Source organism: Copadichromis virginalis, linkage group LG22 (genome assembly GCF_057382275.1).
Source record: "Copadichromis virginalis isolate Kocher_CV1m ecotype Utaka linkage group LG22, C_Virginalis_male_GT1.1, whole genome shotgun sequence".
In the NCBI taxonomy this organism is placed as follows: domain Eukaryota; kingdom Metazoa; phylum Chordata; class Actinopteri; order Cichliformes; family Cichlidae; genus Copadichromis; species Copadichromis virginalis.
Window position 1 is genome coordinate 26,896,034 of NC_140638.1, and position 144,179 is coordinate 27,040,212.

Here is a 144,179-nt window from a genome sequence, read left to right on the forward strand (position 1 = left end):
CTCCGTGTCTTCAGCCTCGCCTGGCCCGGCCTCCGTGTCTTCAGCCTCGCCTGGCCCGGCCTCCGTGTCTTCAGCCTCGCCTGGCCCGGCCTCCGTGTCTTCAGCCTCGCCTGGCCCGGCCTCCGTGTCTTCAGCCTCGCCTGGCCCGGCCTCCGTGTCTTCAGCCTCGCCTGGCCCGGCCTCCGTGTCTTCAGCCTCGCCTGGCCCGGCCTCCGTGTCTTCAGCCTCGCCTGGCCCGGCCTCCGTGTCTTCAGCCTCGCCTGGCCCGGATCGCCGCCGTTGCCTTCCGCACGGCCGGCCCCCCGGACTGTTTGGACTCCTGTGCTGTCGGCCCCCTGGCCGGCCCCTTGGACTCTTCTATTTTGGACTCTGTTTTTCCTTTGTTCTGGTGTGCTTCGTTTCTTTTGGGTTTGGGCTCGTTTTTTGTTTTTGTCTTTTGGCCTTCTGGTGCTCCGGTTTTGTTTTGCTTCATTGTTTTGTTTCATTGTTTTGTAAGTCTCAAGTCTTTATCCTCAAGTCTCAAGTAATGTCAGGCAAGTCAGAGTCGAGTCTCAAGTCACTGGTGTAAAAGTCCGAGTAAAGTCACAAGTCTGAAACTTTGAATCTCAAGTCCTTTCGAGTCTTAAAAAAAAAAAAAGAACAATGTTGCAGTTATATGCTAAATGTAAATATTAGACCATGTGATTTTTAAATCTGTGTTTTTCTCAACACATGACGAAATATACACAAATTATGAAATTGCACCTCTATAAAACCCAGCTCAATTAAACTTAGCTCCAAGAATAATTTTCACTGACAGTTCTGAGATAAGCTGCATGTTATTCTTGGATGCGCTTGTAGGACCGGCTTTAAAATCGCAGGACAAAAATATCATACACGTTAAAAAAAAAAAAACTATCGCCAACGGAACCTGGACAAGATTTGCTAGTTAGATGAAGTCAGCTATCTCATTGTAGCAAAAGAGAAGCACCACCTACTGTTCTTTATGCAACTTCAACTGTCAGAGAAAGTTGGAAGTTGTTCCATCTCTGTCTGTGATTCTCTTCTTGCATGTTTTGCATATTGCATTTTGGTTTTTTATTGACTACTTCATAGTTTATGTATCTGAAAAAAGTAACTCCTTGCAGCATTTTTGAGCGTTTTTTTATTTATTTTTTTAAATCTGGTTAATTTGATTGGCTGTGCTACAGCTCACGCGCACACATACGTACAGAGTGTGGTTTGAATAAATGAATGAATTGAATTAATGGTGCACACTTTCTATATAATATGCGTGTTTAATTTTATATTTGGGGTCAAATATCAAGTCTTTTCAAGTAAACCGGTTCAAGTCCAATTCAAGTCCCAGGTCATTGGTGTAAAAGTCCAAGTCAAGTCACAAGTCTTAGAACATTTTTTCAAGTCTAAAGTCATAAAATTAATGACTCGAGTCCAAGTCATGTGACTCGAGTCCACACCTCTGGATCACAGACTACATTTATTTGATTTAGCCTGTATTGGGCAGGCTAAACGACTGTTAAGCTCTATGGTTAAATGTAAAAAACTATCATTTTTTCCAGACAGTCATGCAGTTACCACATACTGAAAACTGTGCAAAGTGCAGAAAAAAAAAACATTTTAAAATGCCACTAAAAATATGTTAATAACAAATGTAAAACACTCTTGGTGGTTTTGTTTGTCTGTGTGTCATTGTGCATGAGACACGGCATTCAAACTGTGTGCGTGTGTGTTACAACAAACAGCACTGTGTGGACGTAATGGCAGGGGGCAAGGATCGAGCATAGCTGCAAGCTGTCACACTCTTGACTTAAAGAGACAGTGTGCTAATTCCACATAAACACAGACAGCCAGTCGAAGACCAGCTACTATATCTGGGCAGCAAGTCTGAAGGAAATGAAGCACCACTGTTATATGAAAGCATACACACACTACAGTTTTAAGTCTTTTCTTTTGTGGAATAGGACGACAAAAGAGTGGGGAACAATGAGAGGAGGTGATGGCTACCTTGGAGAAAAGAAATGAATGAAAGGAGAAGAGAAGGAGAAAGAGAACAGAGGCAGTGATAATGTGATGGACAGGTGAAGGCAGGCAGGGAAATGGATGAGCAAACGCTGTAAACATTTTCCACTGGCCTCTGTGTTAGTGTCGTTGTGTAGGGAATATTAAAGGAATACAAAATTTGGATATGCATAAGGTTACTTGCATGAAAGTAGCAGATGGCCATACAATAACCTTGTCTTTTTTTTTTTTTAATTGCTGATTTTTTTTTTAAGTTAACATCATTCAAATAAAGCCAGAGAGAGAATCTGTACCACAACAGCCATATTTCTTGGCTTTATCACAGCACAAGGTCATTAATATGTCCTTCACTTTTAAGTCCCAGCATCCCCACTGAGATAGACTAAACATTCACGTCACACCAACATCTTTTAACCACCTGACGCACACAGCTGTGCATGTCCAGATACTGCTCCCTACCCACACACCATAGAAGAGCAGAGAGTATCTGTGGATGCCTGATAGCTCACTGTCAGTCAGAGCCCCGTGGCAGGAAAGTGGCTGATTGCATGTGCAAGGATGGGGGGTGGGACTACAGCTATTTAAAACTGTACGTGTCCATCTCTCTAGTCTTCAGCAGTGCCTGAACCGGCACCACTACCACTTTCTTTGATTTTCCTTTTTTCCACAGAAAGCATCCCACTCCCTACTGTGGCTCGGTAAAGCAGATGAACAGGCCTCTGTTCTTGGGTTCAGACAAATTATGTAACATCACCATTGGTTGAGAAGGAGCACTATCTGGGTCTGAGGCTACTGTACTCACTGTCCTTGATCTGTATGCATGACTTGGTGAGTTTGTGTAAAGTTGAGAGAAAATGTGTTGCTTCTAATAATCTGGTTTTGCAGTCAAATAATAAACAATGAAATATATCAATGTAATGCTACTTGTTTGTGTCAATGGCATGACAGGAGACAGTCAAGATGAATAGTGTTTCAATAGAAGAACAACTTAACAACAACTTTAGCAACTTTAACAACCACAACATTGCACATACCTGCACAGAATGTGAAGTTGTTGGTGATCAATATTTATTTTTGTGATGGACCAGCCTGGACTTGGGAACTGGAATAGCCTTCAGCCCTGAAAATGTATTATAGTGCTAAATAGTATATGACATAAAATAATGTAAAAATATAAAAATAATATATAAATAATATTATAATATTCATTCTAGTATTTCAGGGCTATGTATGTCACTTGACAGCATTAAAAAAGTGAAATTAAATGTTTAATAATTTTTTTAAAAAGTGGTCAACCAAACGGTTGATTTGTCACTTTATGGTGCTTCTGCTAACATAACCTAAATGTTATTAAAATTGATTATTTGCCATAGAATCAGACCACTAGACCCATTTTGTTTATCCATTGCTGTTGATAAATCACATTAAATGTTAGCACAGCAAGAATATGCTGAAATCAGTTCCTCAGTACGTCATTTTTGTAACTTTCTGAGTTAATATTAGTAAATATTGTAAAAATCAAGAATAACATGTGGAAATCACAAATATTACAACTGATTACCTTTTAATCAAATTACAGTAGCTGGTAAATTAATATTACTAAGTTGACAAAATTATATTATAATTTCATGTTTAACAAGTACGATATGGATGCTAAACAATTATATGGCTAAAAATCACATGGTCCTGTGTCATGATACTCATGATACCATCCACCTTCAACCACATTGTGTTTGAAGTCATGGTTTCATATGAAGCCACAAGGGCTGGCACTCTCCATCAGTATATTGCCAACAAACCAGATGAGTGGGGCTTTAAATTGTTCAGCCAAGCAAGTTCATCTGGCATCATCCACGACTTGCTGCTGTATCAAGGGGGATTGACATTCTTCAATGCTCCCCACAGTGAAAAGGAACAGAAGCTACCTCTAGGGGCCAAAGTTGTAAAAAACAAAACAAAAAAACACACTATGCAACCCCACAAAAGAACCTCAGCTCTTCACAAGTTTCAGCTTGGGCCAGAACTTGCACACCTCCTTGGGTGTCAGGTGCATTGGTACTGTATGACCAAACTGCACCGGTGGAGCTCCCCTGATAGCAGACAAAGACCTGATGAAGAAGGGCCATGGAGCCTGTGATTACAGGCTCCATGGCCCTTGACATCCTTGACTTGAATACCTGGTCTACGAGAGGGACTGTGCCCTACTGGACCAGAAACCGATGGCTCTCAAAAGGTTTCCACCTGGCTGTGTCTGAACCAAGTTAACAAGCCAGCATCTAGAGTTGGACAACCATGATTCAGCTCTCCAAGACCACAGAATAAATGCTACACCCTAAGACAAAATCTACCCCCCTCTACCGGAATGTTCCTTCCAGCACATCTTCATTGAAGATGAAACCAGAATAACAACTTAATAAACACCATGGAAAACCACAACAAAATGAAGCTGTATGTCCTCCATCCATCCATTCGCTTCCGCTTATCCTTTTCAGGGTCGCGGGGGGCGCTGGAGCCTATCCCAGCTGTCATAGGGCGAAAGGCGGGGTACACCCTGGACAGGTCGCCAGTCTGTCGCAGGGCTAACACATAGGGACAGACAACCATTCACACTCACATTCACTCGCACATTCACACCTAGTGACAATTTGGATTAATCAATTAACCTATCCCCACAAGCTGCATGTCTTTGGACGGTGGGGGGAAGCCGGAGTACCCGGAGAGAACCCACGCAAACACGGGGAGAACATGCAAACTCCACACAGAAAGACCCCGGCCTGATGGTGGAATTGAACTCAGGACCTTCTTGCTGTGCGGCAACAGTGCTAACCACCGTGCTGTCCTATTTTAGAATAACATAAAAAGTCTTTTATAATTTAATATCACTTACACATTTTATTATTAGATTATTGTGGTCTGATCTATCATTGATGTCACCTTGATGTGCCATTGATCAGTCAAGGCACCTGGTCTACAGTTGTCAATATATGAAGTCTGAGAGAGGTCCTGAAATTTTATGTGTCAGAAGTAAGAAAAATGAGTAAGGATTTGAGTGAATTTGATAAGGGCCAAATATGCAGCTTATGTGGGATGTATCTGATTTGCAGTGCTCAGTATCGGATAAAAGTGATCCAAGGAAGGAACAGTGGCAAATGAGTGGGCTACCAAGGCTCACTGATGCATAGGGAGCAAAGCAAAGGCTGGCCTGTGTGGTCTGAGCCAACAGACGAGCTACTGTAGCTCAAATTGCTATTGGTCCTGATAGAAAGATGCCAGAACACATAGTGCATAGTTTGCTTCATATGGGGATCCATAGCAGTAGACCAGTCAGGGTGCCTCTGTGGGATATGCTAGACAAACAGGTCCTATCCATGGAGGCCCCACCTCACAATTTGCAGGACCTAGAGGATTTGTTGCTAATGTGTTGGTGCTGTTATGACAGCAGTACAGCTTCCAACACTATATTATTGAGGTGGACAAAATGTTATGTCTGATCAGTGTACAGTACTGTGTAAAAGTCTTGAGAAACCACTCTATTTTTGCTTGGAAAATGGGAAATAGCTGGTGATTCATTGGAAAACATGCAAAGTTCCTATAAGTTGATATTTGGTATGACCACCTTTATTCTTTAACAGAGTGTAAAGTCTCTTAGTCTCTCTCCTCTGCAGCTCGCCTGGGATTACAGACCTCAAACCAGGCAGTAGAACTATCAGTGCTGATGAAGATTCTCCAATATCAAGAGAACGATAACCACTGCTGATGAAAAACTACTAGCTGATTTGTAAAACATGTCCTTATAAGACTTACACAAAAACAAAAAGTAATCATTTCTGTCTTCACATTAATCAGAGCGAGCAAGAAAAGTCAGAGTAATGAGATGGACATTAAAATTAAAACAAATCAAAAACAACTGCATATAGCTGCCACACAACATAGTGCCAAGCAACATAAGGATTGACCTGATGAACTTAGGAGAGATAATGTTTCATTTAGTGATCTGAAATGTTTGTTTGACCTTCTGAGTGTGAGACAAACTACATCACCACATTAAATGTTCTGAAAGCACCACTCATTGCCATTTATCCTGTAGTTGAAAGTTTTCCTTATGGAGAGGGAAAATGTGGCTTGTCATTAAATATTACCATCTTTTAAACTATATAATGTTTGATGCTGGGAAAACTTAGAGGCAGTGGAGCATGTCCCGCTAGGCTGCCACTAGACTGCAGCTGTGGCTCTAGTGACAAGAAAAATTAAATATATTTTATTAAACCCACAGTCACTTAAACATAAGTTTGAGAGAAAAATTCTCAACTGCAGACAAATAGTCCCTCTGGACTGGTCATTGTATCCCTGTCCTTTTTATTTGTTGCATTTCTAGTTCTTATTCTGTTCTCTTTCCTTTTGACTGCGACCTACTCCCTTTAGCTCTCTGGATTTGTTTGTGTATTTGACCTACTTTTACACTTTTTTTTTGTTTGTTTGTTTGTTTGTTTGTTTTTTTCAGGGTCTTTTTTTATGAGAAGATCACTAATTCAGTGTCACATCTGCAGCTTTTAGCATGACTGTCATCATTCTTTGCTTATATGTATGATCAATTTAGATGGATGCAACAGCAGGAACTACTTCAAAGTTGTTGGTTTTTTGTTTTGTTTTTGCTTTGTTTTTACCTGAGACAGGAGGCCAGAGTACCCAAAGAGAATCCACACAGACATATGGAGAACATGCAAACTCCACACTGTTGACATGAAAGTGGAAATCCAAAAAAAGGAAAAGAAAACAGAAAGTAAATATTAATGAAATCTCTAGGTCTGTAACAGTTTGATAGTTAGATTTCCTGGTGTGCTTCGGATCATTGATCAACAGGATGATCATTAATCAAGCTAAGGTTTGACCCAATTTCAGTCAAGCTTTAGCTGTCAGGAAGATGGCCTCAGAATTTACAATATTTAAGTATACAGAGGAATTCACGGCTGACTCAGTGACTGCAAGGTACCAAGGTCTTGTGGTCACAAAACAAGCCCAAATCGTCACTTCTCCACCTTAACAGCTCGTATGAGGTATTTGTAAGTTGTGTTTGTTTTTTGGTTTGGTCAATTGTACTCTGCAACTGTGCAAATCTAAGCCATACCATGTTCTTGTTAGAGAAAGAAAACTTTCTCTTGGCAACCCTTCTGAACAAACCATCTTTTGTGTCTTTTTCAAACTGTACAGTGTGCACAAGGTGCGATAATAATAAAGCCCCACTTGTAACTGTAATTTGGCCTCCAAAACCCCAAAGCTCACATTGAAAATCTAAACATTATCCTGTGGACTCTTCACTGATAAATATAGTAGAAATAGCAAGATACTTAGTTTATTGTAGTAAAGCATACACACACAGTGGTCCCGCATAGGATCTGCATTAGCGTATTTCATTTGCAATCTTTCAGAGGCATTTAGAGCACAGGTCAAGCTGGTCATTTTCTCTCCAGTTTGCAAATATTTCCCCCCTGAGTTTTCTGTCTATGTTATTTTATGCCTCAGCAACTAAATGGCCTCACAGTTGATCTGCTGCAGGTTAAAAAAAAACTCTCAATAAGTGGTTTTAACAGAGGAAAGGGGCTACCAGAGAAGAAGTACTGTGTGAAACCCCTGTAGCCTCTATGCCCCTGCCCACCACTCACTCTATGATTCCTCCTCTTGTGCAGCCCAGCAGTAATGACCTCCCTCTGCTCTGCAGAGCACCTTCAGCCTGTCCATGGGCTGAGGCAATCTGTCGCTTGTTTGTGCTGGTGACATCTGCTCCCACAGGGACCCAGGAATATGCTTCTGTTCTCTTGCGAAGCTCGCGAATGTGAACTGTGTGTTTTTTTTATCATATGCGGGGGTGTGATGGGTGAGACTGAGAAGAGCACTTACAGATATATTGCTGTTGTTGAGTGGAAATTATAGTTGGACCAGGATGGCTTTACTGATTTACTGCTTTACTGAATACTGATACTTTCACACTCATTTGAAAAAATAAATATCTGTTTACAAATTAGGATTCCATGCATAATTTAATAATTTCATTTCTTGACATGTGGAAAATTACAATTGCAGTTGCACTGCCCAAAAGTAGCAAGTTAATTTTTGTTGCTACTGTATAATGATAGTAAAGACATCCTTAAACTGTAAGAGATTGTTTGTATGTGCCTCTTGTTGAATGCATTAGTTTAAAGATTAGTGTGTTGATACACAACACACTACAAACTACTTTAAACTACAAACCAAGTTTTACACACCATTTCAGTAGGAGCGTTTGCATACATTCTTATGAGTTGAATAGGCTACAATAGCAGAAGTCAAGTCAGGCAAGACCAGATATGAGTAGGGATGGGTATCGTTTAGGTTTTATCCGATACCGGTGCCAAACCGGTACTTTTGAAACGGTGCCGGTGCTTAAACGGTGCTCAAACCGGTGCTTAAAGAATGGAGAACACACACTTTGTCCAAAAACCTCTCATGTTTAGCTGTTTTCCACTTTTTCTTTGGTCATTTTAGCCTTTTTGGCCAAGGTGAAGGGAGTATCTGCCATCAAACAAGAAGACAGCAGCATGTAGCTATGATGATGTTTGCTAGTTCACCTTACATGCATTAATGTAATAACGTGGTTAGCCTACTCAACGTAAATTACACACGAACAACATTAAGCTACTCACGCAGAGAAGAACGGCTGCTGGAATATTTCTAACATTTTGAGTTATTTTCCAGTGTTAGAAAATCAGCACTGCTCAGTGTTAGTCTTTGTTAATCTTCAAAACTGACTGGGTTACTTTTAAACATATAACACTGTCAAAAGTGTTAATTTAACACTCAACAGTGTTGTATTTAACACTCAGAGGTGTGGACCCATATAGACACTCTCTAGTGTTAATTTAACACTGGAGATTTTGTTGTGTATCTTCCCCAAGAATATTTGGCATGCTGACTGGAGCAGCCAGGGAACAAACTACCAAACTCCATCTTTATTTCACATCTTTAGCCTCTACTCTTAAAATTGTGAAAATAGTGACTGAGCTCATAAATTCATTAGGAGATTCTACTGAGGTCATAGAGAATCAAGACTACTTTTCCATATGTCTTTTTGTATCCCCAGAAAACACAATCAAGTAGGGGTGTCTATCCCTGCAGTAGCCCTAAACTGGTTCTGACTGATATTTTTATAACAATAAAAACCTCCTAATGTATCACTAAAAACAATATCATCTAAAGCAAACACAGTGAGGAGGAGGAAGACACTGAGCTACAATGTTACAACATTTGTCAGGGTGGGAAGGATAAATGTGTGAGTATGTATTAAAGTGTTTCGTATTCTTTGCAGAAATAAACACCAGCGTTCTGGACCTGAGAGCAACTCATTCTTAGTCAGCATTCTAACAACTCAACTGCTCCCTGCACAGCACATTCAAGCCGTCGGCTTATTGTGAATCAGAACCAATTATGTCTGATCACTGACGCAAATGGGAACCAAAGAGAGAGAGGGGAAATTGGGAGGAAAAGAGCATTTTAAAGGATCATTTAAGATTGTGACATTAAGCAACGATGCACTGTTAAGTCAAAGGTGGGTAAACCATTATCTCCAGTCAGTATTTATCTTGAATCCTAGACATTTATCAACCCAGGCTTTTCTCAGCAGGTGCGTCATTACACCCAAAACTGGGTCACAAATTGGAAAGCAATCAAAAACAAAGTCCCACAGTTCTGCAGAGTGCAGCCAGGTGCAGATGCAAATTATTGCTTCGACATGCTGGTACAGTCATTTTCCAGAAAAAGATAATACTATTTTTTTTGTAAAACTTTTTATTTTTGAATGGCCTTGTTTATAACATACTACATTTTAAAAAATAACTCTTGCCCTGTAATGGTAATCTCGTCCAAATGTAGCAGTCACGCTACATTTGGTATCTCTGCATTATTTGCAAAACCTAAGGTCACCATCTCAACAATTGTCAACACGATAATAGTTGAGCAATTTTTCTTTGTCAGTTACTGTCTTCTAGCATGTTAACTTGCTAACATTTGTTAATTAGCACAGAACTCAAATACAGCTGAAGGTGACTGGAACATCACTGGATCTGCAGGTATTTAGTCAGGAAAGTTAGATAAAGAAGTCAAGACATTACTAGTATTCACTTGTTTTCAAGGTGTCCCCAGGAGGCATTTAACCAGATACCTAAAAGAGCTGGCTCACAGAAGAAAGAGTATCTACTTCAAGATCATTCCAGATGTCTAAGCTTCACACCATGTGTCTCCTGGGCTGAGCCCATCAACCCTACACAGGAAACTCATTTTGGCTGCTTGCATTCAAAGGTTACTCTTTCATATGTTACTCTTCACCATAGATGAGCGTTGGGATGTTGAATGACTAGTGGTCCATGGTGGGAGTTACCTCAAGTATTCAGGCTCTGTCGTCTTCACATAGGATGCTTTGGTCAGGCTTAGGGGTTCCAAAGTGCTCTTTCCCCAAAAGTATCCCGACTCTAAATCAGTATTTCTCCTCCCAAACCGAGCACAATCAGAGCAATACCCTGCTTTTCCTTTTTGAGTTGCTGGATGCCTTGCCATAACTTCTTTGATGCCTTCCCAAACGTCTCTCACACCCAGCTTTTTGCTTCTCTAACTGGTAAAACCCCAGCCCTTTTGCCCCTTTTGTCCAAGCCCACCAAGCCTGGAAAGTATCCTTCTTCAGTTTGACAGGCTCCTTCACCACTGGTATTCACTAGTGTCCCTGTCATCATGACAGGGACTGGAGGGTCAATTACCAGGGTTTTTGAGCCTTTTGCATTGTATTCTGTGTTTGGTGTTCGTTGTTTTGTTTATTGATGTTTGTTTTAGTCAGCATTTTAGTGACTTCAGTTATTGATATAACCCAATCCTAGTTTTAGTGCTTGTTTTGTTCCCTCAGTGTTTCCTGTCAATTTCCCTAGCTTAAGTTCATTTATGTGTCTACATGGTCTCACTCATGATAGTTTCTCTACAGTTTTATTTTTCTTCTTGTCTCATTGTATCATACAGTAGGCAGGACTGGGTCCAGATACAGTTCTTGGGGGACAGAATGTGAACTCAAAACTCAGCTTTTATTTCTGGTAACTCACAGTAGAAAACAAAATATAATGCAGAGGAGGGCAGAAGCCAATTGGAAACACAGGAAACAGAACAGAGGAGGACACAGCATTCAAATTAAACCATGTAATTCTTTTCCCCCCTTTTTTGTTCATAATATAGTTACATATCTTTTATTTACTAGTTTTATGCATTCTGTATTGTTCTATTGTAATAAAATAAAAAGAAAAGACTAGGCTTTTTATTAAACAAAAAAAAGCTTAGATATTACATTTCACAACTCACTGGAACTCTCCTCAGGCGGAGGAGTGTGTTTTTCTCTGCTGCTCTCATGCTGTGTATTTGTTTTCCCCTATTTTGATGACACAAGATTTACAGGAATTTGTATCGGAAGTAGAAAAGGAATACAACAGCATAATGAGTGTTTTTACATGCAAACCCAAAGCTTTATCAGCAGGCTCTGTGTGTTCCAAGTTAATGAAACATTTTGTTCTACAGAGTCATGTTGGGAGAAACAACTTGTCATCGTTTGGTACACAAAGTAGATTTGGAACCAATAGATCTGTCTGCCCATATCAAGCTAATGGTGACCTTTTAATAATTCACATGTGGCATGCCAGAAGCAGTCTTGACCAGTTTTTGTTTGTGCTTTAGTTACTGAGCCTTTGATGAGGATTGTCCTCACTTGAACTTAAAATGATTTTGTCAAACAAGCAGTCAGACATGCTCCAAGGAAAACCAGTGATGAGTCAGTTCAGCTCCCCACTTAGTTTACTGTAAACTATTATCTCATTCATATTCAGTTACAGAGATGTCAGGCCTTTCACTTGTAACTACTGGCCAATCAGAAGCTAGTTTCATTGATAAGATGTACTATAAGGCATCAGACAACTCTGTTTATCTTCTATCAGCAGTACATGTCATTGTCTTGATACAAAATGCATCCAGCACATGAACAAATGTTCTCAGGAGAATTTGTTATGTGCAATAACCACAGTGATTCTGATATGAAAGAGATCCTTACAAGTAAGGATGGGAATTGATAAGAATTTAGCGATTCCGATCCCGTTATCAATTCCCCTATTCATTCTCATTGGCTCTTCTTTGAGAGTCACCACCCTAAGCAGCATATCCAAGACATCACATTCATGCAAAATAATTAGATGCATCAAATGTTTGTGCATGTTGGAGGAATTTCCCCTCTTTCTTGTGATCAGTGTTGGGGTCATTACTCAAATAAAGTAATTATTACACATATTACACAGAACACTTTTCTTAAAAGTAATGCAATATGTTACTTAATTACAACCAGGAGAAAGACATTTGTTATACTACTTGTTATGTTACTTTCATGTTACTCTGTAAAATGATCTGAAACACACTGTCTCATAATTACCTTTTAACAATATAAACCTGAAGCTACAGCCCCACACACCAACACAAATCCCTATCCTAATGAGGACACACATGATCTTTCTCTTAGTCTTTAGGTATGAGCACAAAGTTGATAACACAAAGCAAAGGTGAAAACCAGTGCAAAGAGACTTTAACGTGGTGATTCTGCTTGAAATGGTAGAAATGGAGGCTTCGGTCTGACTGCTCATTGGTTTGTTACCTGTTGAAGTTCAGCGGCAGCTGACTTCACCACAAATGAGGGCTCTTTATTACGATGCTGGGCTGGTGTCAGCATTTATTCAGGTTTAGCATCACTCTGGGTTCTTGGCTTGCTTAGTGTTAGCTTGCTGTCTGTGCTTGCGAAGAGCTGAGTTGTGTTAACAGTATGATGCAGTTGTTTCTGTCCCTGAGCAGTCTTGACTTTATCATCATGCTCATGATCTTTTGTGCAACAGCGTCCATATCCACACTGCAGACTGCGCCAGTATTTTCCTCCTCCGGCAACAAACTGAAATCAGCTGACTGTAGCGAGAGTGTAAGAACAATAAGCAGATAGGCAGGTAGACTAACGATTCCAAGGAACTGGACTGCTGTGAGCGCATCCCTAATTATAAGTGGACAACTAGATCACATCATGTTTAAAATCACAGAGCTATGGGTTATCTCTAGTACATAATGGTCAAAAGAAGCCATAAATCTGATGTTGGTCTGATCTAGAGCAGTTTAAACTGTAAATGCCAATGTAGTAATAAGGCAGGAACATCCTAATTTTTGTGCTAATAGAACAAAGCTCAGTTGTTGTTTTTTTAATCAGCATTTAAAATGCTCAAATTCTTTGTCAAATTTTAATAAAATGACGGCAATGAGTGGATTTGGTTTTGGGAGGAAAAAAGAAAACTTAAACAGCCTTCGTGGTCTCCACATGGGCTGGGTTCTCCGAAGACCACGAAGGCCAGAAGTGCGAGACTGTGAAATTAGACGGTCTAGCCTTCAGATTTGCATCACCAGCTGTCTCAGTGGAGTTTAATAAACTCAGCCGTCTGCTCTGTGCTATCTAAAATATAACAGGACACTGGAGTAAATTCTCTACCATCTCACACTTCTGTTTAATCAGTTTTCTGTTTGACGTTTATTCAGCTGTAATCTCAGCCCAACCGATTTACTCAGGAACAAATAAAACACTGAGAAAAGCCAAACAATATTTTTAAGTTATCTAAGTGACTTATTTATCATGTTTAACCTGAGTAGCGAAAGACTGTGTGTGTGTGTGTGGGGGGGGGGTTGAAAACAATGTGCTAGGAGTTCGCTGTTCTAACCGGCTCTAGTGAGCCTTGATCTCCCAGCCAGCTATCGAGCTGGTGGGTAACAGACGTCTCCAAAAACATGGAAGCACTTTTGCAAATATGTGGTGATGTCTTGATAAATCGAGCAGATATTTGAAGTTTACACAGCTACAATCTTGCTTGAAAACTTGAAAAAGTTTCTTTTGTAACCCAGAAAGAGTAATATTAAAACTAGGTAGCTGCCGCCATAGTTGGAAACTGGAATTGGCTGGGCCGTGCTATGAATTCTGGAATAGGTTGGGCCACAAAGGATACACCCGACCCATCCATCAAATCTGGAGAAAAGGAGGACGCAGTTATCGGCTGCATTTGGAGGAGACTTTGAATTTGGACAGCCTTCGTCACGTCGCTGTGACATAATCAGCCTACAATTTGGACACAGCTAATGACTAAAAAATGGGCTGTGAGGTCAGTTTAACCAGTTTAACCAGAACAAAAGATATTTGTGACATCAGCAAATAATGTAAATAATATAAATAATATGAAATTGCTGCCTGTTTCTTAATTAGCTCATCAGCCAATTCAGTTCACCCCTCTGATACCTTTCCAAATTGTTGAATAGTGATTTATGATCAACAATGTCAAAAGTTTCTTAGATCTATAAATAGTTTTGCTTGCATACCTTTTTTTTTTTTTTTTTTGCCTCAACAGTGTTAGATTTCAGCAATTAATTCCAGTAAAAGCTGAAGGTTTTCTAAATCCTTCCTGGCTGACAGTGAGCAGTTGTTTTTTTTTAATTAAGTCATCTTATATGACTCTTTTCCAGTATCTTGGCTCTCTCTCAAGACAGAGTGAAATAAAAAAAAAGAGGCCTGTAATTGTAAAATGATGTCTGTAACCTGCTTTATATAAAAGTATTACTTTTACTATTTCGATTTTTGTTTGGAAATGTTCTTGGGTATAACGATTGGGCATTTGAGCTACTGGCCTTTTCTGTCAGTTCAAACCAGTGTGGTCAGTCTTCTCTAACTTCTGGGATTAATAAAGCATTTTCACCTAGTGAACTGCCACTCACTAGATATTTTCACTTTACTTTTCTGAACCATTCTCTCCCTAGACATGGTTGTGTGGGAAAGTCCCAGTAGATCAGCAATTACCCATATACTCATCAGCAGTTTCTGAAATACTCAAGTCTGTCTGGCATTGATCTTCCCCATTTTGATGCATGGTTTGATATTTCCATTAATGAACTGCTGAGCAAATGAACCTAATAAAGTCGCTGGTGCGTGCGTGTTTGTGTGTGTTTGTGTGTGTGTGTGTGCGCGCGCGCGCATGTGTGTGTGTGTGCATGTGTGTGTGTGTGTGTTTCACGGGCTAAAAAACTGGTGGATGCAACTGTTTTTGTGAATCTGCACTATATAAATGAAACTGAATTAAATAAATTGCTTTAAAATGTGAAAATAATTTGAAAACATAGATTTCAGGGAGTTTTTTCTGGATCGTATTAGTAGTATTTTCAATTATTTTCACTCCTTAAATACAAAAGTGATGAACAATAGCTTGAATTGTATCAGCAGACATAAGAAATCATTTTTCTATGAGAATTATACAATCAATTAGTTTTCTATGAGGGAAATCTTCTCTTCCTTTGGTTTAAGTATGCATTCAGTTCTGCTGGGGAAATTAAACATTCTGGGCTCATTTACAACAACTATTAGCTACAGCATCATCATCATTATTATTCCCCCAACAAGACAGCCAGAAGTAGAACAGATGAGTCAACAGAACACTCACACATCTGGTGATAGGGTTACATCACCACACTGCATCATTTGCTCTTTAGTAATATGGGCTTGCTGATTTCAGAAATAATACCCGTTTTGCTCTACCAGCTGTAAACATGATGTGTCCAGATGTTTTTTGCTATACCTGTGAATGCTTTTCTACATCCAAGCAGCAGCAAAACAAAACACATTTGCTCATTTTGTTATGAAATTGGGCAACCAAGATAACCCATAATACGGGGCGATCGTGGCTCAAGAGTTGGGTGTTTGTCTTGTAATTGGAAGGTTGCCGGTTCGAGCCCCGACTCGGACAGTCTCGGTTGTTGTGTCCTTGGGCAAGACACTTCACCTACTGCCTACTGGTGATGGCCAGAGGGGCCGATGGCACAATATGGCAGCCTCGCTTCTGTCAGTCTGCCCCAAGGCAGCTGTGGCTACAACTGTAGCTGCCTTCACCAGTGTATGAATGTGAGAGTGAATGAATAGTGGAATTGTAAAGCGCTTTGAGGGGTCCCGAAAAGCGCTATATAAATGCAATCCATTATTATTATAAGTTTCCTGAATTCATCTAAAGCATGGACTAAGGGAAAGAGAAAGAGCTTGGGCTCTTGGGTATTTCAGTGGTATTGAGGGAGCCACAGAATAACATTGATGACACTTCATGTCACTATTTAGTCAGTATTTCTGGATACAGTTCCAGAAGTGAAATAGTGAAATGCTACCTTTTCCTGGCTTAGCTGATGATAGCGAACAGTCTGATGATGTTTTATCTCCAGATGCACAATGTTCTAGTGATCAGGACTTTGAAGAGCCATCTTCAATTGGTTCTGGGGCCCCCAATAATTTACTCAGCCAGAGTTAAAAGACTTAGTATTAGATTTAGGTCTGCCAAAGGAAGCACCTGAGTTGCGCCAGTCTAGGCTCAGTAAGAAAACCCTCCTGCCTTCAGGAACCAGATTTTCTTTTTATAGGCATCACAAGAAGGATATTTTTCCATTCATTGCAGTGGGTCATGCCTTTGTCTTTTGTGTTGGTATTAAAGGTGTTTTTGATGCAATGGTTTGTGTGTACCAGTCAGCTCCAAAGCCAGCCATTGACCTCTGGGTGCACTATTTACTACAATGGAGTTTTTTCTTTTCTCATCTCGTTTTTTCGGAGGCCTACTGTGTACCCAGTGTAATTCTGTGGTTATTTTTGTTTGTTTTTTTGGTGATCTGTGTTGGGATATTCTGTTTTAGATGGGCAGTTTGGTAGGGACTCTCTGTCATTTTCTTTAAACTAGTTTTCTCCTAGTTAGGGCATTGTACTTTTGCTTTGTGGGATAAGAATTGTTTTTATTTTTTTAATCAGACAATGCTGAGCTGGATTTTGTTCAGTAGATTGAAGTTGTGGGTTGCTAGATTTACTTTATAGATTTTCTGTCACACCTTGTACCTCTTAGACTTCCACACTAAGGGTTTTAACGTAAGCGGGGGCTTATCCAAGATTGTTCTATTGAACATGGCAGAGTTTAATTTGGGGAATTTTGTTGTGAATCCTGCCAAAGAACAGGTTAATGTTTGTGGGAAGGATGATTTCTGTGCAATTGCTGCTCATTATAAAATTCTTATGTTGAAATAATTGCCCAAAATAGAACTTAAATCTGTTGTGTTAAAGGGGTTGACTGAAAAAGGAGTGCTCTCTCTGGAAAGGGAAAATGAAGAAGCTGCTACCACCTCTGCTGCAGAAGCTCCTGCTCATCCTGATGTTACATCTGGGGATAGGATGAGTACACCCATTGTTGCCAAACCTGATGAGATAAAGCTACCTTCTGCTCTTCCTCGGTTTGAGCCATTTTATTCTGAAACTAGCAATCCATCTGCTGGAGCACCCCTAAAGGTACGCCTGTGTAACCCATGGTTATTTTATTGCCAATGGTATTTTATTTTAACATTTATTTTAGTGTTACTGTTTTGTTAAGTGTTGAGTTTTCCCATGTACCGTAAATACACCATAGCACTGCTCAAGGTGTGCAAAGCTGTTGTGGAACTTTCAGTCCTGTAACATGCTGAGTCACGGAGTTAATATATTCTGTGAAGAATATCCTGGCTGTTGGGTTTTTTTTATGCGGTAGAAATCTGCTGTTAAGGACAGAGTAGTGCCATCTAAGGACTGGATGCCATTGGAGATGCCTAGAAGGATGCTCTCAGTCTTAAGTCTCCAAGTATGCCGTAAGGTGGACAGCTACTGCCTTCTCAAGGAGTTTTGACATAAATGGGAGTTTGGAGATAGGTCTTAAATTTTGAAGTAGTGTTGGGTCCAGGTTGGGTTTTTTGAGCCTTGGTTCCACAATGGCATGTTTTTAAAAGCTGTTATTCGTCTCCTTTTTCTTATGTTGCGGCTTTTGAGCCGGGTCGTAACATAAGTGGGGGCTCGTCCGGGATCTTTGGACATTTTAGTGGAGACTGAATGTCAGTTTGTTTTGCTTTTAAGTGGGTGAGTGATGGTGGTCACTGTAATTGTGCAAACTCCCTTTAGTAAGTGTGTTTCAGCTGGGTGGCTGTGCTGCCCTTCCATCGAAGCACTTGTTTGTTGTTTTGCTTTATTGTTTTAGTTTATTGTGTTTGGTGGCTATCCTGGGTGGGGGTACGCTTCAGAGTTTGGTAGGAGACTGTATCTCTGGTCTGCTGCCTGCTCTCGAGTTCGCGTTTAAAGTTGCCTCGAGCCTGGTACACCACTGAAGACTAGGGTAGGAAAAGTAAGGGTTTTGTTGTTTTTAGTGTTTTAGGCTGGGAGTTGCACATAGTAAATCAGTGGCACCAAACTTGGTAGGAGGTTTGAGACTATTCATGATTATGGTCTGTAGCTGAGGCAGGTAGGCTGTTTTTAAGTTGGCATTGTGTGCACACCCTGTGTGTGCATATGTCAGTGTGGATGGATGCTAATGAGATCCTTGTGAGGTGAGTGTTTTGTGCTGTGACCTTTAGTGTTGTGGGGAATATGGCTATTTTGTTGGATCACTTGTGAGTGTTGTTGGCCAGGTGATGGCAATAACACTGTGGGGTGCTGAGCCACCCTTGATGTGATCATTGTGTGGCCATAGCTCTCCATTTTGTGGTTGGTCACTAGTATGCTTGATTTACTGAACTTTTTGGATTAAAGTAACTTGTTGTGGTATAGGGCCACTTGTATGTGACTGTTTGTGTGGTGGAGACAACAGATCACTTGTGATTATTGGTTGCTACATTTGGTTTTGTGTTGTAGCAGATCAGGTAATCATTTTGGGTTTGTGACTGTTGTGCTCCTTTGTGTTGGTCACATGTTACTTTTTGTCTGTTCAGTGTGGCAACTTCAAATCCTCATGCCCATCCATGCTTAGAGATGCCAACTATAACGTGAATACTGTGCTTCTGTTAGCTTTAACTTTTATTCCAGGTTTGTGGGTCAAGGAACTGAAGGCTTCAGAGGGGCTTTTAATAAATTTAAGGGTCCTAGAGGAACCCTTTTAAGGGAGGAGGTGTTACGTCCCTCTGCAGCTTCTAATCGTCTCAGTGTTTTCAGCTGGTGCTAATTGGCCACACCTAGTCAGGTGTGGATAAAAGCATACCTGAGGCAAGCTTTCCGGAGTGCACTAGTCTTTGCCTTGGTGGCACCAGCCATTTTAGCCAACCTGGTTTTCCATTTTAGGATGAAACCTCTTCTCACCCACACTCTGTTATTCGTCTCCTTTTTCTTATGTTGCGGCTTTTGAGCCGGGTCGTAACACACCCCAGTCTGAAGAGAAACATTAAAAAGGTTCACAACCCAAGGACCAATGGTGTCAAAGGCATTAATAAAAAGCTTAGTGGGGATAATGTCTGAGGGGCTTGAGGACGGCTTCATTTTGTCAACCAGGGCTGCTATTTCATCATATGTTACAGTTGCAAAAGTCGACCAGGAGTACAAAGGGAGTGCCTGACTCGGAGAACAAGAAAGCTTTGGGGAGATTTTAGCATTGATGTCATTAATCTTATCAAAAAAAAAATCGGAGGAGTTTATTACTATCTACTTTAGAGTGTACATCTAAAGGTACCACATCTGGGGAGACAATAGCACTAACTTTGTCAAAAAGAAACTTGGGATTTCTCTTGTTTTTTGTTATGAGTCTAGAAAAATTTTCAGATCTAACAGTTTTCACCGTGCCATTTAAGGAGAACATGAGATCTCGAAGATGGAGCCTGTGTACTTCAAGTTTGGTTTTCTTCCATAGTCGTTCTATTTTGCAGCATATTCTCCTTAAGTTTAAGATAGACTCATTTATTCAAGGGCATGTCTTCTTTTGTAAAGCCGAGCTTGTTTTAATAGGTGCCACTTGATCCAAAATGGATGTGCATTCCCTATTAAAAGACTGAATAAGAACATTTACATCGTTTCCAGTAAAAAGTGGAGACCTGTCAAACATAATGGAGAACCTCTCAGCAGTAGTCTCAGTTATTATGCGTCTATGAGTTTTTAACTTCACAGGCATCTGTTTAGAGCTAAAATTAAGTTCAACAAAGATACAGTTATGATCACTCAAATGTACATCCTCAGCAAACACATTGCCAATGTTGAGGCCCAAGGAAAAAACAAGGTCCAAGGTATGGCCAAGAATTAAAACTTTCTCCAACTTGATAATAGAAGATAAGAAGTCCATAAAATCCTTTAAGAACTCAGTAGCAGGGCCAGGAGGGCGATAGACTAAAACATAATAAAAGATGTTCGTAGAACCCACCTTAATTGTTTGCAACTCAAAGGAAGAATAGTTTTCAGTTTGCATACCTCTGCAGGTGAAACTGTCCTTAAAGACAACAGCAAGACCTCCACCACGGCGACCTAAACGGGGGGCGCCCAAGTAAGAGCAGTCTGCAGGACGCAATTCGTTTAGGTGAATAAATTCGCCATCCCTCTGCCATGTTTCGGTGAGAAACAGAAAGTCCAGGCTTTTCCTTGCGAAGAGCTCATTCAGAGAGAAGGATTTGTTTGCGATGGAGCGGGCATTCAAGAGTGCAATCCAATTAAAAGCTGGCAGCGCAGGTTTCCCATCAGCTTGTCGGAGTGGAATTGACAGCAAACACCGTGTCCGCACGCGAGATCTCCAGCAGCGCCACGGAACCAGCGGGGCCAACCACCGGTTGTGCGATGCGGGCTGTGAGGGCGCAGCGGTGGGGAGATAATCTGCAAAATCCAGAGCATCAGATGGGCAGGATCCACGCTGTAGTGGCTGCAAGTACATGTTTCCAATCAAATCCGGAAGGGTAACTGGCAGCAGAAACCGGGAACACCTCCAGACGAGTCGGGAGATCTCCGATCTGTAGGCTCGTCTGATGTGTACCTGGATGTCGGCCCTACAGCCTCTTTTCCTCGATTTCTTCTTGGAATTGCTTAGGGCACGTTTCGCCGGTAGCAAGAAGTAATCCGGTGAGGTGGAAGAGTGCACAAATGGTGGGGGGAAAGTTTTTCTATAACTGTCCCAGTCATCATAAAGATGTTCCATAGACTCTTTGATGTGGAGCAAGGCAGAACGATCTAATCTGATCATCGAACCCCTATTTCAGTAGCGGCCAGGCCGGAGAGGAGGACAGAGTGGCTGCAGCAGAGAACGGGAGCAGTAAGCACTGCAAAGTGTCAATGAGAAAAGTGAAACGAAAAACTGACAACACAGTCATTGTGAATAAAATAAAGAGCCAAAAGTGAGCATTCTGGGCTGTGTCAGGTCCTTCGAGGTTACAAGCAGAAATTGTGTGTTTGAAGTGCAATCTTCCAGCAGCCTGAAAGAGTTCCTTTACTCATTAGATGTACTCCTCTATTAAGGTAAGTTGTATGACAAAACCCATGCTTAGTCCTGATTAGACCATGAAGAGCACTTACTGATCTTCCTCTAGTACTTTGCAATCAGTATACAATCAGGATGAAGCATCCCAACTCTTCACTGACAGGTCTCACATTAGTAAGTGGCAACTAAAATTCTCACATTACTTTACAACTTAATTTATGTATACTTTATTGATCCCCGTGGGGAAATTCCTCTCTGCATTTAACCCATTCACTCAGTGAAGCAGTGGGCAGCCTTTGGGCGCCCGGGGAGCAGTGTGTAGGGACAGTACCTTGCTCAGGGTACCTCAGGGTAGCTGTTCAGGGGAATCGAACCCCCGACCTTCTGATCATGGGGGGCCATCAGCTACCTACTGAGCTATCCCTGCCCTTCTGTATCTTGGGGTCTTGTTCATGAGAGAAGAGAGAGTGGACCGGGAGATCGACAGATGGAATGGTGCTTCAGCTGCGGTAATGCAGACACTGTACCGATATGGCGTTTTTGTATCACTATTCTGAGCACACGTCAAAATATTTTGAGCGCACGTAAAAAAAAAAATTGCAGGTGCAAGTGCGCATTCAACTCTTTCTGTACACTGTTATATTTGTGCCACAAAACCAGCCAATCACAGACTTGGATGCAAAAAAATCTGATTGGCTGTTTTGGTCTCCAATTAGCACGAAATGACACATTGCGAGCGAGCGCAAATGCTAAAACTGAGCGAGAGGGGCTCCTATTGTGTGTGTGTATCGATAATAGCAAACACTGAAATATATTTTTTGCACGCAGCAATGAATTTTGTTCACTCAAATTTAGCTTTTCTTCGCTGAAAATAAATTTCTCCTCAAAATGCAACACTTGCACCTGCAAATTTTTTTTTTACGTGCGCTCAAAATTAGACCAAAAAGCAAAGCGTATAAGCAAAGCTCTTAATTTACTGGTCAATCTACATCCCTACCCTCAACTATAGTGACAGTCTTTGGTTTGTGACCGAAAGAACGAGATTGTGGATACAACTGTTGGAAGTGAGCTTTCTCCAAATGGTAGCTGCTGGTTGAGTAGTTGGGTCATCCGGGAGCGGCTCAGAGTAGAGTCGCTACTCCACATCAAAAGGAGCCAGCTGAGGTGGTTTGGGCATCTGACAAGGATACGTCTTGGCTGTGTTCCATGCATGTCCTACCAGGACAAGGCCCCGAGGCAGGTGTAACCCACATAAAATGGGGGTACCACTTTAAGGACTGATATGAGGAGAGATGGACAGCCTGCCCAACCAATCGAAATGCACAGGTCCCAGTATGTTTTGACCAATGGGAGAGCAGTCTGCCGCTGTATGTCCCACCTACGTGCTCTGTGTTTGCTGCTATGTGTGGAGGTAGTCGCGTGCTGGCAGGAGAAAAGAGAGACTGAAGCTTTTGAGCTGGAAAAAAAGTATTAGATATAAGTTGCAACCAACTGTGTTGCACATAAGTTCACTGGTTATCAGCTACCTTTCATGTTAAAAGTAGCCACAGTGAGTAAGCAGGCAAATGCTGCATTTTTCTGGTGACTTTAAAAAGTACCGCGTGGAGCTAAACTGTTAGCCTTTGTTAGCTCTGGTTGCTATCAACTGCCTGGAAGTTCATCTCAATCTGCTTCCAGAAAGCCCTGCATTTTCCGACCGAGAGACACTATGCCATTGTCTTCGGCCGTGATGCGCTGAGATCGGTGAACACATGTTGTATGTCTCAGTTAGTTCATGTCTGTTTCACATTTTATCGTTGAGAAACTGAATTAATCTCAATTGTTTGATTAATAATTGTCGCATATGCACTGACTTTACTTGGTTTAATGCATAGTTTATGTAAGAGAGATGTTTTATTTTTGCAAAATTGAGTATTTTTATTGCAAATTTATGTTGAATGTGATTTAAACAAAATCCTAAGTTGTGAATTATAGCTAGAACAGCATAATTAATATTTGAATTGCTCTTCTGATCCTGTCTGTTGACAGGTCAGGTTTTTTTTGTATGCTGAATTGTTCCTGAGGTGGATTCCTCCAGTGAAATAGGATTCCTCCAGTGAAATAGATGGCGAGCCTTCCCACCTGGACTTAGAGAGACTGAGATTCGCTTCTTTTCCACTTGATGATCTGCTGCACCTTGCGGTGTGGTAGGACTGTATCACTCACACTTTCACGCACAGCTGGTTATACATAAGACCACTGACTGACATTCTCTCATCCCTATTCTCTTTCACACCCTGGGAATTTTTTGGACTTTACCCCTTGGACATTTTTTATTTGGGACTTTAAATAATGAGCTGTTGTGTAGAGCATTCTCCACATGTGAAAAGAGTGTGAAATTTTCATTTGAATGTGCATTGGATTTGTGTAATCTGTTTCTATAAGAGTTAAGGAGTCAGGTTACTAGGGTGCACCCGAGCATTGAAACCCGAGCATTGAAACCCGAACATTGAAAACCAAAAATAACACTTGGCCAAGTCATTGCTTTAGTAGTTTGTGTTTTACTTTTCTTTTAATTTTTGTAAGTTTCCTTTCTACCATTGTAAAGTGTCTTGTCAACCTTATGGTTTATGTCACTAAAGTTGGCTGGTTCTTTTGAGTTACATTCTTGTCTCTGTGTCTCATTTGAACACACCCCTGTGCTCCTATAGTCGAGCCTATTGGCCCATTGATATATTCTTTTCAACAATTCCCCTTACTGTGTTACACAGGACATGCTGGAGGAGGTGGCCAGGAAGAGAGAGGTCTGGGCTTCTCTGCTTAGGCTGCTTCTCCGACGACCTAGCCCCAGATAAGCGGAGGAAAATGGATGGATGTTAGAAAAACAGATTTAATTATATTTCCCTCTAACAGAAACTAGAAAAATGATGCACATGTAAGTATCCACATAACTGTTTAGGTTATTAAGTGAGTAAAATTTGCAAAAAAGAAATTCTGGGGGGGAGTTCACATGAATGAATTTCTGAATTTTGAGAGGCATATTGAAACTAAAGCAGCAATTATCTAAATATATTGGTTTATTTTTTTTAAATACAGACATTTTCTTCAGTGAGAAGCACTACCAACCTTATACTGGTCGCTCTTTGAACTTTATTTAAATTATTGTAATGTTAAATTGTGTAATACTTTTCCTGCTTACTGTTAGAGATTACAGACTTTACAAATGGAAGATTTATGAGCCATATCATCCCACACTCCATATTATCCATTATTGATCTACACACGTCTGCTGCTGCCACAGACGTCACACCCTTGTACATCATTGTCATGAGACACTCTCACAAACAAAATAACGCAGCGTTCTTATGGGAAAGTAACAGTAATCTAATTACTTTTTTTGCAATAGTAATACCTTACTTTACTTGTTACTTGAAAAAAATAATCGGATTAAGAAGTTTGCTTAGCAAGCAGTTGAAGAGGTTTGATGATGATGATCAATCTCTGTCTCTCTTCCACAGCATGTCTTTTGTCCTGTCTTCCTTCTCTCACTCTAACCAGTCACAGCAGATGGCCGCCCCTCCCTGAGCCTGGTTCTGCTGGTTTCTTCCTGTTACTACGGAGTTTTTCCTTCCCACTGTTGCCAAAGGGCTTGCTCATATGGGGTTTGTAAGATTGTTGGGTTTTTCTCTGTATGTATTATTTTAGGCTCTGCCTTACAGTATAAAGCGCCTTGAGGTGACTGTTGTTCTGATTTGGCACTTTATAAATAAAATTGAATTGATTTGAACGAGGAATAGCAAATTTGAGGAACAGCACATTTAACATACAGTCTTTTTGAGCCCCTGTGCCTCATGAACATACACTAAATTACAGCATGAGTAATAAAAACTCCAGTATGCAGTACACAATCCTACAGCTACTTTGACTGACAAGTGATCTTTAAGGATTAAAAAAAATCTAGGATTACCACTTTAAACAGTTTAACAGTAAAAGGTTCAGATACGCAGTCGGTTTGAGGGAGAGGGGCCTCTTCAGATTCAGGCCACACGTCCATCAGCTAAGTTGTGATGACTCATGCTGTTACACCATGCCTACGCATCTATGCCTCTGCTGCACTCCGCTTTATCTGTTTCTGCCTTTCCCTCCCCATCCTTCTCTGCTATTGTCTCTCTCACACACACGCACATTGACAGTGTATGTGTGTATGTGTTCAAACACAAACACACACATTTATGGACTAACCTTCCACCCCCTTTATACTGTGAGGCAAAAAGCTAGAACACAGTATTCTTCACTGCCACCAATCCATGCCCTCATTTTAAACATATCTCCTGCCTAATTCACCCAGTTACATAACAGACAATTACACAACCAATTCAGCACTTCTCAAAGACTAGCCTCACAAGGGCACTCCAAGCATAGCAGTAAGCAAAGCGCTGGCAATATGGGGAAGAGGAGAAAATGTGTAAGTAATTTTAATAAAGAGACGGAATACAGTTAAGACCCATCAAGCACTAATGATAGTAAATGAAAAATGGGGGAGGGAATGAACCAGTGTGAAATTGTCAATTAGGATTTTCTTCCTGTTGTGACTAGAGGGAATTTGATAAGCCAGAGGCAATAGCAAACTTCTTGTATATATGACGATCACGGAGGGCCTTTTCTCATTCTGTATATGAGCTGAAACTCTACAAGCTGAAGATTAGACAATCTTTTTCAGTGAATACAAAGTTATCACTGTAGAGGAAATGTCAATGTATAGGTAATTATCGCCCAAGTGATATCATCCACCTGTGCAGATTAAATGATAATATACTTATTTTTTTTATTAACCCTTTAAGACCTACTATAGAACCAAGTCCGCCAGAGCTTATATTATATTTTTACATGTTGCGGTGCCATTTTTGGGAGCATTTCAAGTTGCTATACATCAATACAACCATTACAGCCTAAATTTCAATAATATATATGCATTAAGTGCATAGTAATTACATAAATTGCAAAAAAGTGCAATAAACTACAAAAAAATTGAAAATCGTTTTTGTTTTTTTAACATATATTTCTAGTTAGAGAAATTTAAGAGGCTTACCCTCAAAACTGTGAATACAAAAAAGTTGCACAAAATAGTTTCCCACCACAGGAAATTTATTTTAAGTGTCTTCATAGTTTTATTTTTGAAATACACCAATTTTTATCTATAGGCTCATGAGGCCCTGTTGGTAAAAAACTACATTTCCGCGAAAATGACGTCACTTACGGTTCCAGGCAGGTAATGGCGGACATGCGATAGTTCGCGCTGACTTCTATTCCAACGTAGGAAGTGTTATGAACAGCTGATTGGATTGGCAAAGCGTGTTTCTGGAATATTATGTTTTTGTTGCTGCAAGTGATTTTTATGCAGTTTTTGCAAAGCTATATGTGGAAGGAAACCGTGACCTAGGACAAGCTGATGGCATAAGGTGTAAGTACAACTTCTCCGGTTTCATATGCAAAAAAAATTATTGCGCTAGCTTACGTGGTTGCAGCGCTACCGGGATTTAAAAGTAGTTGCGCAAAACGGAGCGTGCCCGCTCTGACCGGTTTTAAAGGGTTAACCTTTTGCGTCTTTATACATATAAATTGACTCTAAAAAGAGTTTACATGTGATTATATTTTATAAAATGTAGCAGTCTTAGGTTACTCCATGTACATAGGAACCTAACCCTGAGGGTGAAAAGCTCTTTTGTGCTTTTTGAAATAAAGTATAGGTCAAAACATAAAAGCTTATTGCAGGGGAATTTGCCTTGCCACCCTTGACCACTGTTTCTGCGCTTGTGTTTGCTGCTCTTTTGTGATGAAGAGAAAACCAACTGAAGGTGAAGCTGACTACTTTACATTCCTAGCCTTACATATGATCAAGAGATGTGGGTAGTGACCAGAATAATAAGATTACAAATTGCTTCTTGTATCTTGTAAAGGGGTCCTGGCTCACCTTAGTGATAGAGTGAGGAACTCAGTCATTCAGGAGGGACGATAACAGCTACAAAAAAAACCAGTTAAGGTGGTTCAGGCATCTGATCAAGATGCCTCTTGAATGCCTTGAATGTCTTAAGGTAAGGAGTTGGTACGGACCCTTGACAAAGGAGCGTTTATGTGTCTTAGCTGACTTGGGAATGCCTCAGTATTCCCCGAGAGGAGAGTTGGCTCTCAATGCTTAGAGGTGTAGGAAGCAGGCAATGATGAAGGAGGCTGGCCAGTAACAAAGGACATTGACCCCCTTCTGGGGGCCAGAAAGGTGGCAGTTAATAGAAGATTGGATCCTTCCAGAGGCTTACCTTAAAGCCAGTAGTGGATGCTTACAAGGTGAGCAGAGGCAAAGGAGGCAGAGTTTCTCCGAAGACTTGGTTGGCAGCCAGCATTGACAGAGGGGATGGGATCCCCTCAAGAGGCTTGGCTAGAGGCCAGCAACAACAAAACTTTTCAAAGGGGCAGAAGTGTGGCACTGGAGAGGAATCTTAGGATTAGCATCTTGCCCAAAGGATATTTTGGCATGCAGGCTGAAATAGCCAGGGATCGAACCACCAAACCTTCCAATTAGTGGATGACCCGCTCTACCCATGAGGTACAGCCGGAAATGGTCTCTGTGATGTTCAAGCAGGACAGACTAGCGAAGTTGGAAGTGGAGGCCATCTGACTCAGAAGACAAGGGACTGTCAGAGGGTCTGTATATATTTTTTAACCTGTGGAATGATCAATTTGCTTGATAAGAAAAGATTATTTCTCCCACTCGTTAGAACCTTCAAGTTCGTTCAACCGATTGCCCTTGACAGTGGTACAACTTACATTTTCAAATAATATTAAATCATAATTTTGATATTTTGATTTACCATTTAGGCAGTGGTTATCCAACTTGTTAATGTTTGCTGGAATTCTTCAGAGACATGCTCCACCCTGTGTGCTGCATATTTTGTACAGAATGATTCATACGGAGTAACAATAATAAGTCTATTAGACCTCAGAACCAAGCAAGAACTACTATTATTGTATCTTTATTTCAGACATATACAGATGTCATAGACTTTCTACCACAGTTGCCTGACCTTACTGATTAAAGACTGAGAAAGTCAAGTATAGTAGACGTCAACCCATATTGTTTTAAGCAGTGTGTGGGATGCTGTCATTACTGCAAAAGATGGTTAAAAGAAATTCCATATTAGATATTGTGAATGCCAGCTCTCTCCATTGTTTAGAACATTTTTGTGAGTGTGGCAACACAAATGGGGGAAATGATGAGGAAAACAGAAAGGGGAACCAAGGATGATGTCACACATGCAAAGATTGTAGTGTGTTGATTGGGAGCTTTTCAATTACAAGGAAAACCCAACAATGTCACCCTGGGAATTTCACCCAGATAATATCTAGTTTAAAACTATGCTAATTACCAAGAAGGCACTCAAGTCTGGTATACTTGAGACAGAGACGTGATATATAAAACATACATCAAATAGAAGACTCTGTAATTTAATTGCACATATACTGTTAAAATATATGCCAAAAAGGAAGACAAGTCCAGAGAATCACCAATTCTCATCTGCAGCTCACCTTTAAATACACTCATATTAAGGTGCCGCTCAAACCGGGGGTGTAAACCATTGACACACGGAAGATCCCACCACCAAGGCACCCAGCCACCTCCACTTTTGGCATTTAGCTGCTGAATAAAGTAAACGTATGTAATTAATAGATCCAAACCATGTAAACAATCAAATGCAGCCTCTGTAGTTACACCATAAAAAACACACTGGTGATCTGAAGCTACTGCTGTAGCCTATCCAAGCTGCCATAAGTTGAAAGGTCACCAGTCTGGTCGGCAATCTGACACAGGATTAACAAGAGAAACACAGACAAGCATTCACACTTATGGTCCATTTAGAGTCACTAATTTACCTGACTCCACTAACTGCACTACTTTGGATTGTGGGAGGAAGCCGAAGTACCTGGAGAGAACACACTCAAACACAGGAAGAACATGTAAAACTGTTCCTTTTGAAAACTGTTCCTGTTCCTCCATCCCAGATGGTGGAGTTGCACTCAGGACCTTCTTGCTGTGATGTAACAGTGCTAACCACTATATCACTGTGCTGCCCTATATTGGACTTGTATGTCTAATCATGAAAAATCATGTTCAGAGTACCCAGCCTTCTTGAAGTCATTCAGTGTGGTGCTCAAGGGTGCTCCATTTAGTGACTTCTTCTGGAACACTTCAGTGCTCATGTGGGCAATAACAGGAATAGAATAGCCTTTTATTGTCATTGTACAGAGTACAACAAAATTGGAGTGCCACTCCCTTGGTGCAAGTTTCAATAATAAATATAAATGTAAAATATAAAAAGTACAAAAAAAACAATCGTAAGTACTCAAACAATAGTATGTACAATATATACAGGATAGCAGCATTAATATGATGACAGTATGAATAGCAGCATAATATAATGACAGTGACGGTATGGAATAGGTTCAGTTGTTTTTGTGCTTATTTACTACGGTGATAGCTCTGGGAAAGAAGCTATCCCTGAATCTGTTTGTCCTGGTTTTATGTGACCTGTACCGTCGGCCTGACGGTAATAGTTCAAACAGTTGGTTGCTGGGGTGAGAGTGGTCCTTGATGATATTGCCAGCTCTGCTGAGGTACCGAGAGTTTGCAGTGACCTCCAGGCTGGGCAGAGAGCAGCCAGTGATCTTCTGGGCTGTGTTGATGACCCTCTGAAGACCTGGAGAGACTGGATTGGGAATAACGGCCTGCCTGATCTGAAGTGGTGCTCTACTATTGGACTTCTGTGCAAAACAACTTATCAATAACAAATGCCATGTTCGAATATAAGGATATTCATAAGCAGAGATGGGCAGTAACGCGTTACTGTAATCTGATTACTTTTTTCGAGTAACGAGTAAAGTAAGGGATTACTATTGCAAAAACGGTAATTAGATTACCGTTACTTTCCCGTAGGAACGCTGCGTTACTGCGTTACTAAAACCGTAATTTTGCGAGAATGGCTCACGACAGTGACGTAAGCGAGTGCGCCGTTAGTGACAACAGCTGTGTGCAGATCAACAATGGATCACATATCGATTGTGGGAGAGAGTATGAGCGTGCAGCGTGGAAGTACTGACCTTACTTTGAGTTTGATTCCATAAAAAGTGACAAAAACATTAGCGTCCATCGTGCGTGGGAAGAAAACTTCTTTTTACAGCGAAAAAAACCCCTAAACTTCCAAGCAAGCACCGAGTGCACAACGACGTAATGGGAAACTCACAGAGACACTGCCGTATCCTTCCACTGACCGCTGCACACCTGCACCAGGGTAAACCTCCGCCTACCGCAGTCCTGCTTTACAGGTGAAAATAGAGCAACAGGACCGCTGAGTCTTTGACTTTATTTATGTTCTGCTGTTTTTTACTTGCATCTATTTGAAAGAGTGAGTGTAAACAAAAAAATATTTTATTTTATGTGCTGGAATGTGCAGAAAATAGGTTTAAATGTTAAACTAATTTATTCAAGTCAGAGAATGTTGCATATAATTAAATTTTTGCTTGATGCATAAAGTTAAAAGATTAAAACTGATAAAACAAGTTAAAAAAAAGAGACTTTTCCATTTGATTACATTTTGTATGATGGATTATGTAGAAAAAGTAGAATTGGGCTGAAAGATCTATCGCTTTATCACCTCTTCAGGTTGTAAATCGTGTTTTTAAAAAGTAACTAAGTAACTAAGTAATTAATTACTTTTGAAAATAAGTAATCAGTAAAGTAACGGGATTACTTTTTGGGGAAGTAATCAGTAATTAGTTACTGATTACTTTTTTCAAGTAACTTGACCAAGTGCATGTTGCACCAGGAGACCCTATATCACAGGTCAGAGATCGATTTTGTAGTCATATCAGGTGATCTATGCAACCCATTTCTATTTTATTTATCCAGCGCCAAATCACAACAACAGTCGCCTCAAGGTGCTTTATATTGTAAGGTAGACCCTACAATAATAATAATGATCAATAAAAATGATCTGCAGCCATATGTTATGTTCTGGACCCTCAAGTGCATACAGGAGCTGAGCTATCAACTGATCACCGCCTGGTTAAGTGTTGAATCATTTGATAGGAGAAAATACTGGATAGACCTGGCACATCTAAATGTATTCTGACTATGCGCTGTGAATGCCTGGCAGAGGCCCTGGTCAGTTAGATCTTTATCTCCCACCATGACAGGGCTTCAACAGCATTCCAAGAGAGGCTTGGGACATTGAGTCCAAATGGACCATGTTTCACATCTCCATTGCTAAAGCTGCTGCAAGAAGCTGCAGCTGCAAGGTGGTTGGTGCCTGTTATAGTGTTAATCCCTGAACCAGGGAGTTGAAGGGAGATATCAAGCTGAAGAAGGTGTCCTTTCCAGCTTCTTTGGCCTGTTGTACTTTGAAAGCAGCTGATGTGTACCACGAGGCCAAGCACTATGCAGCCCTGGTGGTAGTTAAAGCAAAAACTGTGGTGTGGGAGCAGATAGGTGACATAGTTATTCAGTGTAAGGAATACTTCAAGGACCTCTGTTGGATGCCAGGGCGATCTGGGTACAACATCTGTCACTCAATTGATCACGAGGGCTGATTTGGCTAACTATGCGGATGTTCCCTTCTGAATCCCACTGACACATCTTCTGTAGAGGAAACAGGATCTAGGGACGAGGGGGGCAGCTTGCCCATCAGTGGGGTGAGGTCACCTGTTTGCTCTTTAAGAAGAGGTGCTGGAGGTTTATTCCAACTACCGAGCGATCGCACTTCACAGGCCAGGTAGCCAGGTGGAAGAAGGCTTCCACTTCAGGGAAAATGTGGAGGGCCTACTCCAGGTCAGGGGTCTGTACATGAGTGAGGAGAGAAAAATGGAGCTGCATCAGTCTGTTGTGGTAAAAGGAGAGCTGAGCATTAAAGCAAAGCTTTCAATTTACTGGTTGATGTATGTTCCTGCCCTGACCTATGGTCACAAGCTCTGGAATAACCTTGTGTTTTTAACTGATGTGTAGTTACAGCCTGTTGTTTTATGGTAAGATTTGATATGTTATAATCAGTATCATTATTCATCTTGCTGTGGATAAACAAGTACAATATTTCAATTAATATTAGCATTTTGCTATTTTTTATATCAGTAAAAACATTACTGTCCAGTTGATCTTTGCATGAATTTCCACATTGTATCGATATTAACCAAGGGTTAAAAAATAATCAAGAATCAATATCAAGAAATCAAGATACATAGCAGGATACATACAGGTCACCAATATCTTAAAGGCTAACACATGGAGTCGGATAATGTCTAATTCAGCTATCCATTCACATTGACAGCTACATTTTGTTTCAGTTTTGAGCATAAAAGCTGTTTATTTGTTTATCAAACAGCTAACTGATCATCTGCAGAGGAATGGTTTATTTGAAGAGTTTCAGTCAGGTTTCAGAGCTCATCACAGCACAGAAACAGCTTTAGTGAAGGTTACAAATGATCTTCTTATGGCCTCTGACAGTGGACTCATCTCTGTGCTTGTCCTGCTAGACCTCAGTGCAGCGTTCGATACTGTCGACCATAATATCCTATTAGAGCGATTAGAACATGCTGTAGGTATTACAGGTACTGTGCTGCAGTGGTTTGTATCATATCTATCTAATAGACTCCAATTTGTACATGTAAATGGAGATTCATCTTCACCCACTAAAGTTAATTATGGAGTTCCACAGGGTTCAGTGCTAGGACCAATTCTGTTTACACTATACATGCTTCCCCTAGGCAGCATCATTAGAAGACATAGCATACATTTTCACTGCTATGCAGATGACACGCAGCTCTATCTGTCCATGAAGCCAGATAACACACACCAATTAGTTAAACTGCAGGAATGTCTTAAAGACATAAAGACCTGAATGGCCGCTAACTTACTGCTTCTTAATTCAGATAAAACTGAGGTTATTGTATTCGGCCCTGAAAATCTTAGAAATATGGTATCTAACCAGATTCTTACTCTGGATGGCATTACCTTGGCCTCCAGTAACGCTGTGAGGAACCTTGGAGTCATTTTTGACCAGGATATGTCCTTCAACGCACATATTAAACAAATTTGTAAGACTGCTTTCTTCCATTTGCGCAACATCTCTAAAATTAGAAATATTAGCAGTCTCAGAGTGATGCTGAAAAACTAGTTCATGCATTTATTACTTCCAGGCTGGACTACTGCAATTCATTATTATCAGGATGTCCAAAAAACTCACTGAAAAGCCTTCAGCTAATCCAAAATGCTGCAGCAAGAGTCCTGACAGGGACTAGAAAGAGAGAGCATATTTCTCCTGTTTTGGCTTCCCTTCATTGGCTTCCTGTTAAATTCAGAATTGAATTCAAAATCCTGCTCCTCACATACAAGGTCTTAAATAATCAGGCCCCATCTTATCTTAATGACCTTGTAGTACCATATCGCCCTATTAGAGCACTTCGCTCTCGCTCTGCAGAACTACTTATTGTTCCTAGAGTATTTAAAAATAGAATGGGAGGGAGCGCATTGAATCATATCTGTTATTAACCTCTGTCTCTCTTCCACAGCATGTCTTTTATCCTGTCTTCCTTCTATCACCCCAAGCGATCCTAGCAGATTGCCGCCCCTCCCTGAGCCTGGTTCTGCCGGAGGTTTCTTCCTGTTAAAAGGGAGTTTTTCCTTCCCACTGTCGCCAAAGTGCTTGCTTAAAAGGGGTCATATGATTGTTGGGTTTTCCTCTGTATCTATGAAGCGCCTTGAGGCGACTTTTGTTGTGATTTGACGCTATATAAATAAAATTGAATTGAATTGAATTATTTTGCAATATGTATGAATCTCACAAACAACAACACTAATAACATATGATTTTAGAGAATATAATTGTAGATTAAACATAATATATAGTTTTGGGGGGTTTTTTTGTTTGGTTTTTTTGCCTGTCCCATTTGGTTCTTTAGCCGTCAGAATTGTTGTCTGAAGGCCAACAAGGATACCCAATGGATTAGTGATGGGATTTCCGGCTCTTTTTAGAAAACCGGCTCTTTCGGCTCGGCTCACTAAAAAGAGCCGGCTCTTCAGGTTGTTTTGTTGCTTTAATTAATTTATTATTAACAATAATATAAAATTATGCACATAAGGAATCAGTAATGTAAAAAAAAGACGTGGTTTTATTTATATATGCTTATATATAAACATATGCGGTGGCCCCTAGAGACAAAGCACGTACAAACTCCAAAACACATTCCTAGAGTTAACTGAACTTCCAAAACAGAGCTACCTAGATCACTTAAATTACACAACTGAAAGCATATGTGTATTGTTTGTGTATTTATACACAAGCACTCATATATATTCAAATAATTTAAAAAAAATGTTCATTTACCTGTTACTACCACACACCAAATCTGGTCGTTGGTACTTGCTGGCTTGTGTAGCCACTAGGTAACAAAAGCTCAACACTGCGCCCTAGCATCCTGGAGCACTTCTGTTGTGTTTTGGAGTTTGTACGTGCTTTGTCTCTAGGGGCCACCGTAAATATACTTTTATTTATTCACTCCACATAAAATGTAATAAATAAATCATATAATACAAAAACCAACTATTCACATTTCAACTTTTAACTATTTAAATTTTCAGCTTTTTCCTTTTAAACAAATTTAAAGTGAAACAACACAAAACACTGCAAACCACAACACAATTAAATATAAATTCCATCCATCCATCCATCTTCATCCGCTTTATCCGAGGCCGGGTCGCGGGGGCAGCAGCCTAAGCAAAGAGGCCCAGACCTCCCTCTCCCCAGCCACCTCCTCCAGCTTATCCAGGGGAATACCAAGGCGTTCCCAGGCCAGCCGAGAGATATAATCTCTCCAGCGTGTCCTGGGTCTGCCCCGGGGCCTCCTCCCGGTGGGACATGCCTGGAACACCTCACCCAGGAGGCGCCCAGGAGGCATCCTTGTCAGATGCCCGAACCACCTCAGCTGGCTCCTTTCGATGTGGAGCAGCAGCTGCTCTACTCTGAGCCCCTCCCGGATGGCCGAACTTCTCACCCTATCTCTAAGGGAGAGGCCAGCCACCCTTCGGAGGAAGCTCATTTCTGCCGCTTGTATCCGCAATCTCGTTCTTTCGGTCACTACCCACAGCTCGTGGCCATAGGTGAGGGTAGGGACGTAGATCGACCGGTAAATTGAGAGCTTCACTTTTACACTCAGCTCCCTCTTCACCACGACGGACCGGTGCAGCGTCTGCATTACTGCAGCTGCAGCCCCAATCCGTCTGTCGATCTCCGGCTCCCTTCTCCCATCACTCGCGAACAAGACCCCGAGATATTTGAACTCCTCCACTTGGGGCAGGAACTCATCCCCGACCCGGAGTGGGCACTCCACCCTTTTCCGACTGAGAACCATGGCCTCAGATTTGGAGGTGCTGATCCTCAGTCCCGCTGCTTCACACTCGGCTGCGAACCGTTCCAGTGCAAGCTGGAGGCCCTCACCCGATGAAGCCAACAGAACCACATCATCCGCAAAAATCAGAGATGAGATTCTGAGGCCACCAAAGCGAAAGCCCTCTGCCACTTGGCTGCACCTAGAAATCCTGTCCATAAAAATTATGAACAGAACCAGAGACAAAGGGCAGCCCTGGCGGAGCCCATCACCCACCGGGAACGAGTCCGACTTATTGCCGGCAATGCGAACCAAGCTCTTACAATGGTTGTATAGGGATCGAATGGCCCGTAGTAATGGGCCAGACACCCCATACTCCCGCAACACTTCCCACAGGACACCCCGAGGGACACGGTCGAATGCCTTCTCCAAGTCCACAAAACACATGTAGACTGGTTGGGCAAACTCCCATGCACCCTCAAGTATCCTCGAGAGGATAAAGAGCTGGTCCAGTGTTCCGCAACCAGGACGAAAACCGCATTGTTCCTCCTGTATCCGAGGTTCGACTAGCGGACGAACTCTCCTTTCCAGCACCCTGGCATAGACTTTCCCAGGGAGGCTGAGGAGTGTGATCCCCCTGTAGTTGGAACACACCCTCCGGTCCCCCTTCTTAAAGATGGGGACCACCACCCCGGTCTGCCAGTCCACAGGTACTGCCCCTGATCTCCACGCAACATTGCAGAGGCGTGTCAACCAGGACAGCCCTACAACGTCCAGAGCCTTCAGGAACTCGGGGCGGACCTCATCAACACCAGGGGCTCTGCCACCAAGGAGTTGTTTAACTGCCTCAGTGACCTCGCCCCCGGAAATTGGCGGGTCATTCCCCTCATCCCCAGACTCTGCTTCCTCCTCGGAAGACGTGTCAGTGGGATTAAGGAGGTCCTCGAAGTATTCCTTCCACCACCTGACAATTTTCTCAGTCGACGTCAGCAGCGCTCCGCCAGCACTATACACAGTGCAGGTAGAGCACCGCTTTCCCCTCCTGAGACGCCTGACGGTTTGCCAGAATCTTTTCGAGGCAGTCCGAAAGTCTTTTTCCATGGCCTCTCCGAACTCCTCCCACACCCGAGTTTTTGCTTCAGCCACTGCCCGAGCCGCATTTCGCTTGGCCTGTCGATACCTGTCGGCTGCCTCCGGAGTCCCACAGGCTAACCAAGCCCGATAGGACTCCTTCTTCAGCTTGGTGGCTCCCTTCACCTCTGGTGTCCACCATTTGGTTCGGGGATTACCACCACGGCAGGCACCAACCACCTTGCGGCCGCATAAATATAAATATAAATTAAAATATGAAAACAAAAAGAAGATGCATATTCTCTGTCATATGGGCATAATGATTTCCCCGTCCCCCAGGGCATGAAGCAGGCATGGAGGAGATCCAGGCCCCAGACATCCAGAGGCCCCAGAGTGCGAGAGCCCAAGGAGGACCCCCGGAGGGGCATCCGTGCCACCCTCCTGGGAAGCCTGACTGAGCAACAGGCGCCAGGCCCTGCCAAGTAGCCACCGGGAGTGAGCTGGTACATACATGAGCGCCCAGCCCTGGACACCAAGAACCACAAACGCACCGACCCCTGAGGGCATCAGCCACCGGCAGGGAGTGTGGTGAGGGGAGATAGGCCTCCGTACTTTGGAGGGCCTGGGAGTTCCCAGAGAGGTGGAGTCTAAGACCCGACCTGACATATAGACACATACAAACAGGCACACACAGACACAAACATGCATTCCCACCCTCATGCACACATATACAAATACTCAGCACTCACCCAACGTAAAGATAGACACAAATGGACATTGTACACACAATCACGCTCCCCAAACATACTCTATACCCCGGGTCCAGTTATCCTCTCCTCCAGAGGGGGAAACGGCACCTAGACCCAGGAGATGTTACCCTTTCCCCCGGGGTGGAGGCAAGCAGACCGCCCTGGCTCCACAGCAGAAGGGAGGCCCCGCATCCCAGATCCCAATCGGACGGCCAACACCTCCTCCCAGCCCCCCCGCCCCGATGGCCAGCAGAGAACTGGGGTGTGTGAAGACCCCATACCTCTTATTGGTATGGGAGCTTAGTTAAAATATATAGTATTTTAAATAAGCTCAACCTTAAACACCTACAGCAGTAATATTAATCGACTTAACACTGGCGGAGAACATTTTTTTCATAATAATTACTTTTTGTTTTATTGATTTATGTAAAATTAGTGGGGTCTTTTCAAAATGATTTACTGGCACTTTTGCTAAAGCATTATTTTATTATTCCTCTACTACTCGTCATAGTCAGGAAGGAGTTTAAAAAGGTGTAGAAGATAAAGGACTAACACACAAGCAGCACAAAATTGTACGTTTTAATCTGCTCCGATCTGTCTTGAACACATTTAAGATTATTTTTAGGATGGCTTCAGATCGGAACAGGCAGTTTTGCATTTGTCAGCCCTGATTCCTGTTATTACACTGGAACCACCACTTGTGTTTCCAGGTAATCATCACAATACTTGAAGTTTGCTGTAATAGGTTATTTGCATCGAGCATGACTTTGATGTAGTTTTCACTTAGCTAGCCCTTGTATATTTCAAAATAATATGGTCTCAAATTATATATATATTTAAATCAATTTCTTAAGAGTAATAGTATGAGTGTAAAATTTGCATGACTTCATTAACTATGCTAAAGTCTGTTCATTCTTAGCAGACTGTAAACCTATCATCAGTGAGTCAAAGACAATACAGTATATTATCAAGACACAAATGTTGCTGCATTGGCGGCTTATTTTTAAGCATAGTGAAAAGTTCAGCAACATTATCCCTTTTTTTCAGCCTCAGCTTAACTGAGCTCCTCTCCTTTATTCTAATGGCTATGTGCTTCCTGCTGCTCATCCACAACAGAGCCGAACATTCCAGGGACCATGTGATTTTCCCCTCTGCTTCCCTCCCCCAATCTCTCAAAACCACCAAGCTATGTGACCACAGGGCTATGTCTCCCAGGGAAAATATAACAAACAGGCACTTAGGTGGTCTGCAGCAGCAGGAAGAACAACTCAGTGTGTTAAACAAGGGCCCGATTATACCTGCCGCATCACTTGTGATATCAGCAGGCACCTGCTGCACTTTTCTCCTGAATGATAGGTGTTGACACCCAGACAAAACCTCCACATCAGCAAGGGTACAGGAGGAAAAGAAGAAGTCCAGAAGCAAAGAATTCGTTTTTTCAACAAAGTCTCATCTTTACAAACTGTTTTTTTTTCTCCAAGTAGATGTGTTAGAAGCAGGAAAAATGGGTGCGTGTGACTCACTTACCTGGGGAACACCTGACACCTGGTCACTTTATACACTCTGGGCTTACTGATGTGCAAGTTTATGCTCTGAAGTGTAAATATTTTCTCAACATCCAGAGTCCTAACTGAAGTGTGAATTTGCCAAGAAGAAAGTATCTAATATCCTTTAAAACAATACAGTTTATTCTGAACCAGTAAAAATCTCTACACCTTTGCCAACTTGTCTTTTTATTACATGGAAGACCTGTGTGTGCTGCTACATACAAGAAAGTCCTGTTTTTCCGTAAATGACTTGGATTGAGCTAATAAACAGTGGTTTATGGAATATGGCTTGATGATTTCTGGCTTTTGCTTTTTAATGGTCAATAATGCTGGCACTGAACACTACACTGAGTATCTTCCCATTGCTTTCTCAGCACGCTATGATGCTAACAAGTGGGAACATAGCTCAACAGCTCAAATGGTACTGATCTTATTCTGATTGGCATACCATGGTCATCGTCATTCCTGTCCTCACAACTATAATACTTGATGACAAAATTCTTGAATTTTACTTTTTTCGGTTATGCCTAAGCCAGGTGTACATATGTGTATGTGCTCAATTCATGCACTGGCTACTAAGAAAGTCATAAGGGCAGTTCATAGAATAAAGACTGCTGGTTTTCTGACCAAGCATTGTGTAAAAAGATATAAAAGGCACAATTTATGCCACAAGACTTTATTGTAATTGATGAACAAGACTGATCCAATTTTGTGAGACAAATTAAAAAGTTCGCATTCATAAGTAAATAACAGTTCTTGTCAGGTGTTGTCAGGGCTGGACTAGGACAAACAATCCACCAAACAGACAAGCAAACAGGTTTTAATCAGGTTGGTAGTCGCTGATGGGTTAATCTTTAGTGTAGCATTTGACGAATATTAAAAGCTAAACTTTTGCTATCATCACTGGATCATGGTCAAAGCAGCTATTCATTTTACCTGAATCCTTGAATTTGTGACTTCCTAATTACTTCTTGTACTTGTATTTTCTTACCAAGTGAATTTGTCATGGTCCTGGGCCATGTTGGCCCAGTGTTCTTAGTTTTCTTGTATGTTTGTATTTTGTTCCTTATTTAGGCCATGTTTTCTGAGTTGCCCTGTTGTGTTGTTCCCTAAGTGTTTTCCCTTCATGGCTTTTACCCCTGTGTGCCCCTCTGTGTATCTGTGAGCCCTCGTCTCTCCTTATGTTTTATTCCATGTTTCCCCTGCCCATTATGTCCAAGTTCTCCCCGTGCTCTCTCCCCCCCCCCCCCCCCCTGTGTGCCCTGTGTATTTATGAGCCCTCGTCTCCCTTTGTGGTTGTTTCATGTTTCCCCAGCCCGTTATGTCTGTGTTTTCCCCGTGCTCTCTCTCCTCCTGTCTGAACCTCTGTGCACTTCCTGTTTACTTTGTGACTCTCACGCCCGTACATGTCATGTTCAGTTCACCCCGCCCTGTCTCGTTATGATTATCAGTGTCACCTGTGTTCCCCGTGTGTTCAAACTTTCCTCGTTTACCCTCTGTGTATTTCTGTCTGCGTCTCCCTCTGTTCGGCGTGACGTCGTCCCTCATGCTGTGTGTGGATCTCCCTGTGTGTTCTTAGTTTATGGTTTCCCAGTTTAGTCTAGTTTGTATGTTTGTTCTACCAGCAAATAAAGCTGTGTTTTGAGTTCACCTCCCCGAGTCTGTGAGTCCTGCATTTTGGGTCCAACTCCTGCCTGCCGCACAGCGATTCATGACAGTACGACGTCACCACAACATGGACCCAGCAGACTTACCCGGGGAGAGCGATCTGATACGTGTCCAACGCCTAGTCGAGTGGATAACCCACACTTCCAATACAAGGGCAAAGATTGTGGGGATAAATGCTATCGAAGCAATCCTCAAAGGAAATTCTCATCTCCGCCAGGTCAGAGGATGTTTGGACTTATTGGCCAATTTGAATGAAGCCCGGGAGGCGGCGCGAACTCGGGAAATATCAGACTTGGCCCAGCAGCAACAGACAACAGCCACCCTGGAGCAGCCGCGTCAGTTTCACTGGCCGGATGTGGTTTTTCCCGGCCCTTTGGAGCCATCTGCGGGGAAGAAACGTCGATCACGCCGCGGGCGCGCCACCCCACAGCCGGACGTTCGGACTTTTACATCGCCGGCTGTGGTGAATAAGGACTCTTTTTCTGTGTCGAACCGTGGGACTATTCGTTCAGGGGTTGTGTTTTGTGCTACGGATGGTAATGTGAACAGTTTATTAGCTGCCCAGCCTCCTGAAGCTCTCTTAGCTGTCCAGCCTCCTGAAGCTCTCTTAGCTGCCCAGCTACAAGCTGTGTCTCCTGTGTCCCCGCTAGCACAGTCATTAACTCCACCACAAGCTCCATTTTCACCTCTACCATCGCTTCAGTCATCAGTTCGGTCTGCCACTCAGTCGCCCTTAGCTCCATCATCCACACTACCACCTGTTTCTCTTCCACCACAACCGTCACTACACCCAGCCATTCAGGCTGCTACTCAGTCAGTCATTCAACCCATAGCCCTGCCATTAAGGCACTCTGTAGCCGAGCCATTAGCCGCCCGACCCGCAGCCACTTCAGCCACTCCTCCACCCGTCACACCTCCACTACAACCATCACTGCAGTCTCTAGCGCAGTCTCCTGCAGCTCTGCTTTCCCCAGTGCAGTCTCCAGTGTCCCCAGTGCAGTCTCCAGTGTCCCCAGTGCAGTCTCCAGTGTCCCCAGTGCAGCCTCCTGCAGCCCTGCTTTCCCCAGTGCAGTCTCCAGTGTCCCCAGTGCAGCCTCCTTTAGCACAGTCACCCACTCAACCACCAGCACCACAACCGTCACTACCTCTAGTTCATTCCCCTGTGCAGTCGTTTACTTCTCCACCGTTAGCAGCTCAGGTCCCCGTGTGTCCAGCAGCTCAGGTCCCCGTGTGTCCAGCAGCTCAGGTCCCCGTGTGTCCAGCAGCTCAGCTCGCACCTGAACCTTTGGCCCAGTTCCCCGTAGCAGTGCAGTTTTCTAGCCAGCTTAACGTTGAGCCCGGGGTCCCAATTCTCTCTGGCTCTACATCGGCTCCTGCTGGAAGCTCGGATGAGCTCATCCAGCACTCCGCGGCTCCCGTGTCGCCATCTACCTCGTCCGCTGGGGGTTCCAGTGAGCCCAGCCAGCACCTCCTCGTCTCCGCTGGAGGGTCCGAGGGGCCCGTTCAGCCACCCGTCTCCGCTGGAGGGTCCGAGGGGCCCGTTCAGCCTCCTGTCTCCGCTGGAGGGTCCGAGGGGCCTGTCCAGCCTCACGCCTCGTCAGCTGGAGGGTCCGAGGGGCCCGTTCAGCCTCCTGTCTCCGCTGGAGGGTCCGAGGGGCCCGTTCAGCCTCCTGTCTCCGCTGGAGGGTCCGAGGGGCCCGTTCAGCCTCCTGTCTCCGCTGGAGGGTCCGAGGGGCCTGTCCAGCCTCACGCCTCGTCAGCTGGAGGGTCCGAGGGGCCCGTTCAGCCTCCTGTCTCCGCTGGAGGGTCCGAGGGGCCTGTTCAGCCTCCTGTCTCCGCTGGAGGGTCCGAGGGGCCTGTCCAGCCTCACGCCGCATCAGCTGGAGGGCCCGAGGAGCCTGTCCAGCCGCCACCTGCGACCGCCTCGTCGTCGCCTGGTCCGGCTGCATCCGCCTGTGCTTCTGCTACGCCTGGGCCAGCCTCTGCCTGTGCTTCTGCTACGCCTGGGCCAGCCTCTGCCTGTGCTTCTGCTACGCCTGGGCCAGCCTGTGCTTCTGCTACGCCTGGGCCAGCCTGTGCCTGTGCTTCTGCTACGCCTGGGCCAGCCTCTGCCTGTGCTTCTGCTACGCCTGGTCCGGTCTCAGCCTCTGCTTCTGGTCCAGCCTCGGCCTCTGCAACCTCGTCTGGTCCGGCCTCCGAGTCTTCGTCCTCGTCTGGTCCGGCCTCCGAGTCTTCGTCCTCGTCTGGTCCTGCCTCGTCTGGTCCTGCCTCGTCTGGTCCTGTGCCCACCAGGCCATGGCCAGCACGCCTGAGACTGGAGGGCCGCCGCTGCCTTCCGCGCGGTCAGCCCCCTGAACTGCTCCGTCGTCTCCTTCGCCGCCGCCGCTGCCTTCCGCGCGGTCGGCCCCCTGAACTGCTCCGTCGTCGTCGTCCCCTTCGCCATCGCCACTGCCTTCCGCACGGCCGGCCTCCGGACCAGCTCTGTCACCTGTGCCACCCACCTGGTCGGCCCCCCGACCGTGTGACCCGTGAACTCTTGTGCCTGTGGGCTCTGGGTCGGCCCCCTGAACCTTATTTGGACTATAGTCATGTGCTCCTGTGTTTTCTGTTGTTTGTTTTTGTTTCCCGTTCTGGTCCCTCTGTCCTGGTCCCCCGCCTCCCGCCCTGGGTGGGTTGTTTTCTGTTTTTGTTTTTTCGGGTTTGGGCTGTCGGGAGCCAGCCCTTGAGGTGGGGGTACTGTCATGGTCCTGGGCCATGTTGGCCCAGTGTTCTTAGTTTTCTTGTATGTTTGTATTTTGTTCCTTATTTAGGCCATGTTTTCTGAGTTGCCCTGTTGTGTTGTTCCCTAAGTGTTTTCCCTTCATGGCTTTTACCCCTGTGTGCCCCTCTGTGTATCTGTGAGCCCTCGTCTCTCCTTATGTTTTATTCCATGTTTCCCCTGCCCATTATGTCCAAGTTCTCCCCGTGCTCTCCCCCCCCCCCCCGTGTGCCCTGTGTATTTATGAGCCCTCGTCTCCCTTTGTGGTTGTTTCATGTTTCCCCAGCCCGTTATGTCTGTGTTTTCCCCGTGCTCTCTCTCCTCCTGTCTGAACCTCTGTGCACTTCCTGTTTACTTTGTGACTCTCACGCCCGTACATGTCATGTTCAGTTCACCCCGCCCTGTCTCGTTATGATTATCAGTGTCACCTGTGTTCCCCGTGTGTTCAAACTTTCCTCGTTTACCCTCTGTGTATTTCTGTCTGCGTCTCCCTCTGTTCGGCGTGACGTCGTCCCTCATGCTGTGTGTGGATCTCCCTGTGTGTTCTTAGTTTATGGTTTCCCAGTTTAGTCTAGTTTGTATGTTTGTTCTACCAGCAAATAAAGCTGTGTTTTGAGTTCACCTCCCCGAGTCTGTGAGTCCTGCATTTTGGGTCCAACTCCTGCCTGCCGCACAGCGATTCATGACAGAATTTCCCCTTCTTAGTTTCTTCCTCTCTTCTCCGCAGCTGGTGCCAGCAGCAACAGCCTCCTGTGACTGGGAGGCCCGGTTACTAATTGCTGCTGGTACTACTGTTCACAGTGCAGGAGCACTGACAGCTAACCTGTCGGTTAATTTTGTACATTTTGCTACATCTATTATTAGTTTCTTTTTATTGCTTTCTCTCAGCTTTCCAGCTCCACCTTTTCACCACTTCTTCCACACTAAACTTTTTCCCCAATCTACATGACGCACAACAAAGATAGGGTAGGGGCCAATCTCATTAAGAGATCTGATTGGGAAATCCAGCATCAGTCATGAAAATGAATGAAGGGGCTGCTGTCAGTGCTTGCACACCCCGTTTGCAGTGGCCCTTCAGGCTGGCCCGTCAGTCCAAAAGACCCACCAGAAAATTGCCCGGTATGCCAGATTATCAGTCCAGCCCTGAGTGCTGTGCTGGATCTGGTACCTTTGTTGTCTAAACAATGATATGACCAAATGTAGTATAAAATGGTCACAGTCAGGAGAGTCAAAATGAGATGTGATTAATAGACACTAACCCTTCTCTAAGCCAAGTTAAAAAAAAAAAAAAAAGTAATAAGACAATCAAGGACAGCATGTATGACTTGTTAACTATTCTCTCAATTTCTTTGAGGTCCTAAAATATAAGAAAAGATAACAAGAGGAGTGCTCACTTTTCCCTTCCCTGGGTCTTAGTTGATGGCAGCAGGAGAGGTTTTGATTTATGATTCCTAGGATTGGTGCTCTAGGAACAACCCCAGCTGTTTCATTGACACAGCTGAGGCCAGGAGAGAGATGAGTAATGTAATTAACAAGTGAATGAACGGAGGAAGATGGAGAAAGATCAGTCTGCATGAGAGGGGGGTATCGTTGCCCACTGATGTTCCCACACGACAGAGCTATATCTCAGTGTGTACTAATGTCCCACTCTGATGTCATCCTCTCAGCATAATTAAATGAGATAAATGTGAAAGAGAAGCAATAAGCCTTAAAGGGCAACAACCGCATCAGTGTGGTGCTGCTCTGTGGCTGGGCTTGTGTTTTCGTGGTACAAATATATTCTGTTACATCTCTGCTAGAGCAGCTCCACAGATTATGCGCATATTAAAGACAGGGATGGAGGAAGAAGAACATCTATATCTCCTTTTACCATGACTCTGGTCACCGTTTCATTTACAGTACTTAAATAAATTAAAGCTGACACAAACATGAAGGTGCAAGCTATGAGACGGACACTGCAAGCCCACGTGTAGCTACACCACAAAATAGCATAAATAAATCTAGTGGAATGACTGAATTTTATTCTCATAGACAGTATAGAATTATTGTGACTTTTAAGCTCAACGTTTCTAGGTTTAACTTTCACACTAGTTTAGATATAACAGTGGATTGTCTTCCAATTTGAAATAACCAGAATGAATAAACTCTGAGAACTTTAACAGCTGATAAATGTAATCACAACTGTTTCTTTACATAGCAATGAAACCGTGATTTTATATAGATAGATAGATAGTAGGGGTGCAACGATACACAAAATTCACGGTTCGGTTCGGTTCGATACTCTGGTGTCACGGTTCGATATTTTTTCGATACAAAAAAAATGTTCATGCCTTTTTAATTTGTCATTTATGAAATTTTCACGGCACATTCCGCACCACATCTCTGTGCGTTCATCATTTGTTTGAAGCCAGCTCACCTCCTGCAACTACTTTTCCGAGAATACGTGCTTCTTTTGTGGTTCGGACTCCTTCTAACATTTCTTTGGAGGTGGAGGAACACCAAAGTAATTGCTTAAAGGAGCTTCTTCGACATCTTTAAGAGTTCTAAACAAATGTCTGTCCTCCTCCTGAAAATCTTATGTATGCAAACACGCGTTGCAACTTCTTATCTTGTGCGCATTTTTTATTTTGACAGCGAATGCGCACCTGCGGACCACTTATGTGCAGCCCCGGTTATATAGCTCGTCATATTGCAGCCACAGAAATTCTTTTGTCCATGAAACCATAAAGATGCACTTTCTTTTTGCCTTATAGTCTGATTTGTCATAACTTTTCTGTTTTGTGGTAAGCTTTTCTTTGGCTGTCACTTCTTCACCCTGACCTGTCTTATTTGGCTCAGCAGAACTAAAATATATATCCTGCTGCTTTTACACACTCACTCACATAAGCTCAGCGATTCTCTGCGCAATCAACCTCTCACATGTTTAAGCTGCCGGAGATTTCACTTGTCATGTTTGCATAGTAAGCTAACGATTGATAAGACGATGTCAGAGGAATTGGTGCGCAAATGATCGTCACTCACCAATCAGTGCTGTCACTCTCTATACACAGTTCGCGCGATTGCAAAGTGAAAGCAAAAAAACAAGCGCAAATTCAAACGCGATTTCAATATGTCACATATTGACAGTGGCTCACCGATGCCAATGACATAATTACCCAGCTACATTTCTGAAAGAATGCAAAAGCATTGACATATATTTTTCCTTCCTACGATAGGCCGACGGGCAGGGCAGAGATAGATTTTGGTAGCCCGACTGGAAAAAATTTGCGAGCCCTGTATCTGATTGAGGAATCACTCATCTTTGGAAAAGAGAGTTTATTACAGAGAAATGTCCCTTTCCAAAATAAAAGCTATACTATCCGCTTCTTCTGGGCTATATTCTCAGCAGCATATTAAACATATCAGGTCCCCATAAGGAGGATCATGTGCTAACGGCTGTCTAAATGACTCGGGTAAAGTTTGTAGCATGCGTGCTTGTTGTTTTTGTCGGCTTCCACTTGTCTTTGCACTAGGATGATGTCGGAGTAAATGTGCAGTCATATTCGTTGTGTTCCCGCTAGTGCTGTCAGCGTAAATCTCGTTGAAATGACGTTAACGCCACAACACGGCAAATCTCCGTTAACGAGCTACCGCGGATCGCCCTGAGCGTGGGGCTGGACGGCCAACACGTTAACGAGCTAACTGCGCTAACACACTAGCTCCCACCCATGTAATTGAGCATTGCGTGGCACATCCAACATACTGTTTTACTTTAGTCCATGACGCGCTTACCTTCAGGGTCATACGTCACATGAAAACCAAAATAATTCCAAACGCCAGATCTGAATGAGGATGGGGGAGGTTCAATTTGCCATGTTGCAAGGAGAGCTTAACTTCTGTCTCGCTATATATATATATATAGCGAGATATATATATATATATATATATATATATATATATATATATATCTTTGTTATCATCCGACTACATTTCTCCAGTCGGAATGACATCCCGACGTGCCTCAGGTATGGACAGCTTGCTGTATTTGTTATGCACCTTCTTTGTCGCACCTTTCTGCAACTCTGATAGATGGCTAACCTCCCTCCATGCTACTTTGATCTTGCCCTTATAACGAAATGTGCACAAAAATGTGAGGGCTGTACTAATTTTTGTGATATACTGTATCAGATTGATTGTACATATTTAAATTGGAAATCAGTTATGTGCAAACCCTAATAATAAGAGAGAAAAGTGTAGGACCAACAAGGAAAGTATCGATAGAATGTTAAAATATACACAATAAGTATTAAAAAATTTGCAGACAAAATGTTTTACATTAAACTCTTTGTTAAATTGACTCAAAGTAACTGGGTAATTGCTAAATATCAATTAACTGGTATGAAATTATAAGCTGTAAATGCAACCAAGACAGAACAACCACAGAAAACTGCTTAACCACTGCAAATAGCAGAATAGAAAAGGTTGGTCTTCATAGATAATTCAGAGACACTCCACAATATAACACAGTACAACACACAAAACATGTGATCAGTATTTTAAATTGGCGGTAAATATCTGATTAAATGTTATTGATTTTGTTATGAAAAAATGTTATGTTCTTTGTGCCTCAGTGGACAATGCCTGGGAAACAAGTCAGCAATCAATATACAGTTTAAAATTCAGTGTATTCTAATTGGCAACATGTCTTTGCAAACAATTCAAAACAGTACAATGGAACACTGATCTCTGCAGTGTACACAAACTGGCTTGGAAACAGCCTCCACAGCAAGTCTCCACTGCACCTAAAGCAGTAAATTATTTTGATAATTAATGTTTACTCAATGTGATGGTGACAAATTGCATTAAATAAATAAATACTGCAAATTTACTATTAGTCTTGTTAACCTTAATAAATCACTTTTTAAGTATACACTCACTTCATGGGCATAAGTTGCTAGTGCTGTGTTGGCCCCTATTTTGCCTTGAGAACTCCCTTAATTCCTCATGGCATAGATTCGGCAAGGTGCTGGAAAGCTTCCTCAGAGACACAGGTCCATATTGATATCATAGCATCGCGCAGTTGCTGTAGTTATGTTGGCTGCATATGAGGTGACTCTACTGTTCCACCACAAACTCAAAGTTGTTCTGATGGATTGAGAACTGATGATTGCAGAGGCCATTTGAATGCAATGAAGTTACTTTTGTTATGTTCCAGAAGCCAGTTTAAGATGACTGGAACTTGTGACAAGATACATTATCACCCTGGAAGCACCCATCAGAAGATGTGTACACTGTAATAACAAAGGGATGGACACGGTCAGCAACAATACTCAGGTAGGTTGTGGTATTTAAAAGATGCGCAAAGCCTCGATTATACTAAAGCCTTGATTATGCTCCACTGCAGACATAGAAAGCTGGACTTACCTGATGACCAAATAATCATTCCTGTTAGACTGCCATCTGGAGTGCATGCTCAGTTGGTACACTGCAATGTAAATTCTTGGTGGACAAGTCTGGTCTGTGCAGTCAAAAAAAAAAAATGGCCAGATACATGGATGTCCGCACAGATCGTCACACTCACTGCCTGATGGCAAAATTTAAGCCACTCAGACATGGGCACATCCAAGCAGAGTTATCGATGCTGAAAGTATAGTTGAGGCTTAAACAGTTCAAAATGTCCCAAGAAAATATTTCCCACGCCATTACACCATCACTACCAGCTTGAACCATTGATACAAGGCAGGATCAGTCCATGTTTTCATGTTACCAAATTCTACCCCAACCATCCGAATGTTGCAGCAGAAATTTAAAGGACTGGCAACATTTTATAATTTTCTGTTATCTAATTTGATGAGGATGTGTGAATTATGGCCAATGTTTCCTGTTTTAGCTGACTGTTGTGTAGCCCATATGGTTTAATGTTCAATGTGTTTTGCATTATGAAATACATTTCTACATACTTTGTAACAAGTAGTTATTGGAGTTATTGTTGTCATTCTATCAGCTTGAAGTAGTTTGACCATACTCCTCTGACTCCTGACATCAACAATGCATTTTTTCCCCCAATTAACTGCTGTTTACTGAATATTTTCACTTTTTTGAACCACTCTCTGTAAGCCCTAAAGATGGTTGCGCAGGAAAAACCCAATACATCAGCAGTTTCTCAAATATTCAGTCCAGTCCAGCTGACATCAAAAAACAAGTCACTTAAATAAGAATTTTCCATTATTCTAAGGCTCGGATTGAATTTCAGCAGCTCATCTTGACCATGTCTATATTTCTAAAGGCTTGGAGTTGCTGCAATGTGACTGGCTGATCAGATATTTCCATTAACACGCAAATGATCTGGTGTACCCAATAAAGTGACCTGTAATTGGATATATTTGAGGTAATAATCTATTACACGCAAGTGTTTTTTATTTGTTACATCAGATTTTTTCCCCCCATTGTTGAACTAGTCATAGAATGGTTTTTAATTAGCATTTTAACTAATGATTCTTCTTTTCTGAAGTAAAACTGGTTGGAAGGCTCTTAAGATGCTCATGAGTTTCTTAAGCAAAGCAGGAAGCGGAGCAGCAGGAAGATATGAAGTAGGAGAAATATTCTTGTGTGCCGAAAAGCAGTAAGTTAATAAAACATGACAGATTTTGAAAGGATAATGATTACGGCTGACCTTATTTGAGATACCCGGTAATATTGCTATATGGAAGAAATGAAAGTGGACATGGAAAAATTCAGCAGTGGAGCAAAAATAAAGGTGTGTCAACCTTCTATGAAACAAAGTAGTATAGATTTTTATATTTTTTTTCACCACAGACCCTAGTTTTACAGCAGATTCAGTATGACTTAATACTTTTAGTGAAGAAATTTTGTCTAATATTCCCACACTCAAATTTGTCAGCAGAAGAAATATCCCTCTCAGGTATAAGTACACAGTTGTAGGAATCACAACTTTAAAATTAAAGGTCATACATAGCCACGTAGTTTTGACTAGACATCTGTTTAGGTCACACATGAAGGTTAAGCAAAGAAAACACACAGTAATTAGTGATCTTCAATGTGATATACATTTTCACTTTGCACAAAGCAAGGTTGCTTGCCCCTTCTTCTACTCTTTATGTTATGTAATTACTGCTTGTATAACATAAAAATATATATTTCCTTCTTGGTGCAAAATTGCTCCAAGAACGGATGGAAGTCACAAAAAATAGCAAGCTAAACCTTAATATCCACCATCATAGAATAAGTGTGACTATATACATGGAGCACTAAAGAGAGTACAGAGTTGGAGTTTGTGTTGAGGCTAGCCTAGAGAAATGTGAACAGCTAGTCTGACTATGTTGGACTACAAAATACAACTGAAAGCACATTTTAAATGCAATGCTTTGGGCTTTGGGCAAATCAGAGTAGCTGTTAGACATTAAGAATGTGAAACAAGAAGACACAGGTCAGCTCTCTTTCAGTAGAAACATGACCTCCTGGTCTTGGAGAAAAAAATCTAAATGGTTTTAAAATCTATGTATCTGTTCTGCCCTAATTATGTTACTGGTTGTATTTATTTAATTTCAACCACATTTAATTGTACCTGAGAGCAATAGCATGACGCTATTGAAGCTAATTCTGGTTAAGCTAACCTGGGCTAACCTGGGCAATATTTTGACAGAGGTTCAGTGATACATGTGGGGCGAACTAAATATTACAGCACTGTGCAAAAATCTTTAGCTATCTCTCATTTTGAGGTCTGGAGTCTCGAGGAGGCCAGTCCATGACTGATAGTCTCCCATTGTATGTTATGCTAGCTAGGTGTGGTTTTACTATATTTCCAGTGAGTTTTGGATCATTTTCATGCTGACAACTTAAGTTGTTGCCCATCACATTCTTTCCAGATGGTATTGCGTGGTGAATCAAACTCTGATGGTACTTCTCTATGCTCATAATTCCATCAGTTTTGGAAACATGTTTGGAAAGACAGAACTGACTGAAATACAACTCCAAACCATGCTAAGACATGCCAAGTTATAGGCTAACAGCTCTTTGACAGTAACTTTGTTGGTACAAAAATATTATTTTCTGCCTGTAAAAGAGTATAATCTTCAGTATTTTTGTGATTTGAAATGCAAATTATAAGGCATATTGAGAAAATATTAAAAGCTCATAAAAGAGGGACAAAATTAAAATATTTAATCTTTTAAAAAATTACAAGATTAAAGATTAAAAGACCTTTAGAAAGCCCAGAGAACTATTGCTATTGTCAAACATGAAGATATGAGAGGTGGTTTTAGACTTTTGGACAGTATTGTATATTTAATATAATATTTGTGATGAAAACATTGGTCATTTCTTTTCCCGCATAATGAAAAGGTTCCTTAAAAATGTACAACAGAACACCATGCAGCTGCATCAACACATTAGCAGACCACAAGGTGAAGCTAGCAGCAGACACGTAAGCCCTGTTATATGTTTCCATAAAACACTACCCCCCAAAAAATACAGTCATATCAGACTGACCTGCCTCCCTGCCTGCTGCTTCTGTTACATCTCTAATAGGAGGAAATGGCTTGTGGTGAGGAGAGGATCCAGCCCTTCTGTGGGAGTTTAATTCAATCACAGCGCTGGTCAAAAATGAATTAAAACTCTCATTAAGCCCCCCTCCTGTGTTCCAGAGACTAAGCTGGCTGCTAAGGCTCACAAGTATGATTTGGGTGTTACACAGAAGCATCAGTCAGCTCTGGAGCTATCTGTCTGTGAGTCAGCCATCAGTCACTAAGTCCCTCATTTTTGTTATTTTAATTTGCAGCACTCACCCACACAGTGCACCCAATGAACCTAGTTGTGGATGATCCAAACAAGCTGTGGACATCTTGTTGTTCAACCTGAGTGAGTCACAGTGTGGCAAAATTGAGACTTCATATCTCATTGAGCACAATGAAGATTATACACCACGATTTACACCACAAGATCGTTGACCTTTCTGCAGCACACTGTAACTAACCACTTTGCACTCTGGTCATTTATTGTATAAAGTCTCATTCTGTGTCAGTGGGAGAAGGGGGAGCTGGTGTGCTGTAACCTCAACTCTGCCTCGAGCCATTTATGTGTTTCTGCTCCAGGACCAATTGAGCTTTGCTTTGTTGCTTCTGTGAAACATCCATTATCACTGGATTCACACTGATACACTGTTACGTCTATTGTCAGGACACCATAGCTTATTCTATTATTGAACAATGATTGTGCTGTACTTATTCTGGTGTAGTGTGCACTTAAAAGAATGAATGCGGTGTGAACAAATTTGTTTTCACATAAATTGTGCAAGACATTGAGATTCTCAGCTACTTAAAATATGCACAATGCAAGGGGACTCCAAGCAAGATGATATAAGGCAGATAGATGCCTGGTGTGTGTGAGGGGGGTGGGGGTGCCATCTTTTCCCTCTCCGCCCATTAACCATGAAACATGAGCTCCCCCTGCTGATCTAAAAATACAAACGGTGTTGCCTTCAAGGGCCAATGATATAAAACAACAACAAAGAACAAAAAGGTCATTGTAAATCTGAGGAATTGGACTTAATAAACATAAATACATTTTTTTAATCGCACAAAAAAAACGACAAAAAAGTGGTTCTATAGACAATGTGATTAACAATTATTCTGTCTGGCCTCTCAGAAATAAAGTCCCCATTTTATTAATTAATTTGCATCAGGTAGGTTTTCTGTTTATTTTTCTTTTTTATTTAAGTATCAGCATTTTTCTATGATAATAGGTGTTTGTCTTTTGTCAGCTAGTCAGATTCCTCTGTGCTGAACTGCATACAGGGATGCATACAGGCTTTTATTTGGTCAACCTCGTGGAAACCAAAAACTCCCCCGAAGGCCGCAGTAGTTTCCGAGGCGTACCTGAAGGTAACATATCGTTGTCGTAAGTGTGTTGAATGACGTAGAACAGCCCTCAGTCGTGCTTCATACACGTGTGGGGCTAGTTTGTGGATAGATAGGATTTTAGGGAATCACAGTACCAAAATTCGAAATTTCGAAAGGTCCTGCTAACTGTTTGCGTCGCTGACGATCCTTTTACAGAGGAGTCTTTGGTTGCGGAATATTTCGGTGAGTTGAAATCTGATAGAGATACAGAGGTTGTGGTTGGCTAGGTAGAAAATTATGTCAAGGTAAACGAATACGTCTCGCTTCCCGTAAGAATAAAACAAAATAAAATTCTACTCGGAATTTCTTCTTAATATTATTGTAGAAATGATTGGTTATATTACGACTCACATTCTCGTAACAAGAAACATAGGGCTTAGTTTAGACTTGGATGGCAACGTTTAGAAATTTGAGAATATAAATCGTTATGTGCGCGTTTTTAAATACCCAACTTCGCTTTTATTTTGAAAGCCTTGTTGGGTATCGTAACAATTTGGCAGGCTTGATAGAAATGGAACATTAGCCACCCTTTGTAGTTAAAGAAACTAACGAAATTGGTACCTTGTTTAGCAAATCTTAAGCATCTCCTTTGTCTATTTTAGATACTAACGACCGCCTTGGTCTGCTGTAGCTGAAAATAACTCCCGTAACGATGTTGACCATTAGCTAAAAGCTAGTTGTACCGGCTGGTTTTCTTCAATTTGCAACTGTGCCGCGCGGTCTGCTCGTGCTCCCTAAGAGCCATGCTTCATGTATAAAAAAACCCGAAGTTTTTCAGGGTTGTAATACGACACAGTATGTTTTTAGACATACTTTGAAACACATTTAGTTGTCGACCTTCGAGCCTATGTAACGTTACTTTTATTTTTACTTAAGTTCTATTTACCTGAAAACAACAAAAGTGTGTTAGTGTGGGGTCCATTTTTTTGTACAAGGAGGAGGACATACGTGGTCTGGTCTGTTAACTTTACTGAGTTTTTCTTTGCTGAATACTGATTTGTTCATATTTAGCTTTCCTGTTAAACATTTGCACATCATACGTATATTGCAATGTAACGCAGCTCAATAGGCAGTATGACAATGTATGATAATGGCCGCAAAACTTTCTAACTCGAGGTTCACCAAATTCCAAAGCTTTTAACTACTTCATTCTTTAGCAAGTTGGCCTTTCCTTCACAATCAAGTAGAGTTTGGTATGAAAATGAAGAAAATGTTTTAAAATAGTTCTTATTTTTAGCAATGTATCTTGTTTTGACCAGCCACATGTCCCACATGGTTAAAGTTTACCTAAAAAGACAAAACCTTTTTTTTCCACTAAATTATTAGAACACAGACACACAACTGGTCTTATATATCAAAAACATTAAAATGGTACCATTAGATTATTCACTGCCATATATCCCACTGTATTAAGACTCAAGTTGAGGAAGAAAACAAAAAGGATTTTGCCATTAACTTGCAATATGGAAGTGACATCAGTTATTTTCATCCATTTTGCTCTGCATGTGGTATGTAATGTAACAAGTGCTTCAGCGACTCCCAGTGGAGTCATTTGTTTACAATGGGGTTACAATTATAATACACCAGCTACTAGCATCCCAGACTTTGCTGCCTGGTTGCACTTTATGTGTGATTGATGATTTTGCTATACCAATAATTTTTCAATACAACATTGTTATATAGCATAAAAATTTGTACAATATGATACAACACAGCCCTAGGAGGAAGGTAGCAATTTGCTTCACTTTATTTGATATGCTAAAGTTATTCTACAAAGAAGCCACACAGACGCACGCACACAAGTGAAGACACTCAGTGATTTTTTTGTTTTTGGTCATAGACTGAACAAAGGAGAATTTGGCTTGGTCACATGATAACTGTTTAAGGGAAACAAGATTGTAGTCACTCATGCTCAAACGTAATGGCTAACCGCAACTAGAGGTTGAAGCCAATATATGCTAATACGCTACATCAGAATCAGAATCAGAATACTTTATTGATCCCTGGGGAAAATTATTTTTTGTTACAGTGCTCCATTTTAAACCAACATTAAGACAAGACAGACAATACGCTAACTAAGAATAGTACAATATATACATATATATACATACATACATACATAAGTCACTTATAAATAAATAGTTGGAAAAGAAACATGTGTAGCTGTAGCAGCAAACAGTGTGTTAAGTGGATGCGTTGTACAGGGAGATGGCCACAGGCAGGAATGATTTCCTATGTCGTTCAGTGGTGCTTTTCGGTAATCTCAGTCTCTCACTCAACGAGCTCCTGTGACTGACCAACATGTCATGGAGTGGGTGGGAGGTGTTATCCAACATTGTCTTTATCTTGGACAGCATCCGCCTCTCCGACACCACCTTGAGGGAGTCCAGCTCCATCCCATACATTGTTATAATCGTATCTTATCTTTGTTTTTGTCTGGCAATTCTGGTATTTCATCTTATCGCATGATATGATAATAGCCTATCTAGGAACCTTTACTTTGATAAGGTCTTAAGAGGAACAATGGTCAGTGAATGCATCAATAAGACCAAAGTGCCTGGAGAAAAGTGAACAGCAACTACAACTGAACAAATATGTTATCACAAACAAAGAATTATTAATTCACATTTAATGTGGGCCAATAAGTTACTGCAGGTAAGCTTCTGAAAATGACTATTTTAAATGTCTGACTAGTTATTAGTGGTTTCTGTTGCTTTCTAATCACTCATTTACCTCCAGGTATCAGAGCAACAATGATGAAGTACATCCTAGTAACTGGAGGAGTCATCTCAGGTATCGGCAAAGGCATCATTGCAAGCAGTGTGGGCACGATCCTCAAGTCATGTGGCCTGCATGTGACTGCAATTAAGATTGACCCTTACATCAACATAGATGCAGGCACTTTTTCGCCCTATGAGCACGGTATGTCAGCAGAGATATTCAGTATAAATGAACACGTGCAGGCTTGTCATCTAATTGTTTACCCCTCACTCTGTCCAGGTGAAGTATTTGTGCTGGATGATGGGGGCGAGGTTGATTTGGATCTGGGGAATTATGAACGCTTCCTCGACATCCGGCTGACAAGAGACAACAACCTAACCACGGGCAAGATCTACCAGTCAGTCATCAACAAGGAGAGGAGGGGAGACTACTTGGGCAAGACTGTGCAGGGTATGCAACGGTCAGGTCATTTAGAGAAGGATGGTAATGTCAAAGATGAGTCATTAACCGAACACGCATTTTATGCTTTGCTCTTTTCCAGTGGTGCCACACATCACAGATGCAATCCAGGAATGGGTTATGAAACAGGCACAAGTGCCAGTTGATGATGACGATATAGAACCTCAAGTGTGTGTAATTGAGGTAGGCTGGCTGCTCGAATGAAGTATGATTATATGAAAAAAGCATTTTTTTTCTATGCTGATTTGATTTCTTAATCCTAAAAACAGGTTTCTTTTCAATAACATGTATTATTACATTTGCATAGTTACACGTTAGAATGGCGTGGTGGGTAATGCTAGCTAGCCAGGTAGGATAACCCGTGAAATACAGTGGCTTGCAAAAGTATTCGGCCCCCTTGAACTTTCCCACATTTTGTCACATTACAGCCATAAACATGAATCAATTTTATTGGAATTCCACGTGAAAGACCAATACAAAGTGGTGTTGGTCTTTCACGTTTGCACGTGAAAGCTAAACCAGTTCCACACCACTGAAGCTGCAGCATTTTTACAAACCAATTCTGGTTCATCCGTTTCATTCAACGATCCGCTTTCACTCTTCTCATTCTGCGTGCGTATGTAAACAAAGGCACTGCGCATGCGCATTTTACCCATATTCTATCGCGATATTTCATTTTCCTATCATTGCCCAAAATTACACCGGTATTACCGTGAACGGTATGATATAGCTCAGCCCTACTTCTGAGTATAAAACCACCACAACAACATCCAGTGTATTTTAGGGTTAACAGCTGGGAAGACCTCGTCTGCTACAGAACGTCCAAGAAGAGAAAATAGTAGCCGTGACGCATCAATCAGACTTTATGTTGCTTGGTGTTTGTTTACATAACTGTTTGGCTATACAGAGGGATGGATTGTGGGAATACAACTTGCTCAGGTGGTTGGGGGGGGTTTCAAATAGTTACGCAATCTCCCTCTGTATATCTCTGAGCTTCTGTGCTGGAATGTAATTAAAATGGCAGTAAAAACTGGCATGATAATACATTCGTGTCTTCAGCCCAGCTACGACAGCTCCAGCCAAATGTGCCAGGTTTCAAAAATCGAGAGGTGCACGACATATGCGTCAGGGATCACACTGTGAGCATAAAAAAAACCACCCTTACTATTCAGTATTGAAAGCCAATTATAGTCCACACCATCGGTCTGCAGGAGGGAAAACTCATGAGTGTGGTAGGATAACCTGCTCTGTTATAGTGTCTCACTTGGTACATTTTCAGGAGTGTGGTATGCCATAAAGCGTAATATCAATAGGCTGTTAAGGGCTGAATAACTGTCATTGATCACCAGAGATTCCCTGTATTTTGATTAAATGTCATTAGGGTCTAGCTCTATTATTTTGTGTAACACCCCCCCCCCCCCCCGCCTTGATGGTCACTGCCAGTGTTTGTGTGTTTGTAGCTGGGAGGGACTGTCGGAGACATAGAGAGCATGCCATTCATCGAGGCCTTCAGGCAGTTCCAGTTTAAAGTGAAGAGGGAGAATTTCTGTAACATTCATGTCAGTTTGATACCACAGGTAAGACAGCCATACTTTTATATCTCACCTTACATTTAACGAACATGTGAAACTGCTGCATACCTGAATGTGGCTTTAATGCAAATATGCACTCTTATTCAGCCCTGTTCAAAAAAGGTGAGTATTTAGTAAGAAAAATACTGAAAGTTGTGCCCAGATTTTTGTTCTGCTTTAATGAGGTGTTGCTTAGATACTTCTAAGAAATGAAACTAGCTTTTAGAGGGTGATTGTTGTAGACTGTCTCATTATGTACCGGTTTGTTGTTTGCATGGTTGTGTCCAGCCCAGCGCAACAGGAGAGCAAAAGACCAAACCGACACAGAACAGTGTGAGAGAGCTGAGAGGCCTAGGCTTGTCTCCTGATCTGGTGAGTGAGTTGCTATTACATAAACATGTTTGATGTCTCATTTGCATTTAAATTACATTTCTGAATTAAAATGGATTTTTGAGTGGCATATTTTACATGTTGAAACCCAGATGTTTTATGTGCAAAAGATTCTTTGACTCCTAATTCATAATTTCACTATAGGCAACCAGGGATTGGAGTGCCATGAAAGTATTTGCCCTCTTTCCTGATTATCTGGGGTTTTTTGTTTTGTTTTTTGCATATTTGACACACTTCAGGTGCCTGAACTTTAAATGCTGCTCCAATCTGCTTCTTCAAATGAAAAATGGATTAACCATTTATTACCGCTGTATGGAAAAATTGTGCAAACTCTTTGTACAGTCACCATCAACCAACCACGGACCCTTAACTGTGATTAGTAATTGGAGTGCTAGCATTCTGATAATATTGCAAGCAGTTTTGTGTTTGTACATGATGTATTTGCACTAAAACATGACCCCGTTAAAGGATAAAGCAAGACTATTAGATCACTGGTATAGTGGGGTGATGCGTTCATGCTGGTACTCTGCATTGATGATATGATGGTTTTAACTTCCTGGGAAGCTTTTCTGAAACAGAATGGACATGATCCTGCTGAAACATTAAATCAAGGAAAAATTAAAGCCTCTTTGCCTACAAGTCACAGTACAAAAAAGAGAAATTTAGTCAGAATGGAGATGGAGGCCATTGCCAGCTTGCACATAATCAGGACTGTAAGATTAAGAAAGGTGCTCACACAGATTTCTATAAATTTAAAAAGAGAAGTCATGCAAGAGGACACATATTTTCTTACTTGAACCCAGCCTCATGTGTGCTACATGTGGCGAAGTTCAAATTTGGACAAACTCGGAATTGGATCTTTAAAGGTTTTTCTGATTGTTTGTTTTTCACTGGCAGATCATGTGCCGCTGTACAACTGCGCTGGAGAACTCTGTCAAGGAAAAGATCTCAATGTTCTGCCACGTGGAGCCTCAGCAGGTAGGTGAAGCACCTGTCAGGCTCGATTAAGCCATAAAGCTCTCTCCATAAACATCTAAAATGGATTACCTGTCTTCTTCCAGGTCATCTGTGTGCACGATGTGTCATCTATCTACAGAGTGCCATTACTGCTGGAAGATCAGGGTGTGGTGAGCTACTTGAGCAGGAGACTGAATATGCCAATAGAGACCAGACCAAGGAAGATGCTGACTAAATGGAAGGAGATGTCTGACAGGTGAGTGAGCACCTTTGTGGGTTGAACCTTTCCCATGAGAAGTCATTGTCCTCCAGAGAAGACCGAGAAATAAATGGATGCCCATATTTTTCCTCACAGGTCAGACAGACTGCTAGAGCACTGCTCTATCGCACTGGTGGGGAAGTACACAAAGTTCTCAGACTCCTATGCTTCTGTTATAAAGGCTCTCGAACACTCTGCACTCGCCATCAGCCACAAGTTGGAGGTTAAGGTATGTACACAGAATCATAGTCTTTAGTCTCAAATGATCTAGACATGGTTCAAAGTGAAGCCAGCTCCTCCTAGATTTAGTCCTTCCTCATTGTATTCCATGGCTATGACAGTCTTTGCAGTACCCTGAAGTTTAAAGGTATTACGGCTCTAGAGTAGGGGAAAGTGTTGATAGTTATGATTAGTGATTAAATAGTTGATTTTAGTTTGGGGTTTTTGTTTGGTTGTTTGTTTGTTTTTGGGAGGGGGGGGGGGGGGGGTTGTTTTAAACAACTTGACTTGTGCCTTTAGACCAATCATGTAAGCTGTGAACATCTCTTCTTCTCAGTATATAGACTCTGCTAATTTGGAGCCAAGCACTCTGCAGGAGGACCCAGTGAAATACCACGAGGCGTGGCAAAAACTCTGCAGCTCTGAGTGAGTGCCCTGTAGGAGCACAATGTCCTGTCTCACTAGATAATCTAGCCTGAATATTAAAATGGAACTTTTATCAACATGACAATGTTTCCACTGTCCTCAGTGGCATCCTGGTTCCTGGAGGTTTTGGTGTGAGGGGAACTGAAGGAAAGATTCATGCCATCAACTGGGCCAGGAAACAGAAAAAACCCTTCCTCGGTACAAGAGTTTCTGTGGATCACATTACATGTTTTATTATCTTACTCCATATTTAATGTCAGTAAGTAGCAGCATCAGAAACACTACTTGACTGGTGTTCATATTTCTGCAGGTGTGTGTCTTGGAATGCAGCTGGCTGTATGCGAGTTTGCCAGGAACGTGCTCGGCTGGACAGGTAATGTTTTTGATATTATCTTCACAGTAAAGAAGAAGAAACAAAGCAGCATTACCTTTTAATGTGAATGCTGAGTGATGTAGGTAATTAATAAATGATTGAAATTTCATAGATGAAAAGTGTATATTGTTCCATGTATACAATAATTTTGGATGGATAGGTAATGAACATAGGATCTATATCTATGCTAAGTTTCATCATTGAGATTGTTTGTGGGTACGTATAGGTAGATCCAAAGAGGACCATTATAATCTGATTGTGTGTCCTTGTGTGTGGAGGAATAAAAAAGAACCACATTGCCTACTTCGTTTTTCAGTCAAAAGTCCCGATTTTCCTGCAATACCCTCGATCTCAATTGTTAAGGTTCGCCTGGAATTGGGCAAATTTTTTGTGCCAGTTGTGCCTGGAAATGTATTTGGGGGGGGGGAAACAAGTACTTGTTTCTTTAGCAGCTTAACCAGCAAAGGTTCAGATGTCTGTTCCCGCTGTGCATCAGTCCAGTTCTTGTACATTTAGTTTTGTAAAGGCGGTTCCTATAATACTTAAACCTAGCCTTCTGATCTTCAAAAACGTTACTGCTAACTTCAATAAATTAATAAACTCACGCCATAAACACTGGTTCCAGCCAGTGTCCGCCTTCTTGTCAACTTTGCAGCAGCCGTAATGCTAACATTGAACCTTGAAAATACAGAAGATAGTCTGTCAAAACGTGTTTGTTACAGCATAGTTATTTGAGAGAGGTGTGGGAATGGGAGCTTTCTTCAAAGCATAGTCAGTTTTCAGCTTGAAATGCATCTCCTACTCATAAAAGGTGGGCACTGGTGGCTGACTGTTGATTAAAATAACTAATGGCATATTGTTCCGTTTCATACTTAGATGCCAACTCGACTGAATTTGACCCGGAAACAAAGCATCCTGTGGTAAGTTTTATGCATTGCACAAACAACCTGACTCCTGCATGCACTGTAACTGTATATTAAAATCCATCCTTTCATTTTAATCTTTGCAGGTGATTGATATGCCAGAACACAACCCCGGACAGATGGGTGGCACCATGAGGCTTGGGAAAAGACGGACCATTTTCCAAACCACCAACAGCACACTGCGTAAGAAAAGCTTTTAGTTCAACCTGGACCAGCCGGTGATGAACTGTTGCTCTGTGCTTACAGCTCTTCTGTATTCCAGGAAAGCTCTATGGAGATGCAGAGTATGTGGATGAAAGGCACAGACATCGATTTGAGGTAATGCTGAACTAATATTTCATCATCATTAAGTGTTCAGTGCAGAAACAGGAAATTGGATAGAGAGTTAGTGGGGGACAGACGTATAAGCAAAGGGCCAATCCGGGGTTGAACCCAAAGCGCCGCATTTAATCTTGGTCACCTGCTCAACCTGTGATCCAAATGTATACCTTGTTTTTGTGAACAGGTCAACCCTGAGCTTAAGAGCCACTTTGATGAGAAGGGCTTCCGGTTCGTAGGTCAGGATGTGGAAGGAGAGAGGATGGAGGTCATTGAGCTTGATGGTACAGAAAAGCAAACAGAATTATTTTCAGTTTTAATATATCAACCTTTTCTGTGAAACCTTCAACAGACTGTTTAAAATTGTTTTCTCCACTTCCAGATCACCCATATTTTATTGGTGTGCAGTACCATCCCGAGTTCACTTCACGTCCCATCAAGCCATCACCCCCCTACCTTGGTTTGTTGCTTGCTGCTGCGGGGAAGCTGCAGAGCTACTTACAGAAAGGCTGCCGTCTATCTCCACGGTAAATAGTGTATGTCTCAGTTTACTCATTTTCTAAAGGTATGCATACTAATTGAGACTGCTTCTGTGCCACACAGGGACACATACAGCGATCGGAGCGGCAGCAGCACACCAGACTCCGAGATATCAGAACTGAAACTTCCTTCACTCTCCAATGAATGACCCATCTGTGGAAGATATCTTAATTAAGTGTCCTACCATCAGTTGTCTCAAGTGTTGGAAAACTGTACTGTTCACAGATAGGGCTGGCATTTCCTAGAGTACAGAAGTGACTACAGGCAGCTGCAGATTAAGTTATGGGACTTTCAGCTCTAAACTACGCTCATGAAACAAACACCACTGAAAACCATAGTGTTTAAATAAAATTTAAACTGTTACTATTCATTTTTGCTCTTCCTATAAATGTTACAGAACTATGAATTGGAGTGTTAACTTCAGTTGTCACTCATTTCTACAACAGCACTTTAGAAACTGGTTTAACATGGGAGTTATGGGTTTCCAGATTATCTTGTAAGTTTAATTTACTTTAATGGATCATAGCTGAAGTTTAGCTTAACGTCGTCACATTTATTGCAACAAGTAAGCAATAATTGTGACTTTAGTCTACCTATTTTGCTTTTTGTACAACTCAAAGTCGAGAGGTCTCCAATTAGGTCACCTACTGCAGGCATACAACATGGTTTGTGATTAGCTTTCTACTCCTGCTTCATTGACTTTCACAGGGTTTGTCACCTGTGGCATACTGTTGTAAAGAAACTGTTACTTTTGTTTCTGATGCCACTCTACCACCACAGTACTGTTGTGGCCTTAATGTAAATAAATGTGCTACAAACGGTTTGTAGCATAGTTCAATGTCTCCATTCTTTTGATCATGTTACAGACAAGTTTCCAGAGGTAGTCAAGTCAGTTTTATTACAATCTGCAATTGTCACACACAGGGTTCATTTTCTTAGGTTCAGCCCTTAACCTCTTAGGACCTGGCGTCCACATATGTGGATTTCACATTTTTGGCTTATTTAGACCATTTAAAAAAAAAAAAAAAAAAAAAAAAAAACGCATGCCATGGAAGAGTTCAGGTCTTAGGAGGTTAAAGAGCCAGGTCAACTCATTCATGCATTTCACAGCTGCAAGAAAGCTCCGATCCAAGTTGGTTTTCTTCAGTAGTGTTTGTGCCTAGCTGGAAAGTTGGCAGCAATTCTCTCATGGAAATGTCACGTCACTCCCAACGTAGCACCATACCTGAAAAATAAACACCTCAGGTTAGCCAAATTCAGAAACTTTTTGTAAACATTCTCATTATGCACTGATCTCAGTCCCATATCCGCAAGCTTCATCCAGAAGTCAACAATGTATTAAGGTCATCATAGATCAAAATAACCACTGACCAATTTCAGCATCAACATACCTGTAAATTACAGATGTGAATGTACTTTGTTACAGCTCTGCAACACCAAGAGGTCAAGCGGATAGACGCCTAAAATTTAATTTAAAAAAAAAGTGAGATCACAAGTTGCATGTTAGTCTATTTTTCTAGCAGATGTCTGTTGGACAGCTGAGTGGCTGCTGATGGCACAGAGTGGCCACAGCAGTCAAAGACCACCCTGTTTTCTTGCATGCACTTGGAGAGCATGGAGCTACAAACAAGCACCGACCCTTAGGATAGCATGCTGGAACAGGGACATAAGTGGCCTTTTAATATTTTTTTTAAAAAAAAGTGAACTCTTACCTGAATGAGCAGTTTTCATTTACAAATGACAGATCTCCATTCACCTAACAAGAAAATTTGGTTAGTCGTTTTGCCCCAACAAACATTGATTAAAGTCAGTCAATCCCATCAAGTTTTAATAAATGTGGCTCAGGAAGAATAAGTCTCAATCAAGACTAGATCAGTGAGGGCAAGTTTGTCATCACAGCCAGGATTGTCTGAATTATTTTGAAGAGTTACCTGCATGTTGTGTTCTCATTTGATGGTTTTGGTGTTGCACCTTTGGTGTCACCCAGTACCTATTGGAAGACAAGGCAAATCACTTACATTTCTTTGAAAGTTTGCATTTAATCCTGGGATAACTCACTGATCAATGTCCTTCCCCTAAATGTTGCTGTAGCAGTCATTTTCAAAACCGAACAGCGACCGTCGGTGAAAGTCTTCATGTCGGCTTCCTTTTGACCGTTCACTGCTACATGGGAGCATGAACGGCTTCGATAGGAGCCTTTTCACGATGGGACAGCTAGTTTTAATTTAAAGACTCACCTGCATTCTGCATATTGGGAAGCAAGGTTGAACTGCCATTTCAAATAGACCCTAGAGACAAAATAAAGAAGATTAAAGATTAGTTATGTTGAAAACAGTTGCCTGTGCCATCACCTTTTATAACAAACTGCATTTAGTCTAATTTTGATTCTAAAGGTAGTTTAAGTTTGTTACAATGACATCAATGCTATTAACGTCAGAGGCCTTAAAGGCTAATGTTTATTAAAATGAGCTAGCATAAATGGCTTTGATTTTACCACCTAGTCTGATTTCCATGCCACCCTAAGAAAATTTCTCAAGATCCACCCCTGGCCACGTGGTACAAACCCATTAGCGTCCAAGCTAAGCTATCAGCAAGCTAAGCTATAGCTAACCCTTAGCATGGTCACTAAAGCCTAGGTATATCTACTGTCGAGTTCCCAGTTATATGACAAGTCAGCAAGAAGTGTTGATTATAAAAACAAGACTATACTACATACCCCAAAGTATTAACTAGTCAAGCATTATGGCTGTAGATACAAGCTAACGTAAGGTCGTTCACTCACTTACGCTAAAAGCGCTATATTAATGTTATAAAAAAAATAATGAGTTCTGTGTCAAGGTGGACTGGATTTAAAAGCTGCGCATAATTAATGTAAATACCTGGACACATGACCTTAGTAATCGACAACACCAGCATAAAGCTTACCATAGCTCTTTCTTGGGGACTTCAGCTCACATGGAAGACTGCAGGAGGAAGAGAGAAAGCGGCAAGGCCCGCTGTTCTTATATACTCACTCTGATGTCCGGCAGCGGTGCGCTGATTGGCTCGCGTTACTCACGCGGACCGGTTGAATAGTGGGATATGTAGTATCACACTCCTCCTCCTTCTTCTGTTTTTTTAAGCAATGCCTGCTGTATTTATTGAAGTTTACTGAGACTCAGGCAATAGGGTTTTACACTTAACTAGCCACGCATTTTCACAGAGTACAACGGCACAGAATAAACGGTGTGCAATTAGAGAAATATGCTGTAAATCCAGACCATCGTCGGAAGTGAATATAGGCTACTTCAGAACCACGGACAGCAACACACTGCGTGTTTTAGGTTTTGTGATATCAATAGCGGACGATATATTAAATAAATGGGGGTGGTTAAGGAAACTCTGTGCAAAACATGCCCAAGACGGACCTCATATAGATATATTGTTCTGTTTTTGCTGCTTTTAAACCCCCTATATGATTCTTTTACAACATACACAGGCCAGATGAGGTTGTAGCGGGTTTATTGGAGTGATATTCGACTAGTAGAGCATAGGTAAATCTATCACATGACTGCTGCGGCCGCTCTGTGCTCCGCGTCTCTTCCTGAACAGAAGGCAGTAGCAGCAGCTGGGGCTCCATGTAAACACGCCGCGCGCAGGGCTTTGTTTCACACACACTCACTCCGCAGGTATCTTCCCTCTAGTCATGCCATGGATATTTTGTGGCAATATCAGTTTCGAATCATTCTACTCGGGGATTCCACAGTGGGCAAGTCCTCGCTGTTGAAGCGTTTCACGGATGGAATTTACAGCGATGTGGCGGACCCGACGGTCGGGGTAGATTTTTATGCCCGCTCGCTTGACATCGAACCCGGGGTGAAAATAAAGCTCCAGCTCTGGGATACGGCTGGCCAGGAACGATTCAGGTATAGTGAGGTGAAATGTATCTTATATAGAATCTATCTGAGCTAAATATGTATACGACCATAGTCCTTCAAAGAGATTTTTAAATAAATAATTGCGAGCCCTCGGTTTAATGTCGTGTTTGGCTACTATTCTCAGTCCCTTTAAATTGAATATGGGCCATTTCCCCGTCTCGTTAGCATGTAATGAAATGAGTTTAGACAGCGGAGAAAGGAGGCCAATAGAAGATATTACGATGTCCTGACCTGTATAACAACAGGACACGGCGACTTACATCATGCTTTCATGGATGATGGGCAGCCTCCTCATATTTAGGCCCCAGTTTGATTCCCTCATATACAATTTCCAGGCCTTCGCGGGGATGACAAGTCCCGATCCAAATCTATTTGTTGTTGTTTTCATTCATCTATCCTGTTGCTTGCTCTGCTTTTCATGCCCACTGTCACGGATCATTTCCTTTAAAGAACTCCTGTGTCTGGAGAAGCTCTTAGATCTGCTTTCCCGTTTGAAGCCTCTGAGGGTGTTTTCCTCCAGGCTTCACTTCACTTGTCTTTCACTTCTGCCTATCTGCCTGTAGAATCTGTGGTTTTTAAAGCATCAAATGCAGAGATCAGAGTCTGTATGTGCATATATTTTTATAAATAGAATAGTATCATGCACCAGATGTTATGACCCAAAGGATCCTTTGTGTTTTTGTATTTTATTTCACTTGATGGCATTGTTTAGTTTCCATTTAATTAAGCACATTAATGTATGAAACGTTAAAAAAAAAAAGCATTCGCATTGCAAGTTTTGACTTCATAAAATTACAGAAATTGTTTTAAGAAGCCAAGAGAGACAGACCTTCCATAGCAATATGACTTGAATATATTTATTAGACCTGTACATTTCACAGACTTTGATCACAAAAAAGTCCCAAATGTTGGGTGAGGTCCAACTTTATTATCAAATTATGTATTATGCCATTCAGTGATATATTACCATCATAAATGAGGTCCTGACACAATTCACTTAAGTACACAATTTACACAATTTATTAAGTATGCTTCAGTTTTAACATATTTAACTCCCCTCATATTGAGCACACTGTCTCAATAAGTAGTTTCATCTGAATGGCAAGGCCAGCTAAAGCACAGATGTAACTCCATGAGTCTTACTAATGTAAAACACCAGTAACACAGCTTTGAAAGGAAATTCTTGTGTCATTTAAGTGGTTAGCTTGCAAATAGACAGTTGAAAGACTTAAAAGAGAGCATGCAACCACATTCCTTGACTGACTTGGAAAACAGTGTGAAAATTGATTTGGGATTGTGTCAAATGGGACTTGATCTTATCTTAGTTTCCGCTGTCTTGACATTTGAGCTTCACTTTGGCTATAATATTTAAGTTTGTTTTCTATAAACTGATTAATGGGAACTATGACTACTCTTCTATTGTAACTGAGCACTCAAAGCGCTTTTTTATACATGTCCCATTCACCTACACACACTCACACACCGAAAAACGCATCAGGCAAGTTGGGTACAGTATCTTGCTCAACAATACTTTGACATGGAGACTGGAAGACCTGCTCTACCTCCTGAGCTACAGCCACCCCTTTTCTTCAAAGACTTGATTTGACTCAGGGTTTGACTTGACTTGCTTTGGCAGAGAGGACTTGGACTTACCTCAAGTGATATGAATTTTCCACCACAAAAATTAAACTCATATTGTGATGTTACAAACAGCAGTATAAGGGTAGTGAACTGGTAGGAACCATCCAAGTTCATAGAGCTGTCCAAGACATTTAGAAGTTATAAGTCTAGAGATGTTTGTCTTTGGTTTCTAACACCAGTAATGTGTCTTTCCACCAGGTCTATCACAACATCATATTACCGCAACTCTGTAGGTGGCCTGCTTGTCTTTGATCTCACCAATCGTAAAACCTTCGACCATGTGAGGGAATGGCACAAGGAGGTGAGTGAGCACATCCTGCCTCACCACATGGTCTACATCCTCATCGGCCATAAAAGTGATCTCAACAAGGACCGGAAGGTGAGCAGGGATGAGGCAGAGCAGCTGGCCGCTGAGCTGGGCATTCGCTATGTGGAGACATCAGCCAAGTGCAACAGCAATGTGGACCGGGCCTTTGAGCTGCTGACCAGGGACATCTACGAGCTGATGAAGATGGGGGAGATCGTCACCCGTGATGGGTGGGATGGCGTGAAGAGCGGCCTGACTGCCAAGGTTCTCTACTCTGCAGAGGATGAAGAGTTGGCCCCTCCATCAGCTGAAAAAAGCTGCCACTGCTGACTGAGAAGTCTTTGTGTTCCAACACTATCCTATCACACCAAGAGCTCACTTTGTCTCACAGCCGATCATCAAAACCAAATCACTGAGGCTTAGCACCCTGTGATATCACCATCCATCACTTCCTCACCTTGTGTTTTGTGACCTTTCTGTGTTGATTTTTCAGACCACTGGGATTATTTTCAATCAGGATGCGAGAGTAAATACCAATGTGTACCTGTTGGGAAAGTATTGTATTGTTAATTTGATATGATGTAGCATGAGTCGAGCTGTTTTGAGCCTCATCTTGCTCAAGAAAAAAAAAAGAAAGCATGCCAATGTGATCAGGTGTTGTTGCTTAAAGTGTAGCCAGTACTCCTTTTCATAGCAATGGAGCTAAAGGACTACTGAGCATACGAAAGTACAAATGGACTATTATGGTCTGGCATCATCCACATTTCATATGGTACTATTATGGGTTTCTACTTGTCAAAAGTTTGTGCAATGCTTTGCCTGCAGTCTTAAGTGGCTGTAACATTGTAAATAATAGTTAAATCTATAAAGATGAGAGCTAAAGGTGACTGAAAGCTATTTAATTCATAGTGTGAACAGTGCACTCTGCAATAAGTGTCACCATATTAAATCAATGTGCTCCTCCTGCTACTGTAAGCTGTGTGTGCACTTATGCCAAATTGACCTTTGACCATTCTGTGAATAGATTAATAATGTGGTTTTTTTTGTAAAAAAGTAGAGATTATTTGTAGTAAAAGTGTATACATAAACATAGATTATTGTAATTAGACTAAGTGTAACATACAACATTCACAATAGCAGTAAGTGGCAATGTGAGAAAAGGAAGTTTAAGGTCTAAATATGCCCCATTGATATAGACATAGATGATATGCACAGCAAAACCTAATGAGCTTTGATATGTTTATTGCAGGCCTCTAAACTGGCTTTAATTCAGCTTATCCAGGCCATCAGCCCAACAAATGTCATGTCATGAAACCATGACAAAGGATTTAGCTGCATTTTCTGCCTTTTTTGCTTTCATTTTCTTTTTGCTGTACAAATGAACCTGATAAAATTCTTTGTAGGGCCTTAAAAGTGCTTAGAGAATTAGAGAAAAGCTCCAGCTTAGCTTAGCATAAAGAATTGAGAGTAGTAACATGTTTAAGCAAATTAATTTTATGTTTACATTCATGGTTGCCAAAGTGCGGCCTGTGGGACAGTGGTGGCCCTTGGTAATGTTCTGTAGCTGGATCAAAACAGAATCAAACAAAGGGAGCATTTGTTGTCTGTTTTTGTTCTGGACAGCTTTATAAAACACAGTTACAGTTGTCAAAAAATGTAACAGACAAAATTGCAATTAACAACTTATAACCCCTCCCTCTGAACACCAACTAAAAGGGTTTGTGTGTATTTTTCCTGTACCTGTATCACTTGCCTACTGGTTCCCTAAACTGGCACTTTCTTGTTTAAACCATGTCTGAAAAGCCACTAAAACCTGTAGTTACCAAGTTTATCTATTACTCTTCAACAGCTGGAGGCACTCAACCAGTTAAGTTGTTAATACGCAACTGTTTTCCAAAGTCACTAATGTAAGTGTTCTGTTGTTATTGTGTTTTTTATGATGTTTTTAGACCTGTTATATAAATGTGACAAAGGAATTTCCCATTATTAATTTTCTCACGCTGATTTTACGCACATAAATATAATTCTAAAACAACAGTTTGGAGCTGCAATATACCTACACCCAAAGTCACTAAAATCCCTTGTTAGCTAACAAATGTGATAAAATCTTTGTTGTGACTTTAGTTTTTCTTTGCTGGCTGGAGACACTCAAAAACTCTCTCCAGAATCCCTGCTGAATTATTAATAAGAAAAATGATTTAGACTTTTTTAAACCACAGATTCAACAAGGAAGATAAGCTGTGCATTTTAGAGGCGCTAGTATCGCTAGCTATTGTGATAGCTGTCACTCCTGCTTCCAGTCTTCATGCTGAGTTAGCCTAGTTTGCCTCTTTGGCCCCCACATATCAGTATCTTTTCAGCAAAATCCTAAAGAATATTAAATGTTTTTTGTTTTTTTTAAGGGCTACAGTAGTAGGCTATTGTATTTTAGACCTGTTATATAAGTATAACAGAAGAAATCCCTTTTATCAGTGTTCAAAAGCAGAATTTTTACCAACCTATATATAGTTAAGAAGTGCAAGTTAATCTTGCTCACATTGTTTGTTAACTAACTAATGTACTGTAGATTTTATTCAGCTGTAATGGAGAATGATTGGGTGTCTGCACACATGACTTCCAAAACCTGCAGTGAATACCTTTAACAAAGAGGATCATGAATTCCTTTAAGGCTCTAGAGGCTAATAATTTGCTGCTTGCAAGCCTGGATCTTGTTGCGTACAGTTTGCTTTCCCTGGGGCTTCTACAACACACACTACACTGTAAACAGTAAGAAAATATGCATTCTAATGTTTTTACTTAGCATTCATGTGACCAGTCTGACACTTTTTTTTCATTTGTCTGAACCAGTTAATAAAATGTACATCATGTGGTTGCAGCTTAGTATTTGACAAGGAATGTATTCTAACTCATTTCTGCAATCCCTTTTCGTTTTTCATTTATTGTTTTGCACTAATTCAAACTGCATTTTTTCCCCTGGTGAAAGTCTGTGTTTGTTTGACAATCAAATGTTATCATTTTGAGTTCTTGGTATAGGTGAGGAATACAGTGTTGGGGTGGCAAGCCTTGAAAACGTGCTGAATGAAAACTAACAAGTCTGTACAACTACCTTTCTCACTTTTGCCTCTAAGGGTTACATTGTATTGTATGATACTGTGTGTTAGCACTGTGCTGTGAGCGTTACTGACGACTACAGACTCATGTAGTCGGGAGGAAAACACTGGAAAGACAGGAAGAAGTATTATTTTGAAAGATTGAATCTATGGGATAAAAAGACCAATTGAAAACTTATATATACATCAATCAACAACAGCACAAAAAATATGATTCATTTCCATCTTATTTGTAATCTTACAAGCTATACCAATACATCTGCAGTGACTGTAAGTAGTAATATTACTACAATGAAGGTGAATGACTAACTTTCAGTCCAACTCTAGCTTCTCTCTGTGTTCTTTGAAAACAATTTGTGGAAATATTCTTATTTGCTTTCTTTCCAATCTCTCTTTCCCAGTGAGATGACAAGACTGATGCGACATTATCTTCTAGTGTTCTGGAGTCAGGAAGCAGTTAGCATAGCTTAGGATAAGGACTGCCTCCATCTGACTTATTTCAACAAATGAACTGCAAAAACACCAAGCAGCGAACACTTCTGAGCAAACAGACTTCATAGTTTGAAGACATTAAGCTGAATCGTGTAGCAGACATGCACTTAGTTTACAAAATCTTAATTTTTGTCTTTGACTTTTTCCAAACCCCGAAAAATGATTTAAATATTGGACTTTTGGTGCCAACCTAACGTGTTCCAGGGGATACACATGTAGACAAATAATCTTTAATTATTCTATCTTCAAATAGATATATTTCATTCTGCCAGTTTTGTTGAACGTATGATTTAAATGTAGCTTTGCTGTAAAAAATATACTTCCTATCGTTCCTTAAGCATCACTAGTTTATTGGTTTAGTATCACTTTTTACTATATTACACTTGGATTCAGCTTCAGCATTATTTGTATGATATAATAAACCGAAATCCAAAGCTATTCTAGCATCTTTTTTAATGCAAAAAGGAAAACGGTAGCTCTATTCAGTTTATCAAAACCTGTGTCACTAGTTTGTCTTGCTTTACAAACTGTGCATACCCTTGGCTGTGCTGTTTAACTCCTGTTTACTTTCCACAAATTATTTTTATGTTTTAAACATATCACCAAAATTCTGTTTAATTTTTCTATATAGGAACATAAATAGTAAAAGATCATTATTCAATTCTGGCCCAATAATTTAGCTTCATAAAGTTCACCAATATGTAAATGTTTCAGTTTGTATATGTAAGTGGAGTTATCGTTCTGGAACTATTTTTTGGTCAATCAAGCCAAAACCTAACATTTTTATATTTTAGTTTGTGAGCAGCTTTTTGGAATACAATATAAAGAGTACCTTTTTGAGCTAACAGCATGGCAGTTCAATCTCTTTACTGACCACAGAGAATGTGTATATCTGTGCTTTAGATTTTAACACCTGTAGAAAGAAAAGGTAAAAAGAAAATAACCTTTTTTTCTCCAGTATACACTTTTTCTTCTAACTGACTTAACCACTGCTGCTTTCTCTCTCTCGTCCCTCAAACTGGGCTTTAGAATCTGTAACCAACTATTTCCGTGGAACATAATAAACAAACATCTATTGCCAAGAGGAGCCAGAGGTGATTAAAAGCATGATATGCTCCAAATATTCTATTTAACCAATCAGAAATGTCCTGCTCTAAAAGCCCGACCCCCTTGTAGCCCACTGAAACTTTGAAAAGTACTACCAAAGCTTTTTACATGCCTCTGTGTATGGACTTTTTGGTCGGTCAAATAATTCTTCCCTTTTCCTTACTTTGACAGCATAGCGAGTCCATCCAAAGGTCATAGTCACTGTTGTTCCTGTTGTGGAAAAGCAGCTATTGATACCAATTATCTCTCATCAGTCTTAGAAAGAAAACAAATAAGAACATTTAAAAAAAGAAAGAAAAAAGAAACAAATCACCCATGTAATTAATAGTGTCATATCCAGTGAACTGATCAAAATAATCACAGGTAGGGTTTCTCTACCATGTAACATCAACAGTACAGCTTCTGATCCCCCGATGGTCATGTTCCACAGTATTACTGAATAAATGTTATTTATTTTTATGTTATGTATAAGGGATATTGGTTATTAAATGAATAAATAGATGTACGTTGACTATTGTTTGGACTGGATGGTCTTCTTAACAAAGATTTGGCGCCCTCTTCTGACAGATTTAAGAAACATAATCGTTGCCTGGATTTGATTGATTTATGGTAGTTAGGTAAAAATTTGGACAAATGTTGTTGGTGAGGCCGATCCAAACCAAGAATTAGGACCTCTATTACACTAGGTTAGCTTTAGAATATTACTGATTTTCTTCAGCTATGAGAACATCATAAAAGATCATTGCAATACTTAAATGTATATGATCGTATATGCTACTATTCAGATAACTTAGTAAATGTCCTCAAGTTGCGCCTGGGAATCTGAGCAACAGAGAACACGAACACCGCACACACACACCACAGTATTATGATCTTTCTATTGATGTGTAATTCACTTTTAATTCAGCGTAAACAGTATATAATAAAATTAAATATAACAAAGTTTTATTTTTCAATTAAATTCGGTAATCTATGTAAGGCTCAGGGAGAGGTCGAAAAACTATCAAGATTCTGTAATCGCTCTTAAAGAATCTCACAGAATCTCACGATTACGATTGTAACCATGTAATCGACTTTCCCACATTGCCTGAATGCAACATTAATTCGAGTGCATGTAGCATCCAATGGCAGCATTCAATGTCAATTGCCCCGCCCTCTTTACCCATCATGCTTTTCGGTGTCCAAAACTAAATAGCCAAATACGGTCAAGTTTTTATTCCCGTTGACTATATAAATATATAAATGAAAGATAAAGGGTTGATTTGCCGTATTTAGTTATACAAAATATTGTGAAACTTTTCTGTGCCGACTTGAGGTTTATACATCATGAACCCTGAGTGAAGAACAGGTTACCTCTGGTCAGGTTGCAGGATGTCCGGCGTACATGGTAAAAAGGGCTTCTGCCATGCTTGGCACAGGAGAGGTGGGGTCTCCGCTTCTCTTGCGGAATCGCCATCAAGAGATTTCGGAAGCATAATTTTTACTTCTTGGGCTGCCGATGATCACATATCTTGGCGCCCTAATTTCTATTGTCAACAAAAAGACCAGCCATGTCGGAATACACATAACTCCTGCGTTGCAGAAATAAGCATTTGTCTTCTTAAGTTTAATGCAAGTATAATAGTACCAAAATGATCTATGTAGAGTACACACTGTCATAAATTAACATACAATTCTTTGAGATATGACCAGATAAAACATATATCAAGGTAATACCCACTTATTCTCGCCTGCATATATAGGTTCGCTAATAAGGAGTCACAGTGGTGGTTAAAAACCTGCGGTTTACACAGGGTTTACACGAGAGTGAAAACAGGGCGAGCGCTGTTCAGCAGGAAGTCGAACTATAGCTACTGAGTGCGCATGCTCCGCAGCTCTCCTCTATCTAGGGATGCGTTTGGCTTCTTAAAACGGTAAGAACGAGCTATTTTTTTTACTGTGTGTTTTTAAATATACACAACTGTAAAATAGCGACCGCTCTCGCCACACAAGCTGTAGTTTTAGCGGGGTGGTTTGGGTACATTGCGGAGGGGGTTCAGTCAGCCAGGCTCGAACTGAATGGAGGGGCAACGCCGTCGCCGTGCCGTTGTTTGCTGTACGTGCCGCCGCACAGGGAGACGTCATTTTGAGGGGGAGCGGAGAGTTAAAATGCAGAGTTACGAAGGGACGTACGGTTCATAGACAAGCGGCACGTAGCCGTCACACTGTAAATGCAAAGCTTTTCCCGTCTCGGGCAGTGGAGTTCACGCTATTGTTTGGATTCCCACACATCAAGTTACGCCCTTGTGTTAGCCGTAATGGCTACCGTCGAGCCTGGTCTGAGGAGCTCCGACAGCGAAAAGTAGTCAGCTGGCTACAGCGGTAGCGATAACCAAGCCAACTTAGTAAAAGTAATTTATCTGCAGCAAAACGTAAAGGTGTAGTTTTAATTGAGCTGCGAATGGTTTTGTAGCCACTTGTTGGTTAGTAGCCCCCAAAACACGTAAAACTGCGGTTTCTAATGCCTAATGCGCGTGGGAAAAACCCACTCTTGCTGTATTCTACTAAGAAAATGTATCCGTTTAAAAAAATAAAAGCTTGCTTTTCTGGCTATCGTGGTTTCACATTTCGGCAAAACACAGCTTCTGAAAATTTACTAGCCTATATAATCTCGCGTGTAACCCTTACGTGCACACTAGCAAACCGTTACGTAAAAATGACTTATATTAATCCAGTTAATATTAGTCTCAAACAAGTGGACCAGTCAGGCCATTTACAAAACGCGGCATTCTTTGGTTTGAATTAGCTAAGCTCACCTTACTTGGAAACAGCACCTCAACATTGAAATAAGATTTATATTTTAATCTTGGCAGATATTTTTCCAATCCAATTTAAAGTAACATGAGTTCAACTAATGTCAATAGCAGAGTTTCGCAAAGAGTGGGCCATGAAGCCAGGAGCTCTCCTTCAAGAAGTGGTCTCTAAGAAGTCACTAACAATGAAGTAAAAGGAAACGAGTAGTTTTGTGTAATTTAGTTTTTAAATTGCATCAAATATTTACATTTAAACAAAGAGTTATTAATAATAATAATAACAGGATTTGAAAATTTCACATTACTCATCTTATGAGTATTCCTTGGGGCACAATTGTCAGATTTTGAAGCAGGCTACAATTGTCTGGATAATATATACAGGGTGAAACAAATAGTGTTAGGTTGTTTTTGTTGTTTATTTTTTAATCAGCTTGTATATAGCTGCAGAAATATTAGAGATGGCACGATACCACTTTTTTTTATGTCCGATACTATACCCTAAATTTGGATATCTGCGATCCCGATATAAATCCGATATAGCATATTTTATAATCAATAAAATGTTTTTTTTAAATATCTTGTTGCATTTTGTATAAGTTCATACTCAAGTTTAAAAAAACAAAACAAAACTAAAGCTATTCTGTTATACCTGTATGCAAAAAATACACTGTACCCCAAATATGTCATAAATCAGCAATACTGATCAATCTAATAAACTTAAACCCACACCATCCTCCCTATTCTGGTATTTTAAAGAGTACTTAGTGGAAATATTAAGCAACCTAACTAATAAGGTTGCCAACTCCGAACAAAAAAGGAAAAAAAAAATAGGGAACCACCCCCCACCCTCTGCCCTATAATGCTTAATTGATATAATCAACTCTAATTTAATGCACATGTAAAAGAAAACGCACAGAAATCAATAATTTTTCTATAATAATTAAATAGATTCAACATCCTCCTTCAGCAGAATTGCAGACTGCACAGATGGTACCTTCCCAAAGGAAAAAGTACTATAGCTTAGTAGGTTATAAATTTGACTTTATAGTTAATAATGGATTTCTATACATTTTACATCAGATGAAAACTTTGGTTGTAAGATTCAGATAATTATTTATTAAAAGCTAGACATGACAATAAGAAAGAAAAGTATGTCTTTGTGCCCTCCTTTTCCCTGTTAATGCCCTACCTGGCCCCCCTGGCAAAACTTTGCTAGATCCGCCCCTGCACAGTTACCAGCCGTCAGCTACGTAGAAAAGGATCCTGGTGTAGAAAGTAATATTAAATAAATTCTAACAACAGCTTGTCTTTGTGGCGCAAAGTGGGCGATACACTAACAAGAGAGACGGACTCGCGACAGAAAAGCCGATCAGCTGATCATTGATCAGTTTCATGATTGAAGTAGCAGCAGGAGAGGGAGAGAATGAGAGGCAGTCGCTCCCAGCATTCGCTGGGAATGCTTCACAAACATTCAGAGATGAACTTACACACATGCTTTACTCATCTGGGATAACTTTCTCGGAGATTAAATTCCGGTTTGGTAGCGAGGCTCCAAATCCTCAGCCAGACCACCGACAGGTCTCGCATGCCATAGCCGCTCTATCACAACGCATACTCCTCCGACGTGCTAAGGTTATGAGCTGGGTTACGCTATGTCGCAGGTTTTGTGAGGTGCTTTTGAGTGGATCGGATTACATTTTTTATTTCTCTCCGATATCCGATCCAGTAATTTAGGTCAGTATCGGACCGATACGTAATATCGGATCAGTCCATCTCTAATAAATATTTGAAACTTACCAGGATTTCTTTTATCTAAGCCACTACAATACAAAAACACAGCTGAAAGTGATGACTGACAAAAGCTTATTAGGATCTGGCCTTACACAGTAGTCAGCCACAGTAAAGAAGTCGATTGTAGTAACTAAGAAAATCTTTTTAGTTGGGTCAAACTTCATCAGGCGTTTCCTGTTCTCCAAGCACAGTGGTAAAGTTTTATGGAAAGAACAATGAAGGCCCCACAGTTCCTGTCAAAATAAATAAAGGTAGTCCAAATCTTCAGGTACAACTTCTGCTGTTTTAGCCAATACAGCTGACTAAATCTGAGTAAATCCAGCTGATGCCAATAAATGTCACATAACTAGTCTTTATTTGTAGGCACGTGTGCACTTACATTCTTATCTCAGCTGGAACGCCTCAATGAATTGAATGTAATCAGTGCAGAGGCTCACTAAATATTCAGGCTTTTTCTTTGTCCTTTGAGGACAAAGTTCGCTAACTCATCAGTCATCTTGGGATGCCTAGAGATACTTCAAGATGGGTTATCAAAGTTTTCTGACTTTAGCTCAAAAAAAGCTTTAAAATATTTTATCCCCTTGAGGTTATTTTGCTCCCACCCTCTTTGAGCTTTTTTTGGAATTCTGCTATAAATTGCATCTTAGTATTTTTGGAGTGTCATGTCTCTTTCTTATAATGTTATACAAGTCAGTTAGCTCACCCAATGTTAGCTAGCAGAAGTTAACTAATAATACCTATGGTGGGCTTTTAAAGATGAGTTAAGGGCTCAGATATTCAGCTATTTGTAGGTGAAGCATTTTTTTCTTAATTTCAGTTTGAACTGAAATGCAAACAATCAGAAAAATGTACAGCCTTTTATAACCATCATCTGCCTTTCTTTTTAATATATTTATGGCTTTTCAGATGAACAAACCCCTAGGTAGCTGTTGCACAGAAGTGGCCCCCTCCCTCTAGTCTACTTCAATGAGTGTGATGGCGACCACTGATGAGGTCACTGTACCTATGGGGGAAGTGGTGATGGTAAAGGACGACAGTGGTGAAGGTGACCCCGATGACCCTAATAAGACTCAGGTCATCCTCCAGCTCCAGCCAATCACCACTGGGTATGTACTGAGAAACTACAATTCACTTCAAAGTTGTATAACACCACAATCAGAGCTACAGAGATTCCAGATGGTCAGTCATTTCCCATGCTTACTCTGCTGTACCAGGAGAAAATGTCCCAACTATCTATCCTTTCAGAGACGAGTCTGCTGAAACAGATGCGGCTGTCATGGCTGTTGAATCTCATTCAGGTAAGTGGTTGTCACTAGAGCAGGGAGATGTGACCAAAAATATTTATCACAATATACATTTGAAAATTTGCGATAACGATATAACTGACGATATAATTGACACTAGACAAAATACTTTACAACTCCACAACTTTATTAGTGCAAAAAAAAAAACATCACTGTATTTTCACATAAACAAGCAGCTGTTTTTATGTGCATTAAAGTTATATAAAGACGTAACAGTGCAAATTCCTTGCTGACAGTTTAACCAAAAGACATTTCCAGTGGAAACTGGCCGACATATCCTCAGCATAACCATGTATAATATCCACAACACTTAAAAAGAGGTTATACACACACAATACGGTAATATTATGTTGAAGCACAGTACGTATCACTCCGCGAGGCGCCTGCCTACAATAGCTGTAATGCTCCGACAATCCATCAAGCGGTGCGGCTTCGTAGCTTAGCAAAGTCGTACTAAAACATTTGACAGATTTTCGAGCGCCGTGTACGACATAAAATCGTTTCGAGGTCGGTAAACAACCAGAATTCATACATAAGGCACACGGGATTATAAGGGGAACTGTCGATTTTCAGAAAAATCAAAGGATTGATTTCAAGTGTACCGTATTTTCCAACAAACACGGTAATAACGACGGCCCGCTAGCATGCTGTACCAAAAATAGTGCTTTGTTGTGTATCTGACGGACGAAAGCTAAACCTGTTCCACACCACTGAAGTTGCAGCATTTTTACAAACAAATTCTGGTTCATTTCCTTCAACGATCCGCTTTCGCCCTCCTCATTCTGCTTTTTCCTCCATGTGCGTATGAAAACAAAATCACTGCACATGCGCGTTTTACCCATATTCTATTGCGATATTTCATTTTCTTATCGTTGCCCAACATTATACCGGTGTTACCGTGAACGGTATGATATGTCCCAGCCCTAGTTGTCACAATGATTCAGACAACTTGAGGGATGTAACGATCCATGAGTTTTGCAGATTGCATTACATAAAGCTTGTTGGTAAATGTTGCATACATTTATTCCCTGTAGAGCAAACTGAGGGAGACGACGTTGAAATTGGCTGCCCTATAACGTGTGGTGACTGTAAAGCTGTGTTGCTAGTGAAAAAGTTTGTGTGCCCAGGAATCAATGTGAAATGTGTGAAGGTTAGTATCCCTTTTTTTCTTTTGGCTCACATGGAGTAAAATGACAAGTCATTAAAACATTGCCAAATATAGCAACGTGACAACTAGGTCATTCAATAGACTCTGAGCAGGAAATAAACATGTAGCACTGACAAGTGTCCCACTATATCTACAGAGTCATCCAGTTCATTTCTTCTCACTGCAAGTAGCAGGTTTCAAATAACCATGCTCCAAGCAGACATGGATGAAACGACCGAGCAGTTATGAGATAAATGTTCTCGTTCATGCTTTCACAACAATGCTCATTTTTTGATCGCAGTGTTATGAGTTGAATTACATAGGTCAGACTGTATTTGTAATGAACTACTAAGTCCATTCAATCTTCTGATCCACATGAAATTCTTTGTTGTCTTGTGAGCATCGAGCATACACTTCCATTAAATAGGAAGTGTAGCACTGAAAAAACAGAATTCAGTACATCACATGAAAATTATTATTTAAAGTTGAGAAAACTTATGCATATTTTATATTTTTTTCTCCTGATATAACACAGTAAAAAAATATTTCGCTATTCTAGCTGCTACAATTGCTCATGGTTAGAAGTCTACCATGATTCTAGAACCACAGCATATCTATTACATTTTCATATTAAAGGCCAAAGACAAGACATATGATACTGTAATGTGTTGCTTTTAGTTATTTCTGTTGTTTCATCATTGCACTTATTGAACATATTTACTAAACTGGCAATCTCTCCACTAGTATGAAGACCAGTTGATCAGTCCCAAGCAGTTTGTGCACATTTCTGGAAAAGCTACTCTGAAAGACTGGAAGAGAGCCATCAGGATGGGGGGAGTCATGCTGAGGTGAGGGGATTTATTTTTGAGACAGAACACTGACATTCTATGGCCCTTAGATGAGCAAGTGCTGGTTGGTTGCGCTGCACCACATGGTAATGAGCTGAGATGTGACTCATCCATCTAGAATAAATATTCAAATGTTCTTCTGTGGCTCTGTGACAGGAAACTAACAAGCCACTGTTGCCTCACTTCTGAGTGTGAGTGAGATGATAATGATAAACCACGGGCCTTCCTGTCTCTTTGACTGGTCGAAATCGATTTTTCTATATCACGTTTAAGCTGCGCTAATCAGTATTACAATGAAATGTATGTTGCCTGTAGTGGAAAACCTGACTGTGATCATTGTGTCTTGCAGATAAATTCATGGATAATTATTTAGTTTCAGGGATACACTACCGTTTGGATGAGTAAAGTAGACTTATTTTATTAATGTAAAAAACCCTCTGTGTGTGCTGTGACTTAGCCGTATATTGCTTCAGTGATCACATGGCTTTTGGAAGACTGCACTGCAAATAATACAGTTTGCGTTATTATACACACTTTTCAGTTTCTTGGATTTATTTGACATCATTTGACAACAATATTTCATCTATGCTTTACATCTTGTGTAGTGATCAACTCAGTTTGACAGATATTGAATCATTTTCATGCCTTTGACATTTGTGTCTGGACTTGGATAAAATTAGTTGTTGGTTTCTAGCAGTGAAAGAATGAGCAAAGTGGGGTTTTTTCACATTGAGTTTTCTATTTCAAATTGATGAATTGTGTCACAGCTATTTTCAATCTCTCTTGCAGTCTAAAGGTTACTAGTCTGTCACCAACAATGTGCAGGGTTAAGATTCTCTTTACTGGGTAGAACATCTGTATATGCGCCTCTAATTAAAAGCACAGGAGAAGCAGAGGATTTTGACTATCCAAAAAAAAAAAACTGCAGCTTTACATAGATGCAACAGTGTCTCCTTCTGACCAGTGACTCTTATATGGTTACTGGCAATGGCACAGCATCTCCTGTCATGTGGACGCACTGCAGGCAGTCAGAGCCAGAAGGTAGTAGCACTGGGTGATCCTAAGTCTCAAAAGCAAGAAAGCTGTGAGCCAACACATTCTTTTTTTTTTTTCTAGGTTTGAAGTGTTTGAGAAGTAATATAGCTTCTATAATATAGTTAATAATAAATTGTTTACTAAAAATAATCCCAAAATAGACATCCATAAAGAAATTACCCTTACTTTAAGCCCTGTACACATTTCAGGGGACCTGTTGTTTTCTGATCCAAACGAACTATTTGTCTCAACCTTGGTTCCAGAAATGGCAGATGTCCAAAGCTAAAGCTGTACATTATTTGCTGCATGTGAGAAGGCTAACTCTGAAGAACGTCTTAAACATTTAGGAGTGAAGATATTTTTCCTCATGTACCGGAGGAGAGCAGAAACAATCCAGATAAATGTTTCTACCTTCATCACAACAACAGCTTAGGCTAAAGTAACACGTGCCAGACGCTGAAGTGTATATGACAGTAAATATGTCATTTATAAGGATTTAAAATATGATTTTACATTTGACCTTTCGCCTCTGGTTCAAGAGCAAAATGTTAATCTGAAGGTAAAAGTGTTAGTTACACTACATAGAGCTATTTAAACTCATTCTTACTGCCACTGTGTGTACTGACAAGATGTATGTATATAGGAAATATAAATATATGATATAAAACACATTATTTTATTATAACATTACAGTAACAGGTTAGATAACCACTGAAATATAAAACATGTGTATAATATTCCTTGTTGAGTATTGTTTTGTTTTGTTTGGCTTTTTTGGGGGGGGGGATAAACTTGTGATCAAAACCTTTTTTTTTTTATTTGGGTTTTTTTATTGAACATTTAAATAAATTTACTAAACAATGAAATGAAAGCTACACATTCGAAATAATACCAAAATAAGATTTCATTATATTAAGTAAATACAGAGAGTGAGCTGCCTTGGTAGAGGGTTGTGCTCTCGCAGTGCTTGTTGTTTTACAACTGTTTTGGCTGTAGATCAGTGAAATAATGCAGTCCAGCAAAACTGGCAACAATCAGCACTAAAACACAGCATTAAATTAACATGTGGAATAGCCCTGCAGCAGTGTTAAAATAAGAAAGTGGAAATAAATGCAGGAATATGCACACACTTAAACCAAGACCAACATTTTTCATGTTCTTGTCTCATGTTCTTGTCTCATGTTCTTGTCTCATGTTCTTGGCATGAGATAAAATAGTTGGGACACATTTTATGAAGTGTCTTAAAGCAGTGGGCATAAAACTCCCTTTTTTTTTTTTTTTTTTTTTGAACTGTTGTCGTTCAACCAGGAAATACTTTTGAGAGATACACAAAGACAGAGAGACTGTCACACTAAAAAGCAGCAGCTTTAAAACATGCACCTTCTAAAGCTTCTGTCAGCTGCACAGTAACTCTAGAATACAGGTTTGCACAGAACACCAACTGTGGATTTTGCCCTGCCAGTATGGAAAGGACTGCTGTAAGCAAAACTTGATTTAAATGCATACAGATATTGCATGTATTGCAGACGCACTGCTTAAGTCTGTTGCACATTTTATGTAAACCTCTTCTAATATTCTCTCCAGGATATCTGTGTGGGCAACTCTCAGACACGACTTAGTTGTTGCACTTTACACAGTTGCTCCTGTGGTTATTAGTTCCAAACAGAATAAGTGTACTGAAAGAAAGGCACTGCACTGGATCTTCACTTCTAAAAGATGCAAATGTTTTTGACAACGATGATAGCATCTCTGGTCAAACAAACATGTTTTCCCCTTTTTTATATATTTCCTCATTTCTGTTCTCCAGAAAAATGATGGATTCCGGTCAGCTGGACTTCTACCAGCACAGCACTCTGTGCACTAACACATGTCGCAGCACCAAGTTTGACCTTTTAATAAACAACACACGCTTCCCTCCTGATGGCACCGGACTTACCACACCTACATCCTCTCAAGGTAAAAATCTGAATATAGTGTATTATTGTGCCTTACAATATAAAGCGCCTTGAGGCAACTGTTGTTGTGATTTCATGCTGTATAAATACATTTGAATTGAACTGACTAGAAGGTGCAGTGAGTCCAGATTTGCTCATTTAAACAGCAGTGATGTTATAGTCCATAACTGAGTATTTTGTTATATTTGTTGTGTTTTTCAGTCAAGAGAGAGGTTTAACATAAGGGCCACTGACTGTTTCTACTAGGCACAGTTACAAGTTTACTTCTAAACCCTTATTTAAAAGTCCTTTATGCGGTCTGCGTTTTTACAGAAAAGAAACATATGAGCTTGCTGAAAGAATGTGGAGGTTTTTTAGTGTCATGGAAAACAAAGCAGGAGGATGATGCTGGTGGTGGAGCTCTCCACAATACAAGCGTTTCTCTAGACTGAAAATAAATGTGTGCAAACTGCACACTGTGTTTAGGTGCACCTGTGCTCATGTAAACTATTATAAGAGTCAACAAAAGCTGCTTCTGCTTTTCTAAACAAAAATCTGATAACACAACAACAGTGAAGATGACATTGTCATTAGTGGTGTAATTTACAGCGCAGCCTCTCCTCTCTGTCTGACACAAACAGCACAAAATCGAGACATTGAACCCAGCTGGAGAAAACGATAGCGTCCTTCTAGAGTTGATAGCAACGGGGCTCATTGCTGTTACCTTCATGGCTACAGAGCCAACAGCAGTATTATCAAACCACCTGTTCAACAAGCTTAGTGGTGAAGAAAAGCAATATTTTCACCTGCTTTCATCCAACACTGACATGTTTTACAGTGACAGCGCAGCTGAATGAAAGAATAATTAAAAAAAGAAAATCTGTCTGTCTGCAGACAAATTGCTTATTTAGTTTGGCTTGATCTTCTAAGTTTTTATAATTTCCTGCAAACTACTGCTGGGTGTTTAATACACTGCATATCATTTAATGCTTTAGGTGATAATTATTCAGCCCACACAGAGAAATGATATGATACAGAAAACTGCTAATTAACTGTGAGACATGATGAAAGCTTCCCAGCAGGATATAAGGTAAAATTAACAACAACAAAAAAAAGATCACTAAAGATAAAGAAGTGTGGTGGGGGAATGTGACACTGAAGTTTGGCTCCCTCTTAAATCCAGAATTGCATTTAAAATTCTTCTCCTCAGTCATGTCTGTTGTCTTGTACAAGTTACAGGTCAGGTGATCCTGGGTAATGGTGGGGCAGCTGCAGAAGACCGAGCAAAGGTCCTGAGCGGGAAGTTGGACTGGAGCTCAAGTTCATCGGAGTCTGCAGACAAAAAGGGATCAGCTGAGATCTCTGGTAACACTGAGCACACATCCAAACACAGATTAAGAGTATAATAACAGCACGGAGATGGAAATCATCTCCAACAGCATGGATATATGTAACACTGTGTGTGAGTAAGATTGCTCTGTGTTGTCTGTTTGTCCGCAGAGGACACACTGAACTTTTGGAAGGGCATTGCAGATGTGGGTTTGTTGGGTGAAGTGGTGACCAACATCAACACGGAGCTTGTGGAGCTGTTAAACAGCGTGCAGCAGCGCATGGATCCGGCCAGCCTACAGGACACAGGTGCAGAACGACGCCAACATGCACTGGGAAACTGCATCGCCAAAACAGAGGCGTTGTGTGGGACACACTCTGACCTATGTGAATAAGAAATGCATGGAAAGAAAGAGCAAATTCAGCTGCTGTTGGAAACTGAAAATGACTGTCCAACAGCAGAAAGCTTTTTAGAAAAGCTTCTTTTAGAGTAATACCACACTGATTTACTGTGCAAACAGCTGAATCTGTTCCTCCTTTCTGACTGACCAAGTAATTTTTTTTGATTGCTTGCTGCACTGATCCCAGATTCCTGTCTGGTAGAGGTGGCCGTGCTCAGTAACCTCGCCCAGGTCTTCGATCTGCTCGATGTGGTCAAGAAGATTGTGGAGAGGAGAAAGCAGCAGACGGATCCCAGTCAGGAGCAGGTGCTCAGCATGCTCACCAGTGAGTACAGAACACAAACAAGGCTCTACTTCAGGAGCTGCCACATAGAGCCGCTAAATTCATACGAATTTTATTTAAATCATTTTTATAGAGCCAATTGTTAAAAACAATCATGGCTTTACGTAATAAAGTAAAGGGAAATTGAATTAAACTGCAGTAATCATGTGAGTCTCAGTTAGCAAGCACTTTTGCAAGAGTGGGAAGGAAGATTTCTCTTTTAACAGGAAAGGAGGGGCAGCCTTCTGCTGATGGGGATTGAGGAGAGGAAGAAGGCAAAAAAAAAGAGAGCACAGAGAGTGACCCTGAATAGCTTATAGAAGACATGCTTAGCGGATCCTAGGAAATCTTGTGCTGGTGTCCTGGATGAATTGTAGCCTTTTCAGGGACCTTTTAGAGCACCCTGATAATCAGTAGTTACACTAGTCCAACCTCTATGTAACAAATGCATGAACTAGCATCCCTCTGAGTCAGGATGTTGTCATAGTGCAGAGATAAGTGAAGGTAATCCTAGATGTCTGTTTAATGTGTCAGTTAAAGAAAAACCCAATCAAAGATGACTCCAAGGCTCCTGACAGTGCTATTGAAGGTCAAGATAATGCCAATCATAGTAAATAGTTGTTTAGGCATGTTTCATGCATCAAATCTAGCAGCTTGGGTTTGAGTCCAACCTGCAGCCCCTTGCTGCATGTCTCCCCATGCGCACGCTCCCCATTTTTCCTGTCTACTCCTCAAAAAGGCAAAAAGCCAAAAGTCAATGGCTTTATTGTTACATATATGTGGGAAAACAAGTTACTTTTGTTTGTTATTGGTGAGAGACATGAGGTTTAAAAGAAAAAGACAAAAATAGAGAATCAAAATTTGGTTTCAGTCCATCTTGAGTTCCACTCTTTGATTAAGCAAAATTCTTCAGACAGTTGTTCTAATTTGCAATCTTTCAGTTCCTGATTGTGAGGCTTTTGCTCCCAAATGCACTACACCAGCAGTCCCCAACCCCCGGGCCTCGGACCGGTACCGGTCCGTGAGTCGTTTGGTGCCGGGCCGCGAGAGTTGATGCTCAGGTGTGAAATGTATAGTTTTCAGGGTTTTTATCGGTTTTCAGCGTTATTTTGTTATCCTTTTTATCGTTAACTCGGTTTTCCTGGGTCTTTTCACGTGTGTTATGAACAACTCTTCTATTTTTCAGTACCGGTACTAGTTTTATTTTGTTGTATTTATCCGCGACACCTTAAAGGCCGGTCCGTGAAAATATTGTCGGGCATAAACCGGTCCGTGGCCCAAAAAAGGTTGGAGACCGCTGCACTACACCATTACCCAGCAATAATTAAAAGGTTGTGTGCTGCAGATCATCATTATTATCACTATATCATTTTAAAAAATAAAATGCAGCCACAGTCACACTATAACTGTTCTCTTTACACATTTTTCTGATAAAATGAGCAGTGATACAGATCAGTGACAGCAGCTGTGCTTTGAGTCTGACTATATTGATAATGAAAAAGAGTGATGACTCCCACTGCTCCCATCCGAGGTAATAACAGTCAAGATCATTTTCCCAGATGGTGTACAGTCTTGCTTCCTCCATGACTGGATATCATTTTTGGGTTCTTATTTTTTTATTTATTTACCTCTGTGTCCAACCTCCCTCCAAGTCATTTTTTATTTGTCAATTATGGACCAAGTTTACGGAGAATTTAGGGGTATTTGTTTTAGTATTTTTTATTATTTTATTTTTTTTACAAACAAGGTAGGATCATCGCTGTATAGAAATTAAATTAGATTTATCATTTGCCTGAACCAAGACAGTGATGGTCTCGGTTGGCGCTCCTTGAACCCAGAGGGAAGCAAATGGAAGCTTTGCTTTTATGCTGAACACTGATGGAGAGTTAACTGGCTACATAGAAAATAAGGAAAAAAAATAATTACGTGAATGCAGAAAGACGCAGACACAGTTTGTATAAAGGATCCAGAGAACACATAAGAGGTTTGGATATCTGGTTAATATTAGTCACTTTAGAATCACCAGGTAACCCAACTCCATATGTTCTCTTTGGACTGTGTGAGGAAGCCAAAGTCCCAGCAGACATGGAGGGAACATCCACACAGAAAGTCCGCGACTAGCTGGTGGATTAGAACCCAGTACCTTCATGCTGTGAGGCAACAGTGTTACCACTACACCACTGTGTCACCCAATGTGACAAAGTTTACACTAAATACTTTCTGTTGCCAGTCAAAGTTAACAAATAACAGCTCTGGTGCGTAACGTCGTAAATCAATTCAGAATCCTAACAGATAGTTCATGACTTTTGACTCATAACAGTCAAAATTTCCGTGTGAATATATTTTTATTTCACTCACATCTATCATGTTACTCAAAACTGTTTTTGAATACTTAAAATTAAGAATGACGTTTTTATTGAGTTAGGGTTTATGTTGTGAAATTAGATTTGACATTTGCTGGATTATACATGCCTAGCCTGTCTGACGAATATTGATATTAGAGATCAATATAAGAACGTGCACGTTGTAATCTTGTAAAAATCTGCCCGGCTGAAAATGAATGCATTCTTGTGGTTGACTCAGCCCTCACTGTCAGTCCTGTCATGTCTCTGCAGACCTGGAGGTGCAGCTGGAAGAACAGAAGAAGCAGCAGCAAGTACGAGCTCTTCTCACCTGCCCCCAGCCTGCCAAAAACAAAACTTCCACTAAACGCCCGACCAAGCGGCCTCGACTCCAGAGACCTGCCTCCACCACCACCCTCCTGACCACCCCTATAAACCAGCAAGCCACTCTGCAGCCTCAGCAGTTCACCGTTCTTTCACCCATCTCGCTGTCCTCAGTGGGGCAGCCATTCACCGTGGCAGGCCTACCTATTGCCTCGCTGTCCCAGTCCTCCAACACAGTCACATTACTCCCTGCCGGCTCGCAGGTCTTCACCCGCTACATGGTGGCTGGAGATGGTAAGACAGAAACCATCACCCTGCATCCGTCCTCAGGTTTGACACTGGTTGGCACCACCGCTTTGCAGGACTCCAGCCAACTGGGCACAGTAATGAGCCCCATGGAGCTGGTGCAGCTAAGCCAGCAGGCCAGCGGTGCAGAGGTGGTGCCCATAGAAGGCCAAGTGGTAGACGGCACCATGCTAGTGCAACAGGAGGTGATGCAGGGGGAAGTGGAGGGCAGCCAGGAACACACGGTCATTGAGATCAATCCAACTCCTGTGGAGCAGGCAGTGGGAGTGATGGAGCTCCAGCTGACCGGGGAGTCAGGCAGAGAAGGGGCCACCATGGTGGTCCAGAGTGGGGTGGAGATGACCATGTCGGCAGAGACGGAGGAGGAGACTCAGCACCAGCTGCAGGAGGCACACACTGAAAGGGTTCAGGAGGTGCAACTGGATGCTAGCGGACACCTGTCGCACGTACAGATAGTGGTGATAGGAGAAAACACTCAGGAAGAAAACAAGGTCAAATAAGACACAACCATCTTTATCCAGCACAGCAGGTATGAACTCATGGACTGAGCCATCACGGACTCGACAAACTGTAAATACACAGGATTTCCAAATCCACAAATTGCCTTGGACTAAAACCAAGCTTTAGGGTAGCCATTTTTCCTTTTTTGTGTCTTTGTACATGCTCCGCTAAGCTTGTTCATTTTTATTGAAGCAAAGAGGGATCTGCAATATATGAAATGCTTATGTTTGTTTTCCAGTTGAAGGTTCGAGCATATAATGACTTGGCTCTAAAATTTATAGTTTTGGCCATTATTTCTGTTCTTTTTTTTATTTTAACCCTGTACTCACCAAAGTAACTGCTACTGAAATCTGGGAACACTGGGACTGTGACTTCAAAGAAACTTGTACGCTTTAAAATCCACAAATTTTTGATGTGATAATTATGAAGTTAAAGATAAATGTATTTAGAAGCTTAACACACACAGCAAAACATGACGCCTGCATGTGTTAGATGATGTTGAAGTGAAGCAAATGCTGTGCGAAATCCCCGCTTTTACTTTGATTACAATGTCTACATAGAGTTTGGGACAGCACATACTTTGATCTTAAATCGGTGCACATGTTTTGTTTATGAGCTGTTCCACACCATCAGTCCAGTTCACATCAAACTGTTTCACACAATGTCTTCATGTCTCTTTTTTCCCGATTAACCAGACAGGCACAGTAAAATATCCATCAAACATTGTTTTTCCTCAGTAAAAAGAAAAGTTAAATATTTCAAATCCTGACAGATAAGATAAGAGAATACTTGGATGTTTTACTTGAAAATGACCTGAATTATAAATATATTTATTCAATTTTCTGCTGATGGACTGATGGTCCCTGGGGGTCTAATAATAAGGAAAATAATGGCCAAAAGTATACAAATGGGATCATGTCTTTATGAACTATAATTTTACTTCAAGCCTCTGCGAACAACCTGAGGTCAGGAGAAAGCACTGTAACAGTAAAGTCAACATGGACGGCTTTAGAAAAGGTGCTGATGATCAGTCAGATTGGGCAGCGGCAGTCTGCAAGTCCCTTCTGTTCATCAGACTCGTTACCAGTAACAGTGTTGGTGTTACCTGAGGCTAGGAGGAATTGCACTCTGTTTTGCGTGGTAGTTTTGCAAACTGTTTTTGTTTTTGCACTGTGTGACATCCTCGTGGGACTATAGGAGGATGTTGGCAGTGATGCCTGCTCTCGCTCTCAACACTTCAGAGGAAACAGACTGAACTCCTTACTGGAGCGGTATCATTTATCCACATACTGTATTCTCATCAGTTTCATGCTGCCTGATAAATCTTCTCCACTCTTCATTTATTGTGAACACCTGTTGCTTTTTTTCCGTATCTTGGATAGTGTGAGCTACTGGACTGATTGTTCAACTGAGGATATAAAAGAACATAATATACTCAATGTCAGACTTGCCTGTATTTTACACTTGTCAAGTGGTATTTTATTTATTAGCTTTCAAAACTGAAGTTTAAGGAGCAGATATGGGTTCATTTGAGCTCTTGGTTAAAGCTCACATCAACAAAAACCTGTTCATGACTTGTGCTTTTTCCAATAATTTAATTTAAAAAGATAAGAGTATTTGCATACTGACTTTGTAATGTGTTTTAATATCAGATTAAAACAAACCAAAAAAAGATAAGTAGTATTTTTTTTTTTTATTTCACCACCAGAGTGCGCTGTTTGATCACTCCACTACGGGCTTTAGACGATCTGCATTAGTAGATGGTGGAAATGGTCTGCTGCTATAATCTCCAACTCCATGTGTCAGACTTATTGTGGAGCATGACTTAATCTGGGCTGCTATGGACTGATGTGCAGGCCTTCTGGAGGATGAGTCGTGCTGACAGGGCACAGGGCTTCACTGGTTATTACGTTTCGCTGCTCTTGTAGCCCTTAACGCTCTCCGACAGGCTACATAAGGGGAAGGTGTGAGGATTTTGGTTGAGCGCAAAGACAGACAAATACACAACCACGAGGCTGAGAAAGACCTAGACGAACTTATTATATGTGGAGTACAAAAAGAGAAAAGGCATCAGTGGTTTGATTGTCGAGCAGCTGGGGGGCCCGGTTAATGCTAAAAGGCTGAGACACTGAAACAGTATAAACACTGTGTGGTGTGGAAAAGGAATAATCATGAAGTGTTCAACAGACTGTGTTGCATGTTTTGCACAAGACAAAGAAATCAGGCTGAGCGCAGGCATCAGTTGCATGTCTGAAATGTCTTAACGTCTCTGGAGGCGATAAAAGGTTGTTAAAAGAGAGGTTACCACGGCTGACATGTTGTCGGTATCACCTCGGCCTTAACAGCTTTAGCTGAGAATAAATCCTTGAACTTGACATCTGGTAGTCAGTGTGCCCTACAGGCAAGGTGGCTTCAAGCTATATCTATAACACCAGGGGAGGGAAAAATCTGCCAGAACATATCGGACTTGGAATTTTGTAAAAATTTATTTATATGTGTTCTTAGTCATGAACAGGAATTTGTAACAAATATGTAACTGATGTAATTCAATATATTTCACACCATCAGCACATAAACCACTAAACCGTCCTTCAGACCTCCAAATGTCAGCTTTCTCGCCCTGTAAAAGAAAATCTGAATTACATGGACACAAATCAGTACGCATGAGACCAGAGAGATGAAAAATCATGTTCCAGGATAAGAATCAATAGATCAGAGGTCATTACTGCCTTGAGCCTACGTTGCGCAGTCTGTGTTTACATGTTAAAAAGAAGCTGACACTCGAGAATGAGAATCAGTTATACTGGAAAAGTACACTTAAGCCATAATAGCCCCCCAAAAATCTGTAAGATTCTCACCAGGAAGCCTGTTTAAAAAAATGTTTTAAATAATTTTTTAGGAGAGTCCACAGAGTCAACAAAGTGGTAGTACTGTTTTGTAAGAAGCTAAAGCCTGGCCATTTAGTATGTTAATACAAGAATTCTAAAACTAAAATATATCGGGGGAAAATTATAACAAGTAGAAGTAGAAAATAGAAGTGATTTGAGCTCACTTGCTAGAATGTTTTAATTGTCTGGCTGCAGCATTTTCTATAGCTTAGAGGCGTAAAAGAGACGATTTGTCCAACACAGTAAATACAGCACTGCAATAATCTAGACGCAATGACACAAATGTATGAGTAATTTTTTCCAGTTCAGTTGAGGAGACCATATATCACAATATAGAAATGTTCCTTTAATAAAAGACACACAAGTGAGACCCAGAGAAATATCAAATATTACACCATTTCTTAAGTGCGCATGCGCCAACCAGCGTGCAGCCTGTTACAGTCGCTCCTGCTTTTCTCTTAGTTTAGCTCTTTTTTCTTACGTATTCTTTTTTTTTTCTGACTTGTATTTTCCTCCGTTTTCTATCTCTTACTCAATCATGTGGATTGAGAGAGTTTTTGTTCTTCTGGTGGCCGTGGAACTGTTACTTTTATCATGGAACGGGACCGCGGCACATCTCCTACACGCACGGACTGTTTACTCCAGAGATCAGCTGATCGCCCTGATGCCGGCCGGCTCGCTGGCCAGGCCCGCAGAAGTGCCCGCAGAAGTACCAGCTGAAATTTGGAGGAAAACACATCGGGGATGCAGAGGTCAAGGACAGAAGAGAAGAAAAAAGGTGACGGTGAGACAGCGGAGGCTCGAAGCGAGGAGGAGGTTTAAACCGTGTCTGCCGTCTATCGTGATGGGAAATGTGCGATCGTTGGCAAGTAAAATCGACGAGCTCTCAGCACTGGTACGGAGTCAGAGGGAATACCGAGAGTGTAGCCTGATGTGTTTCACCGAATCATGGCTGCACCAGGTCATTCCCGATGAGAATGCTTCCGTGGAAGGCTTCCACACTGTTCGGGCGGACAGGGACAGCATCGCTAGCGGTAAGCGTAAAGGAGGTGGGCTTGCTGTTTTAGTTAACAACCGGTGGTGTAACCCTGCCAACATAACAATCAAAGAAAGGATTTGTTGCCCGGACACTGAACTGTGTGCTGTTGGACTCAGGCCATATTATTTACCCAGGGAATTCTCTCACGTCATCTTGGTGGCTGTTTATGTTCCCCCCTCTGCTAACCCCACAGCTGCATGTGACACTATCCACTCTGCCATAGCTCGGCTACAGACTCAGCACCCGAGTGCCTTTATTGTGATCTCGGGTGACTTCAACCATGTATCACTGGACAATACACTACCAACATTCAAACAATATGTGGACTGTCCCACCAGGGGAGAGAAAACTTTAGACTTACTGTATGCTAACGTCAAGGATGCATACAGCTCCTCCTCCCTCCCCCCACTTGGTAGGTCAGATCATAACCTGATTCACCTCACCCCCCGCTATGTGCCAATTGTGAGGAGGGAACCTGTGACCACCAGGACTGTTAGGAGGTGGTCAGAGGAGGCAATAGCGGAACTACAGGGCTGTTTCGAGGTGACCGACTGGGAAACACTCTGTGAGCCTCACGCCGAGGACATCAATGGGCTTACTGAGTGTATCACAGACTACATAACTTTCTGCACCGACTCCATTGTTCCAGCTCAGACTGTTCATTGTTACCCAAATAACAAGCCGTGGGTGACTAAGGACATCAAAGCCCTCCTCAACAACAAGAAGAGGGCTTTCAGAGGGGGCAACAAAGAGGAGGTGAGGAAGGTCCAGGTGTTACTAAAGGACAAGATCAGAGAGGCTAAGGACAATTACAGGAGGAAGCTGGAGTGGAAACTCCAGCAGAACAGCATGAGAGAGGTGTGGAGGGGCATGAAGACCATCACTGGATTCAGGCCAACCAACAGCAGGGGAGCTGAGGGAGGTGAGAATAGAGCCAATGAGTTGAATCTGTTTTTCAATAGATTCGACACCACAGTGTCTGCTCCCACCCCCACAACCTCACCTGTAGTCAGCCTGGAATCCAGAGCCACACCACTGTGCCAGCCTCTCTCTTCACATGTTGCCTCCTGTGAGATTCCTGACACCCCTCCCCCACCCATCACCTTCACTCAATACCAGGTTGAGATGCAAATGAGGAGACTTCACTCAGGCAAGTCTGCTGGACCAGACGGAGTGAGTCCCCTTGTCCTCAAGGCCTGTGCCCCCCAGCTGTGTGGAGTCTTTCATAAACTGTTTATGCTGAGTCTGAGTCTGCAGAGGGTCCCGGTGATGTGGAAGACATCATGCCTCGTCCCTGTACCAAAGACGCCTCGTCCCAGTGGCCCCCAGGATTACAGGCCCGTGGCACTGACCTCCCACATCATGAAGACCCTGGAAAGGCTCATCCTGGACCAGCTGCGACCCATAGTAAGACCACATCTGGATCCCCTTCAGTTCGCTTATCAGCCTCGTCTCGGAACAGAGGACGCCATCATCTACCTGCTCAATCGTGTCTACACCCATCTGGACCAGCCGGCGAGCACTGTGAGGGTCATGTTTTTTGACTTTTCCAGTGCTTTCAACACCATCAGGCCGACCCTCCTGGGTGATAAGTTAGCAGCGATGCAGGTGGATGCTTCTCTGGTGTCCTGGATTGTTGATTACCTGACAGGAAGACCACAATATGTACGTCTCCCACAGTGTGTGTCTGACAAGGTGATTAGCAACACAGGGGCACCACAGGGGACTGTCCTCTCCCCCTTCCTCTTCACCCTCTACACCACAGACTTCAGCCACTGCACAGAGACCTGCCATCTTCAGAAGTTTTCTGATGACTCTGCGGTGGTTGGATGCATCAGCAGGGATGATGAGACAGAGTACCGGGCTGTGGTCGACTCCTTTGTCACGTGGTGTGAGCAGAATCATCTGCAGCTCAACGTGGCAAAGACCAAGGAACTGATCGTGGACTTCAGGAAGACCAGGAAACACTTGACCCCTGTTTCAATCCAGGGGGTCAGTGTTGACATTGTGGAGGACTATAAATACCTTGGAGTACACATTGACAATAAACTGGACTGGGCTAAAAACACCACAGCACTTTACAGGAAGGGCCAGAGTCGTCTCTATTTTTTGAGGCGACTGAGGTCCTTCAACATCTGCCAGAAAATGCTGAGGATTTTCTATGAGTCTGTGGTGGCCAGTGCGATCCTCTATGCTGTTGCATGCTGGGGGAGCAGGCTGAGGGTCGCAGATGCCAACAGACTTAATAAACTGATCCGTAAGGCCAGCAATGTTGTGGGGATGGAGCTGGACTCCCTCAAGGTGGTGTCGGAGAGGCGGATGCTGTCCAAGATAAAGACAATGTTGGATAACACCTCCCACCCACTCCATGACATGTTGGTCAGTCACAGGAGCTCGTTCAGTGAGAGACTGAGATTACCGAAAAGCACCACTGAACGACACAGGAAATCATTCCTGCCTGTGGCCATCTCCCTGTACAACGCATCCACTTAACACACTGTTTGCTGCTACAACTACACATGTTTCTTTTCCAAATATTTATTTATAAGTGACTTATGTATGTATGTATATATATGTATATATTGTACTATTCTTAGTTAGCGTATTGTCTGTCTTGTCTTAATGTTGGTTTAAAATGGAGCACTGTAACAAAAAATAATTTCCCCCAGGGATCAATAAAGTATTCTGATTCTGATTCTGATTCTGAAGTAACAATAGGTATTGCTAGAGAGCCAGTTACTAACTTGGGTGAAAATAGTGGGCTAGGGCAGATAACCTATCCGCCTGAGGCTTAAAAGACATATACAGCTGAATGTCTTCACCATAGAAATGATAAAAAATGGCATTCAAAGAAGGAATGATGCCAGATAAAGGAAGCATATAGAAAGAAAATAATAATGAACCCAAGACAGAACCTTGTGGAACCCCACAGGTTAAAGGGTTGGAGGCGAACTTGCTTGTTCTAACAGATAAAATCCTACCAGATAAGTAAGAAAACCAATCTAACGTAGAGCCAGCGATACCAGCTAAAACCGTAAGACTGTTAAGCACAATGTTATGTTCAATGGTATCAAAGGCTCCACTGAGATCAAGTATTTACCTATTTATTTAGGTAAATACAAGGTGAAACAAGTTTAATAGGCTGTAATTGTATCTAAACGTCTCTACCAGATTCTTTTCCAACAAGAGTTATTTTTTTTCCACAAGCAAAACTTGACCAACTAGAAATTTTAAGGTTACAGGAAGTGTTTCCATTTCTCTTTCCACTGGATCTTTTCATAGTGTTGTAGTTATCTGGTCATCTTTGAAAAGCAAATTTCTGTTATTCCAAGGTTATGTGGGATTACTGGACAGCAAGGGCAGGCTAAATTGTGTTGCTAGCAGTGCTGTAGTAAAGTTCACAGCAATGGAGTCTGCTGTACTGGTGTAGGACAAGCTGCAGTGATAATGGTCTCTAGTCTCACTTGCTATATTTATCATTGTACTAGCTTGCTAGCTACAGCAGGTTAACATACAGTAGAATGTAAACCCACAAAGAGAAGTCAACCTCAGAGCCAGCAACAGCAAATCTCAACAAAATATCTAACGGACAATCATTTTTCATTATTTTGTAAAAATATATTGTGACTTATTTCTAAACTAGTAATTTTCCAACACCGCATTGCTAGACAGGATCTTAGAACCCCCAAATTAGTAATTACCACTTTAACTATTGCTTACAAGTGACAAACATTTGGAGTCAATCCAGATCTGAACCAGAAATATTTATTCATTACCTTATTTAGATATGTTATATCTTGATTAAAACAAAACACATCACATTGGAAAAAGAACAAATGGGAGGCACTCTCTTGATGTTTTCAAAAATAAATATGACTAAATAATCCAGATGCAAATATTGTTTTGCATTCAGGCACCAATTTCATGTATGAAACCAATTTTCAGCATTTACAGAGGTATTCTGAGCCTTGTACCATCCCTCAGTGTCAAGATCCTCTGTTGGGTTGTTGTGATTGATATTTTATTGAATGCTATTTTATTTATCATACTTTATTGTTTATTTAGACAAAAAAGAAATAAGAAGACATCACCTAGGGCTGTGTGAACTTTCTGTGGGTATTTTTGCAGTTTGCTAATGTTTTAAAGAAAAACATTTACATGATTAATTGAAAACTAATCTTCAAACTGAGAATTTAACAAAAATAATTAGTTGCAGCTCTCATTTAAAGCCTACAAATTGAGCATTGTGGCTCGCAGCCTCGGCCTTCTTAAGCAGCACTTTAAAGCTTAACTAAGCAGGATTTAAACCTCCCTTATCAGCCTCAAGTGGCAATTATGCAGACGAAGTGATGGCTGTTGCTGCTGCCAAAAGACTTGACAGAGCATCTTCACCCCTACTTTTGCTGCTTGTAGTATACAATTTAATAATGTCACATTAGCTCTATGTTTTCTGAGTGACATATTTTTAAAAAATCCTCATGAGGATCGGCCTTTCAGGACAGCCAGGTACAGCTCTGGGGGTAAGGTGAGGCGAGTGTCACAAGAATCTCAAGAGTTAAAAATTCATATCTGAACCAAGCTTTAGATGATGAAGTGCTCTGTATTCTAAAACGAATCCTGATCAAGCATGCTGTACCCAAAATCTCCTTGCTATTGTCTTGGTTGATGCAGATTGCTGCAGTGTCTTGTAAATGCATTGCTTACACCAGGGGTGTCCAAACTTACATAAAAATATAGGAGGGGCTGGGCCACTTACTAGAAATTAGGTATATAACCTTAACTTTACTGTATTAAAGTTAGAAAAATCACTTAAAAGTGGTCAAATATGTTATATTGTTGAATATAATTAAAGACAAAACTGCCTTCATCACAGCTTTCCATAAATGGATCTTTATTGATTTATTCAGAAAAAGCTTTGGTTGCTCATTCTCAGAACAGCAGCCTCAGATTTCTTCTTAGAAGATTTACAGAGAAAAAACAATAAAGGGGAAAATGGGACGAGTACATTTCAAGCTTGTTATTTAAGTTATTAGGCTTAGCAAAACATCTATTAACGTCCGTTTGAAACAATTATCAACATTAGACTCCACCAAACCTCTCACCCCCTTTTCCTCCTCCCTGAAACTCAGAATACACACTGAGGATGTGAGCCGACTATTCCAGAAACAGAAGCCCAGGAAAGCCCCCGGACCAGACGGCGTCTCACCCTCCTGCCTCAAAACCTGTGCTGAACAGCTGGCTCCCATCTTTACTCGCATCTTCAACAGATCCCTGGAGCTGTGTGAAGTTCCCTCCTGCTTCAAACGCTCCACCATCATCCCTGTTCCCAAGAAATCCACCATCACAGGACTGAATGACTACAGACCTGTCGCCTTGACGTCTGTGGTCATGAAATCCTTCGAACGACTGGTGTTAGCCCATCTGAAAGACATTACAGGCCACCAGCTGGACCCTCTGCAGTTTGCCTACCGGGCAAACAGGTCAGTGGATGATGCAGTGAACATGGGGCTGCATTACATCCTGCAACACCTTGACCGCCCGGGAACGTATGCCAGGGTCCTGTTTGTGGACTTTAGTTCGGCTTTTAACACCATTGTGCCTGAACTTCTCTCCTCCAAACTCTCCCAGCTCAGCATGTCACCAGCTACCTGACAGATAGAAAGCAACAAGTGAGACTGGGGGAGAGCACCTCTGAAACTCGGTCCCTCAGTATTGGTGCCCCTCATGGATGTGTCCTCTCGCCACTACTGTTCTCCCCCTACACTAACGATTGCACCTCCAAGAACTCGGCTGTTAAACTCCTGAAGTTTGCAGATGACACCACTGTCATTGGCCTCATTCAAGATGGTGATGAGTCTGCAGGAAGTTGAGCGGCTGGTGCAGTCAGCACAATCTGGAGCTGAACACTCTTAAAACTGTAGAGATGACAGTGGACTTCAGGAGACATCCCTCAACTCTGCTCCCCCTCACCATATCAGACAGCCCTGTGTCGACTGTGAAGATCTTCAAGTTCCTTGGTACCACCATCTCCCAGAACCTGAAGTGGGAGACCAACATCAACTCCATCCTCAAAAAGACCCAGCAGAGGATGTACTTCCTGAGACAACTGGGGAAGTACAGTCTTCCACAGGAGCTGCTGATCCAGTTCTACACTGCGGTCATTGAGTCTGTCCTGTGCTCCTCCATCACAGTCTGGTATGGAGCAGCCACTAAACAGGACAGGAGCAGACTGCAGCGGACTGTACGGGCAGCAGAAAGGATCATCGGCACGCCCCTGCCCTCCATCCAGGATCTGTACCTCTCAAGAACCAGGAAACGGGCAGGGAAAATCATCACAGACCCCTCACACCCTGGACACAGACTTTTTGATCTGCTGCCCTCTGGCAGACGGTACAGAAGCCTGCAGACCAGGACCACCCGACACAGGAATAGTTTCTTTCCCCTCGCCATCTCCCTCCTAAACAGTTGACCTGTCACACTGCTCCCACTGCCAGACTGCAGCTGCACCTTATGTACATTTTGTAGTATTCATTCCACCTCATTCATTTCTGTATTTTATGTATATAAGTTTAGATTCGTTATTTATAGTTGGTTTACACAACTTTGTGTAGGGGAGACCGGGGATAGTTGTAACATGGGTCAGTTGTAACACTTCCAATTTCTCCAATCAGGGCTAAGTTTCAAATGATGTGACTCATCCTGTGCATGCCCAATTCAGTTCTGCTATCACATGTGAAAAATCAGCACATTTTGTCAAACACAGACAATTTAACACGAAAAAAAGTAATTTGTATGCCAAAAAGTAAGTTTTTCTACTTTATTTCAATTTCTAATAGCATTATCTGCTTTGCAGTTAAACTCATCAAACTTAAATTATGTTATTTGTATGTCTATGGGGATATATTCTGTGTAGGTCTTTAGTGCTAATGTTTTAGCCGTTGGCTGTAATGTTAGCTAGTTCATGGCTATAGGAGTCTGGGTCAGTTGTAACAGCAACAGTCTGGGTCAGTTGTAACAATAATGCAGATGTTACAACTTACCACACTATTACTTTAACTTATATTAAACAAGTTGGGGCAACGACATCAGCAGAGAGAGGTTCACTGGTCACATTTGTATATGTGGTTAATGCCATTGGCAACACAATTACTCCACTGTTTGTGTTCCCCACACATACATTATGCAGACCACTGTGTCAGAGATGGACCAGTAGGAAGTACTGGTAGTGGAAATAAATCAGGATGGGTGCAAGAAACAGATTTCCTCATCTTTCTGAAGCACTTTGCAAACCACGCCAAGGTAAGCCATGATAAAAAGTAATGGAATTGCGATGCTGGTGAACAACTACATTTTTTCAGCTTCATTGTTATGTTCAAAATTGGTGCAAGAGTTGTAGGTTATAATGCCCACTGAGCCAATGAGGCCAAACTCAAGGAAGACCAACCAAAATTAATGAAATATTCAGTTGCAGAAAATTCCATAATTTGTCTTTTTTGGGGGGTTGGAATATGTTCAAAAGCTAGATTTCTGCATTCTGTCACACACACACAGAGCTACATAAATGGCTCTAAGTGCATTCATGTGTTGAATAAACAAAGATTACATGTTAATGTTTTGTTAGTACCCTTATTTCATTGTGTTACATTTTACCCCAGGATATGTTACAACTAACCCAGACTATGGGGTTAATTGTAACATTTCACTCTTCGTGTTTGAGACCATACCATGCAATGGGTAATTGTGCTGCAGAGAAAATAGCTGCACTATTTAATAGCAGAGACATGTAAATACTTTGCATTACATTTTGAATCCACTACCTTAAAAGAGCTCCAATTTACAGACAGAAATGTCAAAAATGTTACAACTATCCCCGGTCTCCCCTATGTATGTGTATGCATGTGTAATGTGTGTATATAGACACGTGTGTGTGTGTGTGTGTGTGTGTGTGTGTGTGTGTGTGTGTGTGTGTGTGTGTGTGTGTGTGATTTACATTGCTGTGCTTGAGAGCCACCATCTACCGGAACCAAATTCCCTGTATGTGTCTGCACATATACTTGGCCAATAAACACGATTCTGATTCTGATTAACAGCCTGAACTGGACTTAATAACAGGAGTCCATATAATTTTAGTAAATTATTCTGGTGAGTATCAGCTGCGCTGGGTATGTAAATCGGGCCATCCAGCTGCGGTGCTGATCGCCACTCGTGGCAAAAATCCAGACAAATGTCACTTGATCAAGGAGCAGATCTGCATCAGATGAGATCAGCTGACTACAGTGGGGCAAAAAAGTATTTAGTCAGCCACCGATTGTGCAAGTTCCCCCACTTAAAATGATGACAGAGGTCAGTAATTTGCACCAGAGGTACACTTCAACTGTGAGAGACAGAATGTGAAAAAAAAATCCATGAATTCACATGGTAGGATTTGTAAAGAATTTATTCGTAAATTAGGGTGGAAAATAAGTATTTGGTCACCTCAAACAAGGAAAATCTCTGGCTCTCACAGACCTGTAACGTCTTCTGTAAGAAGCTTTTCTGTCCCCCACTCGTTACCTGTATGAATGGCACCTGTTTGAACTCATCATCTGTATAAAAGACACCTGTCCACAGCCTCAAACAGTCAGACTCCAAACTCCGCCATGGCCAAGACCAAAGAGCTTTCGAAGGACACCAGGAAAAGTATTGTAGACCTGCACCAGACTGGGAAGAGTGAATCTACAATAGGCAAGCAGCTTGGTGTGGAAAAAATCAACTGTGGGAGCAATCATCAGAAAATGGAAGACATACAAGACCACTGATAATCTCCCTCGATCTGGGGCTCCACGCAAGATCTCATCCCGTGGGGTCAAAATGATCATGAGAACGGTGAGCAAAGATCCCAGAACCACACGGGGGGACCTGGTGAATGACCTGCAGAGAGCTGGGACCAAAGTAACAAAGGTCACCATCAGTAACACACTACAACGGCAGGGAATCAAATCCCGCAGTGCCAGACGTGTTCCGCTGCTGAAGCCAGTGCATGTCCAGGCCCGTCTGAAGTTTGCCAGAGAGCACATGGATGATACAGCAGAGGATTGGGAGAATGTCATGTGGTCAGATAAACCAAAGTAGAACTTTTTGGTATAAACTCAACTCGTCGTGTTTGGAGGAAGAAGAATACTGAGTTGCATCCCAAGAACACCATACCTACTGTGAAGCATGGGGGTGGAAACATCATGCTATGGGGCTGTTTTTCTGCCAAGGGGACAGGACGACTGATCCGTGTTAAGGACAGAATGAATGGGGCCATGTATCGTGAGATTTTGAGCCAAAACCTCCTTCCATCAGTGAGAACTTTGAAGATGAAACGAGGCTGGGTCTTCCAACATGACAATGATCCAAAACACACCGCCCGGGCAACAAAGGAGTGGCTCCGTAAGAAGCATTTGAAAGTCCTGGAGTGGCCTAGCCAGTCTCCAGACCTCAACCCCATAGAAAATCTGTGGCGGGAGTTGAAAGTCCGTGTTGCTCGGCGACAGCCCCAAAACATCACTGCTCTCGAGAAGATCTGCATGGAGGAATGGGCCAAAATACCAGCTACTGTGTGTGCAAACCTGGTAAAGACCTATAGTCAACCTTTGACCTCTGTTATTGCCAACAAAGGTTATGTTACAAAGTATTGAGTTGTATTTTTGTTATTGACCAAATACTTATTTTCCACCCTGATTTACGAATAAATTCTTTACAAATCCTACCATGTGGATTCATGGATTTTTTTTCACATTCTGTCTCTCACAGTTGAAGTGTACCTCTGGTGCAAATTACTGACCTCTGTCATCATTTTAGGTGGGGGAACTTGCACAATCGGTGGCTGACTAAATACTTTTTTGCCCCACTGTACGTGTGCGTGCGCTGTGCATATAAAGAAAGTGGTGCGAAAAAGCAGGTTAGTGACATAATTGATGCGCATTATTGATATTTGAAGCATGTGTACCTGCACATGCATGCTTATTAACACATCGCATGCGATGGAGTAAAAATCGAAAGCACAGCTTTATCAGACAGTTGCAGTTTAATGTTGGCTGACAAGTCTTCAGTGCGTCGCACAACTGTATCTCTGGACATGCTGACCTTGTTGAAGTCCTGCACCGGGCACATTATTTCGGTGACTTTAACGAGGTCTCCATCTGAAAAAGGCTTGCCATGTCTTGCGATGAGTTGGGCGACCTCATAGCTGGCTATTGGAGCCTTTTCCTGGACAATTTGAGCACGAAAAAAATACTGTTGAAGAATGTAACCCGCCTTAGGAGAAAACAAAAGCTTAAAGGTACAGTCAGTCAGTTTTTATTGTACTCACAAATATACATTGATTAGTGTGTAATTATGTCGTCCCAGAAACTGATGCATTCTCATAAACTTCGATTTAATCTATTAGAAATACATAGGAGTGGGTGCGGGTCTGTGAAACCTGCCATCATAAATGTATTGTGGCCAAGATGGACATCACCGTTCTGCCTAATTACGTTTTATGTATTTGAACCAGTAACAAGTCTAGGTAGTGTTTTTACGTGCCATAGAGGCAAATTTAAATTAATCAAGAGTTCTAAAAATCTGATAAACAGTTTGATTATAGTCTCACATCTTATGACAGTTTATTTACTAAGCATCCAAGTCCTCCACTTCAAAGAAAATTTCACTAACAGTGATTATCAGCAGCAAAAATAGCAGCACTTACTGAAAGTTTAAGACATCCTCAACCACCATAACCCCCCCAAAGAAATATCTAAGTCCTGATGTAGGTCTTAAGCAGGTCCACTTTTTTTTACAGCTGGGATTTAAGTTTCAGCCATAGCCGCTCTGAATTCTCTTTATGTGTTACTGGAACATAAGAAACCTCGTCTGAATCTTTTTTTGGAGTCGGGGGAACTAATAAAACTGTGGCAGCCTGTTCTGCCACATCGTTTCACTCTGGTTGGCACACGCCTTCAGCACAGGGTGCGACTTCTCTTCTCTCGACGAGTAGACGGGTGAGACGGGAGGGCCCCGGTGAGCGATGATGGGTGCCCGGCTGATGGACAGAGGTGTTAACCCCGTGGTCAGGCAGGGAGAGATAGTGGCGTTCTTGTTTACACAAACTGAGGCCGGATTGTCACCTTGTCTGTCAGTGAAAGAGCCTATCTGCCTCCTCTTATCTCGCTGTGAGACAGCCAGCAACTCAGCTGCAGAGACCTGATGTAGCTTCATCACCATAAATTATTTCCCTTAGCCATACCATTGCTGTTTTTCCTGTTATTTTTCTGTCCAGTCCGCTCAGCTCCTTTCAGCTCGTGGATTGTTTTCACATTTGGTTCATTACCACATGTTTTAGCCGACCATGACCCTTTGTTCCCGTGTGCCCATTGTGCATTGTGAGATTACAAAAATAATCAACAGCAACGACATGAACGACAAAACTTGTGGGATCACAGATATTTGTCTGATTCAAAAATTCTATGGAGCATTTATTTCAATGTTGAACATCAGCAAAAGTGAAAGGACATTGACAGTATGCTTTTCTTGTCCAATTAACATATACAGCTATTTGTCAGATTCAACATGGCCACTCAGGGAGAGTGATATCATCTGCAAGAAGTACGCCGGGCAGGTTAAAATGAATGACAAATAAAGCTCTACAGGAAGGAAGCACACAAGAGTAATGAAGCGCACACTGCATGAGAAGAGTTCAAAAAGCCTGAGGACATGAAGAGGCTGTGCGGATGTGCCATTTTAGTGATGGACAGCTACTCTAGATATAAATTTCAAGGACTGAGGGGGCGAGAGCAGCAGAGAGAGGAGAGAAGAGTAGTCCCAGGAGGTGAACATTTTCATAAATTGATGACTGCTATTGTAGGAAGCAAAAAGTAGAGGAGGAAAGTGTTGAGTAGAGAAAGATGAGGATTTTGCAAAATTGCTGAGGATTTTCCCTCTTATTTGTCCATTAAAAGAAACACAAGAAAAAATGTTGTCAACCACAGAGTGGGACTTCCCATTTGAAATTGAAAAGCTGTGTGCGTGTTTGTGTGCACATAGTGTCAAAAGATAAGACAGCAACACAATGCAGAAAGCAGAGAACAAGAAGAGTGTGCAGTCGAGCTTTTTGTTCGTCTGTTCAGTTTTGTTTGCGTTTCACAGGTGCTGGTTCGTCACTATGAAACTACTCAAACAAATATCGCAGCTTGCCTGTATATCACTAACAGCATACACCTATTATTTTGCTGTCACTTAAAAAGAATTTAAAAACAGAAGCAAAGACTGAGTTAGATACATACCTTCGTATGTCTTACTGACTAAAACTCAGTAAAAATAAAAATAAAAAATCAATTTTATGTCTTTTTCAAACATGAAGAGAAGCTGTATTGATTCTCGTTAGGAAAGCAGGACACAAACAGCAAATCGTTCAGCATGTTGCATTCTGACAGATTCAGCAAAGCAGACAAATGTAATGTGCCAAACTCCAGGTGTTCAAACTCTAGAGACAGCAACGCTTGCACCTCTGAGATTGTACATGTGGCTTGGAGCGAATGCAAACAACAGCATGGTAAAACAAATTTGCTAAAAATGCTAACGTGGGATTTCTGGAGCCACATAATGCAAATTCTCATGACCATTGATCAACAACCACTGACCACTGGTTGTTGATCAATAGTCATGAGAATTTGCATAATTACGATTAAGGAACTGACCTCCCAGCCCATTGTTCCTTCAGTGGGCTGGTTTCAGTCATTATGCAAATGTACTGTTTATAGGATTGGGGAAACCTGCAGTCAGCTGAGACTGAAGAAGTCACTTGGATGAGTGACGAAACGTTTCTCCCACAAAACGCTACGTCCAGATGAACAGAATCAAGATTTACTTTCCTGGATGATTGAGAATGCATCAAGACGTAATGTTAGAGACAAACTTTTAAAGACAAATCTCTATTTCAAACCTACACAATGCATAAGCTCTCCATCCCCAACTCTGTGAACTACAGTGCTACAGTGCTATGATGAACACAAAAGTAGCAACCATGAGAGGCACCTACATAATTTATTTCTACTGGACATGGATTTAGAGTCTGAGTCAACAAAAAAGATGTATGCCTTTTACTACTTGTACTTATTTACGGATATAGTTTTCATTATGGCCTCCTACTAATATTTGGTGTTTCCCCATCGATGCTGTAACGCGGAATGGAACAAAAGGAAAGTTGATTTTGAGAAGGGAAACTGAGATTGAGAAGAACAATGGTCACACGGGTTGGATGCTTCTCTACCACTCTTCCATGTTTTCAAAAACTTCCACAGTGACTTTGAGCATGTCAGGTCTAAACCAGGTGCATCCATCAAAACCAACGTCAATGTCAGTCATTTGTCAGATACGTGAAATATAAAATGATGTGCTGTTTTAAGTGGAAAAGATATGATTTACTGCCTGACACCCTGATGTGCTGCCTGATGTTTGAGCACAATGAATGTTGTTGGGCCTGAAATAGAGAATCCCGTCCACTTTCATTTAGTGAAACATTGGTATGTGGTGATCAGTAGGAAACGCTCTCCTCACACAGAACATGACAGTGACTTGAATGGAATTCCACCCGCTGTGGCTGACAATACACACCACGAACCAGCTTCCTACTGCTCCAGTCAAAGAACTCTACCTTCCAAAATAATTAAAATCAAATAAAATAGTGCCACTAGCTTAGAGGTAGGTATAATGTTAAAAGTCTGCCCCACCCCCCACTGATATAAACCTGTGCTGGTGGTAGTTTAAAATCTTCAAAGTGCAAGTGAATGTACCATAATTTTAGTATGGCATTTCAAAGCATGAATTGATCTAGCCTCAACTCAAGATTGAACTTTGACATGTAAAATATAAAAAACTGTTAATGTCTGGCTGACTTTAAAACAAGGATGTGACCTGTTGTTCAAGAACTATTGATTGTAAGGAAGGTACAGGGAGTTAACAATATCCTTGTATAAGAAACAAAAACGCTATAGTGGAGCTTACCAGGTACAGTATTGTCTTTATCAGCTTCTTTTCACAACTAGCAGAAGTAAAATTACCATTGCCAATTTCTCCGTAAAGTTGCTTTCAGTTACTATTACATTTGCCACCTGGTCAGTCAGTGTTCTCAATTTAAAATGGGTCTATAAAAATCCAGTCATGTGATCATGTTTTAAATGTGACATTTAGAACGTTTGTGCTCAGAATGATAGAAAATGCTATGACTGCAGACTACGGAAAATGTGATGGTGGTAAAAAGCTTGATTGGCCTGTAGTAGTCACTAATGATGCTGTAATTTGGCTCTTTTACAAACGAATTTACAAATATGTATAAAATTACTTTTCATGTTCCCAAGACCCTCAGAACATACCAACTCTGCTTTTTAAACTCTGCAACCTGAGTCTCGCTACTGAATACAGTAGGCCTAATATAGGAATTAGGTAATGGTTTAGCTAATTTAAATATGTAATTATATGGGCCAGATCATAAAGATCAGAATTTGTAAAGATGTGAAAAGTTTTGATCTGAAATATTGCGTGAGCAGAAAGTAACCTATCAAATAAGTAGGCTTTACAGTTTGAGATGAATAAATTATAGAAGTGCAAGCTTAAACCTTACATTAGTTTGATTAAAAAGAAAAAACAAGATAGGGATAATCAATTAAAGTTATGAGGAACTAAATGGAAGGCATTCTAAATAGAAAATAGAATGTGTTTGAATAGTGGGTCATATTAGAAAGGAGTAAAGCATCATAGGTCTGAAACCAAACATAGGATTCAAATGCAAAACTCACTCAGTTGAGTGCTTTTATTTACAGTGGAAAAACACTTCAAACAGAAGATCAACACTAGTGAAGGTCCTGGGATTTCTGCATGATAGAGTCATCCACAAATCCACACAGATCCAATGGTTCACTCCCAAGAACACAAAACAACTCAGTGTTCTTTGGTCAGGGTCTCTTCAGCAGAAGGAAACAACAGGTAAGACAAGAAGCACATACACAGAGATAAAAGAGCCACACTCACTGTTTTTAACCACAATGATCCAGGGAAGACTGAAGGTCTGCCCGTAGTTACCACAAATGAGAATATCGGGAACAGGTGTGTGATTGCACAAAGTGCGTGGAAGCAGAAGATGGGAACCAGTGGAAGGCCCTGCTTCTGAACCAAAACCAACACACACACACATGGTAGAGGAGAGAGAGACTGCTGAGAGGAGTGAAACACACAGAAAACGGTGAGCCAGCATGCTGAGGACAGAGGGATGATGACAGGCTGCCTGAATGACTGGACAACCAATTAGTTAGAAGAGAGGTTTTTGACGGGAAACTAAAACGAGTGTCTTTGCACACTGTCTTCCAGAAAGTTTTTTTTTTCTTTTGGTCCATGGCTATGTCAAAATAAACCTCTCTCCTCTTGACCACTGCCCCGTCTCTCTACAGCCTAGCTGTGAGCAGTGCAACACTGCAAAACACACACAGATACTGTTTTTACCTGTGGGCCAATGTGCATCATGTTTTAGCTGAGATGGCATTTACCCAGGTCCACAGGGTACTTGTGTTCTTGTTGCATGCTTCATGCCATCTCCATCACAAAACACAAATGGGAGTTTTTCCCTGCTGCTCACCTGGGCACAACACTGGCCAATGAATACTTTCTGTCTTTGTCGACACTGCCCACTAAAGCCACAGGTGGGCAGTTAGACTCACCTTTTCCCAGCTGAGTGTCGAGGTGGCTGTTAATACATATGCCTCAAATGCCAACAAGTAGTATTTGGTGTATTATAGCTCTTAGTTTTAATCTTCAAAGTCTCCATCCAGTCCTTTTTTTTTGTTGTTGTTTATTGAATTGGGCTCAGTCAGCTGAGGATATGTCGGCCAATTTCCACTGGAAACTTTTGGTTAAACTGTCAGCAAGGAATTTGCATTTGCACTGTAAAATTTTTACATAACTTTAATGCACATAAAAAATAGCTGCTTGTTTGTAAAGTTGTAAAGTAAAGTAATTTGTCTAGTGTCAATTACATCATCAGTTATATCGTTATCGCAAATTTTCAAATGTATATCGTGCTAAATATTTTTGGTCATATCGCCCTGCTCTAATCTTGTGTACATTAGAAATAACTGCCAGTACCATTAACTCTGGGATTACACCAGACACAGAGCAGGAGATCTTTAGTACTGAAAATCGACCTGATTCTCTATAGTGTCCCTTTTCATTTGCTCTATAAAATCTGGTGTGGCTTCCAAAAAAATGTTATCCTGAGACATTTTAACAACACGAAATGCACAGACAATTCTGTGATGTATCTGTAAAAACCATGTGATGCATGCAGTTTTATGCCAGCTCCAGTTCTGCACTGGCATCTGAGGACAGCACAGCCATGTTTGGTGTATTCCTAAGAGAAGCATATTTAAGCCACACCAAGTCCATGACTGACACATGGGCCACAAGCTGCAGCTTTAACAGTACTGCAGATTTAAAGGAGCTGCAGTAATTGTGATCTTGTTTTATATTTACCAGGAAAGTGTCAAACACTTCATCTTAAAATGAAAAATTGACAGAGATTTAAGGTGGAGGTGAAATTAAACAAATCACTTCAACCCCACAATATAATCCACATCTGTGTATTATGAGTGATTATTCGTGTACTATGTGAGAAAGACATACACCTGGTGTTCCCTCCACACACATACATACACATACACTGCCACAAGCAATTGATATTTTTAGTCATGCTATTCGATCAGCTTGGCTGGCCACTATAATGAGGCGAGGGAGATGGAGACTGATTCCTTTCATAGGTCAGCAGACTGACAAAACCCAGTGTCCCGGTCTGGAACTGGGGAACTGTCTGCTTGCTGTGGCTTGTGTGGGCTGCCTCTGCCTGTCTGGAAGTGATCTGTATTCACCTCGACATTGATGTGGCCGCTTCTGTTTAATATGGGCCTGCTGTAGTCTCCCCGCCATCACCTGGCATTGTAGAGTTGATTCTCAGCGTGTGTTTTTATCAACACCCCGAGGGGGACACGTAATTGCTCAGTGCTGATGAGAACAGCCCTGGCTCAGAGAACCATCTCATACCACAATTATGCCCATGGAAGTGCAGCTAAAAAAACAAAAACAAAAAAACAGTGAATATAAAGAAACTAACAGTGCGACATGGTGGGAGAAAGTCTATGGCCTTACCTCCTCCTGCTGAGCTGAGCCACGGCTGAAAGACGACAAAGTCAAACTCTTAAAAACTCTTGGGGATAAAGAGTTTTTAAGCTGCTAATCCTCTGTCTGTGGATGATTGAGGTGAATATCTGACATTTGAAGCCTTTTATGTTAAAGTTACCAAAGCTTACAGTTGTATGTGCATGTGTTCTGTGGCAGTGTAGCATTAACAAGACAATAAAGGTAGCAAACTTTCAAAGTGGAACTTCCTGTGTCCCGTGTGTTTGTGTGAGAGCTTTACACACATAAGGAGAAATGCGAGGGGCGCTCTCGCCAGGACGGTGACAGCTTGGCGCTCCTCTGCTTATGAAAATAAATGCTGACGAGTGTTGAACTGGCTGAGACACTGGGATGTCGGGCAGGGAAGAGAAATAGCTCTCTGGGCTGACAGGCCGACGCGCCTGGTTTGCATTGAGATGCATGACGCAGCCCTACGTCTCAGCCCCAAAAGTTGCTCCCTCCTGGGGGGAGGTGACTGGTTCTTGGATCAGAGCTGAGGCCAGGGCAACATGTCCCTAGTATTCCACTTTGACAACTGCTGATTTTCGGCCTCATGGTGGCTTTGCCTCCCTGTGAAGCTTCAGTCCATCTTTGTTTTGGTCAGTAATAGCATTTTCATCTGACATCTGTCGCTTTTGCTTTAAGGCTGTCTTTGCATGAGAGTGATGTTTTTTTCTATGTGACCTCAGCATTTGAATATTATGGAATATTTTAAGCGGCACACTGCCTGCTAGCTTCCTTAACATTCCCTTGAAATTTTGTTGACCCCTGGTAGTATTTATGTAAAACATAAAGTTATGCTACTAGTTCACAATCCAATTCTGCTGTTAACCAGTGATACAGTAAATATCACATTTAAAAACAAGAACACTGTTTAGCCTTTGTATCAGCAGAAACTGAACTATTTTAACAAAATGCATTATCTTATGAAGTCAGATACAGAGAAGCACTGTACTTTACTTTTGATTTGTATTTTTGCTTATATTTATTTATGGTTTATCAAGATTGTTTCATTGAAAGTATGCTGACTTAGTTATTTGCGGTTCGTGTTAGTACATACACATGGGTGAATGAATACGTAGGTCAGTGGATTGCTTTAACATTATCATTATGATTATTATGATTATTATGATTATTTTTATTACTACTTGCAAGTTTATTTCCAATCAAAAGACACCATTTCATAGTTTGCTTTTTTTTTTAGACTTCTTTAAAGTAGCTGTTTTATGACGATTGTGTTTATGTGGTTAATCATGTAGAGAAAATAGTGGGTTTAAAGTTACTGGTCACTACAAGGTCCTTTTCTTTGACAGCACTGCACTTCTTTCAGGACTCATGCTATCTTTGGATTGCTACCTGGTGCATTCCAGTATCTGTAATGAGTGCTGAATGTCAAAAAACTCCCAAACAAAATTTCCAGTATCTAAAATTGTGACGTAGGCATAACAAAAATGTATGTTTTATCATGTCTCATTATGAATCCTGGTTGGAAAATTTGCATTCTTCTTGGGAGTCTCTCCTGCTCGTTGCTAATGCAGTTAAATTGGACTGCTGAAGGGTATTATCCTGATTTTACTGCATATTGTGCTTAAATGTATCCTGACAATTGTTGCCAATTCCTCATTGCAATATGGTAAAACTTTTATCATACTTTAGTGCATGTATGATTGTATCTTTTTCCAATACCCCTGGTTTAACCTTTGCTTTTCTGTTACTGGTTGGTTGGTTTAGCATCTAGAAATATTTGTTTGGGTTTTAAATGTCATAATTACTTGACGAAAAGAACTAAAAATCAGGAAAAGAGTGCCTGGGATTTAGGTAAGTATAAGCTGTGAGGCTTTTCAGCACAGACACTGAACAGTGGGGCACCAGAGGACTGGTTGGTGCAGTTTCACTTGAGTACTTGGCCACATATAAGGAACCTAATTACCACCACAAGGGTGACAACAACCTGCCAAAGAATGGGGATTTTAAATCCTGAGAGGTGTTGAGCTAATGGATAACAGGTGAGCTGGCTGGACCAGGAGGCTGGACCAGGAGGCAGGAGCGACGCCACCTGTGGGTGGGCCAGAGAGCCAGAGTCCTCCCTACTGTGGGAGTGTACAAATGCAGCCAACAGAAAATGTGGGAACAGGGAAAAGCTTCTTAGTGTGAGGCAACAGTCTACCACATTTTTCACCATTGATTTAGCAACAATTAGACACCAGGATAGCGCACCCATGAGCTAACTGCAGAGATTAGGATAACAACTGTGCATGCAGTAAATATTTTATTGACTGGTTTTGTTCATTCTTTCAAAATGTGTCACTCAGATCACCCCTATACACCCTGACATGTGCAACGCCTGCTTTACTCAAGCACCAATAAGCATCAGTACTCTTCTCACAGTGACTGCCTTTAACGCGTCATTCCCACCGCGTTTGTTTCCTGGCACAGCAGTTCCATTTTTTTTTTCTTGACACAGAATAAATTCCCCCTCAAATCTCTGTCAGGTTAATTGGAAAATTGATGCATGGGAATAAAAAACGTTGTCCACCAAATGCTCCATAATTACAGTGTTGAATCAATACAACAGAGTAATGAGAGGCTTTTTTTTACTTCTCACTAACTGAACTACACGACAAAAGGTTGGAATTGTGCCACACTCAAAAAAACCTCTACTACTTACTTTTAAATGTCCTCTTGACTTGGCCGTGATCTGAACTGAAGGCTGAGCGAAAGGTCAGCTCAGAGATGTCAGTTGTATTTGGAACTTTAAGAGCTTTGCTGGAGAAAAATCAAACATTTTTGATGTAAAAGATCAAACTACAAGCATGTATTCTGAGGGCTACAGTAGACTGTGTTGAGTATGATAACACAGCTTTAGTGCAACAGCTATTGAACGTACACACATAAAAAACCAAAAATTATCTGTATAACATATTTCAGAATCTAACCAATGGATGTGACTTTTGACTTGTTTATGTAGGCCCGTTTACATCTGGACTCATGTGGTCATTTGCTATGACTTATATATACATTAAGGCTTAACAATTCACCAGACTGTTTATCCATTGAGACTTTGTACTGTTTAAAGAGTTTTGAGTCACCACATCCGTTTGGAATATGTAACTTATGTATTTGTACTACCTGTATTCAAACACATACTGAGTGCAATCACTCTCAGACAGATTGACTAATGTTTGCAGGTAATTAGCGTCTAATTTAAAAATGCAGAGAGATTGCCAGTACGTTGTAATCAATGCCACTATGTGCAGATGATCCCAAGTCATCTGCCGGGCCTCTGTTTACCGTCACTATTTGTGGAGATATTTCACAATTTCATTCAAATTTCTGAATTTATATTTAAAGTGTATTTTTGTGTGTGTTGACAGCAACGTATTTGCAAAAAACTGCACCAAATTAGCAATTTTTGCTAATATATCAACATTTTATCATAAACAGATTGTATACATTTGTCAACTTGATCCCATTCAATTCCAAACTCATAGCAGACTGATCACAGGCAGACTTCATCTTATTGGACTAAAGTCGCTTTGAAGACCTCAACTGACTGTAAGTAGTTGCAGACTTGTCCTGCAAAGAAACCATTTCAGAGGCAATGAGACCGAGACTGCAACTTTTTTGCACATAGCTGCAATAATTTTGGTTTTGCCAAAATCTGCAACCATTGTTTTTCCGTAGTGTGACTGTTGCAAAGCCAGCAAGGCAAAAGATTATAATAGCAAAATGCAATTTTTTTTTCGTAAATCAATACTAACTTGGGTTTATTCATCTGAATTATTTTAACAGCAAACATGTTCCATCTTTTTGCGTCTTTGACAACAAAAGAAAAGCAAAGAACAAGCTGACTACCTTTAAAGCATGTTATGTTTAACTTGTTTTACTGTATCATTAGGATGATAATAGCATATAGTATAGATGCTGGATCCTCAGAGAAGTGTTGATCTTTAAACATGGCTGTTGTTTTAGTGTGTGTGTGTGTGTGTGTGTGTGTGTGTGTGTGTGTGTGTGTGTGTGTGCATGTTTAGACATTTTTGTGAGGACAGAAAATTGGCATGTCACTATACTTGTGGGCACCAACAGTCACTCGTGGAGACAGACGTTTTGTCCCCACGAGTTTGTTTGTAGTCTAACTATAAAGATTTGTATGTTAAACAGAGGTTCTTTTAATGTATGCCAAGTTTGCCTTTGCCAGAATGCCGACTCTTCTATGTTGTTGTTGTTACAATTAAAAACGAGCAACAAGAGAAGTTACCAAATCACAGACTGAGAACATGAATGAGACATTTTGTAATTGGGTTCTATGGAAAATTCAACACATAAGAAACACTTTCACTGTTGTTGTTTTCAGGCACTGAAGGCTGATGCTAATGTAGCTGAAGGCCATGCTGCACAACACGACAAAGAAATAAGCTGTTTATATACGGGAAATCATGTGGGTCTCTTGACTGGTCATTGTTGCTCAGCTGGAGAAATGGAGGAGCAGGTGCCATGAAAATGGAAAACAGATTATACTGTTTAATATCAAGCGCTAAACTCTATCAGCCCTTATTATTTGTGCTGGGTAAGTGCTACATTCAAAATAAATAAGTGGACGACTGTATTTTAAGGGTGTTTTGTTTTTGTTTTTTTACTGCAGGGAATATTAGGATTTTAAAGGCCTTGGAAACTGCTGCTTTTATTACTGCTTTTATTACAAAAGATAAATTGTGTCTGTCTGACACTAACTTGATGAAATTGTCAGAATGCTTGTAGTGATGAAAATGAATTCACTAGGACCAGTTTGTGGTTATTGACCTGCCTGATATGGGAAATTGAGAAACTGCTTTTGAAACTGTTTTTGGCATTTTTATGTTTTGTTTTGTTTTTAATTCTTATTTTTATATTTTACTTCTTTACTGTTGCCTTTTGATAGGCTCAACAAAATTTGTCATTGTGTTTATAGGTTTGTTTGCTGCCTTCATGTAGCCAAAGCTAATACTGCTCAACTAAGACTACACCTTTGAGGTTTCCTATTCTTTTCCTTAAGAATAAAAGATTTTGGAAACTGTTTTCAAAGCTTTTTCAACCACCTCAGTTTTTACAGCATGGATCAATTTTCTGTTGACTCTCTTTCTAACCTCTCTTGCTTTCTCTTTCCTGTCAGTTCTGACTGTAATAACTGAAAATAAAGAAAAATAAAAAATAAAGTTGGGGAAAGTAATAATTGGGGAAACTAAATTGCCCATAAGTGTGAATGTGAATGGTTGTCTGTGTCTGTGTTAGCCCTGCGATAGACTGGTGACCTGTCCAGCTATACTCTGCCTCCCCCCCCACTCCACTCTCCTCTGCAGCCTCTCGCGCACAGGGTAGGGTTTGCAGGTTTGCAGGGACAGATCCAGGAAAGATGCAGATTGCTCAATGATCCAGCGATGAGTAGCGTAGGACCGCTGTTTTAAGTAATGACAGCAAATTGTATCTATGAAGCACCTTGAGGCGACTTTTGTTGTGATTTGGTGCTATATAAATAAAATTGAATTAAATTGAATTGAAATTATTTCTCAAATCTCATCATGAGTCATAAGCATAACTCAAAACTCTTATTCAACACAGTGTCACAACTTACAGAGAGTAAGTCAACTCTCTGCTGCTCTAATTTGACAGCTCACGACTTTCTTCTGTTTTTCAGAAACAGGGCTGAAACAGTTAGGACTCAGATTACTCCCTCCTCAAGCTGTTCATCAGACTACTCAGCTGCTTTGCCTGTTGGTACTGATGAACTGTTCTCTGACTTCAAGGTTGTTTCCCTGTCCGTATTAACTAAGGTTGTAAAAGCAGCTCGATGTACAACCTGTTCTTTGGATCCTCTACCAGCCTGGGCTATAAAGAAGTTGTGGTCAGTATTGGGCACATCACCTGTTCTGAGATCTCTTCACTCAGGTTCGAGCAGATTTTAAGGTCCTGCTGCTCACCTACAAGGCTTTAAATGGATTGGCACCTTCATACCTCTCCGACCTTTTACACCTTTATGTTCCATCCCGTGCTCTACGATCTCAGGACTCTGGCCTTCTAGAGGTTCCTAGAGCCAGAAAAAAGACAGTTGGAGAGCGTGCTTTTTCTTTTCGTGCCCCATTCTTGTGGAACAACCTCCCTCAAAATATTAGGCAGGCATGTTCTGTGGAGGCTTTTAAAACTAAGTTGAAGACACATCTGTTCACCCTGTCTTACATGTCTTAATTCTACGTCTTTTAGTTTTCAAATTCTTTTTGTTTTTAACTTGTATTGTGTTTTTACTTGTACTGCTATTTATCCCTTTTATTTATTCCTCTTTTTAGTTTCAAATAGCTGTACAGCACTTTGTTTAAAAGCGCTTTATAAATAAAGTTATTATTATTATTAAGTAGGACTTAGGAGTACTGGGGATCATCAGCAGGTGTGGTGACTGAACAAAGGGGCTTGGGCCATGGGCGGGAGCCAGTAATGAGCACTGCCCCAGCAGAGGAGAGAGAGACAGGGAGCAGAAAACAAAACATGTCACCTAGCGTGGGGTCAGCCGGCGAGACACGGGGACCATGACACTCTTTCTCTCTCTCTCTTTTTTTATTGAGCACATTAACCAATGCGTAGAGAGTATTGCATACACATTTTGTAAATGTTGCAGGTGTTGCTTACATTCCATTAGCAGAACAGCGGTTAAAATGTCAACCCACTGTAGACACTGTGATGTGACTGCAGTTAACGCTCCAAACTTTACTTCCCTGCATACCACCCCAGGCATTTGCATTGGTATTTCCCGCCCACCCGCATTACTCGCTAAAAACAGGTGCATGCAGAACTGTGCTGAATACCCAGTGCTTACATAACTGAGCCTATAATTTGTCACCATGCACTATAATAACTGTGAAAAATGAGTGGTCAAACTTTTTAAATGCATGAAAGTAAGTACTGTTTTTGTGGTGTGTTCTGTACTAATTCAGATTTGTCAAGCAGGCCGCTCTAAATAAAAAATCTGTTGGCTGTGGAGGAAAGCACAATCTGGTGTGAATATTTGACCACATGGCTGATTAAAAATAGGCCACCCTAACATTAAAAACAGGCTGTTTATACTAAAACGTTAGATGTAATTTATGCAGCGCAGTAACAAGTGGAAACACAGGCTATCTGCTCTGCTGCTCAGATAAATTATGAAACAGCCGAGACCTCATGTTGACCAGTGACTTATATCTACTGAGCTACTTGTATACAGAACATATTGTGAATAATAAGACCACAGCTAAAGGTCTGACTCAGGAAGCGTGTGATAAAAAGTGCTACCGCAGCAGCTTAGCATCCGCTTGCTCAAAAGCTTCCTCTGCAACCCTTCGTTTACCTTTCCATTCATATTAAATCACTTCAAATGTAACACAAACACCACAACAGCAGCAGCAGTGCACTCCTGGTAGGGTGTCCGTAGCTTTGTGCACCCAAACTAGAACACCATACACCAGGAGTGCACTGGTCTCGATGTACGATAGGATTTAATCTGTGTAATATAGTCCGGTGTTTAAGTAAAATTATAGGAAAACTGGCCAAGAATTCAGTATATACAGACGATCCTTGGTGTTTGTTTTGATTACTTATTATTTAGAACTAATTGACAAAAAACAGGATTTTAAAAGAATATTTTGCTCTGGCATAATAGTATGTAAGTGTTCTCCTGGGAGAATTTTCTATATCAACTTAAAATAATATTGCCACGATAACCAAAGTAGTAAATTGCATGCATATATGTTGCTGTGTGGTATTAAAGTCACCTTCCTTTTATTTCATAAATTCTTAGAGTAGTCACAAAACAACTACATGATCATCTGCAGAGAAATGGCTTATCTGAAGAGTTTCTGACAGGTTTCAGAGCTTGTCACAGAACAAAAACAGTGAAGGTTACAAATGATCTTCTAGCACTTTATATAGCCTCTGTAGGAATTATATCTCACTTATCTTAACTGCACTACTGTATAGCTCTGTGTAAATAATCATTCTGTACATTCGATAATTTTTAATCCTACAACTGTTTACAACTTGCATAGTTCCCATTTCTGTATAGCTGTATATCTCAGATTCTGTAAAGTTATTTATTTCATATTCTGTATAGTTTTTCATATTTATATCCTGTTCATAGCCTGTACATAGCTTGTACTCACTACAGTCTGTACATACCTAGAGTTATAGAATATTCACAACATACCTCATACCGTGTACATTATAACATAATAGACCCATTTCTGTAATATACTTACATATCTATATTATTGCTAATATATATTGTAATATATCTATATCACTAAAGCACTTCTGGATGGATGCAAACTGCATTTCGTTGCCCTGTACCTGTGCATGTGCAATGACAATAAAGTTGAATTCTATTCTATTCTATTCTATTCTATTATGGCCCCTGACAGTAGACTTATCTCTGTGCTTGTCATTCTTAACCTCAGTGCAGCCTTCAGTACTGTTGACCACCTGTGATCAGTGCATGTTGTAGGTATTAAAGGTACTACGCTGCAGTGGTTTGAATCATATCTGTGTAGACTCCAATTTGTTCATGTAAATGGAGAGTTCCACATATGGAGCTCCACAGGGTTCAGTGCCAGGACCACTTCTCTTTACATTATACATGCTTGCCTTAGTATCATTAGAAGGCATGGCATACATTTTCACTTCTTTACAGATGATACCCAACTTTATCTATCCATGAAGGCAGTTATCTTCTTTATGCTGCAATAGGCCTAGGTTTCTGGGGGCTTCTCATGACGGACTGAGTGTTTCTTCCTTATTCACAGTTTTTCACTCACTACTTGTTTATACACGACTCTGCATTTAATCATTGGTTATTATTAATTTATGGCTCTCTTCCGCAGCAGGTCTTTGTCCAAGCCTGGTTCTGCCAGAGGTTTCCGTCCAGTTTAAAGAGAGTATTTCTTTCCCACTGTTGCCACAGCACTTGCTCATATTGAATCATCTGATTGTTAAGGTTTTCTCTGTATTATTGGTGGGTCTTTACCTAACTATATAAAGCACCTTGAGGTAAGTGATGCTGTGATTTGGTGCAAGAGAAATAAAATTGCATTATTAAATACTTTATTTATTAAAAAATGAAATTGTAAAATTGAATTGAATTGAAATTAAAGTTTCTCTTCACCAGCTAACATATTAAAGCTTGCACCTGTAAGAGTATATATAGCTAAAAAGAAACTTCTGAAATGTGTAGCCTGAGCATGTCAGGTAGAAACGGTGTTAACTCATTCACTGCCATTGACGTCTATAGACGTCAATGGCAGTCAACGTAAGTTGAACTGAAGCCCACCAGCAGTAAAAGTAGACCTGCAAGGAGGTGCAGGGTTTGCGCACGTAAGGGATTGCGCAGTGAGACAAAAATGTGGTGCAAGTCTTGTTTTGTTTCACTGCCAGCCATTTTCAAATGGCTGGCAGTGAATGAGTTAATAGCTGTCCCTAATGGCTCTCCATAAAAAATGAAAAAGAATATCTTACATGAACCAACCCATAGTTACATTTTATTAAGTGACCTCTACTGGTCTTAGCAGACATCATCAGTTATTTCACAAATTGCCTCAAAAATATGTTTGCCTTCAAGAAGGTCAGGGTCAATGGATAGGTCAATAAAATGTTGAAGAAAGATGTTCCTGTTGATCATTAGTTTTGTGTCTTAATTATGACTTATGATTAGTAGGTCACCACCACTGTAAATGATCCTCTGTATTGAAAGCACCCCTCTGAGGATTCTGGTGTTCAGTCAGGTCTGCTTTTGGCACCGATGATCATCACAGTAAAATATTTAAATGTTATATAACAGATGCTTTCCATCTCTACTGAAGACATTCTCACTGTTTTGGTTCTGGAGCCAAACCTTTATTCCTTTTATATTTGCCATGACAGCCAGCTATATTTTTCCTAATGAGGCCTATAGGCTACGCTTGACTGCCTTAGTGCTATTAGAAGAATTTCTTACATCACATTGCGGGCAAAACAGTGGTTTTGATTGCTGCTCCAGAAAATGTCACCCCTTTGATCAGGAATATCTTTTGGCAACGTCTTCTTCTGCTCATATCAGCACGGTTCATTTTTTATCCATCCTGATCTGCTGTTACTCAGCTGTGTTCCTCGTATGTGCCTGATAACCATTTAACGTCCTCACTCAGGACACAGAACTTAAACTTTGTGTCTGTCCCACGCTCCTGCCTGAAGACCTTTGGAGAATGAGGACTTGAAGCCACTTTTACTTTTGAAATGCCCCACCCACACCTGTGAGATGAGTGGTCAACCAAACAGAGTAAAATAAAGTTAAACCGATTTCGCAAGCCTTCAGATTCCAATTGAAATTTCTACAGCATAGTGTAGACAGTGAACGGAACACTCCTGGTAGCTCAGCAATATTTAAGCCACAGTGTAGCAGGTTGTTGTAAGCAACAAGTGACACAAGTATCCTACGGTGCAACAATATTTCCTTATAAACCATAAACTGTAAAACTGACAATAAAAACCGTCAGTTTGAACCTGCCCAGACTCACTATGGCAAAGCTTTGCACTAACTGACCTGCTGACCTCCTGTTTTGGACTGATGCCAACACACATTAGTTCTCAAACATCAAGAAAGTAGCCGTTAGCTTTTTTTTGTTTTACGCTTTAGTTGACTTGAAAACTGCAACAATAATATAGAAAGCACAAAATTTTCCCCTTTAAAACTCTATTCAGAGGTTTAGTAAAAAACTAAACCAAACCAAAATGTAGGTAAGGACTGGAAACATATTATGTACTGATATGTAAAATCTTAAAATTAAGAGAATGTGTAGTCAAGCACCAACTCAAGGTGTTCATGCATATTCAAAGATGGTTTTATCCACTCTTTGAAAATCAAATATTATGCACAAAAATGCTGCAGAGTCACAGAAACTGTTTTCAAAAATCATCCCTTAGACTCCATCTACTTTACTGAGTTGAATAATTTGTCTAAACACGATACCCAAGTCCAGCGAGTGCCGTAGGAAGACAAACAATTAGCCAGTCAACACAATGTTTGGGACCAACAGTGTCATCAAGTTGTTTACAAGCTTTAGTCAGTGGTTAGGGGAAATCACATACTCTTCCCCACAGAAATTAAAGTGGAGACAATGTCTGGGAATGACTGGGAATACTCTGTAACAAGTAGACAATTCTCTCTGATAGAAGAAAAGTTCAAATTAAAATCAATTCATGTTTAAGCCCGACATGAGACTGCAACAGGCCGGAAGAAAGAAAGTGATGTAAACCCTAAAAATAGGTACTTTGGGCCATGTAAGAAGAATAACTCTGTGCTTCTCTGCAGATGTAACAAATTGCTATTTCTGCTGGTGGGTGTTTGCCTAATCATGATCACCAGCTGGGGCTCTGAGCTTACCGCCTTTATAGTTTCCAAGCTACAATACAGGTGACACAGCTGACATGAAATATAGCAGAATTACTGTGAACAAATTAACTGGTTATATAACATGTAATATAATTACTTTATTGGCGAGCTGTTAACATGAACATGGAGGAAGATATTAGACTTGAAGGGCATGTGGACCACTATATCACTCACACCAATATATCAATCTCTCCCAATAGTATAAAAAATTACATTGAATTATTACAGCCTAGCAAATGAAGCAGCTCCCCCGTCCTCCCTTCTCCTACTCTCGTCTTAAAATAAATATCTCCTAGACACAAGTTAAAAGCCTTGAGGCCACAAAATCAATTTTTCATAGGCAGGGGTAATAAAGAGTCTTGATCCTGCTTTTCCTGTCTTTGGAGCAGCAACATGGCTCACTACCATCTGAAGCTACAGCCAAGTGGATATGGGCCAGTGCACAAATCTAACAGGTATAGGGAAGAGTTGGCTGCACTTCGGCCTGCAGTTGGTTGGTAATTTTTCAAAATAAAAGGCTGAGTGACCATCACAGAGTTTGCATGGCTATTTATCCACCGACTCCCAAACTATGGCCCTGTCACTTTGGAATGGTCCTGCAGAGAATCAAAGACCAGAGGATAAAAGTACCTTTCACAGTCTGGGTCATTGCATTACTACTCAGCCTTTCTAGCTGTAAGGGCTTAGGACTACTTTACCCGAGCTCAAATCAATAAAAGGACCAACAGTCCATTTCACTTTCAGACCAAAAAATGTGAAGACAAGCAGGTATTATATTGTATGCTGTATATTGGGATCATTTTCTTGATGTTGCTACAAGGGTGGTACAACACCAGGTAATGTGAGTGTTTTTTCTAACTCATTTGTGTGGTTCTACTTAACACTGTTGGTAAATCTCGGTGCTGGCTTTATTGGCGATCCACGATGCTCCTGTGAGCAGGTTTTCAGAGTTTGTCTCAGAGACTTATGGACTGTGATGTGCTGAATTAAAATAGCAAGTTGTGGTTTCCAAGCTATTATATTATTCACATTTTACTTCTATGTATACACTTTAGATGTTTTAGTCTGTATTCTATTTTTTAAAATAATTTATAAATCAGAAAAGTCATATATAGAAAAACGTAATATTATATTAGAAACCGTAGTAGGATTATTCACAATAAAATAACTGTGGTGAACTTATTTTGAGAGCAGCCTTCAGAGCCATGTGCCCATTTTTAGCTTTGTGGCCTCTAAATGCTAGCTTCAGCTTGAAGAACTCTAGGGCTGCAAGAAAGGTCTACAGACTCTTCCAGTAGCCCTGTTGGTCTTTCCTCCTAAACTAGAGTGAACAAAGGGAGAAGTTTTCATGTACTTGGTAACTAAATGAAAGGATTATAGTCTGTCACACTTCGGGAATTGAATCCTCCGTGTACATCAAAAAAGAAAAGGGAACCCTCCCAAACAACCTGTAGGCTAAAACGGCATGTCAGCTATCACCACTGGGTTTTTTTTTTTGCCAGGTTCATCTAAAGCTCCATCTCACAGAGTGACCCTGCCTCAAAATCTGGGTATTATTCCAGCTGATATTACGTCTACTTCAGCAGTTTTCACCTGTTTTGTTCTGTTGGCTTGCAGAGCATAAAAGCCTGTCTGATTTTTTCTTTCACTCAATGGAAAGGGTCACAGGTAGTTCAGCAGTTAGATAAATTACTTATCTTGACATGAATTGCTGTTTTAAATCTGATTGTCCAAATCATATATCAAGCTTTGTATGTTGCTCGCTGAAAGCTATATGCACAAAATATTGGAATGAGTGTCCCCCCTCCCCTTCCATTGGATACTTGTGAAAAAATGAATTGCCATATCTCTACTTCTTCTTCTTCTTCTTCTTTTTCTGACAGGTCCCTTTAGGTATTGCCACAGTTGATCATCCATCTACCTAGCATCCTCCTCTGTCACATCGAGCCCCTACATGTCCTCATTCACTACATCCATTCACCTTCTAGTTGGTCTTCCTCTTTTCCTCCCTCCTGGCAGCTTCATAGTCACCATTTTTTCACCTCTGCACACAAATCATCTCAACTTTGCCTGAAAACTGCTCAACCTGAGCTGCCCACCTGATATACTTGTTTCTAATCCTGGTCATGCCGAGTGAAAATCAAACCATCTTTAAATCTGTACCTCCAGCTCTTTCTATCTTAAAAGTCATAATGTAGATGAATGACAGTTTCAAGAAAAAAACGTGTCAGAACATTTTCAGTACACTTCTTTCTACAAGACTCTAAAATGCTGCTAAAGGCAATAATCATTTGCTCTCCAAAAGGCAGTCCCTCATTTGGTGTTTTGCTGATGGCAGTGGTTTAAATCTCACTTGTCAACACTATCAAGATCTGATTACTGTGACAGCGCTATCATCCTCCAATGGATCACTCCAAAGTGGGTAGAAATCTTGCCTTATAGGACAAACTTCAGAACTACTGGCCTAATTTCCAGTGACCCTTGCCATCAAATGGCACAAGTGGACCAAAACCATACCACAAAAATGCTTCTCAAAAACTGAGGAACTCATTGTTTGGGTTAAGAGTTGTTGTTTCTGACTTAAGTTGACTTAAATCTGAAAAGTGAGACTGGATCAAATCATCAAGACCAAAAAGACAAGAAGCAGAATGCATTCATAAAGAATGATCATTTATTTGTATCTAATATTTCAAAAATATTTCAAACAAGAAGCCGGTGATGTCTGCTAAGCAAACATTAATTAAAACAAACCCCAGAGGCAAAGTCAGAGGTCACCTGCAGAATGGCACTGCTGGAGCTGGAAAATGAGAATCAGCAGCTGACTTTGCCATCGGCTTTTCATCGGTGGCTTGAAACCAAGCTGTCCAGGTACAACACACTCACTTCATCACATCGCCACCCTGCTGCCACAAAGCAGCATGCTAGATATTGACAGAGAGAACAGCTCTTCCACATCATATTAATACACAATATATACAACCGCAGAGAGCAGACAGTGCTCGGGCAGCCTTTGGCAAGGTGTTAGTGCTTAAATATCTCACCACAAGTGAGTCAGAATTTAATCTGTTGCTTTTTAGCATAATAATGGAGAGCAAGGGCCAAGCTGGAATAAAGCTGCTTGGAAGCCAAAAATGCACTTAAAGGGAAGACTGAGGAAAAATATCCCCCTGAAATGTATGTTTAATATTGTGCTGATACAGCTCGCCCCCACAAACTTTGGAGGCTATGCTTTTTTTTTAAAAAAAAAAGAAAAGAAAAGAAAGTCATATTCAAAACTGCAGTAAGAGCTGGAATTATTATTTAATATTTTAAACAATAACTTATGTATAAACTCTTTTTATATTTTTAAACTTGGACACCTGGACAAACCCTGACTCCCTTGACCAGCTGTTCTCTCCTGTTTGACTAAATGGCCATTGTAGCTTCAGATTTCATTTCACTTTTTAATCTCAAATAATCATTTTCCATTACCTGAAAATTTTCTTATTCAGAATTCAGATTTAATCGAAAATTGAATTTATTTTCATTTACACTAGCTCATGACTTTTAAATCTGATATTTCTAGTATTTATCTTATCATTTCATCATCTGGGATTCCTAAAAATGAATTCTGCCTTTTATAATATTATATATAAAAACATCATGACTTTATTTTCTTTGTTTTCTTCATGGCTTATCTCCTTATTTTTGCATTCTTTTATTGAGTTAAACGTGATTCTTGAAGAAACTGACTGCCTCCGCGCAATTAAAACCAAGCGCTTGGCTTCGTGTGGCTCTCCGGCCGTGAGCTCCCCTTCCTCGCCACATGGAGGCGCCGCAGACCCGCATTCCTGCGTCCCGCTTGCTCGCAGTGCACACAGAAAAAAAAAGTAGCGGAGCCGTTACAGGAAAGGGGGGCTCTTTTGAACGCTTTAGCTTGAAATCAGATGCTCCCTGTGCGGGATGTGGAGGGATCAGTGCAGGCGGCGATGAATGGAGCTGAGCGCGCAACTTCTCTCCAGTCCTGCCGCTGTTGTTGCTCCTGCTGCTGGAGTTTCCTCTAGGATTTGCTTCTTGTGACGAGCTGGACTTTACTTCTTCTGCCAACATGTATTCAGCAGCATTGCTACTGATGCTGGCCATCAGGATCTACGCAGATAGCATGGAGGGACCAACAGGTAAAATAAGAGAAAAGAGAAATACTTAGTTTGGGTATGGCGAGGCATAGTCCGAAGGCAAGAGTTACAGTCTTAAAGTTGACTGTGAGGGGTTAAAACCGCCATGTCCCTGCAATTTACAGATTTATGCTGAAGTCAAATTGTCTTCTGCTCCGACTGTGGTTCCCTAACTTGAAAAAAAAGTTGCCTCTGAGTGCGCGTTCAACTGTTTAAACGCGCTCCCGTCTCGCTTTCGGTGCTGTGAACTTTGTCCTTTGTGTAAACAGTGGCACGTTAATATTTCACTGGACATTAAACGTGACATTGCCTGCATCCTCACAGCATCATTTTATGACAGTGCTCAGTGGTGTGTGTGTGTGTGTTTTCAAGATCAAATATAAAAAGTCAAAAAGCTCGAAAACGAAAGAGGATTCAGCAGTGTCTGCCTGCGTTTGACGTTTACTGCTATTTTTCCAGTTGTTCAGGCTTCATTGGGTGTTTTTTTTTCTAAACCAATGTGTCATCTCACAGAAAGTAAATCTCCTCTCAGTAATAAGTCATCCCTCATTGGATCTTATATTGCAGATGTTTAACTTTCTTGTGTGTTAATAGCTCTGATGGAACATCTTGCATGATTATGTTGCGGATGCATCGGGTGATTTGTTCACTTTGTAACACAGTCATCCCTCAGAGCTGTTTTGGAGTGTGTTGCCTGCTGCTACAAAGCAGCAACCATAGAGATGAATTAGTAATGTCAGCGTTTGTGCTCGGAATAACCGCACTGACAGCTGGTCCAGATATTCTCTGTGTGGATCAGTCAAACTCTTGATAGACAGTTTTGAAGTGTTCTCAGAGAGGAAAACACATTTTGAAGCTATATTACCTGAAAGCCACAGAGCCTGTCTGAGCTGTGAGTTCAAATCCTTTTCATTTTGCCTGTGGCTAGTTTAACACTTAAATGGCTGAAGTAGTGTGTGAAGACTCCTAAAGGCCGTGGGACGTTATCTTTTAAAGAATTTTGTGGAATAAGATTAGAAAGAGAAAAAAAAACAGCCCGCAGTCAGCCCCTTATCAAGTTTGTCTCATGTGAAAGTGCAAGTTGACTTTTCTCAAATGCTCTTCAGCTTGTGTGAATGTTGGCAGTGCGATATAAATACTTTGGTACGTAGGTATCAGTTACACGATCACCAGAGCCAGTTGCTGAACAGCCGTGGGCAAGATTTATTGTAACAAGCCACCTGTCTTCTGATCTCGCATGAAATAGCAGACAAAATGTTTCAACACCACTGATTCACATTCTTTTTATTCATATCACCAAGATTAGACACTGATTTCCATGGAGAAAGTCAAAGCTAGTTCTAATTGCATATGTCTTGGGTCATTGCGGTGGACCTCGGCCCTTTCTGTGACAGACTGAAGGCTGTTGTCACACAGTAGGAGTGAAAAAGTGTGTAAATTCACATTTAAATCAGATTCTGCTAAGTGCATTTTCACCTTCTGCTTCTCTTTTAAGTATATCCATCAAAGAACGCTGTCATTGCAAAACTGCAATGCAGTATAGATGAATTTGTGAATTTCTATGGTGTGACTTTGTCATAAAATTGCAAAAAATGTCCAACGTGATTTTCTACAGCTCAATACATTTTCTTCAAATGTCAGTTCACTTCCAAACCCCAAAGATGATTGGACCCATATATCGAACAATATCAGTTATTTGCTGATCTATCGGCTTTAATAACAGTTGATACATGAAAAATGTAAAAAGTTATACGTTATGAGTAGTGGTTTGTCCACCAGAGGGCACTGAGCAGATTCTCTGTCGACAGCGTTCGTATTTGGAATGCCATCACCAAATGCGGATAAATCTTTTTTTAAAAATCCAACATTTTGAATATCTATATATGGATGTATATCAGAAAGAGTACCTACTTCTTGCTTCTGTCCAGATTGTTTGCAAATCCTTGATGTCCCTTGTTTAAGTCATTCTCATGCACTCTTAGACCTTCTGATTGGGTGCTGGAATTTTAAATCTTATCATTACTTGCCAACATTTTTTCCATGTGTTTATAACCTCGTTAAAGCATTTCGCACTACTGCATCATAACTTGAGATACTGCTCATGTTGTTTCACTGCTAAAGACAGCTCACCACCCATGATATTCACCGATTAGTTATCTTTGGATCAGATAATCAAATGATTGTCGCAAATTTTGCTGTTTTTTTCTATTGATACAAAAATCACGGTAGCAGCAATCTTAGCATGTTGAATAGCATCAGAAATAAAGACCTCTACATGTTGTTTAAAGTTGTCAACAATAGTATTAGAAAACACTGCATACATTTTCATTGCAGTGCAGATGAGACGCATCTTTATGTATCCATGAAGCCAGATAACTGCACCAATTAGTTAAACTGCAGAAAAGTAATAAAGACATAAAGACCTGGATGACCTCTACTTTTCCAATTCTAGATTCACACTAAACTACGGTTACTGTACTGCTGGCCTCCAGTAACACTGTGAAGAATTCAGAAGTCATTTTTGTCCAAGATATGTCCTTCAAAGTGCTCATTAAACAAATATGTTGGACTGTTTTCATCCATTCGTGCAATAAATCAAAAATTACCAACATCACGTGTCAGAGTGATGCTGAAAAGTTAGACTGGGACTGGCTTGAGAGACCATTTTTTCCCCATATTAGCTTCTTCTCCTCATTGGCTTTAAAATCTTTATCCTTAAGTAGAAAATCTTGAATAATCAGGCTCTGTCATAACTTAACAACCTCATAGTATCTAATCATCCTAAAAGAGGGCTTCAGAGTCAGACTGCAGGCTTACTTTTGGTTCCTAGAGTTTTCAAAATTAGAACAGGTGTCAGGGCCCTCTACTCTGGAAACAGCTCCAAGTTTATATTCAGGAGACAGACTCTGTCTCTGCTTTCAAGATGAGGCTTAAAACTTTCCTTTTGATAAAGCGTATGGTTAGGGCTGGATCAGGTGACCCTGACGTTAGTTATGCTGCAATAGGCTTAGGCTGCTGGGGGACTTGCCATGATACACTGAGCATTCATTTTTCCTTCATCTCTTTTTGCTCTCTGTGTGTTTATACACCACTACTGCATTTAATCATTAGGAATTCTTAAATGCAGACTCTCTCTTCCACAGTTTGCCTGTTTTGTCCCATCTTTCTTTGCTTTCTTCTCTTTCCCTTCATCCCCAACTAGTCGTGGCAGATGGCCGCCCCTCCCTGAGCTCGGTCCTGCTAGAGGTTTCTTCCTGTTAAAAGGGAGTTGTTCCTCCAACTGTCACCAAGTGCTTGCTCATAGTGGGCCATGTGATTGTTGAATTTTCTTTCTAATATTGTAAGTATATTGAGGTAGAAAGCTGAATTGAACTGAATGAAATGCAAGCAGAAGTAAAGCGAACTTGGTAACATGCCTGTTCATTTTGAAATGTATTTTGGAGTATTTTATGCTTAAGACTCGAGGGGAGTGAAAGACTGTGAATTAATTCCCCAGCTGGATTCAAGTTAAGAGCCGTTATAGTTTGGGGTCAGCAACTTAATCTCTCAGTGACAACAGTGACCTAAAGATTAGGTGTCTGCGTGACAGGCTGCCTATGTGTTGCTAAGACACTAATGCTTTAACGTTTGGAAATAGGACTGTAATGCATCATCACGGTTACCACTTGTGGGTACACATTGAGATTTACATATAAATCAGATTGTTTCTATTTATGCCTCCTTGATATTCACAACTAGGCTTTGCAATCTACAGTAGATTCACACGAGGAAAGATTCTTCGAGAAAATTCTTTAAGGTGGAAGGAAAATGATTTGAGTTGTGTTTTACAGAGTTCGTTTGTCATTCATCTGACCAAGCTGTCACTGCAAACTTTTGCCAATTGTAGTTATGTGATGCTAAGAACACTTTTGGTTGGTACTTAAGGTTCCCCACACAGCTCTTGGAATAAATCATCAAAGACTGAGCCTGGCAGTTTGTTGTCGGATTTGCAGGTACTGAAGTTTTAACATATCCCTTTTGCTGCCTTTTTGAGGCTGCCAAGAAGTTGTGTCATGCAGCTTTAATGTTGATCGGAGCAAAAACACAAGAAGGTGCAGTGGCAGCACCACTTTATAATTCTGCCGAGTGTAGCTGTGTTTGCACCTCAGCTCCAAAGTCTGGCCTAGAGAACGTGTGATCGCTGAGGTGACACCTGGCGTGTTGTTTAAAGGTGCCCGGCCCCCTGTTAGCGGGGGCTCTGAGGAATAAAAGCAAGAATGTAATTTAATCTTGAAACGAAACCACGTGAGTGAGCTCCGACACTAAGCAGCGCTGACATACGGCTCCAAGGATTCTGATATTGGAGGAAGTAAGCTGGAAAAGATCGCAACGAAAGTGAGCGCTGACACAAGAAGGTGCGCTTTCATGGTCTGTTGGGAGGATGTAAAGAGGGGAGTTCTTGGTGTGTAGTGGCGTGAATCCAGTTCAGTGCTAAAATAGTCCAACACACACACACAGCTCTCCTGGGGCAAATGTGAGGGCTGTAAATAGAGAAAATGGCGTGTGTGTTCACACAAAAAGCAATAATGAGATGTGATTTTTTACTGGGGGAAATAACAAAAGATTTTTTAATACAAAAGTTGTGAATTCCATAATAGCTGCACGTTTTTAAAGAAAATGAGTACAGCATAATTGCAGCTTGCAATAATGAGATGACAAAAGAGCAAGTGCTGTTTCAAACTGAAGAAGAAAAACCCAATGAATGTAGGGTATAGATTTAGTATAACCCATCCGCATATTCTACTGGACATTTAGAAGCCTTTTCAATTATGACCGTTAGATAGTTTGACTTTAATTATGTGTTTGGCTGAATAAAATGGATACAATGGCAAAAAAGATCAATTTGAAATGATAAAGCACAGCCAATGTTTCACTCTTAACCTTTCTGATGAGCACTATAGCATTAAGTGGGATAAATATTACAGAACACATGAGGGCTTCTTTTCCATTCAAATGGATAGGTCAAGCATCAGATGTGTAGACATATTCAGACAGTCAGTAGCAGGCTGACAGACAAATGAGTGCTAGCTAAGGAGCCCTGAATGAGGTGGAAGTCAGTGCAATCCTCCACTTTGATGGCTTTTGAGAAATTTTAATTGCCTTGGCTGTTAGTTGTCACTCATGCTGTTCGTCTCTCAGACTTTCATTGGCAGCGTGGCGAAAGCAAACTTGTAAAGGTGTTTCACCAAATTAAAATTTTAGTTGTAATCATCACAGTGTGAAGACTTCATGGGCTTTTTGGAAGTTCTCAGACCTGCGAATGGCAGACCGAGTTCACAAACTTCAGTGGTTTTTTTATACATATATAACTGCAGCATGATTACTTCAGTTTATCTCAAAATGATTTCCTCTTATCATGAAGGGAGAAGTCAGGCCTGCTGCTGTGGTACTGAAGGCAATTTTCTCTATGGAATTGGAGTTGATAAAATGCAGTTTCGCCGTCAACAAACTTCATTGTGCCCATCTCGGTTGAACTCCGAGTTCTTGTGCTCCATCTATCTTTCAGTATGATGTATCTTCAGTAGTCATCAGTTGTATACAGTATTTTAGTCTTTTGCCACTTTGCTTTCTGTTTTAACACCGGACTACTCTTGGTGAATGTTTGAGCTGTTAACATATTAATAGGGGTGCAACGATACACAAAATTCACGGTTCGGTTCGGTTCGATACTTTGGTGTCACGGTTCGATATTTTTTCGATACAAAAAAATGTTCAAGCATTTTTAATTTGTCATTTATTAAAATTATAAATATATATTTTAACTCAAAAGTACAGTTTTTAAATTTAACCCTAACCCTTGTGCGTGTTTTTTATTTTGACAGCGAATGCGCACCTGCGGACCACTTATGTGCAGCCCTGGTTATTTAGCTCGTCATATTGCAGCCACAGAAATTCTTTTGTCCATGAAACCATAAAGCTGCACTTTCTTTTTGCCTTATAGTCTGATTTGTCATAACTTCTCCGTTTTGTGGTAAGCTTTTCTTTGGCTGTCACTTCTTCACCCTGACCTGTCTTATTTGGCTCAGCAGAACTGAAATGCTTTTACACACGCACTCACATAAGCTCAGCGATTCTCTGCGCGATCAACCTCTCACATGTTTAAGCTGCGGGAGATTTCACTTGTCATGTTTGCATAGTAAGCTAACGATTAATAAGACGATGTCAGAGGAATTGGTGCACAAATTATCATCACTCACAGATCAGTGCTGTCGCTCTCTATACACAGTTCGCACGATTGCAAAGTGAAAGCAAAAAAACAAGCGCAAATTCAAACGCGACTTCAATATGTCACATATTGACAGTGGCTCACCGATGCCAATGACATAATTACCCAGCTACATTTCCGAAAGAATGCAAAAGCATTGACATATATTTTTCCTACAATAGCCCGACGGGCAGGGAAGAGATAGATTTTGGTAGCCCGACTGAAAAAATCGCTAGCTCCGGGACGTCGGGCTAGCGATATTGCAAGCCCTGTATCTGATTGAGGAATCACTCATCTTTGGAAAAGAGAGTTTATTACAGAGAAATGTCTCTTTCCAAAATAAAAGCTATACTATCCGCTTCTTCTGGGCTATATTCTCAGCAGCATAAGGAGAATCATGTGCTAACAGCTGTCTAAATGACTCGGCTAAAGTTAGTAGCATGCTTGCTTTTTTTTGTCTGCTTCCACTTGTCTTTGCACTAGGATGATGTCTGCGTAAATGTGGAGTCATATTCGTTGTGTTCCCACTAGTGCTTTCAGGTTAATCTCGTTGAAATGACCATAACGCCACAACACGGCAAATCTCCGTTAACGAGCTACCGCCGATCGCTCCGTGCATGGGGCTAGACGGCCAACACGTTAACGAGCTAACTGCGCTAACACACTAGTTCACACCAATGTAATTGAGCATTGCATGGCACATCCAACATACTGTTTTACTTTAGTCCATGACGCGCTTACCTTCAGGGTCATACGTCACATGAAAACCAAAATAATTCCAAACGCCAGATCTGAATGAGAGTGGGGGAGGTCCATGTTAAAAGGAGAGCTTAACTTCTGTCTCGCTAGCTTCCCCTGCGCTCTTCCTTCTGATGATACTGTCTGTGTTGAGCGCTCAGTGGATCTGCGCTGGACAGTGCAGCCTAGGCGGAGTAGTCGAACACAGATTCACTGAGCGCTCAACACAGACAGCATCGTCAGAAGGAAAATTGATAAAATAAATTACAAATGTTGTATTGTTCGATACATATGCGTACCGAACCGAAAGCACTGTATCGAACGGTTCAATATCGATACGAATATCGTTGCACCCCTACATATTAACTAAGTTGGATAAAGCGTTCACATCACCCTCCAATTCATTAGAATTGCTATTAGTTGGCAGAATTGCTGCAGACTCACTATGCAGATGAATCTAAATCCAACTAGGGCTGGGCCATATCATACCGTTCACGGTAACACCGGTATAATGTTGGGCAACGATAAGAAAATGAAATATCGCAATAGAATATGGGTAAAACGCGCATGTGCAGTGCCTTTGTTTTCATACGCACATGGCGGAAAAAGCATGGCGGCGACGGAGAATGAGAAGGGTGAAAGCGGATCGTTGAATGAAACAGATGAATCAGAATTGGTTTGTAAAAATGCTGCAACTTCAGTGGTGTGGAACTGGTTTAGCTTTCGTCCGTCAGATACACAACAAAGCACTATTTTTGGTACAGCATGCTAGCGGGCCGTCGTTATTACCGTGTTTGTTGGAAAATACAACACACTTAAAATCAATCCTTTGATTTTTCTGAAAGTCGACGGTGCCCCTTATAATCCCGTGTGCCTTATGTATGAATTCTGGTTGTGTTTACCGACCTCGAAACGATGTTATGTGGTACACGGCACTCGAAAATCTGTCAAATGTTTTAGTACGACTAAGCTACGAACCCGCACCGCTTGATGTATTGTCGGAGCGTTACGGCTAACGTAGACAGGAGCCTCGCGGAGTGATACGTACTGTGCTTCCACAAAATATTACCGTATTGTGTGTGTATAACCTCTTTTTAAGTTTTGTGGATATTATACATGGTTATGCTAAGGATATGACAGCCAATTTCCACTGGAAATGCCTTTTGGTTAAATTGTCAGCAAGGAATTTGCACTGTTACGTTTTTATATAACTTTAATGCACATAAACAAACAGCTGCTTGTTTAAGTGAAAATACAGTGATGGTTTTTTTTTTGCACTAATAAAGTTGTGGAGTTGTAAAGTATTTTGTCTAGTGTCAATTATATCGTCAGTTATATCGTTATCGCAAATTTTCAAATGTATATCGTGATAAATATTTTTGGTCATATCGCCCTGCTCTAAATCCAATGTTGATTCCCATGCAATGAATGTAGCATTGTTAAAACGAATTTCATATTTCCCAGCCCTGTTGTTTAGTAGTTTTTTAAATAACAAGTTTTTTCTACTGTCCTAAATTTTGTTGTTGTTTTTTTAAGTTAAAAAAAAATGTTTTCACTCTCTAGCAAAAATACATGGAAAATGGATTTACCTTTCAAGTTTGGAAAAATGATTCTGGAATTCTTTTAATTCCTAACTGGGGGTGAACTCCAGGTTGACGTCTGTGGGAAAATGTCCACCTGCTCCCTTTCTCTGTACACACAGTAAAAACTTTCCTGCTGTACTTTTGGTCTCAGTTGCTGCTTTCTGGTCACGCAAAGTTCCTTTTGGAAATGATGGTCATCATTAGACTCAGAGAGAAGGATTATCCAGGGGTAGTGCATTGCCTATGTAGCTATCAATCACAAGTCAAGCTTGACAATCAGTGTGGGGTGTCCATACTGTGTCATAGTCACTCCCCTGTACTCATCATGTCCACTTTTAGGACACCCAGATTGCAATGGTGAAAAAGCTAGTTTAAGCTTTCACAATAGAACTTCACAATCATGGGACATCATGCTGGCAATAGTTGCCTTTTTATACTGTCTGTGGTTTGAACCCAAAACTATTTTAATTAGTTTTGCTGCTTAAACCAAACCAAAGCGTTAAAAACAAAACACAATGACTGAATACGAAGTGTAAAAACTAATGTGTAATCACGGGGTCGTGTAACACTTTTCATAAACATGATTGACATAAGTATGTCACTGCCCACAGTTCAAGATGAGTTATTTTACAAAGAGGTAATTATTTATAAAACAAAAGAGAAATTAAAAAAGATGAAAGTAAAGCCAACTAAAACATAAATGTTAGAGAATGTAAAAATATCAAGATTAAATCAATGATGTCAAGAATGGAAAAGTTTGTAACTTGTGTTAATGAGCGCAGACTCATGGTAAATAAATACGCAATACAAACAGTTATCTGGCAGCAGCAGGTTTGAATTTTTGTGGATGTTGTTTGGGTCAGGTTTCATTTACCTTCATGTTAGGTTGTTGACAGATAGATGATCTCCATTTACACATACCTTACTTTACAGTGATCATCTCACACATACCTTATTTTGCATTACATATGAATAGCGTCAAAATTATATTAAAATATTTCAAGAAATTTGAAATAATTGTATTTATGACAATATTGAAAAATAAGGGGATGACATTTTATCAATGATTGCACCTTGTAGGCAGCAGCATGTCTCTTTTCATTCCTTCTTTTCCAATCAACTACTGTCAGTGGTGACACACTACCTAATTCAAAGTGTGACTCTATTGCATCAAAGTGCCAGCAGCAGCACTATAGTGCAATAGTAGTGACTCCGCAATATATCCAGTGACACTGCATAAATCAGATGCAAGCACGAAGGTATCCTAGAAATCTTAAGTAAACAACAACAACAATAACAACAATAATAATAATAATAATAATAATAATGATAATATTAGCAGCTCGGTGGCACGGTGGTTAGCACTGTTCCCGCACAGCAAGAAGGTCCTGAGTTCAATTCCACCATCAGGCCGGGGTCTTTCTGTGTGGAGTTTGCATGTTCTCCCCGTGTTTGCGTGGGTTCCCTCCGGGTACTCCGGCTTCCTCCCACAGTCCAAAGACATGCAGTTTGTGGGGATAGGTTAACTGATTAATCCAAATTGTCCATAGGTCTGAATGTGCGAGTGAATGTGAGCGCAAATGGTTGTCTGTCTCTGTATGTTAGCCCTGCGACAGACTGGCGACCTGTCCAGGGTGTACCCTGCCTCTTGCCCTATGACAGGCTCCAGCATGTTTGCCTTTATTTATTGCAGAGAACTACCTGTGCAGTCTCATACCAACCTAGCTTTTTAAAAAAATATATAATCAGGCAGGGTTGTTTTATGTCAATGTAATGGGCAACTGCCTTTGCTAGTAATGAATCTGTACAGTAACCCTGTAGATTTTCAAACACACTTTTAAGCACATTTCACAACACAGGGTATCGTTTTTGTTAAATATGGTTCATTGGTGGTATGTAGACCATGGAAATATTATTGGCTGTTGCAGAAACCCTTAAGACAACAACCTACAATAAGCTGGCTCATGCCGGTAACTCCTGCATGTTATTATTGAAGCTGATACTGCTACCAGCCGGCCTTAGACTGGACCTGGGAGGCGTCATTGTGGAGAGATACGAGGCCAACTTCGACTCTCCAGGTGTTACAGTTGTGTTGAGTTTTTTCCCCATCTACAACAAATCATTATTGAGCAGATGAAGGAATGCCAGCAGGCACCATGCTGTCTGTCAAGCTGATCTCTAAACATGTTTAGACGCTGAAGTTAATTTGCTTACTTTTCTACGTCAGTAATGAATGCCTGCATTGGAGTTCACTTTAGATGACTTCAAAGGAAGCTGCTGGGTTTCTGATTGCTGTTGCTCAGTTTTTCCTCAGTGACTCATTTTACTGCATCTATATAATGATGCGCTAGATGAAATGTTTTGTGAAATCAGTAAAAGGTTGAAGATAATAAATCCGCATAGCATGAACACCTCAGCTGTGGGTGGAACGTGGATATTGGAGGCTGTTGTGTGTCACAGGTATGTAAAGTGATGTTAATTGTACAATTATTGAGTCTCAGGAGACTGAACTGTTGCCTGGGGCAACAAAAGCCAAGAAGCGTAAAGCATCCTGACTTTCTTACCTTCAGATGATAGACGTCAGTTTGTTTGTTTGCCAAATTTTGGGAAGTTCCAAGCACTGAGGATAATTTCTCTGCACTCCTCCAACCCCTCTTTTCTCCTGAGAGGCTGAGAGCTCGTCATTTGCCACAGATCATGTCTCAAATTGTCCACTAAGCATTGAGAGTGAAGAAAACTTGACTACATTTTATGTCAGCAAAAGTGTCTCTTAATTCCTCAAACAGCCTTCAGAAAGGAAACATCACGCCAGGCAGCGACACTTACCTCGTCAAAAGTGACGAGTGAGCCTCGAACACTTGAAACCTTTTAAACACTGTTGGGTATCCCTTGATGGTGAGGCTTTTTTATATTATTGCTTTTGTGATACGAAATGGAATTGGGCCATGCAAGTTAAGTATAACCAGTGATGGGTGGGTGCCAATTTTCAGGTTATTATTTTGACATCTTTCCAGTACTAGAGAACTTTTTCGGTTAAGTAAAAGAAGATCCTGTAACTCGCTGTAGTAACAAATTGTAATGTTATTTATTTTGTTCTGAAAATGAAATTATAGCATTGAAGAAAAGTTCAGTTTTGTTTTTAAACGCTGTCAGAGAAAAAACTCCGTATCGTCAGGTCACACTTAAATAATTGTAAATTGGAATCACCCAAGAATCTTGCAATTGGTGGAGCTCTAAAAAATAATCTAAATTATACAGATGATGATTGACTCAATAAAAAACGCAAAAAAAAATTAAGAAGTAGCCTTAGCCATATATTTTCAAGAAAAAAATATTTCAATTAACTCAATAATTATTATTTTTTTATAGGTCAGTTATAATATTTCTTGTCTGTTGAATGTCAAAACTTGAGAGAACATTCTTTAAAGTAAAAAATGTACATATTATGATATTATAGAGGTGAGCACAGGTTTTAAAGCACATCAATCTACTCAGCAGACCTGGATGGAAATTATAAACAAGAGCACAATTGTTTTTTGTTTTTTTTTAAATTTCAGCTTTAAACTTTGATATTCGTCCCAGAATTCCAAGCAATACCCAGCCCTACAAAGAGGAAGTAAAAAACAAATGTGAGGGAAAGTGGGTATAGCAGAAAAGTAAATTAGAGCACTTCGTCAAAAGTTAAACCCTAGAACGCTCTCACCATCACAGATTGATGGTGATAACATTGTGGAGAATTTGAGGGAGGATTTTTTTTCCTTTCAAGGATAATTTACCCCCTGGTTCTGGAAGCATTTGCTCTCAGCACACAGACGTGGCCAACTTGTTGGGAATGGCAGTTGAGACTGATGATGCAGTTGTTGCTACGACTGGGCACATGTATTAGGGATGAGGTGCACACAGAGAAGAGATATGCAGGAGCATGACTGTTCTGCAGTGATGGCTGCCTGTCCATTTAGTCCAGTCCTGCTCTCCGTCAGATTTGGCTGCTGCTGCCATTACCTCCCAGATTTGTCACCGCTGCTGACAGCCAGCCATGAATAATCTTTATGAATATTCCTCTGTCACTTGTTCTGCCTAGCTGACAGTGTGTTTACTCTCTGCGGCTGAACCAATTGTCCAAGCTATTCCCCGGCCATGAAACCTCTGGTTGGAACTGTCAAGTCTGATGACAGGTCGATGCCAGCGGTGGTGCTGGCAGCAGAGTGGAAACTGTCGCTCGGTTATCGCTGCAGCGCGAGATGACCGAACAGCAGATTCAGCAGACGGGGTCAGAGTTCGGCTGCAGGATGATTTTGTGTCTGTGCTATCAGCAAATGTCACTTTAGATTGAAATGACATCTGAGGGCAAACTGCAGGAATGGCATTCCTCATGCTTCCTTTCCTTTCTGAAGCTTCTGGAGAAAAATAACCACATGATGCCAAAAGCTATTTCTTTTCAGCTCGGCTACCTTCTCCTCCAGCTCCTTATCTCCCACAGTTTTCCCTCTCGGGCTCACATGTTTAGTCCTCCGTGTCGTTAATGTAGTAAACCACAGCGCTGATAAACTCAAGTTAGATTAACTGCCAAACCACAAACTCACTTCTTCTTATATCTTACCCCTCACTTTTTGTAAGATAGCAAAAAAGAAAAAAGAAAATCACTGATATGGAGCAAGGTCCCAAGGTAGCTGTAGATATTACACTTTAAAAAGTAGGCATTTAAAGTTATCAAACTGGTGGGCCTCCCAGTGTCCCTGTGGCACATGAGAGATATTAAAAGTTGAAAGGAAACTTGTAAGGAAAAAAAAGTCAAATTATTAAATAAATAATATAACATGCCCTCACTGGAGCAAACAAGGGCATTGTGGCAATGCCTGCTCACCCCTGTCAGGGTTCCTGTGCACAGCATGGGAGGTTATGCAGTATGAGCAGCAACACCTGTGCACCTGCTATCACTGCGGGACGTCTTGGTCACCAGCTTCTTATTTCCTTCTCTGTCAGTAAAGCTTTAGCGTTGCCACGTTGTGTCTCGGTGTTGCTGTTTTCCATACATCTTTCCTCCTGTTGCACATGACGCGTGAGACCCTCAAAGTGCAGGTCAAGGTAATGCTTTACCATTCAAATCCAGGTACGCCTCACATGCTTCATAAAACCAGACTTTTCTGCACAGCTCCTATATGGCTGCTAGTTTGTATGTCATGTTATGAGACCAGAGTCTCAAAGTGTCTAAATCCCTACGTGGGAAGCATTCATGGCTGCAATATGAATTTCAAGCCGCCTGTTGCGTGTGCGGTCAAGTAATATATGACTCGCAGTGTGCGTGGCAGAGAAAACAGTCAGTTTATAATGTTTTTGAAATGAAATTGTGGATCATGAACTGGCCAAGATGCTTGATGCATATTAAGTTTCAGTCAGTTTCAGTAGTACTTTCAAAAGTAGTAGTTCAGTCTGAGTTTTCAGCGTGATGTGTGACAAAGATGAATTTTCCTGGATAAACAAGTTTCAAAGAGAAAGGAATAAACACTTCCAGTGTAGGCATTCCCACTGATAATCAGCCCTGTGAACCTGGCAGTATTAATGCATCTTGGCCTTCTCGTCTCCCAATCCATCTGTACTTCTAATGCCATGATAAATAACTTGGCATGCATATTTCTTTAAAAATTCTCGGTCTTTTGTTTCTATTGTCCCTCTGACACTTTGGGACACCTTGGCAATGATTCAGGCAACAGCCGTAGTTTGGCAGTTATAAGAAATAATTGCACCTGGGCCAGCATCTGCTGCGTGTGCCTTTCAAATGGCGTATGCATCAGTAGCAAGTACAGTGGGCTGCAGCCCCCCGTGACCTCCGAACTCAGAGAGATAAACATAAAGGATTACATTCATGCTCTGCATGGAAATGAGCAAGCTAAAGCATCTTTACATTCACAGAAGAACATGTTACTAAAGCCAAGGATGATTGGAAGCATATACCTCTAAAATCCTCATTCTGTTTTATGAGGATGTTTCGCTGCCAGCACACAGAGTGCGGTGTTGTGGGTTTTATAAGCTTGCCGTTCCAGGAGGCCCCGAATCATCGATTCAGTAAGCAAGGCCGTCAAGTGTTGGTACTGCATCTCAGGTGGAGGTGGTGGAAAATGAACCAGACAGTGAAGTGAAGGAAGTGGGAGAGGAGAGGAGCGTGTGGAGTACAGGAAGGGGGTATTGATTACACTGGTAGAAGCTGTATGGGGGAAAACAGCATGGAAATCAGCTGGTGGTTGGATTTCTGTCTGTGTCAAAACTTTGCGTATTAGCTTTCATCTTCCTACCACCTGATCTAACAGAGCAGCGCCTAGAAGAGGCATCTCAGCAACTAAACATGTGTGTCCCCTTACCCTCCTCTGGCCTGCACCCCTAATCTGAGCATCAGTAGACTCTGAGCAGATGGCTCTGTAGCTGGGGTCACTGAGCCCATACACAATAATAATAGGGCATTTGAGGATGATAGCGCTGGCCCAGACACTAGAGGGATAATTCAGGGATGACCCGAGTAGACATTAAAAACAGATCTACTTTGTTTGCCCTTGCATAAGGCAACAGTTGACATATGTTGTTTGTGAGTTGGTTTAAACACAGCATCCTGTACGCTGACCTAGAAAAGTGATGAGAATAGCAGAACGCTTGCCTTCAAAAAGCTTCACTGGGTGATTTTTTTCTGTTTCATGTGGAAGTTCTGTGCTAGTGTTGATGTATTATGAAACTAAAGAAGAATCTCTGCCAAGGGTGGAGCACTGGCTCTGTGCAGGAAATAGGTTACTCGTGAAGTTTAGCTGATATGGGTCTTTTGAAGATGACTCGCTCATTTAGGACAGATTGTTACTGGTCCATTCAGCTTCAATTCCAAAGTTGAAAGTTCAGCCTTGAGTAAATCCCTTTAAGGTAAATACATTTTTTCTTAATTTAGAGAACAAAGAAAACGTTAACCACAGTTAATTCTTTAAGGTGAGAAGCTAATATGTTGCTCAAACTGATGATTTATGTCAAAAGTATTCACATACTATTAGGGTAGTTCAAGATAGTAATGTTTTTGCAGTCACAGAGCTAGTAAATAAAGCTTGGTGCTTTACTGTTGTATCAAGCTTTGTTATACATGGAATGCAAAAGCTTTGCTTTAGCCTTGAAGCAGGAGATTAGTAGATTGTTCAGATACAGCTACCAGAAAAAATTATCTTTTCAATTTTAAAAAAAAATGTTTTTACAATTCTTTACATACCATGTGCCCTGGTCTCTACAATTTTAACTTGTTGCTGAAGTGCAGGGAAGAGCTACAGAGACCCCCGTGTGGTTAGCTGAGTGGAGGGACACTCATGTAGAACAATGTGTGACATGTTCATTGTTCATTGTCATTCCTAAGAGATGATTTGGACATAATTTGCTCCTGCTTGAGTCTGTACCACGCCCACTGGGTTCTACAGCAAGCCCCAGACATCTCTAATTATATGCACACAAAAGTAGGCTATGCATTGTTTTCATATTTTCACCCCCCCCTCCCCCAAACTCTGTCACCCACTTTCAGCGAGGACACTAGATTGTTAATTAAAGCTGCCAATCATAGTGACAGAAAGTGAGAACTGGGGAGGAAGAGGAAATGGAGAGTCCCTCACTTTTCCTAAGATTGTTTTATAGCGCTGACTACTTTTAGAGGTCGTGGTCAAGGATGGTAACAGTTCACTTAAAGTGATTGTGTATGAAGGCACGAGTGTGTTTTGGGAGGGTGGAACAATTAACAGAGGGTGCAGATCAGGACTCCTGTCAGAAGTGACGTCTCATTTTTAGCCCGTTTAAAGAGAAAGGCATACATTTTGGCTAATGAGCTCTGTTTACTTTGACATAGGTACAAGTCTCCTTTTGCCTCTATGTCCTTGCCTGGCAGCTGTCTTTGACCCACATGTGTTGTCTGTGTTTAATTAAAAATCCGCTGGAGAGGGATTACAGTACAAGGCAGGGTGAATCTGTGAAGGCGAAGAAATGAGAGCCTTAAGTCGATTCACTAATAGAAGGTTTAGTGTGGCTGGTTGGCTGGGCACAGAATTGATGGTGTTGGGTTTGGTTTGGGTTAGTATTGCAGACATCCTTTCCTGTGTGACTGAAGCCTAACAAGTTTGTGCTTTACATGGGTAGACCAGCATGCAAATCCTTACTTAAGTCCCCTGTCTAATTCTGTTGATTTGTTTGTATTCAACTAGGTTAGAGGCATGCTTGAATAGCTCACCTACTGGACTGCTTAATGTAGCACACATGTGAGAATGGCCTGCAACAATACTGCCCTCTCAGGAACAAATGGGGATAGACATGTTTAAAATGTGTCCTTTCGACATGTCACACAATAAACATTTTCTCACTTTTCACTTTTTAGGCCTAAATACAAAGTCTATTACTACTCCTGCTACATATGTGCACTGTGACTATTACTACTATTGACAAGCAGAAGGAATACGTGCTTTTAGTAATAGTTATTGCAATGCTGCTGCTGCTGCTGCTGCTGCTGCTAATGACTTAATTGCACTAATTTGCTTTATTACTGCTGACACAAAGCATTGACACCATTGCTACTGCTCCAACAAATATGTTACCTAATGCTACTACTGCTTAGCAGTAAAGCTGCTTTCAATGCTGCCAAATAGTCTCAGCTTTAACTAATGTTTCAGCTGTTGCTTACAACTAATCTGTCAAGGGATGTAATGGATCAGTGTAAAAAGAGGAAGAAATTCCCATCACAGCTTTGCTGAACCAAAGCTGGCATCAACTAAACGTGCAAAATCCAGCAGTTTATACAACATTTATTTTTTAGTGTTATATGAAAGCCATAAACAGCAGCCAATTGTCTTTGTTTTGCTTTCTTGTTTTTGTGAGATTGGGCAGTGCTCTGTCTTTGTTGACTGTTCTGTCCCTATTCCTGCTCACCTGGTACACCTGAGAATTTCAGTATAGCCCGTGATCCTGACATCTACATAAACAATTCTGCTGTGTTTGGGTAGAAGGACGGGAAAACTAAAGTGTGATATTGTTGAGTGGTCTGGGGAAAATATTCTGTTTCTGAATGTAAGTAAGACTAAAGGGATGGTCATGGACTTCAGAATAACATGGCCCGTGTCTATCTTGGAATAGTACAGATAGCCGGGTCCCCACATTGACAGGAGGCTGAACAGGAAGACAACACACAGGCTGTATCTAAGAAAGGGATAAGCAGGCTTTGTTTTCAAAGGAAGTCGAGAAAAATCTTGGAGCTTTTCTATCAGTCTGTTGGGGCAAATGCAGTGTGCTTTGCGGTGGTCTGCTCTGTGCGTAGCATTGGGTTCAGCTCCTCAACTTGTAGTGAGTCAGATGAGCACCT

The 144,179-nt window shown here is 41.1% G+C and overlaps 4 protein-coding genes, 2 long non-coding RNA genes and 4 other non-coding genes across 17 annotated transcripts in view; 6 read left to right on the plus strand and 4 right to left on the minus strand.

Moving 5' to 3' along the window:
• The first annotated feature begins 22,582 nt into the window (after positions 1-22,582).
• On the plus strand, positions 22,583-23,806 carry LOC146683552 (uncharacterized). Its single transcript, XR_014917552.1, has 2 exons — positions 22,583-23,078; positions 23,364-23,806. It is a non-coding gene; the product is annotated as an uncharacterized LOC146683552 (long non-coding RNA).
• A 29,624-nt stretch (positions 23,807-53,430) lies between these two features.
• ctps1a (CTP synthase 1a) lies at positions 53,431-63,421 on the plus strand. Of its 2 annotated transcripts, none has more exons than XM_085447070.1 (18): positions 53,431-53,610; positions 56,167-56,349; positions 56,428-56,598; positions 56,690-56,790; positions 58,068-58,184; positions 58,467-58,550; positions 59,466-59,546; positions 59,630-59,781; positions 59,881-60,013; positions 60,341-60,429; positions 60,533-60,627; positions 60,740-60,802; positions 61,679-61,722; positions 61,812-61,908; positions 61,988-62,043; positions 62,231-62,327; positions 62,426-62,570; positions 62,647-63,421. In XM_085447070.1, the coding sequence occupies exons 2-18, from the start codon at positions 56,181-56,183 to the stop codon at positions 62,729-62,731; spliced, it is 1,779 nt and encodes a 592-aa protein (XP_085303196.1). In that variant the 5' UTR covers positions 53,431-53,610; positions 56,167-56,180; the 3' UTR covers positions 62,732-63,421. The 2 variants fall into 2 exon arrangements, with proteins under 2 accessions (XP_085303196.1, XP_085303197.1); XM_085447071.1 differs by lacking the exon at positions 53,431-53,610 and adding an exon at positions 53,895-56,082.
• Positions 63,422-63,462: 41 nt separating this feature from the next.
• On the minus strand, positions 63,463-65,579 carry LOC146683554 (uncharacterized). The gene is made up of 6 exons (XR_014917764.1): positions 65,509-65,579; positions 64,821-64,871; positions 64,515-64,573; positions 64,296-64,339; positions 63,975-64,043; positions 63,463-63,808 (listed from the first exon to the last, which is right to left on the minus strand). It is a non-coding gene; the product is annotated as an uncharacterized LOC146683554 (long non-coding RNA).
• Positions 63,871-63,942, minus strand: LOC146683555 (small nucleolar RNA SNORD99). Its single transcript, XR_014917771.1, has one exon. It is a non-coding gene; the product is annotated as a small nucleolar RNA SNORD99 (small nucleolar RNA).
• Positions 64,109-64,239, minus strand: LOC146683556 (small nucleolar RNA SNORA44). Its single transcript, XR_014917784.1, has one exon. It is a non-coding gene; the product is annotated as a small nucleolar RNA SNORA44 (small nucleolar RNA).
• On the minus strand, positions 64,646-64,783 carry LOC146683557 (small nucleolar RNA SNORA16B/SNORA16A family). Its single transcript, XR_014917776.1, has one exon. It is a non-coding gene; the product is annotated as a small nucleolar RNA SNORA16B/SNORA16A family (small nucleolar RNA).
• Positions 65,580-66,135: 556 nt separating the features above from the next.
• rab42a (RAB42, member RAS oncogene family a) lies at positions 66,136-73,668 on the plus strand. The gene is made up of 2 exons (XM_085447072.1): positions 66,136-66,488; positions 68,340-73,668. Exons 1-2 carry the CDS (start codon positions 66,274-66,276, stop codon positions 68,776-68,778), a joined length of 654 nt encoding a protein of 217 aa, XP_085303198.1. The 5' UTR covers positions 66,136-66,273; the 3' UTR covers positions 68,779-73,668.
• Positions 73,669-74,546: 878 nt separating this feature from the next.
• On the plus strand, positions 74,547-74,679 carry LOC146683559 (U11 spliceosomal RNA). The gene has a single exon (XR_014917791.1). It is a non-coding gene; the product is annotated as a U11 spliceosomal RNA (small nuclear RNA).
• A 308-nt stretch (positions 74,680-74,987) lies between these two features.
• Positions 74,988-90,872, plus strand: gmeb1 (glucocorticoid modulatory element binding protein 1). 2 transcript variants are annotated; one of them, XM_085446078.1, is made up of 10 exons: positions 74,988-75,070; positions 78,647-78,846; positions 78,986-79,038; positions 80,079-80,194; positions 80,936-81,039; positions 83,882-84,030; positions 85,242-85,373; positions 85,509-85,646; positions 85,926-86,063; positions 88,676-90,872. In XM_085446078.1, exons 2-10 carry the CDS (start codon positions 78,707-78,709, stop codon positions 89,530-89,532), a joined length of 1,827 nt encoding a protein of 608 aa, XP_085302204.1. In that variant the 5' UTR covers positions 74,988-75,070; positions 78,647-78,706; the 3' UTR covers positions 89,533-90,872. The 2 variants fall into 2 exon arrangements, with proteins under 2 accessions (XP_085302204.1, XP_085302205.1); XM_085446079.1 differs by having other exon boundaries at positions 85,248-85,373.
• Positions 90,873-125,971: 35,099 nt separating this feature from the next.
• The window catches only part of LOC146683561 (receptor-type tyrosine-protein phosphatase U-like), a 250,928-nt gene continuing 232,720 nt past the window's right edge, over positions 125,972-144,179 (plus strand). For all 6 annotated transcript variants that reach the window (XM_085445816.1, XM_085445818.1, XM_085445817.1 and 3 more), the window contains exon 1: positions 125,972-126,262. In XM_085445816.1, coding sequence (XP_085301942.1) covers positions 126,193-126,262 — 70 coding nt within the window. In that variant the 5' untranslated portion in view covers positions 125,972-126,192. The remainder of the gene's footprint in view (positions 126,263-144,179) is intronic.

Excerpts from the sequence above, each read along its gene's own strand:
- gmeb1 (XM_085446078.1), top strand. The coding sequence starts at position 78,707 with ATGAGTGTGATGGCGACCACTGATGAGGTCACTGTACCTATGGGGGAA. Across the intron at positions 85,374-85,508 it reads GGGATCAGCTGAGATCTCTG|AGGACACACTGAACTTTTGG; the intron begins GTAACACTGAGC and ends GTTTGTCCGCAG. Across the intron at positions 86,064-88,675 it reads GGTGCTCAGCATGCTCACCA|ACCTGGAGGTGCAGCTGGAA; the intron begins GTGAGTACAGAA and ends ATGTCTCTGCAG.
- ctps1a (XM_085447070.1), top strand. The coding sequence starts at position 56,181 with ATGATGAAGTACATCCTAGTAACTGGAGGAGTCATCTCAGGTATCGGC. Across the intron at positions 56,599-56,689 it reads CTTGGGCAAGACTGTGCAGG|TGGTGCCACACATCACAGAT; the intron begins GTATGCAACGGT and ends GCTCTTTTCCAG. Across the intron at positions 58,551-59,465 it reads TAGGCTTGTCTCCTGATCTG|ATCATGTGCCGCTGTACAAC; the intron begins GTGAGTGAGTTG and ends TTTCACTGGCAG.
- rab42a (XM_085447072.1), top strand. The coding sequence starts at position 66,274 with ATGGATATTTTGTGGCAATATCAGTTTCGAATCATTCTACTCGGGGAT. Across the intron at positions 66,489-68,339 it reads GCTGGCCAGGAACGATTCAG|GTCTATCACAACATCATATT; the intron begins GTATAGTGAGGT and ends TCTTTCCACCAG.